The sequence below is a fragment of the Catharus ustulatus genome, chromosome Z, assembly GCF_009819885.2.
Source record: "Catharus ustulatus isolate bCatUst1 chromosome Z, bCatUst1.pri.v2, whole genome shotgun sequence".
Classification (NCBI taxonomy): Eukaryota; Metazoa; Chordata; class Aves; order Passeriformes; family Turdidae; genus Catharus; species Catharus ustulatus.
Window position 1 is genome coordinate 58,616,921 of NC_046262.2, and position 144,179 is coordinate 58,761,099.

At 39.6% G+C, this 144,179-nt stretch overlaps 2 protein-coding genes across 2 annotated transcripts; both read left to right on the top strand.

Annotated features, from left to right (window-relative positions):
* The first annotated feature begins 10,977 nt into the window (after window positions 1–10,977).
* PTBP3 (polypyrimidine tract binding protein 3) lies at window positions 10,978–56,109 on the top strand. Its single transcript, XM_033084964.2, has 15 exons — window positions 10,978–11,179; window positions 14,796–14,887; window positions 26,937–27,008; window positions 29,339–29,502; window positions 30,313–30,459; window positions 34,569–34,733; window positions 38,235–38,345; window positions 41,249–41,423; window positions 44,428–44,505; window positions 45,156–45,280; window positions 47,840–47,873; window positions 48,484–48,576; window positions 49,094–49,310; window positions 50,263–50,340; window positions 51,486–56,109. Exons 3-15 carry the CDS (start codon window positions 26,984–26,986, stop codon window positions 51,616–51,618), a joined length of 1,545 nt encoding a protein of 514 aa, XP_032940855.1. The 5' UTR covers window positions 10,978–11,179; window positions 14,796–14,887; window positions 26,937–26,983; the 3' UTR covers window positions 51,619–56,109.
* Window positions 56,110–70,078: 13,969 nt separating this feature from the next.
* Window positions 70,079–118,715, top strand: SUSD1 (sushi domain containing 1). The gene is made up of 15 exons (XM_033084588.1): window positions 70,079–70,187; window positions 72,089–72,220; window positions 73,966–74,121; window positions 74,775–74,927; window positions 76,230–76,406; window positions 79,771–79,950; window positions 85,830–85,924; window positions 87,411–87,600; window positions 88,591–88,685; window positions 89,753–89,939; window positions 102,404–102,497; window positions 103,619–103,874; window positions 108,758–108,797; window positions 110,841–110,934; window positions 115,054–118,715. The coding sequence occupies exons 1-15, from the start codon at window positions 70,079–70,081 to the stop codon at window positions 115,190–115,192; spliced, it is 2,097 nt and encodes a 698-aa protein (XP_032940479.1). The 3' UTR covers window positions 115,193–118,715.
* The last annotated feature ends 25,464 nt before the right edge of the window (window positions 118,716–144,179 follow it).

Consider the following 144,179-nt stretch of genomic DNA (forward strand, 5'->3'; position numbering starts at 1 on the left):
GATCTAAAATAATTTTATTCACAGCATCCTTACAAACTCTTTGAAAGGACTTCAAAACAGCACTAGTGTTGGAAACAGCCTTCATACGTGCCTCTGGCAAAGACATATATGCTCGTCTATAGTGCTATGTCTCAAGGAACCAGTTCCCTTCTGTGAACTTGGCAAGAGTTGGACAAAAAAAGTAACATTTGTGATGCATACTCTGAGTTTTGTTCTCATTCAAGGTTATGCTAACAGAAACTAACAGGGGTTCTTACTACAGATAAGGTCTGATTTTGTTCTGAAGTCTTCTAGAGTGAGGTGAAGTATAGACCATTGTGACACTCTAATCATCTTGGAAGGACACAGTTTCATAGGCAAAGAAACAGGTCAGCTACATGTTCAGTCCTGTTCATGTAAGATGTGCTAGAGGCCCCACTGTGTTCAGTAATACGGAACATTGGGAAAACTGGACTAAGTATCCATTGTTTGAAAACATTAACTTTTTACCATGAGTTTGTTGTGAGCTTGTTTGTTGTAATCCCCCTCTACTAGGGATTTAAACAAATGGCAAGGTAACAAGAAATAACGGACTTCAGATGAACAGGGAATCTGCTCCAGGCTTGCAGAAGTTACCTTGAACATATCTATGACTATTCTTGCATGCACAAAGGTCTGAATATGCGGACTTACTGGATTTAAATTTTAAAAATACTCACAAATACAAACTGAGTAAGTTACAACCATAAAGATCTCTCAAAATCCCATATATTAGTACTTAATATTCTTCAAAATAGTATTATTGTTAAAAAAGCTCATAAGTAGTTTCTTTAATCATGTGTCCTCTGGCTGGAGTTTTTCAAGAGACATTTTCAGGTCCTCCTGAACATGAGAAAGTAAGAGAAACTATTTTTCTCCGTCTCTCTGAGTTTACAACTGTGCTACCTGGATTTTAGCCACCTTCTCTTCCCACTGCTGCCAAGTACTTCTTGGTCACTCTTACAACAAGAAAACAAGAAGAACTTAAAATTAATTAACTTATTTCTGACACAGTGCCCCTTCAATCCTTCTCAAAAATAATTTCTATTGTTAAAACTGACCACATTTTATATTATACAAGTTCTGAAAATTCAGTTTGAAACCACAGGTAGAAATATAAACACACTTAAGCCCAGTGTCCCCAACTCAGAAATTAACTCTGCAACTTTGCTCTGGTATCTCATAGAGCCTGAATTAAGTCCTTGGATCTCAGTACAAAAGACTTGCACAATTTGGCTCCAGTACTGCCCTTACCATAAGATTAAAATTACTGCCTTCCAGTGTATTATATAAATTTAAGTTAGATTTATGGCCAAATAGAGAAGGCCACTCTTTTATACTACATTTTTTATTCCTTCAGACTGTAAAGGGCTCTTGATATCCCAATATATTATAACTGAAATAAGACACATCCTCTAAATCTGAAGTCTTCATACTATGGTCAAAGGATAGTTATACTTGAAAACAATGGGGAATAAATGTTACCAAGTACTTCTACTTGGTCCAAAAACATGCTACAAGAAACATATAAAGAGACTGTGTATGGCAACTGCTTGACAAAATTTCTCAGTTGTCAGGCATTTCTCTGAAAGGAGCAAAAATGGCATCTGCTAGGAGCATGATGGATTGTTTCACTAGCCTGTCTTATCAGTCAAACGCTAGAACAGGCTTCCCAAAGAGGTGGTAGATTCCCCAAGCAAGGCCCTTAACAAAATACTTCAACTTTTAGATAGCCTTGAAAGGGCCAGGTAGTTGGACAGGATGATCTTTGTAGGTTCCTTCCAAAGATTCGATTCTATTCTATTCTATTCTATTCTATTCTATTCTATTCTATTCTATTCTATTCTATTCTATTCTATTCTATTCTATTCTATTCTATTCTATTCTATTCTATTCTATTCTATTCTATTCTATTCTATTCTATTCTATTCTATTCTATTCTATTCTATTCTATTCCCTTCCATTTCATTCCATTCTCTCTTGTTGCTTATTATAATATACTAAAGACTGAGTCCTGTAGGCCAGTTTCTGGGCAAATACAGAGTACGTAACTAGCCCTGCCCTGAAGAATGGGCAACCTAAAGAGAAGCAAGAGGGTGGGTACATAAAATAGAAGACTAACATTGCAGTCATAAATAGAGATGTTGTAACTCTTACAAATTAAGATTTTGAGAGATGTTCACCACATTTTGATAGCATTATCAGAGATACCCAACTTCCCCGAATGAGCATCTTCTCCCACCTGTGAGTACAGTCCATACACAAAGTTTATTGGTCATTCCTTTGAACTATATGAGAAAAATGAGTCATTAAGAAAGAAAACAGAGAGGGGGAAAAGCATTCTCCTAAAAGCTGTGCCAATTCTCTATTGTCAGTTCCTATTCCCCACACTCACTTCATCTCCTGCTGGACTATATCACCTTTTCTTTAGTGCTACTCGGTCAAGCATTTGTAAGACTAATGTGAGCTGGTTGAAGTAGTCTTCTTAAATAAAACTAAGGGCACCTTTTTCATATTATTTTCCAGTTTGGCCTAAAAGGCAAAATAACTCCATTCTCATGTTCATTTTGCAATTTTCTGTTTCCCCTGACAGTTAGTTTAAAAAGCAGAAGAGAACTATGAACAGAAATACATCTTCAGGTAGACGGATGTAGCCTTGTAAATCTGCCAGGAGTATGGATGGCTCCCTGAGCAGAAATAATAGGCCCTATCAAAAGTCCATTCAGGAGAGTCTATGGACAATTTGGCATATGAAAGAAAGCCTAGGTTTAAGTCTAGTTTAAGGGTATGCACTGTTACAAGCAACAATTAAAAACTCTTCCAATGGAAGAGGCATAAGACAAAGCACAAAATTACCAGATTCGGTCTCAGTCCTTCAGCACTTTTCTAGGCATTCAGACCATGACCTGATAACAGACACAGACACTATGCTACAGCCTGAAAAGTCTTGGCATAAACAGCTTAGTTTAGAAACTACATATTATTTAGATCCACAGGACTGCAAGAGAGAGATTCATCTCCAGGTATCGCCCATATGACCACAGATGACCAAAACAATGAGCAAACTTCAGTTCAAACTCTGCAACTCTGTGAATTCTTTTGTACTAATTCCAAAGAGTTGTGGAATAGAATTGTTAACTGTAGTCAAGAAATACATACAAGTAACTCTGTGCAGTTACAAATGATCCTTATTCCAGATGTCCAGAAATTAAAGATACAGCTGTTTTTTCTCTGGCTAAAACTTCACCAGTCATGTGTATGCTGGTTCATTTAGCTATTTACAAAGTTCATGTGACACAGTGCTTCTGTATCTGTGAAACAAAGCTTATAGAGTGAGAAACAAAGATTTGCTAAGTATAATGTGGGAATAAACTCTAAAATCACACTGGAGCACCCTAAGGGTGTATACATCTGTCTAAGGACAGACATATAGAAATAACAAGTTGCAAACATGATACTCTTTCAAATTAATCAAAGTCTGTAAGGGATAATATGAATACTTAAAAAATTGAAATTGACAGTTACCTACCAAAAATAGATTCTTTGAATATTTGTGAAGGAAAAAAAAAAAGTATGCTAGACATGTAAAATAAAGACCTGCTTCAATTGTTAGAGCCATGCACTGATAAGAAATTGAGTCCATTAATGAGACTTCCTGCTGTAAACTCATCTACAACACTGGAAGAATGTCAAGAAAATTCTTCAGGGAGAAAAAAATGGTGTTATGTGATAATGGTAATCCACTACAACAGTTATAGATGGCTAATTGGCCGTCTTGGAAGCTCTGCTGTTTCCCTGACACTTCCAAATACTCTACAAACAAACAAACAAACAAACAAACAAACAAACAAACAAACAAACAAACAAACAAACAAAGCTTACCACTGGAGGGTATTTTATGCCAAGCTGTAAAAGAAAGGCACTTGGAGGTGCTAAGAAATTTATTATACAGGTGTTATGTCAAGATGTAGCAGGAAGGCACATGAAGGAGGTAACAAACCTGTTAAACCCATGTGGTGCTGTTCACATAAGGAAGTACAGAGGCTTCCTTACAGAACAGATGTGATCATTCCTCCATTACTAAGCACAGCAGTAGCCTCAGTTGAATAAAAATTGAGAAAACTTACTGAGTTTTACAGAAGAGAAGCTGTACCAGAAATCCATATCACAAAATGTCAAGATGTAAGTACCATAAATTAGTCTGTGTCCTAAAACAGGCAAGATAGATGTTTCTCTTCAGTCAACAACCAAGTCAGCTAAGAAACTGTAGACCAAATGATCTCCAGCATTCAGTTTCAATACCAAAATTACTATATCCTGAAGATATTCTCATTAGCTACATTAGCTATACCAGTACTCTTAAAATACAAAACAAATAATGCAAACAAGACACTTTCATCTGGGGAAAAATGGAGTGAGAAAAACATGAGACAGAGTGTTTTGATGCTGTCCAGAAGGCTTGGGGGTGGAATCTCTTTCAATAGAAGATGCTATCGCTGCTCTTTGGCTCATCAGGGGGGAAAAAGTAGGAAAATTTCTTCATTCAAAAGCAATGTCTGCATTTCCAACAGACATTCTGCTCAAAGGAACCTCTGACCATTAGTTTTTTTCCCAAACAGTCCTCCACCACTTGTGAAGATGAAAACCTTTCTTTGGGTTTCTCTTCATCTTGATATCCCCTCTTCTTCCTGCCTTTGAAATAAACAGAGTCAACAGGAGAGCCCACATCCAGTACATCCCTGTCAGGGCCTTGAAGACAAACAGGCTTTGGTTGCCCTGTTAAGCTTCTGCCAGTCTCCACCTACACCTTCTGAGTGGACCCTCCATTTAATCTCATGTCTGTGCCCTCAGTCTCTGTTTAGCTACTTCATAGGTGCACTTGCCCCTACTGTGCCTGAATTATTGTTTGGATTCCCTTGCCTTCAGTGCCAGGGGACAGCATTGGGTTGCCAAAGTCACTGCCTGGTCTGCCTTGTGGATGCTCTCCTGTGCTGGTTTTGCACATTTGACATTTGGCAAGAAGGATAGAGCCACCCACAGAAATCATTTTTCTGAGAATAAAAAGTTTTTTCTGAAACCTTCCTTTGGGCTACATCCTCTTCTTGCTGCTACCTGACCTTCCCATGATGAAAAGACACTTGCCTTCCTAGAAGAGTCTCAGTTGTCCTTAGGACTGTAACTTCTGCCTCTGGGAGCCCTCCTTAACAACAGTCCTTAAATGCTTCTCCAATCTGTCACATCCAGTAATATCTAAGGGTTTGTAAATGGTGGCAGTGAGTAACTCAATTCAGCATAATAAAAATGCAATGGGAAACAAGATAGAATATTCCCTGACCATCTCCAAGTACATATTATGAATTAGAGTGAGAACATACCAAAATTTTTGATGCACCTTCCAAACAGCCACCTCATTGGTGATGCATTATATATATACCCAAGGTTCATACTGATTGGATCCTGGGAAAATGGCAATAAGAAGGACTAAGAATTAGATCTTTGCTGCCATACTCATTGCATGGACTCCTATTAAATGTTTCTACTTTTTGTTTTGTCTCAAGGCAAAGGATATCTCAAAACAGTCAGATATGAAGGGAAGTATTTGGTACTATATTATCAGCATTTTCCTGAGAGTTGAAACAGCAAGCACTCTTGCACTGTGCCTGTTTTTTGTCTCCTCTACTCTGTGAATCAAATGGCTACCTTTGAACTTAAACATGGATTTGGTATGACATTCTGAGTTTCCTCTGAACTGGCCAATGCCAAATATTTATTTTAAAAACAAAATGTATTTACGTCACTGGGGATGGGGGCTGTATATTCCAAATTTTATAGATTCTGTCAGTTCTATGCACAAATACTGATTTTGGAGCATAATTTTGTCTCCATTTGCTACAATTTGCTACATTTTGCATCAGTGTTTTCCTTTAAAGTCCGGCAACAATTAAAAATTTTATATCAACAAGCACAATCATAATCTTTCAATTTCTGCCATTCCTAAATAATACACATGATTTCAAGGCTCTTGAAATCCAAACTCTGTCTAAGAATTTTGTTGTTCTCACCGGATCTTTTGCCATCTTCTAAAGCATCCAAAGATCTTGCCAGCTCTGGAGTAAATTAAACCGGCTATAGTTAACAGGTTAGCTCTGTTATTTCCAACACTGATAATTTAGTTCCATGTATCATTCCATGATATAGACATATATTAGTGTGTTGCCATTTGCCAATAAATGCTATTAAGGTTTACTGTGGTTAGAATGATTCTAGATTGACATCAGGAGATAAAATATGGTCTTGAGTGGTAAGTGAGTCCTAACTAAAAAACCGTTTTCCTCATGTGAGGTTATTACAGACTTTATAGTGAAACAGCGTAGCTTAATTCTTTAATGGTAACTTAGTGCATGACTACAGCAAGAGCACATATATTTTAAGACATTCCCACACTCCCCTGAACAGAAATTTCCTGAGTTTATCTCAGGAAAGAAAAACAACCAATCCTCCACTCTCCTGTCCCCCACAAAAACAAAATAAAAAACCAACCAACCAACCAAACAAACCAAAACAAGAACAAGAAGACCAAAAAACCAAATCAAACCAAAAAACCACAATCAACCAAAAACCTCACTGCTGCTGAACCATGGTCACACAGTGATTTCAGTCCCAACAAAACTCAGGTTTTTGATAAATACAGCTTTTAGTAGCTTAGCAAAACAATTTCCCCCTTTTCTTTGCTGCCAGTAAAATTCTGCTAAAATTTGCACCCAATTTTCTGCAATTCATCAGACCCGTTAGTAGAAGACACAGAATGGTAAATCACAATATGTAATTGTCACTTTGAGTGGTTCCCTTGAAGGAAATGGTTTAGTCAGAGAAAGCATATACTTTCCTTTCTCTCCAGAAGTGATCAACCGAGCCAAATCTGCTGCTCTTATTTCTGGCTCTCAGTGCAGTGAGCAGCTCAGTGGAGGTGCCATACCCTACCAGGGGTTGCCAGCCTGTACAGTGCATGCTAAACCTGAGAGGGGCTGGACCACGGGAGTCCATGGCTCCTTCCAGATGTCTGTTCTGCTACCCTACTGTACTAACCCTAACCAAAAAAATGAAAGAAGTTACTTTTCTAAATCCATTTTGTGAAGTGACTTTGCAGTTTAGTTGCACCACAACAGCTGAGGAGCCAGTAAAATTGCAGTGAATTGCAAGGTTTAATCAGGACTGTTATTTCTTGAGCTACAGTCTCTAGTGGAAAGCCTTGTGTTGTCAGGCTGGAGCAAAGCGAAATGACCTAGTCAATGAGTACGATGCTAAGAAATGTCTTAGGTTTTTTTCCAGGAAACTAAACAAAGAAGTTCCTACTAGAAGTGGTACTGTATAGTATTCTCAGAAATATAATGTATCTGGTTGCATAAACATAACATTTTACAAAGAACTGGAATTTTAGTAGGAGAATTACCTGAAAAAAACAATGTATCTAATTATTCTGAGTAAATAGGAGCTACATAAAATGGATAATAGGTCCTTACTGAATAGAGAGACAGCTTACAAGACCTTTTAGCTGCCAAATACTGATTTAGGTCATAAACACTCAAAACCATGGAATTACAATTACAACTCCAAAAACAGAAAAACAGGTAATTTTTTGGGCTTTGTTTTCATAGTGTAAGTAAGTGTTAGCAATATGGACAACAACAATATCAGTATGAGAAAAATACAGGAGGTGTGAGTTTCTTTAAATTTGATAGAATAACATCAAAGACAAGTAATTTTTAGTAAAATATGATGTTGCTAAAACCAGATAAACATAGTTTGTTTAAAATAGATCACTTTGACTAATTGCATCTGTCTACTCGTATTTGTATGCTGAGCAGACAAAACATTGTGCACCCAGGTCCTGATGCTATAATTGGATCTGTGCATACAGATCTCTGTTCTTCCTCGACATTTTGTTTAATTAAATTACATTATATACCTCTTTAAAGTAAACAAGACCATCATTCAGTTTATATGTCCATATAAAAGAGGCAGCTGGAAACAACACATCCATTCAACACAATCACACACACCTAATTTATAGACAGCACAAGTCCATGGACTTCCCTAAATTTGCAAGAAACAAGAAAATTACATAGATCAGGAAGAATACAGTTTAAATTAACGAGAAAAAGAAGCAGCAGACATAAGCAGTCAGAGAAGCAAGTAGAAATGATTAAATAGAATAAGTGGACCAATTAAAACCAAGCAAAATCACAAATTAACAAAACCTCCAAAGCCCAAACAAACAAAAAAAACCACTAAAAGTGTGACAGGTGAAGTAGGAATATAACTCTCAAAAGCCAAGTTTTCTTCCTAGAAGTGTTTTCCCTCTAATTATCTTTATCTCTCTCTCTTCCCTTCACTCCTTGCCTCCCAGGAAGGGAATGATCAAAGTTTTCTTCCTTTCTGTTGATCCCTGCTTGTGTTAGCAACCAGCTCACAGGCCCTATCACAAAGGATTTATTTTCTTTTTCTATTATAACAATCTATCAAAATTTCTATTGGCTTTGTGAAATGCAGTTGAAAGTTAATTTAAAAGCATTCTTCAATGGCAGCAAAGCCTACATTACTGGCAAAACACGCTTGTTTCTATTTTTATAGTGTACAGAGCAATTACAGGAGAACCCTTATAGTATTTTAAAATTACATTGTATATTTAACTTGTAACAAGAAACATGTGTGCTAAGGGATGAAACTCTATGTCATTTTTCACAAACTGACTCTAAAGAAAAGTTCTTTCAAAGGACTCCAAAATCCTTAATTTTTAGATTTATACATGTAAATAAATTTAATTACTAACATATAAAAAATATATTCCAATACATTGGAATAATGGAATATATTAGTATATTCTCATATGCATATATGTGTTCTCATATTAGCATATCTAAAATGGATACACCTATATTCTTACTTCCTTTTCTCATAATCATAATAACTGATCCAAACATAATAATTTCTGAGTCTGCTGTTATGTCAAAAAATATTTTTGAGTCTTATGCTAAGACTAAAATTCATTTTATTCAAACAACTACTCCCCAGAGTAGTTCTTTGATCATGGTGATTTGTCTTGTTCCTGTAGTTTGCGGGGAAACAGAAAAGCAAACTTGTAGATACTCCTGTATTCTTAGGAGTGAAGTCCATCAGACTCACAGGACATTCAAGGATTGCCATCTATTTGATTGAGGCTACACTTTTCTTTAACAACATAGCCCAGAATAGAAGTTATCTTAGGGAAGTCCACCCTACACAAGACGTAACCAGAGGAACACAATTCCTTGGAGTTACATGAAACAAAGATGTCTCTATCTGGTATTTCCAGGGCACCTCCTGCCCTCTGGCATTCACTTCTAGGGAGCAGGATGTAGACACAGCTCACTTGAATTGCACACAGCCATGAGTATGTCACCAGACCTTGCTCAGCATCACTCAGCTTCCTGCTCTACTCTGCAGTCAGGGGACCAGACATCTGTCCACTGTGCCACCTATGGACCTCAGAGGCACCAATTTGAGCTGTTACTTTGTTATTTAGTTATTGCACCCACAGGATGTGGATGTCTGAAACTCTGCTATGGGAAACCTGGGGTTGAGATGGTGAGAAAATCTGGTGTGACTGTGTGGGTGGGGAGGTGTAGCTGTGAAGGGGCCTTAGTCCCAGCTCAGGTGGTGCAAGTGTGCCAGAGTGGCTCCTGGTCAGGTAGGGGAGTTTCCTTAATATATGGCTCAGCAAATTTACAAACCCACATTTACAAACCCCCATGTCCAGCTTTAACAGGGACAGGGGCTGACCACCTTTTAACAGCACCACAGCCAGTGCTGAGGCTGTGACATGGAGAGATGGCAGGACCAGCACCCAGCTCAGTGCTGGTATCTGAATCCTGTCTGGTAGTGCTGGGTGAGCGGCCAGCTTTCTCCTTCTGCCTGGCTGCCCCGGATGCTCTGTGGGAACCCAAAGGCCAGGAGGACACCAGGACCTTCAAGGGATGGTGAAGTCCCTGACCTGGGCTGCCCCCCTGCACATTGCAGCACTACAGGCCAGGGGAGGAGTGGATAGGAAGCTGCCCAGTAGAAAAGGACCTGGGGGTGGTGGTCGACAGATGATGGAACGTGAGGCAGCAGTGTGCCCAGCTGGCAAAAATGACAATGCTGTCTAGGCTTGTAGCAGAAATAGTGTGGCCAAGAGGACCAGGACAGTGACCATTCCCCTGCACTGCACACCGGGGAGACTGTGCCTCAAGTGCTGCATTCAGTCCTGAGCAGGAAAGACTCTGAGGTTGTGAAGAGAGCCCAGAGAAGAAAAGTATCACTGAGGAAAGGTTTGGGTCACAACTCTGATGAAGAACGCTGAGCGAGCTGGGGTTGTTTAGCCTGGAGAAATGGAGGTCAGGGGAGACCTCATCACTCTCCACAACTGCCTGGAAGGAGCCTGTAGCCAGGTGAGGGTTGGTCTCTTCCAGGCAACCAGGGACACGACAAGAGGAAATGGCCTCACGCTGTGCCAGAGCGGGACATTAGGAGGGGTGATTAAAGTTTGCAATGGGCTGCGGAGGGATGTAGCAGAGTCACCGTCCCTGGAGGTGTTTAACGAACGTCTGGACGTAGTGCCACGGTTAAATTGACATGATATTCGGTCACAGGTTGGACTCCATGACCTCGCAATCTTTTCCAACTCAAGTGACGCTGAGTGATTGCCGCCGTCTTCCCGGGCCCCGGGCCGGGCGGGCGAGACCACGGCACAGCCCGACCGCGCCCCACAGCGGCGGGACGGCCGCACTGCGCAGGCGCCACTCAGAGCGAGGCGGCGGGGGAGGCGCGGGCCCCCGGTGGGCATGCGCCGCGCTCCGCTCCGGGGCGGCCCCGCCCGCGGGCGCTCCGCGCCCGCCCCGCCGGGCCGGGCTGCGCACGGGGGTCCCGCTCCGCCGCCGCGACGAGGGGCGGGCGGCGGCCGCTGGCCCCGGGGAGCCCCCCGAGGCTTCCACCTGGTGCCGCCTGGGGCGGGGCGGTGACCAGCATATCCCGGCTCCTTCTTCCTCGGAGCAGCGGGGGTGGAGAGATAGGGGTTGGGGGAGGTTCCTCTCCATCGGAAGGAGCTGAGCTGAGCTGAGCGGAGCGGAGCGGAGCGAGGGGAAAGGTGGGTGTCGGAGAGGGGCTGGGTTTCGGAGGGGCCGGGCTTGGGGTGGGGATATTCCCGAGGGCTGCTCCGCCAGGTACTTGTGGAAGGAGGAAGCCGGCGGCCGTCACCGACCTGGAGCTGAGGGGCCGGGCGCTGCTGCGGGGAACTTTGTGGTACTTGGGGCGTGCGGGTCTTGCTTGCGTTCCCTTCCTCCTTCTCTGTTTTTCTCCCAGCGCGGCCGGACTCTCATTTTCTCCAGGGCCGTGGCCAGGGTCGGTTTCCCGCCCCGCGGGGGCCGTGGCCCCGCGCCCGGCCGCGGGCCGGGATGCGCCGGGAAGCGCTGGGAAGCGCGGCTCCGCGGGGCTGGACGCGCTCCCGTCCCTGCGCGGGGCGGAGGTGGCGGCCGCAGCTCGGGGCCTGCGCTTGCCCGGTTTTAAACTTTAATACGGCGTTACCCCTGTTAAGGTGGTTAAAAAGTCCTTTGGCGCGCGGGTTTCGTAGCCGTGGGTCGCTAAGAGTTTTTGAGTGTTTGGGTTTCACGTGGTAGTTGAAGTTTAGTACCCCAAGTCTGGGGGGTGCTTGTCTATAGCAGAGAAAGCATGGAGCCGCTGCTCGTTGCCTTGTCGCAGTTGCTTGGTGGAAGTGCATATGTGGAAGCGAACTGATTGACATCTATTCTGCAGGGTTAATCAATAATCAGAATGGTTATTGATGTAGTGCATTTTTATAGACCTTACTGAAAGCCTTAACTATGCAGCAGATTGTTACAGGGATGAAGTTGCTACAGTATTGTCGTCCTCAGAAGACAAAATATTTTTAACAAGTCTGAAGTATTGTGCTCTCATTGCTGGGATAGTGTGATGGTAGCTGACTGTCGTATGTCTTGATGAAGTTTCTCGACTTGAAACTAAGTAATAAACCCGAGTTCATTGTATGTACTGCCAACTTCCCCTACTGCTTTTTAAGTGAAAATGTGATTGCTGTTATTTTTCCTTTACCTATAGATGTTTTAAAATCCAGAGTCTGGGAAGTATGGTCATGCTAGGAAAATCATCTGTCCCAGGGAATTAACAATGCCTAATGTTTATTTTTTTTCATCATACTCGTATGCAGAGGTGAAAATGCAAATGTTCACTGAAGTCAACTCTTCTACATGCGAAGATGTAGATCTTACACTACCTTAAACTTGCATCCTGCATCTCAGTGACATGTAAAATCTTTGCTGTTCTTAAAATCTAAGTATTCTGATGCAAAAGTTAAGAAGGCTTCTTTTTTTCCTTGTGATTCAAAAAGCTTCCTGATGTCTTTTAACACACTGTTGTAGTAGAAGCCTTTATAGGGAGACATGTTGACTAGAACTGTCTTTTGTAAATGCTGGTTAATCTAACAGCAAATAGTTTTAAGAAGTATCTTTTTGAAGAATTTAATTGTAAAAATGTACTGAGTAATTCTGCTATGATCAGCATTTTTTTGCATTTGGTTTAAAATTATGTGTTGCAAAATTTCAAGAGAAAATTAAGGAAGTTCTTACTAAAATGGGATTATTTTTTTAATTGATCTGTCAAATGTGCTTGTGGAGGAACTTGTGATTTTATTTTTCCTTTGTTGTATTTGAGAATACAGGTTGGTTTTTTTCTTAAGTCATGGAATTGCTATCTAATGTAGGTGTATGATTCCTATGCTGTCATACAACTAGTATGATGGGTCTCTTTTCCCAAGTATTTTTAAAAATTTTCATAAAGGTTTTGTTATTTTAGTTGAGAAGGTAATGAAAAAGAGTTGTCTGTCAGTTGGTGTACTGCCCTGAAATACTAATGAAGACAACTTAATACTGACATTGTTTCTGATTTGGGTAGAAATTATGCAGGTAAACTACATGTAGTTCTTAAAATTTACAGATCTAACAGTGCAAAGTAGAACCTCCCTAATACATTTCCTTTTGAGAGAGTAAAACAAAGACTATAGACACATTAAAGGTGAATCAACTGAGTGTTTTTAAAGAAATTTTCTGAAGTAGAACTTTTGTGTTTCAGTGAAGATAGAGGTGATTGGTGATAACTGCAAGTTTGAGTGTGCCCTGAGATGCTAAGTGCTGCCTGTGACACTTCAGGAAGACCAGGGGGGTTTTTTTGGGTGATTTGAGGGTGTTCTTTTTCTGTTAGAAGATGCTAAATATATTCTGAGGATTGAATGTCATTGGTTGATCTCCAAACTGTTAGTTGAAAATGCAGGCTGTTAAGATGGGTGTTGGTTAAAACTGCCCTAGCAAACCTAAAGTAAAACAAAACTTTTCATAAGCCATCTTGTGATTTTTTTATTTTCAAGAGCATTTAATTAAAAAAAAAAAGTCCTAGAAGAAAAATTACACTTCCTTGCTGCTTTAATACAGAAATGGGGGCATCAATTTATTTCTGTGGAATGCTGAGGCTAATTTAGATCCAAACTTTATATTTAATGAGGGTGAGAATATGTAAAAGTAAACACAGAGAAATAATTTTTATTTGGATCAAAAAATTTCTGTAGAAAGCTGTGAGAATTTCAGTTTTATGGCAAAGAAATTTGCTCTTTATTTAAGTTTATTGTGTTAGTAGGAAATTGTGACTTAGGTTAAACTGATGAAATTCAAAGATACCAGAACGGTGTGAGCTGCAGTTTTTTGTTGGCTATCAAAAGCAGACCAGATATGTACCTATGGCTGGTTGTAGTTGAGGTTGGTAGCCTCCTTGTGGGTTAGTATGAGGGGAACTCAGGAGCAACACGAAGCACAGCAGCTGCATTTTATTTTCAAATTAAATTCAGTCATTCTGGTACTAGATTAAATTTTCAGGTAATAAGACTTGGGAATTCTGGAAGCTCAAACTTTTGAAGAGTTGTCAACAACTTCCTTATTATTATCCATAGATTTCTGGCTCAGAAGCCTTTTTTTATTAATTTATATTCTACACAGAATTGCACAGTTTACTTTTCCCTGTAGTTAGTTCATAAATGCTTGTTTTTAACCCACGTGTGCTTGTGGAAAACATGTAGTATAGCCTAGTATGAATGAAGTTATTTCTCCTTCTGAGCTTGCTGTTCACTCCCCAATCTTGTTTACTACTACTAGCTGATATAATCAGAAATGGAAATCATCTATCACAATCAGAAACATGAAAATAGCAAAATATAAATAAATCTCCTAGTTTCCCTAGCAGCTGTCAAATTACTGTTCATTTGATTTGGTCTGTAGTCAAGAAAATTGATCTGCTTTGTGTACCCTGTGTTGGGACATAAGCAGTTGATTTGGGTTCTACCAGGGAGTATTTGTCACTTTTCTGCTGAACTAATCCTCTGTTAAGTGATAAGCACAAGTGTGTATTTGTCAACTTTCTTTTAAGGATATCCTGATTAAATAAAGTCTTATATCAAAACATGAGGATGAGAGTTAGTTATATCATAAAATTATGCCTACAGCTGCTGTTTCAAGGTACAGTTCTTAATTCTTTTGCACCCACTAACTGTGCATGTAATTGCACTCCTGATTTTGGTTTTCCTGCTTTTGACCATTGTATATATTTTGTAGTTTTGGTTTCATTTGGTGGTACATATTTTAATGAACGACTATATTTAAGAGACTTTTTCCCTTTTCTCATTTCAGCATGTGAAAATTGTGCCTATTTCTTCAGGTCTGTGGACGTGAGTTGTACATTGGCGTTAGAGGCAGTATTTTTGACACGCTTTGCAGAGTGGGTAGGTGAAAAAATATTTTGTCTACTCCTCTTGATACCACTCTTCCTTGCTCTTGCTGTTTCCCTCTTGGCTGGAGTTGTTCAAACTCAGGTCTACTGCCAAAAGAGCTGCACCATCCTCAACAGTTCATTTCTGCACCTCCCTCATAGTGTAGCAACTGTCATATGTGAACTGCTTGGTAAAATAAATTATTCTGGTACCATGCTGCCTTGCAGTTGTTAGTCACTGCAGTGAGAGCTGTGAAAACGCAAGCATGAGGAGTGGCATGACTGCCTTTGCTCACTGCAGCCATAGATCAGCTTAAACTGTCCAGGAAGCCACACCTGAATTTCTTGTGAAAGCCAATGGAATGAATGCTCGTATGATTCAATAAATCAGCCATTATCTTTGCAATTAACTTCCTTAATCACTCTGAACTACTAGTAATTTAACTTGTTGCCATTCTTATTCATTAAAAGCCATAGTGTATTGCAATGGCATTTAAAGTCAAGAAGAGAAATTGTTCTTTCTGCAGTGAGTAGTAGAAGCAAAGGAATCAGAATTGTGTTTGCATATGTGCACTCTTTGAAAGTGTGCATACTTTGCATAAGTGTGTGGTGGGCTCAGTGATCTCCATTAGGATCTTACCATTTAAATGACATATTACTATTTTCTTGGAAGGTGGATTGCATTAATCATGGGAATAAAGATAATCCAAAACCAGTTCACATATAGGCAGGAATCAAATCTTACCATGTTGTCTGTTTTGGGTGGGACCAGACTGTATGGCAAAATTGGGGAATGGTAACCCTTTCCTTGTCTATAGGTTACATGGTAGCTACAGCTGAAGTGGCACATGAGAAGGATATGACAAAATTTTAGAACATTGCTGCAGCTTTTGATCCAGCTTACTAGGTGATTCCTAGACTGCACTACTTTGGAAAAGACAATAAATATTTTTAAAGCAAGAATTCAAGGCACATTTTTGCACATGTCCATAGTTACAACATCCTTCAAGGACTACATTTGAATGTGTAAATTATGCTTCAACACTTTGAGATGCAGACTCTCCTATCTTAAAGGTCTTTTCCAACCTAAATGAGTCTCGGGTTCTGTATGTCTTCAGGCTTTTAACTGCCATGTTTTCTAACCTAAAAACAAATGTTGTTCAGCAGTCAGCATGAAATGCATGATGATGTAGTGATCCCAAAGACCATTGAAAGTGAAAAGAATATAGCATCCAAGTATTTTATTGTAACATTAAGAGGTGATGTAATTTAATTAATAAATTACATGCAATCCCTCTTGGTATTTTTAGGCCTTCTTTGCCTTCCTGATTGCTCTCAGCTTAATTAGGATTTTGTTTCTCTATTTTCTTTTTCCATTTGTCAGTTTTTTGCTGGTTCACTTCCTCATTTTATTACACACGATACTGAATTAATTTTCTTACTCTTTTGAGTTCATCTGTTTCTATTTTCTAGTCTCTAATTTGTCTTTCTTGCTCCATGTATACAGACAAGCTGTGTTTTCTGGTTTTGTGTTACCAGGAAAACTACTCTAGCTTCATGTCTGTTCCTTCCCCTTCATCTCTGTTTATCCATCCTTGCCCCAAACACAATCAATGTTGAAGTAATTAATGTGAAGTTATTCAGTGCCATTAGTATATGACCTCAGATTTGATGGAAGTTGTAATGCAAAACTTAGTTTCTCTGGAGAAAGCTTCTTGAACTCAAAAGTAGATGATATGCTTGTTTTTCATTTGATTTCTGTCAGTGCTAGAAACTTTCTCGTTCTCTATAATTCCCTTTTACTGTATACAACCCTGCTTGTAAATGTATGATGGTTTTCTAAAATAGAAAACAAACGTATGGAAGTAAAATTAAATGCTTTTGAAGTGTGAAAGTAGCTTGAAATAACTCTATATTGCTGAATCTTATGCTGCATAGCATACTGTCCATAGGGAAATCAGACAGTTTGCTCATGGTAATTTTTGTCTTGTCATTGCTCTTGTTTTTGGTGTATAATGGTTGCTGTCTATAGGGCTGAAGATTGGGCAATAGATGCACTCTTTGGTGTAGAATCCGTAAGCAACAACATCACATTTCATTAGAAACTTTTTATTTTTGTGAACTTTATTTTGGACACATAAGGTTCATCTATTTTGTGTACAAAATTGATATTTTTAGTGCATGTGTGTAACAAGTGTAGCCTAGCATGTTGTGAAGGATATTATGTCCTCTCAGAGGAGCTATTTATCATGGTACTGGTTGCCATTGCAGTGTGTACCGTAAAATATAACAAGAGCAGCTCAGAACACACACACACACTCAAAGCTGCATCTCAGCAGGATCCAGGGTTCTCAAAGCATGCAATCCAAGGACTAGATGTGAACTGTTCTAGTCTGAAAAGTGTTAGTCATTCAGTTTTCAAACCAATGGTCAAATTTAAAACTGTAGACTTTCTGAAGGTGGTAACTTGTTTAATAACCAGTATATAATAAAAGCACAGACTGTTAATAGGGTGTGTGGATTTAATTATTGATAAAATTTAGAAGTTGTATTTACTTCACAGATTTTCTTAAAATAATGTTTCTTTCATAGCTGGTTGTATGTTTTACTGTTAAATCACTTCATAGTATACTTTAATCAGGGAAAAATAATTTTTTTTACCAGCTAACTTGTGTGTTCGCTTGAGACATGGAAGAAATGAAGACTGTTAGAGGATATATCACTGTGAAGTAAAACTGAAGGGAAATGTTCATGTTGTGTGACTGATGTAATATTTAGGTGAAGGAATGAGCAAGGAAAAGGAGTAGTCCTTATCCTTGGTCCATGTGTACTGAAAAGGTAAAGCATTCATTTCAAGAAAAGATGCTTGTTTTCTGATATGGGTCAGAATATAAACAAAAACAGAGGTTTATTGATGCTGTGCCGTCTCCCGAGTCTGCCAACAGGCTGAGATTATGACTTTATCCCCGTTTATGCAGCTAGTGTATTAATACAGAAGCTTTCATCTAAAGGATGATCCTTACAGGCACTAGTTTATTCCTAAGTTTTCCGAAAGATGAAGTGGAGGTAGGCCCAAGAAACACAGACCACTGCATGAGAGAGTTTCTTAGAGTGAGAAACTGATAAGAAACATTATTAAGGAAGAAGAGAGGAAACCAAATACACATGAGACAGAAGGGATAAAACCTGTGGGATTCATAGGTGTGACTGTGTTTTCCTTGCATACAACACTAGTCTCCTAGAAAGCATTAAGGAGTAATTAAAAATTCATTTTGTGAATAGAAATATTGAATCTACTGTTGATTTTGAGGCAAGTCTTTCAGCTGCTAGACCAAGAGCTTATTCAACTCATAATTTGTGTGATACACATCATCAAATAGACTTCTATTACTTTCCAGCCTCTTTAAATGTGCAATTCTTAGAGCTTTTAGTCCTAGATTTAAATGATTGTGCATATGAATTTTCCTTTAAAAATGTAGAAATTATTCTCTTTTGTCTGAAATCTTTTAATTGTGAAGCAGAAAATTCAGTAGTCAAAAACCATACAGTCAAGAATATCATCTTTAGGGTGTCACAGTTAAGTTTAGACTGGAAAGATTTTTTTTAAACTATTTGTAAGATACTAAAAATTTTAAGTTAGATAAAGTAGTTTCATGCTTTTAAGTTAAATGATTGATCAGTTAAGAGTCAATCTTTCTCTTATCTTCCTGTGAATCTGTGATGGTTTTTGGATACATGGGGGGGTGAGTTTCCTCCTCCCCTCACCCCCAATGTTATTTTCTTAAACTAAGCTGTGTAAATTTAGTTCTGCAAAACAATAGGAATCAAAGTAACGAAAGTAGATGTCTTTCATGCTGCAAGGTGGAGCTACTGATAAACACTGTATCCTGGAATTTTTCTGTTTTCAGAAGGAACTAGAGTTTAAAATGAGTACTAAAAGGGATGCTTCAGATAGGAGTTTTGCAGAAATTTTGATTGCTATTGTGATCCAACCAGTTGTTTTCTTTCTCTTTCTTCGTGCTCTGCAAGTTAAACTATTTCCTTTGCAGGAGGGAAAAAAATAATGCACAGTTTGTCACATTTTCACTTCTATCACAGTGTTTTTCTTTCTCACTTTAAGCTGTTTACCATTACCTTTGTGTAACATCGTTCAATTTTTTTTTTCAGGGTTTTTTAATACGTGTTGTTACATAGTTAAAGTGTAGTTACAGATCTCTTAGCAGTTGATTTAAATGAAGTAATCTCTTTTATATCCTGTCTCACACACTAGTTCTTTTGTTAAAGCCACTCTTGGGTTTAGCTGTTACCATATTGTTTGGCATTAGTGTCATGGTTTTGTTTTGTTTCTTTCAGATCTACTTCTTTCTTTATTTTAACTTTTAAGAATAAATTATAAACCAGATTTGCATTTATGGTACTTTTTAAGGCTATGTAAATTTTCCTCTTACTAAATTCAAGAGAGGTGGTGGTTTATTTGGGATTCTGGGTGTTAGAGCATGGCTTGTGCATGGTAAAGTATACAATGATGCAAAACCCTACACAGCGTGGCATTGTATAGATACATTTGTGACTTTAATTATAAAATTTTTAAATTTAAAGCCAAGTATCTTCATCTGTACAGCACTTCATTCTGTATAGTGTTTATTTACAGATATTTTCCCATATTCACTTCCTTATTAAGAATCAGAATAAATTAGTAAGGATTGTGTTGAGTGTTCTATTGATAGTTTGAAAAAGATATATATGTGAAAGAAATATATTGTGGTAATATAAGTAAATTTTCTTCACAAAAATCTGTGTTAACTCTTGAGGGAAGCTATCTTCACACATTTAAGGCTTAAGCTGGCTAGGAAGCATAGGCATCAATCTTTGTTTTTAGTAAAGTTTGTATTTATGCTGTCATAAAACAATATTATTGGAAATTGTAAATGGGTGATGATATCACAAAGAAAAGCAGTCATCTTTGATTACAGTTTCAAAGAAAGTTCTGCCTCTGTGTCATGATACCTGCTGGATCTCTGGAATATTCAAAGTAGTGTAGGATGAGCTTAAAGCCTTCATACTAAATAGAAGTATTTCTGACTTTAAGAATGAAAATGCATATTTTATATTCATTAAAAAACTAAACTTGTCACTCTTAATTTTACAGCTCCTGATGATCACATTCTCAAGGCCGCTTTTGCATGTTTTGCACCTTCAAGAGTTGTTTCCTTATGTTCTTGCCCTGTATCTAGCATAAATGCAAAGTACATAATATTTTTCTCTTAATATTTTAATTACTGTTCCGTAACTCTTTGAAAGTGTTCAGTACCTTTTTACCAATACAGGAGGGAGCCTCTGTAGTTGGCAACAGAGGCAGTGAGCAAGCTGTGGTTCTGGCAGAGCCAATGAATGTTCAAACCTGCCGAGGAGCTGTCAGTGCTAAGATAGAGCTTCTGGGGTGGCTGGCGACCAGCAGCTTCAGTCTGTGGTTGGGAGTCCTCTTTATAGTGAGGGAAAGAAGGCTTGCTTGTTTGTGGTCATTGCCTATAATTTCCTTCTTCTTCAGCTTACTGAAATGGTAGGCTATATCTATTTAAGGTACAGTAATTTCACGACCATAAGGCACACCGGACTATAAGGCTCACCACCCAGGAGTCAGCAAATTTCGCAACTTTGTAGATCAGATAAGGCGCATTGGACTATAAGGCGCACTTTTTTTTTTTGCAGCAAGGATCCGCCCCCAGCTCCCCCCGCGCGGACTATAAGGCACACTTCTGGGTTCAAGGGAAAATTTTAGTCAAAAGGGTGCACCTTATAGTCGTGAAATTACTGTAAGTTTATTTTTAATACAAATAGATGGTTTTGAAATTCCCCATAGTTTGGCTTTACTGTCTTTGAAATCTTTTTCTTTTGGCACCAACAGCATTGTACTTCACATTAAATCCCCATTTTGGAAGTAGGAGCTGCGTATCCTTTGCAAACATGAAAGAGGAAGAAAGAGTAAATGAATATAGCAATTATCTAGAGACATGCTGCAGAAGCAGAAGATAATGGAAATTTTCACTCTTCTCATGGTCCTTAGCTTTTGTTTCCACAGTCAGGTTCTAAAAAAATTAATAAAGTATGCAGTAGAGCAGTTAGTTTAAATATAACTGTGGTTTATTACTGGCATAGCTTGAAATTATGATGTTTTGTTGATGATGTTTTGCCCCAAAAGGGCAAATTTCAAGTACAGTAATTTCATGAGTATAAGGTGCACTGGAGTATAAGGCGCACTTCCGGGTGTTGACAAATTTCCGAATTTTGTCCTTATATAAGGCACACCGGCGTATAAGGCGCACTCTTATTTTTTGCAGTGAGGATCTGCATGCAACAAAGTAACGAATTAGTAACGGAATCAGAATCGCGCTATCGTGGGGTTTACTGGCTTGGCTTGGGGCCAGGCGGGCTCAGCTCAGCTCGGGGCTGCTGCAGGCTCGCACTTCCAGGTTGGCACATTTCCGAACTTTGTGCATATATAAAGCACTCTGGGGTATGAGGTGCACTTCTGTGTTCGGACCAAAATTTTAGTCAAAAGAGTACGCCTTATACTTGTGAAATTACTGTAATTAATTTATTTGCCGCATAGACTCGTAGAAAAAATGTGCAGTTTTAATTTACATGCATGAAGAGAGGTCCTATTTTCCCTTAAAATTGCCCATGCTTTTTTCATAATGAAACCTGTAATCATATTCTTCCTTATGTTGACTTAAAACTAATAGGATAGAAAGATGACCCACTAAATTCTAGGAAAACCATCAATACAAATATAAGTTTCTGTGGAACTATCCCATTTCTAATTAATTGAACTGTATTGAAGAATTTTTGACTTCTAGAAAATAAGAGGAAGAAAATACTGCAGTTGAAAGCTGAGAGGAAGGTAATAAGGATGTTACTTACATCTTTTTTAAAAATTAAAAGATTGTTTATAGGATTCAGTGATTCCAGAAGTAACGGTAAATAGATGCCTGCCATAGTTTTAACATGAGGACATGTTCTAAAGAAGGATTTTGCAGTATTAGACTTACCTGTCTGTTTCCAACTGTATGTCACTCACAAAGATTTTAGAAACCTAGAGTTGCTGACTTTCAAATGTTTGTTTTATGTTTTTGCCATGAATGCGGTGGCTTTTATCCTGGAATTGCAGAATCATTAGCATAAATTACTATCAGACTTTTAAAAATTGTAGAACAGCTGAAGTAGTTTCAGTTGCTGTAGTCAGTTGTGTAATATGTCTTATTTAGTCAGGGAAATTGATCTGGTAGGTACTGAAGAATACTTTTCATTAACCTATTATTGAGTGCCACACTTTGTGGTGGGTTCTTACTGGACTGTTTACTCAGCACTATAGATGTTACTTGTTTTTAAAAAAATGTCCAAAATCAAACTAAGTTTTCTGAGCAACTGGTTTCTAGTTCCTTCTCAATAATACAAGGAAAGAATTAAGTTCATTCTAGATTGAGTTTATCTAGCTGTAGCTGTTTTATTGTTCTTGCCTTACCTGTCACCAAGTAGTAATTCCCAAAAATGGAAAGATGCTGCCTTGAAGTAGGAGAGATGGAAAGTCTTGCAGCATTTAAAAAAATAAAAGGAGTCTTAAGATGTTAGGAGATGATTCACGTGGAATGGTGGAAGGTGTTGCAACCTTGGTTTGGTAGCTGTCCTTGTTTTGAGCAATTCCATTTGCCTCGTTTACCACAGTCTGAAAGAAGGAATATTCACCATGTAATTGGTCCCGTCCTGGCACTCAGAAGGCAGGTGCTGTTTTCTGTGAAGTAAGCTTTGTGCTGGAAGAAGTGTTTATCAGGGAAGGGTTAGGCAGCATGGTTACTTGTCCTGCCTGCTTGTTCACTTTCACTGTGTGGCCTCACAGAGAACTGGTGAGGTTCAACCACTGTCCTACCCCACACCGTTGTGCTGTGAAAACTGCTGGACACAAATAGTGGATAACTAAGCAGTAACCAGTGGAAAATTTGTGCACAGAGAGAGATTAGGGGCATGGTAGGACTCTCTAGCCTGTGTAGAAAGATTCAATCGGAATCCTCTAAGACATTATCTTGGGCACACGCCCTTCTTGTGTGGACTTTTTCAGCACTAAAGGCCTTGCCAGAACAACCTGTAGCAGATCTTTGTCGCCACATTAAATGCTTCATGTTACAAAGTATTTTAGAAATATCTCTTTTCATCTCTATGTGGGGAAGAAAGAGATTGAACAAACGGTCTTAAATTTTATAATTGAATTTTGTAAATTTTGGCTTAAATTTTATAATTTCTGTGTGTGTTTTGTATGAGCAGAATTGTGAAAACACTGAAGAGATAAATGTCATTTTTTCCATTAATCCAGAATATCTCAAACATACACATCTTGTACTTCAACTCGCACAACTGCCATGGTGCAAATTTATTTTGCAATCTCCTAGAACAGTTTTACTTTCAGTCAATGGCTGAGTAGGTTTATCGTTTATAAGCTGGCTAAATAAGGAGACAATGAAAAACCTTGTTTTGGTATTCTCGTACTTGAGAAATACCTTGGTCAGCCACTTGCAAAAACAGTGGCATTACTGGTAGTTTTCATATACTACATCCTTCCAAGGGGTATGCTGTAGTTAATAAATATGCTGTAATTGTAGGGGTAGGTATAAAACTTAGTATGCATACAAGAAGTTAAAAATTGGAATAGAGTTTCAGTGGGACATTCAGATAATAACAAAAAGTATAACCAAAATCTTCAGGTAAGATTCTAAATTCTTGTGTAAGAAACTAAGTTTTGTAGTCGGGGTTCTAGAGTTAGCAAGCCTAGGCCAGGCCAATTATTCTGCAATGTCTTGATTTAATCTTTAATTGTTTTATTTTGTTTTTTAATGCAAACGTAGTTGGAAGTATGACAATTTAAAGATAATCCTTGTATCAGGCTGAAGATATGAAGACAATTACACATTTGAAATTATGATGGTTCCCAGTATTGTAAGAAGCCCAAAGCTTTGTTGATCTTGCATTAAACCAAATAAAACAATTGCATAGGTGATGAGCTTGAGGTTTAAAGAATTCCTTTATGTTTTGACTACTCTAGTGGGTTAATGGTTGTCAGTGTAGTAGCAAAATCTAGGGAACTCTCTTAGGATGTGGTGACTGAATGATGTCAATTTTAAGTACAGGCACATGTAATGGATGAAGGTTGTAATTTTGGTATAATTTTTCTCCTGTTGAAGCTGGTTTAGTCCACCATCCTGGACTAGCAGTTCATTGTGTGCTGCAGTGAGCTACAGCTTCAATTTTATGGATTCAGGCCAGTTACACAGAGAGTTGTAACACAGGTCACTGCAGCCATTTGAATTGTTTCATCTGTTTCTTTGGGTGTGCTGAAAATGGAGGAGGTTGGAAGATTGTCTTCTGAAAATGTCTGAGGTGTGTTTTTTGATACCAATGTGCATAAAATTAAATATGAAATGGAAAGAATACCTGTTGGACATGGTAATACGCCACATTTTTCCAGCCTTCTGGAAATATGCAGAGATTTCTTCTGTTGAATAAACAGTAAGTTAAAAACCAAATTAAAACCTCCTCACCAGAATTGCATCAGTAGCACTTTTTCTTCTTGCCCACCAGTAGATAAAAGGAAAGCTTGGTGTAATAAGGGACCATCATTAATATTTTCTACTACATCTGCACATACAGCATTTGTTTAACTAGCATGATAAGCATTTTACAATCAAAATATGCTCTTTTGGTGCAATACGGGAGTGCTGGTATACTCAGTGTACTGCTAATAGGTGAAAATTTTATCAGTATTGCATGTTAATTATGTTCTAGTATCTGTGCAAGTACAGTGTGATATGCATGACCTCTAGTAACCATTTAACTGATATTTCTTTAAAATACAGGGTTTATAGTTTTTAGTTCTCTTAATGTAAAAATGATTTTGCTGTTTACCACCATTAGATGTTGTATTTAAATATACTGTTAAGATGCAGTTTTGCAGTTAAAATAAGTCTCTACTGTTGCTGGAGAGAAATGAGCACACGTTTTCTTCCATCCCACACTAACACCTGTGCTCATTCATGAACATCTATATTTGGCTGAAAGGGTTTTTAAGCACCCTACCCTAATCACAGTCTTCTGTTGTGAATGACTTTCCCACACTAGGGAAGCAGCAGGAGCACATTATTAACAAGGATGAAGAGACCCTAATTGCTCCTTTAAGCACATAAAGCACATATAAACCAATACTCTGAGCAATGTTTTTGCCGCCAATGCAAGCCAGCATGATGGCTTATCCTTACTGTTTTCTTTGCAGTGGATCCTGCCACTTCTCAATCCCTCTTCCATCTGAATAACTAATGTAACTCAGAATGCTGGCAGACTGGAGAAATGATTACAGTAATTTCGCAATTATAAGCCGCACCATTTTGACTAAAATTTTGGTCTGAACCCGAAGTGCAGCTTATAATCAGGTGCGGCTTATAGATGGACAAAGAACAAAAAGTTGCTGCTTTAGTTTGGAGGACAGGTGTCTGCTGAGAAAGGCAGGAGCTTCTCTTTGAAATGGAGAATGTAAACCCCCTCCCTCCAAATTATTATAATTTTGAAATCAAGGGTCTTTCTGGCAAAAATATGGGAATTAGGAATAACAGTTCTTTACTAGGGAAATTAAAATAGAAGTACAGTACTACAAAGAAACAAACTCCAAACCCTGACAAAGTCAGAGTACAACCTGACACCCTGTCAGGCAGGGTGTTGGTAGCAGTCCCATTAAATGGTGGCTGCATCCTCTTGCAGTGACAGATGTGGTTCAGTTGAAGCAGTGCTCCTGTAGAAGGTGCAGTTTCCCTCCGGAGGTCCAGTGATGATGTGGAGAAATCCGTTTTTCCTCTGGAGTCCAGTGGAGAAAGGGGCTCCCTTAGTGTCCCAAAACCTCTGTTTTTATCTTGGTAAGAATGTTGGGCTCTTCCCCCTGGCTGGAGCAACTTCCAATGGGATGCAGTAATTTTATCAGTCACACAGTGGGACTCAATGGCCGTTAGCAGAAAATGACTCGCTGGAGGAAGGATGGGTTGTGAAAAGATAAAGAACAATGCCCCACCTGGTTTCAATGGATGGCCCATTAGCAGAATATCTCCCACAGAGATAAGGATCACTGCCCCCACCCTCAACAGATGGTGATAGAATGGATACCTTTTATCACACTCTGTGTTGTAACATGCATCTTATAATCAGGTGCGGCTTATATATGGACAAAGAACGAAAAGTTTCCAACACCTCTAAGTGTGGCTTATCATCAGGTGCAGCTTATAATAGTGAAATTACTGTAATCTCATAGGAAGATTCATTGGCACTATTCTTCATGCAAGATAAACAGTTCACACACATGTGGGAATACTGGACCAAGAGCAATGTCAAGTTCTCTTTCCACCAAAGTGATGAGAAGCTATTTGGATTAACTTATCCCGTCTTGTAGAATTACTCCCTTGGTCTCTATTAAAATACTTTTATGAAAAAGTGTGGTGAAAGTTTCAGGAAACTTAACTGCCTTTTAGAAGTGTTGTGGTACCTTGTTTCTTGTCAATATTTTGAAGATGATGCGTGGCTGGAAGATTACAGCAGTCTTAATGAGTAAACAGGTGTAACTGGAGCTAGATGCTGATTTTTTGAATAAAGAACCTGTAGTATTCAAACTCTCCTCTGTCAGTAGTTAAAGCCTCAAATTGTTAATACTCTTAAAGCAAGTACTTTGATCTTTGTCCTAAGAATTTGATGGTAAGTCATATGTATTATTAAAAAATGTTTATTTTCTTAAGCATTTGTTATTCTTTTTAAAAGTGAACTGTAGTGGGATATATGAAGTGTAACAGCTGAATTTGCTAAATTCTTGAGACACGGTAGAAATTTATGTTGTTGGCATTTTTTTTCCTGAAAAATAAGTTCCTGGCCATCGTGGGTAATGTGTATAGGAAGGGGATGTTCTTGGGAAGAATAAGTAAAGCATTTATATTGAGCTTTCTCTGTAATAGCTTTTACTAGTAATCTTGTCTTTTATTTCTTAGTGTGATCCTGACAAGCTTCTTCTGGTGTCAGTAACAGACCTTTCACCATGAGCAATTCTACTCCAGCTACAGGTATACATTAAAAAAAATTAAAATCTGCATTTTTCAACTTTTCTTTCTCTGTCTTATTTTTTTTTTCCTTCGTTTTGTGCGTGCGTGTGTTGAGGAAGATGCGGTAAATGTATATGTTTACCTGTAGTTTTAGATCAGACAAGAAGTTGAAAGTGAGAGAAAGCTGGTCTGCTTTTGTTAATATTATTTCCAGCATTAGGTGTACATGGAGTGTTAATGACCAATGGTTGCATAAATGAACTTTATGTCAAATTAACTAAATAATGACACAGACAATTACCTGTCAGCAGTGGTTTCCAAATAGGTTATTTTATATCAGGGCAAAGAACAGAGCAGATTGTCTTCTGTTAAGTGACAGATTTGCTATATTTCCAGTAGGGAAGAAGGAGGAGTCAGGGAGCTAAATTGAAGATTTTTCTATTTGATTTCTTTGCACATGTCAGGTTGTTTATACTTCTGCTGATCAATTCAATGTGATGTCCAAATGTTTCTGCTCGGCTTGAAATAGCGTTACCTTATAGCTCAGCAATGTAATATTAATTAACAGAGCAATGACTGATCATTCACAGTGGTATCCAAGATGCCTAAATGATGTAGAGGTTTTTGGGATATATTAGTAGGGATTCTGATTAATAATCATATAAATCTAAAATTAAATATAATCACTATTGAAATGTATATTTTTACTTAATTCAGCTGCAACACTTAGTTTTTGTTGTTATGTTTGGGGTTTTGGGGTTCTTTGGTCTGGTGGGTCACATATCTAAATGTGTACCTCTCTACCTAAGGCTACTCAGGGAATACATTTGAGCCAGTAATTAATTGCAACTGTAGTGAACTTCCCTTTGTACATCAGGAACCAGTTTTCACTTTGGTCATAAGGCTGCTTATGATCTGTCTGAAAATGGTTTTTACTTAATTAAGTGAACAATTCAGAAAAATGATCACCTTTGGCATGCTTTAAAGAATTATTGAATAAATTTTGAAATTTAGATGCTGGAAGATACAGATGGTTATCACTCTGCATCAAAAGTAGTATCAAACCACAACTGGAGAAAGAAGCATAGTTTAAAAAATTAGGAGGTTTTACATTTGAGATGTACTAGTGTTTATTGCTGATTTAGTAACTTAGCTAAAGTTTTACAAGAGAAGAAAAACTGCAATAGTTTGCCACTTCGCTGCATTTTGTCACCTCTGACAATGTGTTAGAACCCAGAAGATACTGCTTCTGCAAGAATCTCTCATATTAAACTAAGGGCAAAATTCATCCTAACCTTCATTTCCTGCTTTCTTTAGTCAACCATTCCTTGACTTAGTCTACATCACTGACATCGTGTCCATTTTGAACCTGAAAAGTAACAAAATTGATTATTAGAGTTTGCTGGTAATATGTCTTCTTATGGCTTGATAGCAATATGTGTTTAATATGGTCATGCTTGTCCTAAAGTTCACATTTGTCAGAATGCATACAGAGCATGTGAAATTTCTTGATGGAAAAATCAGCACATAACAGATTTTTCAGTTTTGCAGGTGAAAGAATTGCTGAATGTGGTATGATTGGAGCTTTGATCATCCAATTTGAAAATTTATACGCTTCCACTAATGAAAAGACACTCTCTAAATGTTCTTATGCAGAATGACTTGTGTGAACCAGTTCTCAGCCTAAGACTATATGCAAAACTTCAGCAAAATGTGAAATATCTTACAAAGGTCATACAGAAATTTCTTCCCTGTCTTTTCTGTTTCTCCCTGGAAGGCTAAATGCAACAGATTAGGTATTCAGACTAGATCTCTTGCCTCCATTGCAACTTCTTCTAGAACAATATGCTTGTTCCAGATGTGGTGTTCTGCTTAAAAGTGCTTTCAGGGGTACTGAGTAGTGTTCTTGAAATAGTCATTGGTCACTTACTATTCCAAATCTGTCACTTACAGGATCCAAATAGGCATGTGTTCAGAAAAAACCTACTTTTGACAGTGTGTCAAAGTGGTAGGTTTAAAGAGTTTGTATGGATTTCATGCTCTTCTTTTCAAAGACTTTGTAAAACTTAAAAAACATTTGGAACAACAGGCTTTCTATAATAAAGTAAAAACAAATCTCAAACCTTGAGTTAGTGACTCAGTCACGGAAGATAAGTGGGTGATAAAAGAAAATGTCTTCTTACACTGTCCCTTTGTTAGATATGAAATATCCTTTCTTGAGGTTCAAAGAACTATGCCTAAGTCTATGTCAGTGCTGAGGCAATAGTTTCTCTCCTTTAGATTTTGCTATGTACACTGTGCAATGGGTTTGTCGTGTTTACTTGTCTGTTTCCCTCCCTAAAATATTTTAGATAATGAGAAGAAAAAAAGTAAAGGAAACAGATCACCATGTTCCCCTTCACGTGTCCTTCATATTCGTCAAATTCCAAATGGTGTTACTAGAGAAGAAGTTGTTTCATTAGGTTTCCCTTTTGGCAAAGTAACCAATCTCTTGATGCTAAGAGGAAAAGGTCAGGTATGTTGTTTTTCAGTGTTTCAATAATGAGCAAGACTGAAGATGTGGTTCATGTTATGATAATTTTGATCTTGTGCTTGAGTGAAATGATTGTAACAATGTCTAAATATTTAATTGGTAGCAGAAAATTTTAATATTTTTAAATATGAAAGGATGTTTTGAAATTTAAGTTTTTAATATGCTTTTGGATCAAATAATGAACTAGAAATATGTTGATAATATTGCTAAACACTGTATCTGCTTTGTGAGAACATACTGATGATCAAGAACTACGTTGTCACTATTGATGACATGTCTTCAAAGAGCCTGTCTGCTTAAGTTACTAAAATGCATGTTAATTTTTTGGCATCTGTTTAATCCTATTAGATGTGACAGAGTAGTTTGTGTCATGAAGAAACACAGCAATCCTAAAAATAATAAACAATCATTCAAAAAATTGTCTAGAGCACTGAGCTGGATTAATAAAATGCATAAACTGATGGATGTTTGAGGTTCTGTTCCAGTTTTTTTCAATCAGTATCCATATCAGCTCTCTAGGTAATTTAACAAATTGATTAGCAGTGTGGTATTGCTTCCCACATGTCATACTTTTTCTACCTCTTCGTAAATGACATAGTGTACTTACAATGTAAAACTTTCTAAGAAAGTGCACAATTTTAATAAAACAACGCCATCATTCTAATGCTGAGCAAATCAGTATTTTACTTTCACATAATCATTTTCTAGTGGGAGTGGAATTGGGAAAAAATTATGCTTTTTTCTCACTTGTAAACAAAACCAGCATTGAAATCAGCCTTGTATTGGTTACAGGCGTTTTTGGAAATGGCTTCCTTAGATGCTGCTGTTTCTATGGTGAACTACTACACTCCTGCTCCACCTCACCTGCACAATCAGCCAGTTTATGTTCAGTATTCCAATTACAAGGAACTTAGGATTGACAATCAACATAATCAGGCTGTAAGTACAATATTTCCATTTAACAGGATATAATTGAATGAGTTGTGAGTGCATGTGTTAATACAGAAAGTATTAAGGCCTTTTCTGCTTCTCGCATTGGCCTGCCAGTGAGAGTGCACAAGATGGAAAGGGTCTCAGCTAGGACAGTTGATCGCAACTGACCAAGGGGATGTCCCACACCGTATGATGTTGGGCTCAGCATTGAAAGCTGGGGAAAGGATGATGAAGGAGGGATGTTCAGAGTTGTGGCCTTTTTCTTTCCAGTTGTTATGCTCAGTGAAGTTCCTACTTTCTTGGAAATTTAAAAACCTCTCTGCCAATAAGGGAGGTGTTTAAACACTTTGTTTTGCCTCAATTGTACATGCAGCTATTGCCTTGCTTGTTCAGTTGTCTGTAACTGAACCCATGTAACTGAAAACTGAATTTTCTCACTTCCACTCTTCCAATACCCTCTCCCATTGTGCTAAGCTGTGTAGTACTTTGCATACTAGGGTTAAACCACAGCACTACTAAATAAACATGCTATTCTTCATTATACCAGTAGACAAATTCAGATACGTATAATTTCAATAACTTCTTACAGACAGGGACTTCTCAATATCTGTGAAATTAATGTGTAAAAGTTCAAGTTCAAAAGTAGTTCATTGTGATGACAGTGAAATCAAGTGAAGGTGGCAGGAGGACTGCTTGTACGAACAAGGATCTCCTGACTGGGCATAGAAGAGTTGGAATGATGAGCAGGTGCCCGAGGAGGATTATAGAGCATTATCTGAACATGCAGGTTAGGAAAGTCAAAAGCCACATGAAGTTGTCTCTGATGAGAGATGTGAAAAGCAGAGAGTTTGGTTCTTGAAGTGTATCAGCAGTAGAAATGAGATTTCATTTTAAAAAAAAATACGTAGGCCTGCTGCTGAATGGGGCAGGCACAAAGAAGATGGAAAAGGCTGATTTACTGAGAACCTTCTCAGCAATCTTTCGGGATAAAGACTTACCCTTGTTATTACCAAGCCTATGAGAACAGAGAAGGGTCTTGATGAAGTAGAGAAGAATCACATTAGAGAGCATTTAAACTACAGTGATTTCGCGATTATAAACCGCAACATTTTGACTAAAATTTTGCTCCCAAACCAGAAGTGCAGCTTACATTCAGAAGCGGCTTATATGTGAACAAATTTTGGAAGTTTCCCAACCTGGAAGTCCGAGCCAGCAGCAGCCCCGAGCCGAGCCGGAGCCTGCCACGCCCTGGGCGGTGGGGCAATGGCGGCACAGTGGCAACACTGCCCAGCTCCAGGGGACGTGGTGGCGGCACCAGCTGGGCACGCCCCTCTCCCTATTCCCGGCGGCACCGGCCGGGCATGCCCCTCTCCCTCTTCCCAGCGGCACCAGTCAGGCAAGCCTCTCTCCCGCTTCCCGGCAGCACTGGTGGGCACACCACTCCCCTGCCTCCCGGCGGCAGCGACGAGCGGGGCCGGGACCTCTCCCTGGCGGCCGCCACAAGCAGGGCCAAGCCAGTAAACCCCATGATCCCGCGATTCTGTTACTAATTGGCAACTTTGTGAAAGTTACACATGGATCCTCACTGCGAACGTAAGTGCGGCTTACAATCCAGTGCAGCTTATATATGGAGGAAAAAAGAAACCTTGCTGACACCCTGGAAGTGTGGCTTATAATCAGGTGCAGGTTGTAATCATGAAATTACTGTAATTGGATAGACAAAAAGTCTATGGCCCTAGTAACGTACACTTTTGAATGCTGACTGAGCAGACTGATGTCATTGCAATGCCACCGTATAATCTTGAAAATGTGGCATTTGTAAAATGTTTCTGAGGACTAGAAAAAAGAAAATCCTTCCCTTCTATCTTGAGGAAGGACAACAAGGAAGATTAAAAGAAAAAGATCTGGGCAACCACTGCTTGATCAGCCTTGCTTTCGTCCCTGAGTAAGGAATGGAGCAACTCATTCTGGAAACTACAGTAATTTCACTACTATAAGGCTCGCCCTTTTGACTGAAATTTTGGTCCAAACCCCGGAAGTGCGCCTTATAGTTCGGTGCACCTTATGTAATGTACAAATTTGCGAAATTTGCCAACCCGGAAGTGCGAGCCATGAGCCAAGCCGTGAGGTGGGGCAGTGCCATGGGAGCACCGAGGCGTGAGGTGGGGCGGGACCGGGCAGCCCCCAGCCAGCAGGAGCCGCATAGGGAGGGAGGGAGTGGGTGGCCCTGAGCTGCCCCGAACCGCGGCAACCGTGACCTGTGGCCACCCCGAGCCCTACCTCGCCAGCTGAGGGCGGGTGGGAATGCTGGGGCCCGCACACGGGGAGGACCCTTGGGACTGCGTTTAAAGGCTCCACCAATCTGTGAAAAATGTTTCCAAATTGAACACCTGCCAGTAAACTCCACGATCGCAGGATTCCGTTACTAATTAGTTACTTTATTGCGCGCAGCACGGATCTTCGCGGCAAAAAAAAAGTGCGCCTTATAATCCGGTGCGCTTTATAGTTGAGAAATTACTGTATCCCCAGACATTCTAAGAAAAAGAGAGTGGTTAGTCGTAGTCAAGCATAGGTTATTAAAAGGACATTTTGCCTGACCAGTGTGGGTGAGATTACTGGATTACAGGACGAGATAAGAGGATATTGTTTATCTTGTCTTTGGCAAGGCTTTCAGTGTTGTTTCCACTAAAATCCCAATTTATGAACTGATTAATGCAGTCTAGTTAAGTGAACTGTGAGGCAATTTGAAAGGCTAAAATGGTTCTGACCAGTGGCATAAAGCTGGTGTCCAGTCACTGGCAAAGTACCCTAGGCGTTAATACTGGATTTTGGATTCCTAGATGAATTTCAATTGACCTCCCATTTCGATACATAAGTTGTATACTGTGATATGTAAGTCTTGGGTTTTTTTCTGTGTAAGAATGTTGACAGTAGTGATTTGGGCATAAATCATTCATTTGTGCTGACACAAAAGTCACTGAAGTCTTGCAAGCTTCTCAGTCTGGTAAATATTATTTGTCTCTTTCCTCATCTAAGATTGCTGCATTGGTTTGTTATCTGCAAAACGAAATAAATAACAAGATTCTTGTTTTAAGGATATCATTTGCATAACAGCCTCAGGAAAAGTATATGTGTATTTGAAATAAGACTTTTCATGTCTGAGTATTTTCAGCTTGGTATATGGTACTTGCTTTCTTCTATAACAACATTGTCTACTTTTAAAATTAAGCTGTTTGGCACTTATATTTGAGTTTTATCTAAATTTTAAAGAGACCCTACAGAGCAGCTGAATATTGATACTGTCCTAGTCCCTAGGCTGAGCTCTGAAGTACAGATTATTTTGCAGGATTATATTTTTGTGAAACTAGGTAACATGTGCCCTGTTTAATCTGTTTTCCAAAGAAATAGTATAGCTGAGACATGATTTCAGGAGACAATACTGGATTTGGAAAGGCACATCTGTCCATAGTCCTGCTACTCACAGGAGATAAGAAGACCTTTTTGGGGAAAACCCATGAAAAACAAGTGAAGAGACTTGTGTAATCACAGCAGTCTCGTTTGAGGAGTGAAGTTTGAACCTATTTTTTGTGGTTGATGGTTTTGCTCTGAAAGAAGAGTAGGGTGTACACCTTTAAGCTAATCCCCACCAATTCTTAGTTCTGAAGAGAATGAAATCTTAATAAAGCAGAGCAAATATTTTTGGTATCTGAGTGGTTGTTAGACTATCACAACATTACAATATTGTCAATATTGTCAATCAGTATTGTCAATATTGTCAGTCATCAGTATTGTCATCAGTTTTGCTGGAAAAATGTCTAGAATGACAGCAGTTTAATGAATCAAAGAAAAATTGTCCTGTAGGACATTACAAAGTAGTAGCAGTTTAACAAAAAAATAGTTGTAATTCTGTGAATTGCACTGACTAGTTGTAAGGGAGAAGTGTAGAAAATGAGAGTTAGGATTTATTTATTAATGTGGGATTTGAATCAATAATATAAAGGAAATATGGCTTTTTGAAGTTGTGTTTTATGTCCTCTTCATTTAGGAGAACTTTGTTTCAGTATGAATAATTTATATATAAAATAACTGCGCTTTCTGCTATAACTTTATTTCAGAGACCCCAGGCTGCATGGCAAGGTGTGAATGCTGTGCAGCATGGAAACCTGGGCATTACAAATTCTCCTGCTGCTGAAGGTGGGGTCCTTCCAAGTCATGGTTCTGTTCTTCGAATCATTGTTGAAAATACTTTTTACCCTGTCACTTTAGACATACTGTATCAGGTAATGAGGATTGCTTAAAAACAGTCACAATCTCTTCCAATGTTGCTACTGTAAATCCATTAATGTGTTTTTTAAAGTACCTGTGTTTCCTGAATCTTCTGAGTGAGGACTGTCTCTTTAAAATAATTTCCTGTATTTGGGGATCTAGGTTTGAAATAGTTCTACATAAATGAAATTCAAGTAAACAGGGCTTCTGTACCCAGATTTTCATTTTGTCTCATTTAGTTCTTTGCTGAAACAAAGCAGAAGCAGAAACAAAGTTGGACTGTTAATTCTACTTTCATGATCAGCTAGTGAAATATTGAATGTTATGAACTTGTGAATCCATATTTTAGTACTCTTTCTGCTGAGTAACTTTGTAGTTTGCTTTATATTTAGGGTTTTATATTCACTTGTATACCCCAGAGCAAGTGATGTGATGTGCAAATTTCTTGGACAAATATTTTTTGGTTGTTCATCTTTGGAATGGCATTTGACTACCTCTAAAAGCTTAGCATAATGGTAGACTGTAGTTATGAAAGACATTACTGTAACCTGCTGGGTGTTTGGGCTATGCTGTTGAAAACTCTGTATTTAAAAATAGTAGCTTTGAGATTACTTCTTTGCATCCAAAGGATTTGTTGATACTTTACAAATATTGCAACGTTTTTCATACTTGAAGCTTTTGTAATTAGTAGTAATTTATGCAGTAAAAACCATGCCCCACATTTGATTTTCTTAAATAATACAATTTAGAATAACTGGGATGATTTTGTAGGTACCTGCAGTCCTGTAAGACTCTTTTCCTGCTCTGCTAAGATCTCAAACAGTAGTTGTTTTTAGTAACACACTGTTTTCCCTCTTACCTCTTAAAATTTTATGTTACTTCTATCTCCTCACCATGATACTGATTAACTAGTGTATATATTAATTGTCACTTGGATGTAGCAATTTGCTGGATCTAAACCTTGATATGTGTCTTTGAGTGTTGCTCAGTCATTACTGAACATGTCAGTTCTGTACTATGTCAGCTGCTTAGGATTATTATTGCATTCAGAATAACCTCAGAACAAGCTGCTGTGGTTATGGGAGCTATGGGAGTTCTAAGAATGCAGCAGCAAACAGGAAATTTGTATTAATTTACTTTCATTTTATTTTAGTCTCCTTCAGTGCAGCACAACTGTATTTTCAGTATTTGAATTGCTCTCACTCAACTACTTTTCCAATGTGTCTTGAAAACTTAGCAGTATTTGGAAAGGGATCTTATTTGGAACCCTTAATAGGGCGCTATGTCCTCTAATTAAAGCAGCACTTTGTGCCTAATAGCTATAATCTAGCTTTGTGTGGTAAGGTTAATGGAAATGAGTGTTTTTGCTGAAAAGTATAGCATCTTATGGAACACTAGTAGGCAAGCTGTGATCCCATACTTGGATTGTATTTTGTAAGTTGTCTTGCTTGTCAAAAATTAACTTTGTTAAACCACAGTTCACCTTAAAATATTTATCATAAGCTGAAAATTCAGTGTTATCTTTGCAGAAACAAAACTGATATATACAGTGTGTTTTAGTTTAAAATCAAACAGGAAGGAGTGCATTAAATGTCATTACCTGAAAAAGGTCTATTAAATTTTCTGGCTGAACATGGCAAAACCTATATTGAGAAGCTGTATTTAAGCATTTCTTAAGAGAAAGTGCTTTATGAACAGGAACTCAAAAATTAACTTCAAATTGCTGTGAAAAAGTTTCTGTTCTGTTTTCTATAATTAAATAATGATTGAAGCATTAAAATCTTGTTTCTGAGAGATGGAAAACTGGGTACAAAGTGTTGGGACATTAGTCTAGTTGATTCTGGGTCTAAGAGGCTGACAAGAGATGCTTGTACTTATGGATGACCTTTCTTTCTATTGGAGATTTAATATTTCTTGGGGGTTTCTGCTTTCCTGACTTTGCATTGATTCTAACAGTTTGTTGGAAAACTAATAGTATTTCTCAAATTTACCTTTCCTCTTTGACTATTAATTGGACTTTTTTTTCCCTGCACTTGCATGATAGCTTTAATTTTGTCCTCACTCTTTGTGGCTTTGCTTTTTTATATACACTTTCATGTAATGCGCTCATGTAATGCATTTTTAATGTATATATAGTTAAATTCAGCATTTAAAACTATTTATGTAATACTTATGTTTCTAATAAATCAAATACCATTTGATTATAAAGTATAGGAGTATGTTCAAATCTAGGTCTTTGTTTTGCTTCTTTCCTTTGTTTTCTAGTTTAGGCTGTTGGTCTTAATAAGTATCAACTATTTAAACTGTATTTTTGTTCAACAGATTTGCAGAATTTGTTTTATGTACAGAACATAAAGGTGGATAACTTGAAATGCAGTTTGCAGTTCCCATCTCAACTGACTTTCAGTACTGATAATAATACTGATAGTATAATAATACTGATAGAATAATATTGATAGAAATACACAGATACATCAGGTCAACAGGTGGCCCTGTGGTGTACTTGAATAAATTTTGGGGTTCTTGTCCATGGGATAATCTTTTCAACACCTGTTCCACTGACACCTGATGTGATGCACTTTTTTCACTCAGAGAGGAAAAAGGGTTCTACTGTAGGAGCTAGCAGCCTTGTTGACAGAGCTTTAAACTAGCTTGGAACAGGGAAGGGGAATGTGTGTAAGCTAGAGAACAAGAGGCTGGAGAGCAGCTGTGGAAAGGGACCTGCACTCCTGGTCAATGGCAGGTTAAATATGAGTCAGCAGCGTACATGATCTGGAAAGGAAGTCTTATGGGGAGCAGCTGAGGGCACTTGGTCTGTTCAACTTGGAGGAGACTGAGGGGAGACCTCAGTGCAGTTACAGCTTTGTCAGAGGGCAAGTGGGAGCAGCAGGTGCTGCTCTCTTCAGTGTTGTGACCAGTGACAGGACTGAAGGAAATGGCATGAAGCTGAGTTGGGAAATACTTAAGTCAGATTGGAAAAGGTTTTTCACCCAGAGGGTGTTGGGTTCTAGAATAGGCTTTCCAGAGAAGTGATCATAGCTTCAAGCATTACAGAGTTCCAGAAGCCTTTGGACAATGCTCTCTGGCACATGGTGGGACTCTTGGGGTGTGCTGTGCAGAGCTGGGAGCTGGACTCGATGTTCCTTGTGGATCCCATTCAGCATGTTTTGTGATTCTATGACTTGTGAAGTCCATTTCTCAAACCTCAGCTCTGATTTATTTTCCACAATTTATCTGCAGACACTGGGCAAATACCTTTTTGGACTGTCCTCCCCTTTTCTTAGTTGATTAGACATGACTGATTCTTTAAGGAAATTTTATCCTATTTTACCGTCTTTTGTAGCATTTCTTGAATAACTTTTTTTACCAGAAATGAAATTCTGAGTTCACATAAATTTTGTTCAGCTCTCACAACAGAAATATTTTTCAGAAATTTATTTGTAATATTAAATGCTATTTTTTAGTGTGCATGAATTATTCACTGCTTCTTAAAGCCCATGTTTTTTCCCTAACAGATTTTCTCTAAATTTGGCTTTGTCTTGAAGATTATCACGTTCCATAAGAACAATCAGTTTCAAGCTCTGCTCCAATATGCTGATCCAGCGAATGCATATTATGCTAAAATGGTAAGTATAGCATATTCAGCTTGATTTTGTTTGTTTGTTTGATGAGGGTTTTCCCTGTTTAGGGACAGGGGAACCATTTTGACTGTCAACTTTGTGATTTCTCATCATTCTAATGCTCTTGTTGCACATTAATAACTTTGACATCTCTGTTTAGTTAAGAGGACAGTACTCTATCATCAACTGCAAACAAATGTATAGCATATACTCCAGGGCCTGCATGAGTCTATCAAAATGAAAATCATTGATAATATTTCCTCTCAGTTTTCTCAAGGCTGAACAGGCCCAGCTCCCTCAGCTTTTACTTGTGAAGGAGATGCTCCAATTGCTTAGTCTCCACATAGGTCTGTACTAGATCTGTTCCAAGAGCTCCATGTCTCTTTTAGGCTGAGGGTCCCACAACTGAACACAGCACTCCAAATGTGACTGACCAGTGCTGAGTGGAGAGGCAGGATCACCTCCCTTGACCTCCTGCCACTGCTCTTTGTAATGCACCCCCGGCTGCCATGGCCTTCTGGGCCACAAGGACAGATTGCTGGCTTACAGGCATCTTGTGGTCTACCAGGTTCCCCGACTCCTTCTCTGTAGAGCTGCTTTCCAGCAGGTCAGGCCCCAGTCTATGCTCTGCATTTGCCTTTGCTGAATTTCAGAAGGTTCCTCTCTGCCCGTCTCTCCAGCCTGTTGAGGTTCTTCTGAAGGGCTGCACACCCTCTGGGGTATCAGCCACTGCTCCCAGCTTTGTGTTGTCAGTGAAATTGCTGAGGAGCCCTCTACCCTTTATCTATGTCATCTTTAGTTCTCATATAAAGGGAGCAGGAGATGTGTAGAAAAGCCTTAGCAATCTTTGCATGTAACCTGTGATTCAAGTCCCATGGAGGCAGACTGGAGACATTTCTAGACCAATGGTCAAGCCAGCAGATGGGTGTCTCTGTTCACTGCAGCAGGGCATCACCCACAACAGTTATGCACCAATTCTGGATGTTCTTGGGCACAGGATCTGTCTGTTCTGTGGTTTCACTTGAATCATGCCCAAGTCAGGGGACTTACAGTAATTTCACGATTACAAGCTGCACCTGATTATAAGCCGCAGGTCTGGGTGTTGGCAACGTTTTGTTCTTTGTCCATAAATGAACCGCACCAGATTATTAGCCACACTTTCGTTCGCAGTGAGGATCCGTGTGCAACTTTCACAAAGTTGCCAATTAGTAACAGAATCGCGGGATCACGGGGTTTACTGGCTCGGCCCTGCTTGTGGCGGCCGCCAGGGAGCGGCCCCTGCTCCACTTGCCGCTGCTGCTGGGAGGCAGGGGAGGGGCATCCCTGGCCACTGCCGCCAGGAAGAGGAAGAGGGGCGTGCCTGGCCAGTGCCGTCGGGAAGCGGGAGAGGGGTGTGCCCGACCGGTGCTGCCGGGAGGAGGGAGAGGGGCTTGCCCGGTTGGTGCCACCAGGAAGCGGGAGAGGGGCTTGCCTGGCCGGTGCCGCTGGGAAGAGGGAGAGGTGCGTGCCTAGCCGCTGCCGCCAGGAGGAGGGAGAGTGGCGTACCCAGCTGGTGCCGCCGGGAAGAGGGAGAGGAGCGTGCCTGGCTGGTGCTGCTACCGCGCACCCCGGGGCCGGGCAGCGCTGCCACAGCGCCACCACTGCCCCAGTGCCCGGGGCCGGGCAGGCTCCAACTCGGCTCGGGGCTGCTGCTGGCTTGGACTTCCTGGTTGGGAAATTTCCAAAATTTGTTCATATATAAGCTGCTCCTGAATGTAAGCTGCACTTCTGGTTTGGGAGCAAAATTTTAGTCAAAATGTTGCGGCTTATAATCGTGTAATTACTGTACAATGGAAAAGACTTTTAAAGTCATTGAATCCAATGATAAACCTATGCTGCCAAGTTCACTTCTAAACCATGTCCTGAAGCACAACATCTGCACATCTTTTAAATACCTTCAGGGATGGTAAATAAAGCCTTCACCACCTGGCTGTTCCAATGCCTGATAATCTTTTGATGATGAAATTTTTCTAATGTCTGGTCTAAACTCCCCTCACAGAACATAAGCCCATTTCCTCTTGTCATGTCACGTGCTACATGGGAGAAGAGACTGACCTTTCAGGCAATTGTAGAGAGCAATAAGAGAGCAGTAAGGTCTCTCCTGAGCCTCCTTTTCTTCAGGGCAGACAACCCCACCTCCTTCCAGCACTCCTCACAGGACTTGTGCTTCAGATGCTTCAAGTTCATCATGTAAGGGTCAGGTCATGCAGTTAAAATTTTCAAATTAGTATTCCTATTACCATCTGATATTGTGTGTTTAGTGGGAGATAAGTAAGATTAGAAACATAGGAAGTCAAGTCATGCTTAAAGCTATGTTTTGTCCAATTGGCACAAGGTGATATAATACTAGCTAGTGACCTATACTAGAACTCTACATAGGATGTTTAGGTAAGGATAGTGGCAGCATTATTGTCTACTTTGTATTTAAAAAGAGGGCTTAATACTCTCTCACCTTAGAGGTGAATTACTCTTTGGATACAATTGCAAAGTAAAAATTGTATAATGGTGGAGTGGTTTGGATTGGAGGCAACTGATAAAGGTCATCCAGTCCAATCCCCTGGGGTGAGCACAGTCACTTCAACTAGATCAGGTTGCTCAGAGCCCTGTCCAGTGGGCATCAGCCTTCTCTCAGGGCAGCCTGTGCCAATGTTTTATTACAGTCATTGTGAAATATTTCTCCCATATAGCTAATCCACATCAACCCTCGCAGTTTAAAATCATTATACCTTGTCTTATGACCAACCTGACCTATTAAAAGATCTGTCCTGATCTTACCTTCAAATACTGAAAGGTTGCAATAATAACATAAACTTATAATGGTGTCTGCCATGATGTGCTTTATCTCTAAAAATGTAATTATTTTTCTTCAGTCTCTGGATGGCCATAGTATCTACACTGGATGCTGCACTCTGCACATTGATTTCTCCAAGTTAACTAACCTAACAGTGAAGTACAACAATGACAAAAGCAGGGATTTCACTCGCATTGACCTTCCTTTTGGTGATGGCCAACGAACTATGGAGACATCCTTATCTATTCCCTTTGGTAAGCTTCACTTCTAGTGCTAAATACACTGAGATCATAATTATGTCACTTTTATGCTCTGGCTTCATCTCACTTTCATAGAAGGGCATTTTGTGCACATATTTGTTTGTTATGTCCAGTAAAATTTGTATGGAAAGCATGAAGTCCAAGTCATGGTAAATGAATATCTGAAACAATAACTTGAGAAATATTCGTGGGCAAATTTAAAGTGTTGTAAAAAAGCTACAAGATACTACTAAAATGCTGTGAAATGGTGTAATTGGTATAGGTTATGTAGTAAATATTGCATATCAGAATGGAAGTGATCACAAATTGACACTGGATGCCTAAATCTAATTGAAAATAAGTATTTTAAGGGTATTAGCTTTTATTTGTTGATATTTTGGGATAATTGGGTGCTGCAAGAAACAAAACTGAGAAAATCTAAAATTCTGTAGTTATTCATATATGTGCTTATCTTCTGAAATATAAAATTAACAAAATTTTCTTAAATTTTAGAAGTCATTTTGGTGTAGCAGAGACAGTGTCTGCTTGAAGTGACATTGGAGAAATGCTCACAACACAATTTGAGCGATTTTAGCTATTCTTCTTTCTAAAGACAACCATTAGCAATAATACACAGCTAAGAATGTCTTAGCTGTTAAATAGGTATTAAGTGCTGTCCAATTGATTAGCACAGTAAAAAGTGTGGGAGAAAAATTCCCTATCTTCTTTTACTTATCTGTGGCAGCTAGGGCAAATACTGGGTTTGGTTTGATTTTTTTGGATAGTTGAGTTAGTTTAGATTAGAATAAGAAAGTGAGTTGCAGTCAGTAATTTCTTGATATTTGTCGAATGCAGGCCTTGGATCTTTATGTAACGGACAAGTGTCTTAACGGTCTGGGGCAGAGGAGAACGGTGGAATTTGCCATACAGGATTATAGAAATGTGTTATTACAGGTCTAATATGATCTAATTAATTAGACTTGCAGTATTTGAAATGTCAGTGGAAGGGAAAAGTGCAATTAGAGTAGTTTATTTCTGCACTTGCTCGTAGGGCAGGAATAACTATGCTTTTGGAGAATAACACATGAACACTTCTCCCTATCTTCCCCCTTACTTTTCCAGGCTTCCCACTGCTAGGAGCCTTGTATTTTACTGTAAGAGTAGGAAGTGCTGGAGTAGTTTGATGTCTGTACCAAAATTTGTCTGTGGTGCATTCACGGTGAACTGATACAGGTATTTAAAGCTGCACAGATATTTAAAAAAACACAAGAAAAAAATAGCTGTAGACAGCGAGAAGCATGCGTCCTAGCCTTTCTGTCAGTGGTGGCAACATGCACATATTGCCATTGGCATGTTCTGTGAGGTGTAATTAGAGAACATGAGGAAAAGATGTGCTAATGATGTGAGTACTTCCACTACCTCTTATTACTAGTGGATGTAGTTTTGATGTAGAATTATGAGAAAAAGCTGGTAACTAGCAGAATAATACATCTGTTTTTTATTATAGACCTGAAGTTGTCTTAATAGCAAAACTGAACTGCTCTTGAAACCTGTTTTTCTTTTTTTTTCTTTAATTTTCTTTTGCTTTTTGTGAAAAAGATACTGCACTATGAACAAACAGATTTTGTGCATATTTTGCATTTAAAGGGTTCTTGCATCCAGTGAGCAGAAATACATGAATTGGCTTGCTTAGAAAGCTAGCTTGATAGGCATGAAGCACATGAATTTAAAAGAGAGGGAAAAGAAAAAGTGGGGCAACAAGGAATTCTAGATCTTTCTGCATTAGCTCAGTTTGACAATATTCACGGTCCTGATTTTGGTATCAGGGTCTTATTTGGCGGAATAAAAGTTTTTCATCTATTTATTCATTAACGTTTCCATTACCATTCCTGGATTGTGAATAAGTGATTAATAACTGTATTGCCAGAACTTGTCAGTATAATGTCAAGAATGTATTTACTGCTTTGGTGTGATAAATGTGTTCAGTTTTTTGTATGAAAGACACTTTGTTACCTCAGATAACAGGAGGTGTAATGTGATGCAGTATTCATGAATACTTGATCTGTGGTGTCTGTTCCATTTCTTTTTGTAATTCATAATAGGTACTTCTTTTATTATTGTATTATCCCTATCAGTAACCAATTGCTAGTAGCTCTGTTTTAGTCAGTGATGTGGAGGTCTGAGTAGTAAAACAGACATAAAACCAAGCTTGTAGAATGTGTTTTCTGATTATACATGCCCCCCAAAAAATTTAAATCTGATGTGTCCTTACAAATGAACAAATCTACAGCTCAGGCTTGTATCTAACTGCTTAGAATACAGCCTTGTGTGCTATCCTGGGTACTTAACCCCACATACTAATGTGGAAATCACTGAGCTATCTTTGATGCTGGGACTCCCCATATGTTGCTATTCCAAATCTGATTAATGCTTGTGATTTCCAGGAGAACTATAAAAAACAGTGGTTATTTATAAAGTTGCACACACTTGGAAAGTACATCTCCTTAAAAAGCAGAATACGTATGCTTTATACATTTCAGCAGCTAGTAAAATTCAGAACCTCAGATTAGTTGTAGAAGTTTGTATTGTTTGTCTTATACTGATCTTAGTATTCAGGAGTTGTATGTCATCATTGCCAAACATCTTTGACTGTATTTGCTTGCAAAAAATTTCTAGAAAACATTTCCATTGTGTGAATATTAACTATTAACAGACTTCAATGGATAGTAATTGCTGCTGTGCTTTCCTTTTCAAACTTCTCTAATTTACATTTTGACTTCATTTTAGAGAGGAGTGTTGAGGCTGACTAGAATATTTACCTTCAAAAGTGGCTGAAATTGTCTTTGTGAAACATAGACTTTTGGACTTCAATGGGAGTTTTAACCCTAAAATTTTGTGGACATCTGGAGTCACAATTAAAACAGCAACACTGGTAGCTGATTCTGATTGCTGAATGAAATCTCTTCAGTTTTCTAAAACTTTTACAATCTGCTTTAAAAAATATGTCTCTTCTCTCTAGCCACCCAAAATGCCATCTTTCCATCACATACGGTGCCTCCTGGGTTTGCCCCACCCTTGGACTTTCCTCAGGGAGCAGGTAAGTTTGTTTTCTAAAAATGTGGTGTTTGTAGTTATGGCTAGTGCCCCATCTGAATGCATCTGTTCAGAACCATTTGTTTTAAAATACAGCAATCAGAACACAGTATTAGTTTGAGTAATTTTAATTCTTTTTCATATATATACTCAATGAAATAAGTTTCTGTAATAAAAAACCATATACTCATGTAGTTTATTGTTCAATAAGCAGAGAACCTAAATGCCATGATAAAGATAACCTGCAAGAGAAGAAATTAAGCATTTGTTTTTCTCAGAATCATAAAACTGCTATGATATTCAGTTAAAGGGAAGTCTCCCCTTTTCTGGCTGTCAGGTGAAAAATAGATACTTTTTTACACTGTGATCTTTTCATTTCTAGCACAGGATAAGCTTGTGAGCTGAATTATTTTTATTCATTCTTGGGCTGCAATTTATGTGCCCCTTGTGTTTGGGTTTGTGTGTGTACCTGAGTGTTTCTTTTTTCTCTGAAAGGGAGGTCCTTCCTGCTTTGTTGGTCAGTTACTAGTAATAACTAAATTCCTTTAAAACATTTTAAAATTGAATATTGATGGTTTTACCAAATACAACCTGCTTGTGTATTCTTCTTTTTCCACTTTGAGATGTCAAGTGATGCTATTTATACCTTTCCAGGTCCTTCTGTTCCACCTGGAGCACCTGGTCCTCTCACGGTCACCACATCAGCAGCGCCTGGACACATGACTATTCCTGGTATTCCAGGAAACTCCGTTTTACTAGTTAGCAACCTCAACCCTGAAGTAAGTTTGATTGGTGGAACTGATGCAAGTGTCACCTTGTACCAATTGCCAGAAACCTTACAAACTGTCATTAGCTGAAGGAATAAGAGAAATTCTCTATGCTGATAATACAAAAAACAGGACAGCTCTATACTTGTTTTAGGTAGCTGGAAATATTGCTGAGGTTTAAAAACTCCAGTCATCAGTGAAAAACTTCCTAACACAATTTACTTTAGGAATCCTGTGTTAGCAGTGTGGCTAGTAATTTGAGAGAAGAGAAGAGATGTTTGAAGATGTAAACAACATATATATATGGTAATTTACTGGTATCTCTGTTAGTATAACTGCTCTGTGTGCTGTTTTATCTGTAAAGAAGGCAAAGGATTTTTCCTTACATTGGGTAAAAAGGAATTAAAAGGAAAGTAGGGAACAGAAAAGTAAATAGGAGCATGCCAAATCAAGTACTTTTCTAAACATATATAGGATCTTCCTAGTTTTGCAACTTTTTCAAGATTAAAGAAAAAGAACACAGGTACATTATGTTATTGACATCACTCTACATTTATTTTTAAAAGTTGATGAGTACCCATATTCAGTTTTCACAGATACTTTTTCATATGGTGGCATAAAATTAACAAGGACAACTTGCAAAGTTATTTTTGTAGTGGAAATGACATAGGTTGGTCCATAATCTTACTCATGTTATTCAAACATTGATCAGTGCTTAATTAAAAGCAATATACATATTCTTAGAAAATTAAAATCAGGATTTACCAGGGCCATGACTTCAAACACAAATCTTTTTGACTGTTGATAAGCAGTCCTATTGCAGCAATGTAAAGTTCTTGTTACACACACTCAATATATTTCCATAACTGTAAAACTGTTAGGATTTGTTGGCACAATTGAAGTTACCTTCATATTCTGAGGTTTAAAAATCTGTTCACCAGTTTCTTTAAATAATTATTCTGTTTCTGTGTTCGTACTAACAGCCAAATTCACAGTAAGCATCAAAAACCCAGCTGTAGATAGGGCTGTAAAACAAGTCACTTTTTCTTTGATTTTTCAATATATCAGTGACTTTCTGGTAATGGCTCTGGATGTGCTTTCTGCAGCTGACTATTTAAGATGATTTTCTGAATCTGAAAGGAGCTTGAGTCTTAAGAATAAACACATGTGAAGCATAGGTGAGAGCTCTTTTTAGGACATTGATGATTTACAAAGTACTAATCATAGCTAAGATTTCATGTAGAACTTAGTGCTGTAATGCATGATACAATATCAATGTATTAAGTAATGCTCAACTTCTTAAAAGGATAAAAATAAGAATGTACTACAGCATTAACTTTTGGAAATATATTTCTTGACAGCTCTGTAACACTTGTCCTTCAGTATTGGCTGTCTGACCCCTGTCACTCCTTTTTTCTCTGTATAGAAAATCTGGTTGACCAGTTCATATTTCTGTCCTGTTGCAGGGTTTCAGCATGCATTTAAACATTAATTCATGACTTTCAAATTACCTGGTTTTGTCTTTTGTTCTCCCCTGACCTTACCTTTTTTTTTAAGTAGAAATATTGTGGTCTCATTTGAATGAGAAATTTCTTTTTAAAAACAGAAATCTCCATCTTGAATGAAAATATTTGGGCCAAAAGAATAAAATCATGATGAGGTTAAATTTTACATCGATACTAATTGTTCTCTGCCACTAAATGCTGATGATAGATGGGTGTGGCCTTTCACTTAGGCTGCAATATCATCTATTTCTGAATAATTTAAGTATGTTTGGTACACATTTGAGGAGTTGAGCAGGAATAAGGCTAGAGAGTGTGAGTAGTGCTTCTGATACTCAGGTATTTTTTGTCACTAATGAGTTTTAAACCTTTGCCTCAGTTGAAAAAATTTTGGCTGCATTAGATTGTAAATTATTTTTGGTACTTGGCACAAAAGAATTTAATTGAGAATCACTGAAGAAAAATAATTTCTTAATCAATATTTAGCTTACTGTTTACAGCATCTAACTGAATACACTTTAAATACCACTTTCTATATGCTTCATACTTAAGCAGTTAAATCTCAGAGTCCCCCTTTAGAAAGTCATGGCCTTGTAGAGGGATGGGGATGAAGTTGATGACAAAGCAAACACATTTTGAAGCAACTGGGTTTAGTTTTGTTGATGTATTGATATTTTTACAACATACAAAGGAGTTCTTTAATGCTTTATTTTTAATTTAACAAATGTCTTTCATTTTTTTCAGGGAATGAGCTTCTAGCTTAGAAAGGATCAGGTCAAATAATGAAGCTACTTAAAAAATTAATAGCTTCTTCAGCATGACAGAATGACTCTTGAGTGATGAAAATGCATGAGCTGAAGTGTTTGCTTGTTTATGTATTTTACATGTGCATAGCAAATGTGTATTAACAAGAATGCCATACACTGTGGTTGCAGGGAATGGCTTTTGGAGAGACAGGTTTATGTGTTAGTATCTCTTCCAGTCTTATGGTTTACCCATGCACTTTTGGAATAGATGTCTTTAATTGCATGGCTTTAGAAATAATGTACTCATTTTATCATTTAAACAGGCCATCACACCTTATGGACTTTTCATCCTATTTGGTAAGATACGTCAAATATACCTTGACAAACCACAGGGCTGGTGGTTCTTTTTATTTATCTGACCCATGCTGGTTAATTCAAAGTCCATTGCTCTGTGCATGTCCAGGAAATGCACTGAGAGAATGCACTGGTTTTAAAATGGCAATTGACTCAGTACTTAAAAGCCACAGATTCCAAAACAGCAAAACTGTTGGTGTCAGAAGAATTTTGGTGTGTGGTCCAATTTGTTTACTACAAAAAATGGGAAAGCCAACTAAGATAAAAAGAACAGAAGTTGTATCAGAGGAAATGCTGTACAGAATTGGCTTGTCCATTAGTTGCAAGGGACAGTGGCAGAGTAATATTTTAGTATGCCTTGGTTAAGAGGACTTTGACATGTTTACAAACTGAACATAAACATGCAATAGTATGACTTGGATCTGGGGGATTTTCCTCTGCTTACGAGCCCCAGAAAATAACACACTTTAAAACTCTCCTTATACTATTTTAACCAACCTGTTTACTGAAGTGATTATTCTCTGTAACACTAACGTTAATCAAAAGAAACAGACTTGGCCTTGTGCTTTTCATAGTAGTGCTCTGAAAAAATTTCCTTTCTGGATTTCCACAGGTGTGTATGGTGATGTGCATCGTGTGAAGATCATGTTTAAGAAAAGAGGAATTGCTTTGGTTCAGATGGCTGATGCAACCCAGGCTCAATTAGGTATTGATTTTTAAGGCACAGTTATGCTTCAAGCTAATATGAGTTCAATATAAAGGAGGAATTTGTCATCTGTCAGTGACAAGCATAAACAAATTAAATTCATCATTGTACTGCATTGCTACATGCAAACTTTGATAATATCTTTTTAAAAAAAGTCTGTCAATCTCAATCTAGTAAATATTAGAATTAAAACATACAAATCTTTTGTCATGTATTTTAATAATATATTCTATTGTTTTCCTGTAATTTATTTTTTATCTACCTATTTAAGAATAATCAGCTGGTCTGTATTGAGATATTCTGCCTTTTTTTGGCATTTGAACTGGAGATTATATTATGTCCTTTTACCATTTTTAAATGTAATGTTGTGACATAACCCACCTGATAGATGTGGAAGTTGCAGTTTAAATTTAGAATGTGAAATTTGACACTAAGTAGAAAACAGTATTAGTATTCAAAGAATTGTCTTTTCTTCCCCTTCATTAATTCCTGTTCACATTACTTTTCCATTGGTTAGCTATCAACTATCTGAATGGACAGAGGCTTTATGGAAGGGTCATGTATGCTACTCTTTCAAAATATCAGACAATTCAACTTCCTCGTGAGGGACAAGAGGACAAAGGTCTGACAAAGGACTACAGCAATAGCCCTTTACATCGCTTTAAGAATCCCAGCTCTAAGAACTTCCAAAATATCTTTCCTCCATCTGCCACCCTGCATCTCTCCAACATTCCGTGAGTATCTGCATGTGTTATCTTCTTGGAAAGACTTTTTAGGTTATGTTGTCAAATTTAGAAGTCTGACATAAGTTTTCTTTCCTTGGCCTTTTACAATTTATTCTACTGTGGGTTATTCTGGAATGTAATTAACAATAAGTGAATCTTTTAACTGTCTCATTTTTATCATTGTCAAAGATGATAACTGAAGGAATTATCATCTTGGATTTTTGATCAGTTTACATTTTCTTGAGAGTATGCTTTTGGTTTTTGACATATTAAATCATGTGTCACAAATTTTCATAAAGGTTAAATATTTTTTGAGGTAATGCACATGACAACAAATTCATCATAGACATTGCTATTTAATATAGACACGGTTTTTAATAATTCTAATGCGTTTTAAAGAACACTTTTTACAGAATACTGATCTCTTATGTGGAGGGCAAATTGTGAGAAAGAAAATAGAAAATAGTATTTAGTGTGCTCTTTAAGACTGAACTAACTTTTTAAATGTTTAGAATGTTATCAGTACTATGTGGAGTAACAGCCAAACAAGTTTTTACAGGCTTCTCTTGTTTGGCAGCTGTGCAGGAAGTGAAAAAAGGAAACGATGGAATTTTTCCCAAGTAAAAAAGTTAATTATAAGGCACTCTTAACATCTTTCAAAATTGAAAATATGTGACGTGCACTTGCAAAAATTGCAAGATGAAATGTATTCCTTAAGATTTTATAAAATTTTTTTGCAATCTGAATTTTACTGAGAAAGAAATGGGGTTGTATGGAAAACAATAGTGTATCTAAAATATTTTTGTAGCAACTAAACTGAACTAAAACGTAAAGTAAAAGGCAAGTGTTTTGGGTTGAAGTGTTGACTTGATTTAGTTAATATTATTACAGAACTCTTCTTTTCTACAAATTGAGGGGAGTTTGTTTTGTTTGGTTACTTTTTGTTTTTTTCTTCCATTAGGCCTTCTGTTACTGTCGATGATTTGAAGAACCTTTTTACAAGTAAAGGATCTACTGTGAAAGGCTTCAAATTTTTCCAGTAAGTTCTCTTGTAAAATTGCTAGGCAAGTTTTCATCCTGAAAAATAGCTAATTGCTTTTTCGTGACTTTCTATGTGTATGTGTAACTACAGGGAGAGTTCCATGTATAGCTATAAGCAAAAGTGGTACACCTATCACAATTTTTATGATACTCTCAATCTTAAAATTTTAAATTGGATAGTGGGTTAGCATAACTAAATTAAAAACATGCAGCCTTTGACAAATTCCATGTGCGTTCAAAGTAAAATAAGTTTAAGGAAAGTAAATGCTCACTTCTTGAAAAAATACAAGCTTTGTGTATGTAAAATGCCATATAAAAAATGACAGTGATGACAAGGTACATTGATTAAGGTTAGTTGGCAGCATTATTTTAGTAAAATCATATCTGCTAGAATAATACCATCTATATGGACAATACAAGTATTTCTTAGAGATCTTCAAACCTTATTTTGACCTAGCTTTTTGAAGTCCAGGGTAATGAAAGAATGTCATGACTTTCAGCCATAGATCTGCAAAATTTATGTACAGTAATTTCACGACTATAAAGGTGCACCTTAAAGCCTAAAACTTTGATCGAAACCTGGAAGTGTGCCTTATAATCCAGAGCGCCTTGTATATGGACAGTGTTCGGAAATTTGCCAACCCGGAAGCGCAAGCCACACCAGCCGCGGGAGCCACGCCAGCCGTCGCTGGAGGTGGGCGGGAGTGCCAGGGTCCGAAGCATGGGGAGGGCGCCTGGGGCTGCGTTTAAAGGCTATACCAATCTGTGAAAAATGTTTGGAAATTGAGTACTGCCAGTAAACCCCGCAATTGCACGACTCCGTTACTAATTCGTTACTTTTTTGTGCGCGTATCCTAGCTAAAAAAAAAAAAAAGTGCACCTTATAGTCCAGTGCGCCTTATAGATGGACAAAGTTCAGAAATTTGCCGACACCCAGAAGTGCGCCTTATAATCCAGTGCACCTTATAGTCGTGAAATTACTGTAGTTTTGTTATCTTTACATTTTAGCAAATGGATAAATAGCTCTGATTCTTCTGCTGTTGAAGTGTCTGATATAGCTGAGAAAAAAAACCTACTTATACCACTTTTCTAGTGGTATTGAAAACTTGATTAGGATTAATAATCGTTTTTATTGTTCTTCAGGAAAGATTGCAAAATGGCTCTTATCCAACTGGGCTCTGTGGAAGAAGCAGTTCACGCTCTCATTGAGCTTCACAATCATGACTTTGGAGAAAACCAACATCTCAGAGTTTCCTTCTCAAAATCTTCAATCTGAATTTTCTGTGAATTTTCCCTTTAAGGCTGCATAATGGTTTTAGTAAAATCTTCAAATAGAGACGGAGACAGTTGTGACCAACTCTGTCTCTTGAAAAAAAAACCTCATTCATACACAAAGAATTAAGTGATGATTTATTCTGATTCTAGCTGGAAGTATGTCATCCATATAAAGATTCTTCGGTGAAATAGTTTTAGCAACAATATTTATTATCAAATTTCCTACTTAAAATTATATTTTGAGAACATCCTTTCAGCTTTTGTTTGAAATCAATCTTACAAAACAATTTAGAGTGCTTTTACAATGTACCAAACAAGTATGCTTAATGAAAAAGTAAATCTACTCTAGTGCACATTAAACACTAATTTGAATGTGAAGTAGTACTTGGGTTTCTTGAAGAAAAGCAAACAGTAACTGTGAGTATCCTTTAAAAATAGTATTTATGTTACCAGGGGGTGTGTTCATACTTTGGTGAATCTTTACAAATAACTTGTTTATAAAAATAAAACGTCTGTTCTGTTCTTATAGATTAAATTATTAGAGAAAAGGCAGTGCCTTCTCTCTGTGGAATAAAAGGTATTTGACAAGTTTCTTCAAGGTGTGGTATTGGGGAATTAGTTTGACTTGACTGTGGATTGGAAGCTTGATGTCCTTTTTCTACTATGAAGAGATGTGTAAAACAGTACCTTGGAGAAAATAAAATAAGCAAATGGTCTTGATTTAAAATATTTTTTTTACATTTCTCTAAATAATTAAATGTTTGAAGTTTTGTGGAAATATATTCAGGTCTGTGATGGTTTCTCAACTTTTTAAGGAACTATTTTTGCTAAGGTCATCTTTCAGGGCAGAAAAACTAAACCTCAAGGTTTTTTACCACTCTGAAGTCTAATACTTAAATTACTGTGTATTTACCTAATTTCTTATTATGTGCCTTACTATATATGAAAACGTGTGTATGAAACAATAGATTAGAGTGTTATCTGAAGTATCTTGCAAAAATATTGTGGGCTTTGTGAAAATTCTCCTCTTGCTCTTTTTGAAAATGTTTTCTATTATACTGCAATATATAATTTTTTTCATTAATTAATACTTTGAATTCTAATTTCTTGTCCTTTCTTATGGAGATTGGATATAGATGGAAATGAGGTTTCATTTGTTGTGAAATCACATAGGAATTCTTTAGCTAGTTGCACTTCTCTGATAGTAGTTCTTCGCCGATAAAAAATTCACACCCAGAAAAAATACACTAAAACATCAAACAAACCTATAAAGGAAGGCGAGAAAGCAAATCCAGTTCATTTCCTGCACTTCATCTGATTTTCTGAGAGACACTGACTGTATCAGCATATATCTTTCAGGTTTCTGCATTTCTTAATTTTTAATACTTTACAGTGTTAAGGTAATAGAATGCTATCATTCTTTCCTTTGTGAGTATGAAAAAATGTTTGATACTGAACCTTGATTCCTCTTTGAGGATTGAGCTGAGATGCCGTTAGGTTTTGCCATGAGTGTACAGGTGAATACTAATGACTTTTGATCGTATTTTAATAAGCTGAATTTCATTTTAAGAGCTTTTCTTTCCTAATGTTTTCTTTCACATAAATTAATTGAAAATTGATTTAATTTTACTTTACCACATTTTAAAGACCAATTTCTTTCAAACATGGCATTCATTTACTTCTAGCTATTGCAGAATCTGTTTCTGCTGCGATGTTTTGCCATTCATAACTGTTTTCGTTCATTTGATTTGTATGGCTTTGTCTTTCTAGAAGAAAAGGTATGTTTCTACCATGATCTAGGTATTCTGTAGTGAGCTTTCTCAAATTTTCCCTCTGAATTATTTTTGCAAAATCAGCCTTATAGTAGCTTGCAGATACTACCTTGATGTATGTAAACTGATTACAGGTGTAGTGTCAAGAAAGCTTCCCTGTCTGACCATCCGAAAGCCACTCTGGCAGTCACCTGGACCACCTGAGCTGGGACTACCTGTAACTGGACCCTTCCCAGCAATGCCCCCACATTCCCACGGTCGGAACAGGTTTCCTTACTGGGTGGAGTCCAGATTTTCCACAGCAGTCTCAGGCATCCCCAACCATTAAAATAATTTCATCACAGTACAATTACAAACTGACAGCTTGAGCTGGGGTCTCTGAGGAGGGGCCCAGAACAAAGGAGCTTCTGGGTTTTTGTCTCCTCACCATTCTAAGCATGGGAAGGTCTGGGACCATGGGCTCCTTCTGTGTCTCAGTGTCTGGTCCCCTGGCTGGGCCACAGGTCCCCAGGCCCTTGTTGTGCTGAGGGTCAGCTCTTCATGGCCTCTTTGCCTGGGCTCCAGCAGCCAGAGCTCCACCTGCAGCTCCCACTGCAGCTGCACCCCAAGCTACCTCTGTGAACGTGTTCCTCAACAGTAGCAGCCAATCTGACTGCACAGATGTAGCTATAATAAGTGCTGTACAACACAACTATATAAATATGCAGAATGTACTATGTACTGGAAAGTTCAACTGGCTTAGGAATAATATTCCCCTAAGGGTTTTTATCTTTAGGATTTCACAGAATCCCAGAATTGTGGTGTGGGTTGATCTTCATGAGGTTCTCACAGGCTCACCCCTCAGTCTGTCCAGGTCTTTCTGGATGCTGTCCTTTCCTTCCAGGTGTGTGGACTGCACACACAGCTTGGTGGTGTCAGCAAACTTGCCAAGGATGCAGTTGATTCCATTGTCCATGTCACCAACAAGGGCGTTTAACACCTGTGGCACTAGTGCTGTTCCTTACAAAACACTACTCATTTTTGGTCTGTACTTGGACATCAAGCTGTTGATCAGAATGAATGTGGCCATACAGCCAATTTCTTTTCCAGCTGAAGGTCCACCTATCAAATCCATGTCTCCAGTTTAGAGACACTGAAGTTTTTGTGGGACAGTGTCATGCTTTGCACAAGTTCAGTTGCTCTTTTCTTATCCACCATTGTCGTAACTCTGTTGTAGAAGGCCATTCAATCTGTCAGGCATGACTTGCCTTTAGCAAAGCCATTTACTTCGTCATCTTACCAAGAACCAAGGTGGGACTTCCAGGCTTATGGTTCCCTGGGTCTTTCTTATTTCCCTTTTCACAAATGTAGGCTATATTTCCACTTTTCAAGCAAAGCTTTAGCTTTCAGAGTTTCATACACTTGGGGCACTCAGAAAACCTCTTCCTTCCAGGCTGCATGTTGTTACTTCCACCCTCTGTAGCATCTCTTTAATTTTTTGAGTTCATCCAGGAGTTCCTTGTTCATCTAATGACACTTTTGCCTGACTTCCTCTTTGTTGGGATAATCACTCCTGACCTTGGAGAAGGTGATCCTTGAATACCAACCACCTTTCCTGGGTCCCTCTTCCCTCCAGGGCTTTATCCCATGAATACTCTATGAGGCAGATCTCTGAGGAGGCCAGAATCTGCTTTCCTGAAGTCCAGGGTAGTGAGCTTTCTGTGCACCTTCCTTGCTGCCCTAAGGATCTTAAACTCCATTTTGTGGTCCACTTGAGGCTGCCCTCGAGCTTCACATACCCTGTCAGCCCCTCCTTGTTGGGAGAAAAAGGTTCAGCACAGCACCTCCTCTCCTTGGCTCCTCTGTCACTTGAAGAAGGAAGTTACAGTCAATGCATTCCAGGAAGCTTCTGGATTGTTTATGTGCTGCTGTGTTGACAGATATTAGGATGGTTGAAGATCCCCATGAGGAACAAGGTTTGTGTACATGAGGCTTCTCCTCTCTGTCTGTAAGGGGCCTCATCTTCTCTGTCTTCCTGGTCAGACAATCTTTAGCAGACCCCCCACTATAAAGGCTCTTGTCCCTTGCCTGCCTTTAGCCTTTAATCCTGACCCATTAACTCTCAGTCAGCTCCTCATCCATCCCCAGCTGAAGATCCATGATCTCCAGCTGGTCACTAAGAGGACAACACCGCCTCCTTGCCTACATTTCCAGTCTTTCCTGAAGACCCTACATCCTTACATTCCAGCACTCCACTCTTTGGAGCCATCCCACTGTGTGTCCATCATATACCAATGAGGTCATAGGCATCCCCACACCTCTAACTCTTCTTGTTTATTGCCCTTCTTACGTGCTATTGCATAGATGCTTTGGAGTTGAGACCCTAATGAAGCCGACTTACTGGCTGGAACAGCTGGAATTTCTTTGTGTTGTTCTTCTGGTGCTTTTCTGCTGAACTGTGATCCCTCTTCAGACTCTGGAAATCTATTGCTGGCACTGGCACCAAACTGGAAGGAGTGGGATGGACTGAGGTTCTCTTCCCCCTGGCATCTTTAGTTTAAAACCCTTCTCACCAGCTTGGTGAGACTGTGGCAGAAAATGCTCTTGCCCTCTTGTAACAGATGGACTCTGTCAGCCCTCAGTTAGACCCAGTTTCTGAAAGCAAGTTGTCTTGGGTTACAATACAGGATGTGATAAAAGGTATCCATTCTATCACCATCTGTTGAGGGTAGGGGCAGTGATCCTTATCTCCATGGGAGATATTCTGCTAATGGGCCATCCATTGAAACCAGGCAGGGCATTGTTCTTTATCTTTTCACAACCCATCCTTCCTCCAGGGAGTCATTTTCTGCTAATGGCCCATTGAGTCCCACTGTGTAACTGATAAAATTACTGCATCCCATTGGGAGATGCTCTAGCCAGAGAAAAGAGCCCAACATTTCTTACCAAGATAAAACAGAGGTTTTGGGACACTAAGGTAGCCCTTTCTCTACTGGACTCCAGAGGGAAGCTGGATTTCTCCACATCGCTGAACCTCTGGAAAGAAACTGCACCTTGTACAGAATCACTGCTTCAACTGGATCACATCTGTCACTGCAAAAGGACTGCAGCCACCATTTAATGGCACTGCTACCAACACCCTAATTGACAGGGTGTCAGGTTGTACTCTGACTTTGTCAGGGTTTGGAGTTTCTTTTTTTGTAGTAGTATTGTATTTCTATTTTAATTTCCCTAGTAAAGAACTGTTATTCCTAATTCCCATATTTTTGCCTGAAAGCCCCTTGATTTCAAAATTATAATAATTTGGAAGGAGAGAGTTTACATTCTCCATTTCAAAGAGAAGCTCCTGCCTTTCTTAGCAGACACTTGTCCTCCAAACTAAGACAAGTCCCAAGCAACCAAACCCCTGGGACACAGCCCCAGAAGCATATATTGATTCACCAGATTTGACTGGCCCTTTCAAACACCTTCCCTCTGACTGTGAGAATTGATGAAAAGATTGCCTGGAGAATCTTAAAAGATTTTCAAATTTGGAAAAATCTGAAAGTCTATTATCTTTCCTTTTTGATTTTTTGATACAAGTATTGTGTACCTTTTTTGATTCACCTTTATTGTTCTGTCTTTGCAACCAAATTTTTCTTGTCAACATACTTTCAGAATTGTGTGTATCTGAAAGATGCTGCCTCTTGGGGAGATCTGCTTTTACAAGATATGTAGATAAGCTTTGAAACTTGCCAGTACATCTTAACATTTGCTTAGTAGCATGAAGGCACTAGTTAAGGCTACTTTTTCCCTTTTAGTTCTGCCTTGAATAACTGAAAGCACAAACATAGCTTAGTTATTACAATGCATTGTTACGGAAGAATCATGGCAGAAGGAATATTTATAAATATTATTAATATTTATACTTCGTGCTTGACTCAATAGTGCCTGCTGCAGAAGCACAGTTTCATCTCAGATCTCAATGCTTTAAAGCCTATGATAGCAGATCCCTTGATCTGTGAAAAGAGCAGGATTCAGGAAAGAATGATACTGTTCTACAGAGTCTTGTCTAGTCTACAGAGTTGTGGATGATACAATACCTATACAGAGTGATGTGGATGGAAAGGAACATCCAAAGGCCTTACTCCTACCTTTCAGATTATGGACAACTTCAAGCAGTTACTCAAAGAATTGTCCATGTAAATTAAAAAAAAATAAATAGAGCAAATTCTCTGTTCCTCGCTGTTCTGTTTGGCAGTTCTCACTGTCAATTTGCATCCTTAATATATAACTAGGCTTTAAATGTACTGCATTTTGTATCTTTTGCCTTTTTCCTTGCTAACTGTGTAACACTAAAGAGGATTCTGGCTTCATCTTCTCTACACTGTGGCCTTAAATTGTTAAAGATGTGTTTGTAACTTCTTTAACGTATGTTATTAATTTCTGAAGTATCTGGTAATGTGCACAGTTGGTATTTGGGCACATGGTGTGATTCCTTGGGGCTGTTTTGTGCAGGGCCAGGAGTTGGATTCGATGATCCTTGTGGATCCCTTCCACTTCTGCATATTCTGTGATTCTGTGACTATATGGTTATGCCTCCATGTATGTCATGTCCTTGAATCAATTCTGAGTTACCTCCCAGTCCATTTTTTTTGATGGATGCGCACTTGGTTCAAAGTGTAATAAGGCCTTTTTAACAACCCAGGAGCAGCTAAGTGCCTTTTCAAATGATCCTTCTTTTGTCATACAATGGTAAAACTTCTGCTTCTTGAGTTTCTGCAGAACTCTTACAACATCAGAACTAATTTCTGAAACTTTGACTCATAATTTGACTCAGCCTTGTCTGCTGGTTCTGTATGTTGCACTGGTTTTGTGTACTGATAAATTGAGGTCCTTTTTATTGGGAGGATATTCCATGTATCTGTGGAGACTTGCCTATTTGTGGCATTTTCTGATTACAGACAGCAAACTTGTGTTTGTATACCAAGAGAACTATTAGTCTTTGTGGACAGTACTACTAGTGAGGTCTGTCTTATCAATTATCTTGCCCTCCTCTGATTCATGTCAGTTGGAAAGTGTTATGTTGGGGTTGTTTATAAGAGATGTAGACCTACTACTTGCCATTTTATGCTGTTTTCAAATGAGAGGCCAGCTGCCTACAAAAGGATTTGTTTTGCCTTAACCTTTACCCCTGATACTTTGTTAGAGCATAACTACCAGACTTAATCTTGTTAGTGTTGTGCTGAAACAAGACTAGTCAGATTGCACAGAACTTTTTCTTTAAATTAACTTTATCTTGTGTCTTCTGAAGTTTGGTTTGCTATATACAAGATTGTTTGCTTGCTCTTTTCAAAGCAAATCCTAATATAAAATTTCTGAACTATTTCACTTCAGGGTTTTATTGATTGGGGATGTGATATAGGAACAAAATTGGACCAAAGTTTTTGTGCCTTCAGTAGTTTTATATGTAGGATTTTTCATATCTGTAGGTGTCTGAAGTATAAAAAATACTTTTTTCCCTCTGGAAAATGTATATTGTGAAAAAATAATGTTGTCTACTGACTACAAGAAGTGAACTACAGCTGTTTCAATACAGATTTAATTATTCTACTGTCTTTCCCATTACAGTTTTTTTCTTTTGTACTGCAATATGTAGGAATCCAAGCATAACGCATGTTATTTCCAACTTCAGATAATAATGACATGTTGTGCTTGGAGCAGTCCCAAAGAAATTAAATGCTTACATAATTGAAGGTTTTGATAAATGAAGAAAGCTTTTACTTTAGCAGATTAATGTCATCACTGTAAGCAGTTTTTCAGTTCTTGGAAACTCTGCTTTACTTATGAGTGGGAAGCTACCACACATAAACTTGATTTGAAGCACTTTCCAAATCTTTTTGAATATGTTACCCACTTTCTGCAGAAGTTCACTATAGAACTGCAGCAGCACAAGACAAAAGTTGCCAACCAAGCAGATTCATGCATCAGAATGTCACTTCACTCTCTCACCAAAGACTTCAGTTTTACTGAGATATATGAAAACCTGTTTTCTCTCACATTCCTTTCTGATGGGAAGACCCAATGCAAAGTGGCCTCTGTTTGAGACTCTTATTGGTGGTAGAAACAGTGAAAAATGAGATAGTAATGTGAACCAAATGATGTGAGAGAAGGCAAAAAGTTAATATGTTGCTTTTAGTACTGTACTCAAGTAGGCATTTCTAAGAATTGCTGTCATTCCCTCATTTCACATGATCTGTTCATAGAAGTTCCCTTTCAGTTTATAAAAATGTTCATCTAACACAAGAAAATACTGTAAATATTTGTAACATCATGTTTTGTTTGTTTTTTGTTTTGTTTTTAAATCTGGCAAAAGAGTGTTTGGGGAAATAAATGGAAATGTAAAGTGTTTTTATATAAAGATTGTCTGTATATTTTAATAAGCAAAAGCTTTCATTTGTAAAGCATCTTGTGGCATTGCATGAAAAGTATTCCATATCTGTGGAGATTAATTAAAACTGAAAGAAGATATAAGATGTATTAAAAAAACCTATTTTGTGACTGTGTAGTGCATGGTGAACTTGATATTGTTTGTCCTGTAATATATTCTGGTTTTTTGGTTATTGTGTTTTCTGATTACATGATACCTATTCCTAACTAATTTCCTAACTCTAGTTGTTGTAGCATGTCTTTTAATAAATATAATTATGGCTGTACTCTCTTAAATTTTCCCATGTTCTTGTCCATTGCTTTAGGCTTTTTCTGGTCTTACAATTATGCAGCTAATAACATCTAATTTTCTGTTTCCTTCAGCATATATGGGCATCTAAACAAAAGCTTTTCATATCAAAAGTCTTTTAAGAGGGTTAATGTGCATCTTCAGCAAGAAGTGAAAGTCAGCAGCACCTAAACTGTTTCCTGAGCAGGGCAGAAATTCTTATTTTCAGTAGGATGAAAATCTATTCTACAATTCTAAACCAATACAGTAGTTGATGACTCGTTTGTTATTTGAGAGGGATGAGAAGCTTCAGTGATGAGAGACTTGGGGCCATATCACTGAGAATTATTTTATCTTTTACCATGCTGTACTCTTTTCTAGCCCTAGGAAATTCATATCCTTTGCACAAAGATTTAAAAATAGCAGCTTAAAAAGATGGTCTGCTTTCAGCTTTCCGTTTCTCAACTGTCTTGTTGGTTGCTTTTCTTTCATACTCCTTTGGTTTCCCTTCTCTGTGTTGCACAACTACTTTAGACCCTCTTATTCTTGCATCCAAAATTCAGGATTGATGGTAAACAGATAGTCTAAGGCCATAGATACACACATGAGGGGAGTGCAGCACATCTTTCTGAGCACCCAGTAAATTATGCTATTACCAATCTCTGAGCGTAGATGCTTTTGTGGGGAGAAAAATCTGATTCACTTTAGACTGAATTGCAGGTTTCAGCAAAATGCTCATTCTCCAAAGGCTAGATATGAAGTTGCCATGTGTAACTGTTGATTTTGTCCTGGATGCTTATATATTTGATGAGCATTCCAGGAAAACTTCTAGCTTTTGGTGGCCATAATCTGGCTTCGTATTTTTTGACCAAGTCTGCCTAAGAATGTGTGAGAAAATGAAATTCCCAACTTTTGTCTTCTCCCATTACTCCTTAACCAAAAATAAATAACATCTTGAATTCTTGTCTCCTGTTGTTAAACCCTGCAATATGATCACAGTGATTTTTTTGCCTAAAGCAGTTTTTACAAATGTCTGTCTTGGAAAATGAAAAACAAAATGCAACTTTTAAATAGCACAGATATAAAATTTTTGATACCAGAATTTGTTCTGTTACTTGCAAGCTGAAAGAGAAAAGGCAGTAACTGGTGAAGTTGCCAGCATCTAATATCTCACATGGTTTGGATCAGTCCAAAGATTTCTTTATAGCCCCAGGGCTCACACTTACAGAGGTGGAAAGGAGGTAATTGAATGCTTTGAAAATAAAATAAAAATTCACAAAAACTTTTCTTAACTGTACTGAGATATTTGTACTTAAGTTCTTTGGCATGTAGCAGGTGAGTACAAGTATGTCTAAGTGAAAGATAATGAAAGCAGAAGCTGGGGTAGAATATGTAGGTGAGAGAAGGTGTGGGGGATAGAGGCAGAGGGAAGAAGAGACCTCAGAAAAACAAGTAATCCCAGACACCATATCCAGACCAATTCCTTTGCTGTTAACTGTAAACTCATCTCAGATACTGCAAAAAAACCCCAAGAGAAACAGTCCAGTGACAATAAGAACAAATGCCTTTAGGCTATTGCTAGTGTGAGTTGCCTGGTTCCAAAACAACTCTTAGAACAAGAGTAATGCTTTTAGTCTCAAGTTAGAGATCATTCTTCTTCCATGGTATTTGCTGCTTTATCAGGGTAACACTTTTAGGTCCTGTGTTTTATTTCCAGTCTCCTTCAAGTACAGCTACTCTGTCCTTTTGTGAGAATCAGAGCTTTTAATGGAAGCAAAGTATACCTTCTGTAATTCCTCCATTAAATCTACTGTGTAAAGTGCTTTTCTAGCTGTGCACCTTAGGGAGATACAAGAAGGCTGGAGAGGGATTTTTCACACGAGCAGTAAGATAACAGCAAATGGCCTTAATCTGAAAGAGAGCAGGTTTGTATTGGATCCCAGGAAGAATTTCTCTACTGTGGGGGTGGTGAGACACTGGAACAGGCTGGCTAGAGAAGTTGTGGACTTCCCATCCCTGCAAGTGTTCAAGGCCAGATTGGATTGGGCTTTAAGCAACCTGGTCTGGTGGAAGGTGTTGTTGCCCATGGCAGGTGGGTAGGTCAAATTGTATGATCTTTAAGGTTGGTTCCAAGCGAGACTGTTTTATAATTATACGAACTGTTTCATTTTTGTGTGCATATTGTCTGTACCAATGAAGAGTCAGTAAGAGCTTTTACTGAGGGTTTTCTGTGGGTTTTTTTTCTCTGCAGAGTCCATCTTGGTCTGCAAAGCCACATTGCTCAATGCTTGGAAACTTTTTTTAAAGGACAGTGGACCAAAGGATATTGAATAATGCTGCAGGCTTACAGTTCTGTGTTGGATACAGCTTCCATTTCTACCCTGCTATGGTGCTGCCTAGCACACACCTAGAGAATATATTCAGTAAGTATTATTGCCTGTAAAAATAAAATTGAAGCTTTTTTTAAAACAAATACGATCTCAACACAAAAAAAAAGGACAAAGACTAAAGAAATTAGGATTTCTGCTCTTCAGTATTCTGAATTCTGTTGATGGTCTGGGAAAAACTGTCTGTAGCTCCATTGTCTATTTTAATCAATGAAATGTGGGTGGGTGCTGGAAAAGAGGGTTGTGGGTTATTTTCTAATTAAAAACTTCTTCCAAAAACCTGAAGTTGTCAGGTTTAGTTCTTACCAAAAAACGTGACTGACTTTTTGGCATTACTGACCACCTCTCTTTCATTCTTTTTCTTTCCTTTTCCCATTCTCTCCTATGATCAAATTGTCCAAAAGCAGTGTGAGATTTAATAGCAGCAATACAGTACCTTCAGCGAAATGTCATTTCTGTATATGCAAAATTTGACTCAGCTGGTCATCAGATTTGAAGTATCTTGTGAACTGTGTAACTAAGGTTCCCCGTTTTGAAAAGCTCTGAAAGTAGTTTTTCTATTTAAAATTTACTATGCAAGTAGTATCTTCTATTACATCTATTAACTGAAAGTGGCTTCTATATTTTTCTTCATGTGTGATGTTTGGTTGGGTGATGTGCTCTTTTCCTTTTTGTGTGTATGTTCTCATTATGACTGTACGGCTTAAAATTCTATCTTGCTGGGGCATTAATTATCTTTTCAAAAGCATGCAGGGTTTATACTGTTGCTCTTTGTGTTTCAACAAGTTTGTCCTCTTTCGCAGAGCGTTCATTGGTCTATCAGATACTGAACTTGTTGAAGATTTTTATAGCAGATCTCTCCATCATTGTTGAATCATTATCAATCATTATCACAATCAAATAATTTGTTTCAACAGCAAGTAACTATGCATTATGTTCTTTGAGCATTAGATCTTCCCATATTGATTTAACCACAGAGACGCAAAGGTTAATGAACAAACCACACTTCTTGATGCTAACATATACCTGTCTTTTTCTGGTCTGGTTTGACATTGCTGGTTACAGCCTGCCTGACACAAGATGGTTTTAATTTCTCCTTCAAGGCATGCTATATGTGCTTGTAAGATTCCCAAAGAACTTATTAGAACTCTTTGTGGACTCTTTATTCATCAGTGCAGAACTATGCTATTTGTGTGAACAGTTTTTCTTTGATGAAGTTGTTAAATCACTGTGTATCTCTACCTTTTACACAAATCACTTATTCTCCAGGGCTTAGTTTCTCCCAGTTTTATATTATGGGAAGATTGCTTTTTTAATTTAGTTTTTTTAATGCATATGATTTTAATTAAGACCCTTCAAAAATATTTTTAGGTCATTGTTGCCATTCATCAACAGGAAAATAGATAAGGGAGAGGTTACTTTTGAAGGGCCTGACCATAGATGTTAGCAGCAGCACCCTGTCTTGCCTGGGATATCTCACTCACTCACTGTCTCATGAAATCTAACAGGAAAATTGCTTAAAACTTTGCAGATCAACTGCCTAGAAACACTGGGCTTGATTAAGATGCTGAATGTACTGTGTGAATCCTGTTGAATAATCTAGATTTTGTCCCTTTTGAAGACTAGGATCCAATCTAAACAACCACACTTCAAAACTGAGATACACATAAATTCTTACTCTCCAAATAATGGGGCTGTACCTTCAGCCAAAGTTTAAAACACCCTCTGATGTACATGTTGTGCATCAAATGGGTATAAAATAAAAAATCTGTAATTGTAATTAGACGATAGATTCATGTAGCACATAGCAAAACAAATTTCTCAGCCTTGTCCAGGCCTTAATGGTCAGTCATCATTTAGTTCTCATGGGCTTACATTATTTGAATGCCAAGTTTTTCTGCTCTATGCAAAGTTCATGAGCCAATGGTGCCCTTGTGGCTAAGCAGGCCCATGGTATCCTGGGTTACATGGGAAAGAGAACAGTCAGCAGGTCAAGGGAGGTGATCCTGCCCCTCTGCTCAGCCCTGGTGAGCTATCACCTGGAATGCTGTGTCCGGTTCTGGGCTCCTCAGTACGAGAGACATGGAGCTCCTGGAGTGGGTCCAGTGAAGGGCAACAAAGATGAGTAAAGGTCTGCAGCACCTCTCTTATGGGGAAAGGCTGAGAGAGTTGGATGTGTTCAGCCATGAGAAAAGATACCTGAGAAGGAACCCCATCAATGTGTATGAGTATGTGAAGGGAGGGTGTTGAGAGGATGGAGCCAGGCTCTGCTCAGTGATGCCAAGAGATAGGATAAAAGGCAGAAATGGATGCACAGATTTCCACATCAACATAAGGAAGAACCTCTTTACAGTGTGAGGAACTGCACTGACACAGATTGTCCAGAGAGTTAGTGAAGTTTCCCTTAACTGAAATATTCAAGAACCATCTGGATGGAATCCTGTGCCACATGCTCTCAGATAACCCCGCATGAGCAGGGAAGTTGGACCAGAATACTCCAGTACTCCCTTCTGACCTTTCCTGTTCTGTGGTTCTGTGATTGTAAGACAAACTTGATTTCTTGCAGCTACTCTTTGAAGATAAATAGGGCTTTCAGCTTTGCAATTCGAATTACAAAAAAAAAAAAAAAAAAAAAGACTAAATGGCCTTTTATTTCCACAGAAATGTCAGTCTTAAGTCTTTATTACAAATTATAACAATGCAGAAATGCCATCACTCGGTGTATTTCTTCTCTGATTGCCAGTAAATGTAGAAATAATAGTTACACCTAAGTTACAGTAATTTCACGATTATAAGCCGCACTGATTATAAGCCGCACTTCTGGGTTTCAGCAACTTTTTGGGTTTTGTCCATACATAAGCCGCACCTGATTATAAGCCGCATGTTACAATACAGAGTGTGATAAAAGGTATCTGTTCTATCACCATCTGTTGAGGGTGGGGGCAGTGATCCTTATCTCAATGGCAGATAATTTGCTAATGGGCCATCCATTGAAACCAGGCAGGGCATTGTTCTTTATCTTTTCACAACCCATCCTTCCTCCAGCCAGTCATTGTCTGCTAATGGCCCATTGAGTCCCACTGCGTGACTGATAAAATTACTGCATCCCATTGAAAGTTGCTCCAGCCAGGGGGAAGAGCCCAACATTTCTTACCAAGATAAAAACAGAGGTTTTGGGACAATAAGGTAGCCCCTTTCTCCACTGGACTCCAGAGGAAAACTGGATTTCTCCACATCACCACTGGACCTCCAGAGGGAAACTGCACCTTCTGCAGGAGCACTGCTCCAACTAAGCCACATCTGTCACTGCAAGGGGACTGCAATCACCATTTAATGGGACTGCTACCAACACCCTGCCTGACGGTGTCAGGTTGTACTCTGACTTTGTCAGGGTTTGGAGTTTGTTGCTTTGTAGTACTGTATTTCTATTTTAATTTCCCTAGAAAAGAACTGTTATTCCTAATTCCCATATTTTTGCCTGAAAACCCCTTGATTTCAAAATTATAATAATTTGGAGAGAGGGGGTTTGCATTCTCCATTTCAAAGAGAAACTCCTGCCTTTCTCAGCAGACACCTGTCCTCCAAACTAAAACAGCAACTTTTCGTTCTTTGTCCATATATAAGCCGCACCTGATTATAAGCCGCACTTTGGGTTCGGACCAAAATTTTAGTCAAAATGGTGCGGCTTATAATCGTGAAATTACTGTAATTTTCTAAGACCAAAGAGCAGAGCTTGTGCTTTTTATAATAAAAGAGGACTTTTTTTTTTAATGCCAATGAAATGCACAATTTTATGAATCTAAAATCCAGCTCATTCTGCTGGCTTTGTATCCCCAGGGTCTAAAAATATAGTAATTTAAGGTAATTTTTAATTGAGATAAAAACAGCTACTTTAAATTCAATAAACAGCATGTAAAAGTTGTAATTGCTTACAGAAAAGCTCAGAGAGTGAAGCTTGAGGTATTTGTTATGAAACGTTTGGTTACTAGATTCCTTTTTCTTTCTCACTACACAGTGTTGATGCAAATCTGAAACTGCCTAGTGACAAAATACAATTGATCCATAGATAAAGAAGCCATGGCAAGAGAATTCCCAGCTGCCTGAACAGCTTCAGGTTTGGTTTATTATCTCTTGTCACAGAACCACAGAATGGTTGGAGTTGGAAGGGACGTCTGGAGATCATCTGGTTCCCTGCTAAAGCAGGTTCACAGGGCAGAATGGCCAGGAACTCTTAAGATGCAAATATGGAATTTATCTTCATAGCTAATGTAATTTGACAAGTTGCCATATTTCCCATCCAATGTTTTTAGACTCACTTTTAGGCTCATCTTGCCCATAAATACAGCAAAGCTGATGGTGATAGACGGATAATAAAAGGATAATTGTGTAATCAGTGGGATTTGGGTTTTTTCATCTACCTGTCAAAGATATTGTCATTCATTTTTGCCTTCTTGAAAAGCTGTTATTGAGTTTTATGCAGCTGCAATAGAAAGGCCAACACCCCTGTGGGTGAGCTAAGGAAGCCTGGCAAAGAAGAAGGCATTAATCTTGTTGCCAAGTTCTTTCTCTTCACATTTTAGAAGATATTTCAGGATCTGAAAGGAAAATATGTCTGTTCATCTTCTTGGAACTGAAAAAATCGCAACATATATTTTTATTTACTTAGTTGTTTTGGTTTTTTTAACATATGAAGGGGGTGCTGTTACTGTTCCTTTCTAAACTTTTCCTTTGTGCCTATCTACCTCTTTTGTCCTAAGTATGGTCTTCAGTCAGCATAACCCTCAAAAAGACAGAGCATGGAAATATCAGAAGCAGTGGCTATCAGCAGTATTCTTGGATGACATTCCAAGATCTCACAATACTAGGACCAGTGCCCCACCCCCCTGTAAATACACACTAAGTCCTTGTGGCTTCAAAACTTCTAAAACTGGGGCAGACTGGTGAGGCATGAAACCTTCTACCAGAGGTTGTGCTGCACCATACACACTTATGTAGGAATACTATCCCAGTTACACATCTAAGCAGGAGGGAGAAGTGAAGAGAGGCAGAGAGGGGTTATCTTATCAAAGTTCCCAGTGGGTTTGTGGCAAAGCCCAGTTTGGTCTCCTGTGCTAAAACCTGCAGATAGCAGCCCTTTTGCTCTGGAGAGCTGCTTTTCTGATTAGCAGTAACTGTCAGCAGGCTGAGCAGGCTTTATCACCTACTATGCCCTTGGTATTAGATGTACAGGGCATACTCTAATATATACTATACTCCAAGCCCTATCCTCTAGGCAAATTGTATAAAAGCTTTCAATATTTAAGGTTCAAATTCAGGTATGCTTTTGCAGAAATCTCATTTACATTTTCATCTTGACTTCATCTGCTAGGACTTGAGACAGTGGCATATACACCCTGAGAGTGCAGACAGAAGTACTGCAAACTACTTGAGTGAACTTGAGTAATATTTCTTCTTAAAAAAAAATTTAAGAAATCATACAAGATACTGCTTTACTTCAGCACAGTATTTACTGAAGCATTTTCAATAGAAACTGAAGAGGGTCAGTCAATTTTTTCAGTTATTTCTGAAATTTGGAGTTATTTTCAACAATTGGTGTTTCTCATTCTGGGAGCTAAATAGGTAACCAAAAACTAGTTATTAATTTGATTAATTTTAAATAGGCAAGAGAGACATAATTCAGATAGAAGGAATTTTTAATCAAGCTACAGTTATCTTTTCATTGCCTGTTGGAAAGAAACACTTGATAGCAAGCTGTTCAAGGATGCAATTGCACTATGAATAGCAGAGTGATCTGTTAACATGGTTGAAATACATTTATTCACTCTGGCTGAAGAGTTTGCTGTGTTTTTAAAAATGCATTTGCTGAAAGAGCTATTATTATCAAATATTTTGTCTTCATGTGTCAAAATAAGCAGTGCAATCTATGCCAAAAATCCTTAGGAGAAAAAAACAAAGAGATTTAGATGATGTGATATTAATTGTCTGCAAAGGAGACAGAACAAATACAGATGGCTGAGGAGATGTTTAATCCAGCTTGCCCTTCTGATTTTCAATTACCTGCATTTAGACACTTGCAAGCTAAAAATGCGCAGGAAACTTCCAAACATCTCTGTATGAATTTAATACTTTGACAATCACAACCATTTTCACAAAGAAGAAAAACTGAAGCAAATACTGGTACATACATCTTCTGCGCAATTTAATGTCAGGGATGAAGGAAACACTGTAATTACAAATGAGGCTTCCTTTAGGTTTGACAAGGAAAAGAGTAAAATTTTTGCCCTATCCAGAACAGAAAATATATATAGATATTAGTCTGCGTTTTCATTAGAGAGATTTTTATGTGAAACAAGAAAAATTTGCCCAAGATGTTAAGGATCAGCACGTTGGGACACTAGTCTGTCTTACACTCCTGAATCCTTAATTATCTTTCTGTACCAATTAGCTGGGGCTTGGGCAGGTGATCTCAGGGCAAACAAAAACCCAAAACAAACAAAAACAACCCCAAAAAACAACAAACTGAAAACCCAAAACTTGTAAGAGAGCCATTTATATAAATAAATCAATAGAGTTGATGATTCAGTGAAACTGGGTTTTGTGTCCCTTGAAATCAGACAGCGGTAGTTTGATGTTTGTTGTAATACAGCAGTAAAAGATCAGGTTGTGTCACTTAACTACATCGGTGATGGAGGACTGGGCTGAGTTAGCATTCAAGGGCATTAATGCAAAGCCACCACAGCACATGAGCAAAACTTCTTCAGGAATCTCATTAGAACTATCAAATATACCCAATTCTACTTTTGTGTTAGGCTTCCCCGATTCCTCCCCTTGGCACTCCTCTATAGTGGTAATTGGGCAGCTGCATTTGCAACATGAGAAGTTTATCCATCTTTCTAAAATGCAGGCTCATGGACATGAATGAGGACTATGAGCTCTAGGGCTATTACTACTCTTCTACAGCAGCAAACTCTTCAGGCAGCGCTACTGGTCCTGCCTGAACGCGATGTCTGGGGATTCACCTGAGCAGCTTCTAAGGTCTTCAGGGAGCAAGCTTTCATTCTCCAAGGGCTGGCGGTGTAGCGCTGCACACCATCTTCTTCCATCGTCGGGCTGATGCGCCAGCTTCGTGCGGGGCTGCGAGCCGTGCTGCCCGGCCCTGTGTCCCGCGTACAAACAGGTGTGTCCATCCAGCCGCCCTTCCCGCCAATCGTAAATAATCCCACCATCCGTTCACTCCCCCCACCCCCGGGCTGTGGATAGCAGCAGCCCTTATCAGCCTTGCCACCTGCCTGGCCGGGGCAAAGGCGGTGTCCCGGGGAAGGAAAGGGGTTGTGCCAGGGAAGAGAGGAAACACACACAAAAAAAAACAACCAACAAAACAAACAGGAAAATGAGGAAAAAAAAAGGAAGAAAATAGAGGGTTTTGCGGGCAGTGAGGCCGGGGAGGAAAGGGGCCTCGCTGAGGGTGAAAGCCCCGGGGGGGCCGAGGGCGCGGCGGCGGCGCTAAGGGCGTGCCGCCCGGAGGCCACCCTGCGCCCGGGGCCGCGGGCCCTGCCCTGTCCTCGAGCCCTGCCTGCCCTCCCTCCGCACCCAGGGACCGTGCGGAGGCACCAGGGCCGTGCGGCCATGAGCTCGGGGGGCCGGCGGGGGCCAGGGCCGCTCCAGCTGGTTCTGGTGCTGGTGCTGGTGCTGGTTCTGGTGCTGGCCGTGCCGCGGGGCGCGCGGCGGCGGCGGGGTGAGTGCGGCCGGACGGGGGCACTGTCCATGAGGGCGGGCATTGTCCGTGAGGGTGAGCACTGTCCGGGCAGGTGGGCACTGTCCGTGAGGGTGAGCACTGTCCGGGCAGATGGGCATTATCCTTGAGGGTGGGCATTGTCCTTGAGGGTGGGCACTGTCCGGGCAGGTGGGCATTATCTTTGAGGGTGGGCATTGTCCTTGAGGGTGGGCACTGTCCGGGCAGGTGGGCATTGTCCGTGAGGGTGAGCACTGTCCGGGCAGGTGGGCGCTGTCCGTGAGGGTGAGCACTGTTCGGGCAGGTGGGCATTGTCCTTGAGGGTGGGCATTGTCAGTGCAGGTGGGCACTGTCCGGGCAGGTGGGCACCGTCCGGGCAGGTGGGCACTGTCCGTGCAGCTGAGCTTCATCCGGGCCGGTGGGCACTGTCCAGGAAGGTGAGCATTGTCCGGGCAGGTGGGCACTGTCAGTGCAGGACCTAAACAGTGAGGTGGTTGTAGTGCTGGCATGATAAATTGTGTGTTGTGAAGGACAAGTAAGTAATAAAACTTCAGCTTAGTGGTAAGGGGAGGAGGGGACTGGAAACATGTTTTTTTATCTCCTGAAGCAGCAATCTGAGGAGGATACTCCCATGTCTTATCAGAAGATTGAGGTATTGTGAGAAAGTTCTCTCCCTGGCTGTTTGTAAATTTAATTTCCTGATCTATGTTCGCTGCCATTGCATGCTGACAGTTTTTGTTTTCTGTTCTTATCAGAAACACACACACACACAAGTATATAAAAGCGTGGATAATTAGGAGTAGGAATCTGTGATGCTTCCCACAGCCTTCAGGTACTCATGAGTAAATGCACTGTGAGTAAAACAAACCACGTGCATGTGGAAGGACCGTTTTATCACAGTGATAAATTCAATGCATAAAATAATTTGAGTGTTCAGCTAGCTGCCTTCTCCTTCCAGTTATGGTTGGGTATTTAAACATTGTACTCAAAATTTTGTTGAAGATGCTAAATATACAGTGGCATTATATTCTTATTCATTTCAGCTGTCATAGAAAAGTAAAAAATTCCATACTTCTGTGTCAAGCACCATGAGACATCAGATTATGCAGTATTAGTTCTTTCTTTTAAAATGTAAGAAGGCATTAACATGTGCATGCTTTGCCTACTTTAAATCCATCCATTCTGACGTTTGTCATTTGGAAAGTGAGGGTATGTATGATAACAAAGTTTATAAAAAAATGGAGGAAAGTGAACATAATGCTCTGAAAGTATGAAGAAGAACAAATTTAAATTTTATTCAATTTCATGCTTATTTAAAGCCCTGTTAAATTATAGTACATTATGTTGTGTGCTTCTCAACCACTTTTAATATAAATTAATTTCTAAAATTTCTTTACTGTAAGTTATTTTACTCCTGGCAGCATTCGCAGCATTTTTATGAACAACATTTTCACCATATTGACACATTATACAAACAGATTGATAAGTATTCCAAATGTTTATGTGTAAATAATAGAAAAAAAACCCCACAACAAAACAGAGGAAACAAAAATAAAGACAAAAGAGAAAAAATGCATATGGAAAAAAGATTAATTATAGTGGATAGAGCTACATACTATATACCTTCTAAACCCTTCTGTTTGCTGAAAAGCTCTTTTCACTGTTGTCAAAGAAGAGGAGGATGGACAAAAATGCTTGGCATAGTTATTTGTTTAATCTTTTCTGTTTATTTTTCACCTTTAGTCTTTTAATACAATAACTGTGGTTTTCCTACAAGTTTCAAAATGGGATAGTGGTCTTAATCTGGATTGTATCTCCACTTTGAATACTGTGTTGGTTATCCTACCATACCACTTCTAAGGTACTTTTAAAAAGGTAATTGTGTGGTTTTTTTGTCCCTAAAGCAATTGTGAACAGATCCATTCCTGATGTCTGTGCAACTTGCCACATTCATGCAACATGTCAGCAAATTGAAGGAAAAAGTGTTTGTATCTGTAATTATGGATTTGTAGGCAATGGAAGAACTCATTGTCAAGGTAGGCTGTCTGTTTATAAAATGGAAAGAAACTCTGTAAATTCCTAAAATGCTCCTTCTCAAGTAATTTTAATGAATTCTTTGAAGCATGCTAAAACCTTTGTCATTTCCTGGCAGAATTTCCCATAGAATATATTTGGATTCAAAAGGCTTCTACATGTTCGGAATTGTTCAATGTTTTGTTACAGTGGCTGATATTGTCCTTCTAACACTATCTCATACATGACAAATCAATATGTGAGTCAAAGAACAATGTCAAATGCTGTGTCTCAGTGAATGGAATAGCTTACTAGTGCTTAAAGGGGATGGTCCTTCACCGTCTCCTCCTCTCCATCTCTTACCCTTCTTTCACAAAGCACAAAGCTCCTGGATCCTGCACAGAGTTCAGGTATCTCACTGTGGAAAAAACATAGAATCATAGAATGCTTCAAGTTGGAAGGGACCTTAAAAATCACACAGTACCAACCCCCTTGCCATGGCCAGGGACAACTTCCACAAGACCAAGTTGCTCAGAGCTCAATCCAAGCTGGCCTTGAACACTTTCAGGGATGGAGCACTGGGGCATCCACAACTTCTGTGGGCAACTTGTTCCAGTGCCTCACTACCCTCACAATGATGAATTTCTCCATAACACCAAAGCTAAATCCACCCTCTTTCAGTTTAAAGCAATTCCCTCTTGTCCTAGATCTGCAGGGTGTTGTCTAAGGGCCCTCTTCGGCTTTCTTGAAAGTCCTCTTTACGTACTGGAAGGCCATAATAAGGTCTCCTCAGAGCTGTCTCTTTTCTGGACTGAACAACCCCCAACCCCTTCAACTTTTCCTTGTGGGAGAGTTGCTCCAGCCCATGATTATGTTCATGGCCTCTGTTGGACTTGCCCCAGCAGGTCAAAGTCCTTCTTATGTTGGAGACCCCAGAGCTGGATGCAGGGTTCCAGGTGGGCCTCACCAGAGCAGAGCAGAGCAGAGGACAGAATCCCCTCTATAAATACTGATAGAGAGATGGGAACTACTGACTTGTGATGAGAATCTGAATTCACTGTGGAAGCCTTTTGGAAGGCTAGTAATTTTTTACTACATTGAATGGGTTAAACATCACACATACAAACACATTTTGCAACATTTCTACTTGATTCAGTCTTGTTTCCTGTTGCCAGTCTTGATCCCATCTTCTTGCCCTGTTTGTTCTTGCCAAGGAATCCTGGTTATCAAACTGCTTATGCTAATTAATTCCACAGTACTCTCTATCTTGCCTCTCACACCCCTCCCTCCCCTGCTGGCCACACTGCTTTGCATGCAGCCCAGGACACCTTTGGCTTTCTGAGTACCCATGGCCAGAGCATATCCAGCCTCTCACCCACCTGCACCTCCAAATCCTCTCGGCAGGACTGCTCTTGATCCATTCTCTACCCAGACTGCAGCTGTGCTTGGTTTTCCCCCACCCTGGTGTTCCATGAACTGCTAAAAACAATGTAAGCCATAAGGAAGAGTGGAAGGAGAGAGCAGGTCCCTCTGGTTCCAGCAGCTCTTAGATTCTTTGATCAACTTAAGCTATGTCACAAAACTGTATTCACATTTTCATCCAGGGACAACAATTTCTGTTGTTCTCCAGCTTACCAGCAGTATTTACATCCCAAATAATTTATAAAGGAAAACAGTAAGAAGTCTGGTTACTTGAGCATGAGTGAGTAGGGGAGGATACCTCATTTTTCTTAATCTCTGTCTAATGTTTTTTAAAATATACTCACAGATAAAGATGAATGCCAGATTGGAGCCAGCAAGATCTGTGGAAATCATACCCTGTGTCATAATACACATGGAAGTTTTTACTGTGTTTGTCTTGATGGATACCGAGCCTCCAACAACAACAAGACGTTTATTCCCAATGATGGCACAAACTGTACAGGTAGACATCACAAAGAATCCTGAGCATGACAAATCCAGAACTTAATTTTCTACTGCACATTTTTTTTTCCTTATAACTGTAGAACTTATTTTCTGACACTATATCAGAGAACTTTTTGTTGTTGACGAGCTTGTTTGACATCCAGGTTCCTAACATCTGTGAATTAGTTCCATTTTGAACTCTGCTATGTTACAAATCATTGCTTTACAGTCTCATTCAAACAATGACCTCTTCAGAAAAAGCAACAGCAGCTAGATTAATGAAATAGGATGATACTTTAAATTCTCCAGATTGTAATTTTTTGTGTTTAGTGTGGAATACTAGCCAGTTCCTTGTTACTGATGAACTGTTGTAACCGTTCGAGAGATGTCCAGATACAGGATTTTTATGGAAGTTTTTGAACAGCATATGACATTGTAAACTGTTTGTCAAGCAAAGCAGCAGTAATTCTAAAGAAAGCTAACTACAGAACTGCAGCAGTCCTCTTTCCAGATGCTTGAAGATGGGATAATAATAAGCTCCTTTGTTTTCCTAGAAGATCTGTGAGAAGCTAGTGGAACTCTTCTTGGAAGAGTTAAGCTTGGGCCGCATATTACTTAATTAAAACAAAAAACCCTATTATGAAGTGCATCTACTTTTCTCTGAATTTGTAGATATAGATGAATGTGAGGAGTCTGGATTGTGTGGTCACAATGCAAGATGTGTGAATACTGAAGGAAGCTACATGTGTTACTGCAATGATGGTTATAAACTAGAAACTGGAGAGCAGGTTTTTCATCAAGATGGAAACATAGTTGCATGCAAAGGTGAGAGTCTTTGTTTTTGCTAGCAGATAAAATCACATGTTGCACCATAGTGTAGTGCTTGTTCTGGCCTGTGCTTCTCCAGGGCAGAAAGCCTTTCTCTGTACTTTGCTTGCTGTATGATTTTTTTTCTCTTCTTGCTTTCAGTTTATTCTGGTGATGTCAGGATCCCGAGTCAACACTAGATATTCCTACAGGTTCTCAGCAGTGCTTCAGATGTGCAGGATCAGAGAAGCTAGATAATGTTATGAAAGTAACATAGTTAGTTTCTGAGTAAAAAGGAAGTGTGTTGTAATCCAGTTGTTTATATAATCACACGCATAAAGGCGAAGAGAAGAGAGACTAAACAGCTAATAAGAGAAGTTAGATGAGTGAAAAAAGTCTAGGGGAGAGGAATAATAAAACAAAAATTTACTATTTATTACGTACTGTGCCTCCTGCATAAATAAACAGTTCAGTTTATGTTGGCATAACAACAAAATCTCAACCAAAACCAAGTTTCCAATTTGGAAGTCTGTCTTTAGTGGCAGTTTTCACAGATGCAGACTGCTAGCAGTGTATGCTGTAGATATTGGAGTATATAATTAACACAGGTGTCCCAGGTGGAGGGAGCTGCCTGGATTATATTCAGCTTTTATTTCTGAATTATTGCCAGAACCATCAGTAAAGCTCATAGCCTGTAATTGCTCAGTTTTTCTGACTGGAGTGCTCCGCTTTGTTTACCAGAATTGCTGATAACCCTGCTTCTTATCTCACTGACTTGCCTCTCCATATTCTGTGGTGCAGTAGTGTGTCTGTACATATTGAATTGCACAAGGGAGCCCTGTCTGAGCAGATGTGCTAGAGAAGTGGAGGTTTTGTGTGCAGGCTGTTACAATGAGATGAAGAATTTGAGGGGCAGAACATTTCTTTTCAATTTATCTGCTACAGAGTGCTTCTCCCATGCACAGGAAAATAAAGCTGTGCATTGGGGCCTGAAATTTTCCTCTGATGCTGAAGTAATCATTCAGCTGTTGCTGTAACGAGACTGGCCATGCAAAGCACTATCCCATTGCAATGTCTCATCTTTGGTGAATGGCTCCAGCTGTATTTTAGTAAAAGTGTTGCTCAATAACTGCTTCCCTGTGGTCCTCCAACTGTGCCCAGGACAATTCTTAAAATCTAATATTCTACCCCTTTGGCAACCCTTCAGATTCATCAGATAAGGTGTATTTTGTGATGTGACCGTCTATTTCAGCTAGTTTTAAAGTGGTCAAGTGTTGTGATTTATGTGCTGTGAGATCTTTCAACCCAATTTCTTTGCAGAAATCGGATGTGGCTCCCCTCCTGAAATGAAGCATGGCTACATTGTGGGCAACTACAGCTTGCTACCAGGAAGTGCAGTTCATTATGAGTGTCAAGAAGGGTTTTACAGCAATGAAGGAAAGTTCTCATACTGCACTGCAAATGAAACTTGGGAACCTGCTACTTTAAGCTGTAAAGGTGAAAAGATCTTAAATCTTTTTTAAATTCTTCATTAAGGGGGTTAATGCATGGGAAGTGTGCTTGTGAAGATAGTAGACTGTTTCTACAATCTGAAGGATATGTTTTTTCAAGATCTGATTATTTGCAGAAAAAGAAGAAAATAAAAGAACATATTATTGTCATTTAGTGTAGTGACATTTTTGATGCTGGTCTCTGCATTTTTACAGACACTGTAGTGTGTCCTTCTGCCTGTGAGCTGAGGCCCACAAAACAACTAGATTTCTTTAGCATTTTGCTGGTCAGGCTACTGAGTTGGAAAGCATCACTGACCTCTCATGAAAACATCAATTTTCCTGACACCTTGTGAAGTTTTGTGTGAAGGTTTGCTGTAGTTGTGGAAGAGAGGCATCATAGCACTCCTCATCTCTGGATAGTCTTTATAATTTTAAGAGCATTTGTGCATGAATCACACAGTTGCATGAATAAACACTTCCACTTCTCTGAAGAGTTAATTTTCCTATGACTCTCTTAAAAATGTTCACTTGCTTTGGTGTTCTAATGATCCATTCTCTGATAATATTACGCTTATGAATGCAGGATTCTTTTTATGTTCCCATGAGTTGTTAGAAAACCTTTTTATTTGTTAAATGACACTTGAAATGCTAGCTAACAGAACTGTGTATATACACTATATACACAGTATACACTGTTTATGTACGCTGTGTATAGGAATTCTGCAGGGGAAAATTGAATAAACTAAAATAAGGGTGCAAAAACAATGTGGCTGGGACAAGCAAAATATTAATTATCACTAGAAATTCATTAGAAAGAAAAGATAAAACAATTATAAAACAATGCAAGTAACACTTTCCCCCCCAAAACATAAATAAAGGACAATGAATCTGAAAACAAAAAGGGAGTGCCCAGCGTCTCAAGTGGTCCCTAGAGAAAGATTGTGGAATGCAATTCTTGTGAGTTGTTGATATATTTGTTATTGTTAATGTTTTTCAGAAGTTGCTTTTTCATATGCTTTTTAAAATTTCTACAATCAAACAGTACCTCAAGTCAGACTTTCTTAGCACATCTCTTATAGTTAATTGAAAGAAAATACATGATACACCAAGAAGCAGCGGAAAGTTTGAAATGTTGAACTTATTTCCTCCTTGTATTGCAAGCTCTTTTCCTGGTCTTCAATTAGGACTTCTCTTGTGAAACCAGAAAGTCTGGGGTTTTTTTTAATACTAGTAAATGTACCTTTACCGAATTCTTTGTGTTCTTTGTGTGTGTGTGCACACGCGTGTGTGTGTGCACTACTTGATTTCTTTGTTTAAGGCTCTTGCCTTAACAGGAAACTTCTGTATTGTATGTTGGAACCTTTACTATGGTTTTGCATTTTTACAGTTTTTGTACACTTTTTAAAAAGTTTTGCAAGGCAATTTCTGCTCGTCGGCCTTGAGTCATGATCATTGCAAATGGTATAGAACTACCTTTTCCGATGTAATCAGGTTTGTAAAAGCAGGAGAGTCTAAAGATTCAGAAGAAAACCAGGATTTTTCTGTATACTAGCAGCTAGACTGAGGAGGGATTCATAAGTTTAGCATGGTATTCTGAGGGAAAGACAGAAAATTGTTCTTTTATTTGGAAGCAGATGTTCGGAATAGCTACAGCACTGTCAGTCATAGTGGGAATATTGCAGAGGACTGTATTTGGACAGTTTCCAGTTGCAAACTACTTTTCAAATATGCTGTTGCTATTTGAGATGAGTCAAGTCTCTTGTAGTGCTATGATTGTAGAAGAATGTAGCCTAAGAGTTCCTCATTAAGACGGAACATAGAGGTACGTTAAAAAAAAAAAGTCTCCTTTTTTTTTTCAATCTGGGCTCATATTCTTAATTCCTTAATTCATATTCTTAATTAGGAAACCTTAGGATCATTAAACTCTTCAGTCGGTTTTCACATTTGCACAACTTCACTGTTCCATTTGTTGGGTTAGCAATATCTTTTCAGCTTGGTCAAGCTTTCAGTTTATTGCAATCAAATGTAGTAATCTCTTTGAATGCTCCATGTGTATGTTATAATTGCTTCCTACTTTTAGAATGACCTTTAATGTTCTTATTCTGTGTCATGAGTCTAAGTAGAAGGTTTGCAATATTACACAAGAATGTGCTTCTGAATTTCAGTCTGCTTACAGAATGCCCAAGGGCAGGTAGCTGGAGCAGCAGGAGTTTTTGTGTCTCATCACGTACTGTCCTATGAGTTAAGGACATGCTTGCATGTGCACTAGTTATTCCAAGGCTTGTTCTGATGATTTATAGTAGATACGTTCATACTCATTGGTGTATGAAAAAGAAGGTAGTCATGATTGTGGATTATTGCCCATTGCAATACATGTGTTTAAATTTTCCTTTAAAGGTTGTACAGATCATGATTCCATATGGTTTGGTTTTTAATTCTTTGCTTTCCTTTTTTTTTTTTTTAAATAGAATTTCAGAATCACTTAAAATTATTGAATGGTTTTAAAATGGTTCTTTAAAATGGTTTTAAAATGATTCTTTAAAATGGTTCTTTAAAATAGTTTTAAAAGAAAACTTTTTTGCTCCATATAAGCTTTAATGAGGGTAAGATTTTAATTCTTACAGTGTTTGCTTCTTATAACTGAAGTGATGTAGAATCTTTTATTGAGATATAACGTTCAATAGGAATTGAAAAGCAGATTTTACCCTTAATAATACTGTTCCATCTATTTGATCTTCAATTTTTATTCTTTTTGTTCCCTGTTTTTATTATGCAGCCTCCAAAACCTTAGCAAATTAATTAAATTATTAGTTAATTATCCCAGCTTTCTAATTATCTGTAAAGTGGCTTGCATAATGTATCAAATTTCCCCTCAGAATTGCTCGTTCATCTTGTCTGTAGCAGCTTTTTTTCCCAAAGCTTGAATTAAATCCACTGACAAAGGAACATAACCTTCTTCAGGCTGTTCTTTAATGATACTACTCAGATCATGGGTCTTTTTTAATATCTACTGTTACTAATGATAGGTAAAATAAAGGAATAAATAGCAGGTGGAGGAAAAGAGTGTGTTGTGAGAAGACAGACTTATTCATGAAAATCTGGTTTAAGATCCTTGCTCTCCAATTCTAATCATGATACTGTTTAATTTTATGGATCATTTTGTAGGATAAATGCCCCACCTCACTACAGTCTTGAGCCACAAAATCCTGGGTTCCAATGAGCTAGCCTGACTTCTAGAAATTTCTTAAGAAGTGGAAAAAAGTGAATTGTAACTTGCTGGGACAGTTCAACCCTCTATCTGTAACATTTTTATATGTCTTGCCTGTTTTCATTTCAAGGTTTTGTTTGCCTCTTTTTCTGTGTTCCAGAAATAGATTGTGGCAAACCTCTGCTCATTCCACACACGACAATGACCTGGGACAACTCCACCACTCTGTGGAGCAGAGTGTACTATAACTGCAAAGAAGGATATTATTTCAATGGAGACAGGAATTTTTCAGAATGCACAATAGATCAGTCGTGGGAGAATATTACATACGTATGCGAAGGTAAGTATTGCCATACAAGGTTGCTGTTTAAATTGCAATTTAATTGATTTGTCATTCCTGTTCTGAAGTTAGGAACTGAAGGAAGAATGACGGCAATGTAAGAGTTTAAAATGAGGGATGTGAAACTTTAGATGGGCTTTTTAAAATGCTGTTTATTGTGTTTAAATGATGCAGCAATTCATGGGTCGTGGGTGACAAGAGCTCAGCCTACAGCCTTTTTAGCTACAGCTGTGTGTTGGCGTGAAAAGCTTTCTTTAGTTTTGGTCACAATGCATGATATACTTTTTATTGTAGATCATTTTAATACATTATAACTAATCAATACTTTTACTATTACTTATAGCTTATTACAACTATTAACATTACTATATTTATGCTGTTATTTTTTAATTACAAAAAGTTAGTATGTTGAAGTTTAAGCTAGAAGTTGTTTTTTAGTTTTCTTGCAGTGGAAAATTTTGAGATTTTTTTTTACTTGCAACATGGCATTTTTGTTTGTCTGTGAAAATTCTTTTGCTTGGTAAAAACATTTCTTGTTTGAAGTGGATTTATTCTTTGCTCAGAGTCATAAAAACCCCTTCCAACTCACTTGCCTTTTGCCTTCTTAGCTACTCAGTAAAACTGGCTCAGCAATTCTTTTTCTCTATATTAAAACTTGCTATCATTTCTATTTCTTCTTCAGAGTCTATATTCAAAGACCTTTCTGTTATACACACATATTTGTGAGACTTCCCTGTCAAATTTTTATCCTTCTCAACACGGCAAGAATTCCTCTTCTAAATTATGATGCAGGGAATCTGGTGGTACTTTTGGATGGAAAGGTCACAGAAGAGAGTCTTAAGAACACATCAGCTTCTACTAGATGCCACAGATCTTTCTATAGCTGTCTTGCTTTTTATCTCAAACAGAAAGAGGCTAATGCAATTTGGAGTTTTATTGCTTCACTGAGAGCCTTCAACTTTAGAAGCCCATGGAGTGTCACCAGAGGAGCAGAAGACTTTTGATAATATTTCTTGTGAATCTATTACTATAAAGTGCACTCCAGTGAAAGTAGTGGCAATTGAATTTGAAGCTCGTTATCTCTCCCCCTCTCTCTTGTTCGTTTTTTGTTCTCTTCTCGTAATGACCAAAGCAAAATTTGTTCGCAGTTGCCTTTCCAGCCTAGATCTAGTTGTCTGAATTTCATTCCAGATTTATTTTCTTATATTGACATTTTATTAACAGCAAGAACTGGTAGATGTTTTGGATTATTGACTGGTATGATCTTTAGTGTCCTTTTGTGTCCTAAAAAGGAATTGTCTACCACTGTCTATCTCTAGTTCTTAAGTAGCAGTGCTGTCTTTTGCAGAAGATAGTGTTCATTTAGCTTTGAAACATCTTCATGGTTTTCAGAAGGACCAGAAATGTGTCCTTGACTTCTGCCACTGCACTTCACACAGTTGTTGCATGAGGCCTCTCTCTTCCCTCACTTAACTTCTTGAGCATCTACTGTGAATGTAAAATGTGACATCAAGTAAAATGAGCATGCAGAAAAGCAGTTCTCTCTGCTGTTAAAGTGTCCAAGCGAAAATGGAGCCGCTGTTGTTAGAAGTCATGATTCATATTCAGGAAACTCACGTTACTGTATTTTGGGCATTGATTTTGAAACGTTGTGTAGAGTGACTAAGTTAGTCAAATCTGTCAGACTTTGCAGTGTCGAGAGTTGTCTTGAGCGCTCTGAAGCTTTGAAGGGCCTGAACCGGCAGACTGCAGTCATAGGATTACTTTGGATTTCAGCAAGAGCTTTGCCAGATTCCAGCTCTAGCTGCTGTGTCAGAGTTAGATCAAAAAAGTCAGTTTTGGTCAAATAGAATGGTAAGGAAGAGTTACAAATATAGCCTAAATAGTCCAGACTCCTTTGAAAAAAGTTGATCATCAATAGGTAATTGTTACAAAACCTTACATCTTCTTGACTTCTACATTTTTCATATTCACTAGAGGTAACTAATTACTTTAAAATTAAATGAAATTTCTGTTTGTGCAGTGATGCCTTTGAGATTTACATGCTCTTAGTGGTGTGTGTATAATTAATCAGTAAAGCATGTTAAAATGAGTGAAAGTTATGTACCATTCCAAAATAATTTATGATAGATGTTGGAAAACCAATTGTGTTCTCATCCTGCCTGAAAAATTCCATTAGAAATAAGGCAGTTAGGAGAACATATTCAGGAAATTCTCTTTGACAATTAATTTCTTCATTTCTTGAAAAGTGATTGATAGGAATTCCTTTTATTTGCATTGTTTGGTGCATTGTCTATATATGGGATATATGGTAAGTATACCTCGGTGTGTGTATACAAGTACTTTTCTAAGTAACTAGTTTAAATTTTAAAAAATGTCTTTATAAAGTTAATTTTACTTGTGATGCTGATTGGCTTAAGCCGTCAGTAAGGTACAACAATAGTAAGATGGATTACAGTTTTTAACAACCTCTTATTTATACACATAAAATGAGGCGATTGAAGTGCAGAGAACAGAGCAGCAATTAAAATACCTGCTGTCTAGTGTGCTCAGCGTGTGATCCTGGACATCTTGTGCAACTGGTCCTCATGGAACTTCTTTCCCTATGGAGTAGAAGTGCTTGGTTTCCCAGAATCTCAGAACAGTGTTGGAAGGACTTTTGGATATCATCCAGCCCAATCTCCCTGCCAAGGCAAGGTCACCTAGAACAGGTGACACAGGAAGACGAACAAGTGGGTTTGGAACGTCTTCATGCTTCCCTGAGCAGCTTGTTCCAGTGCTCTGCCACCGTCAGTGTAAAGAATTTCTTCCTCATGTTGTCTTTTACGTTACGGCCATTGCTCCTCATTCTGTCTCGGCACCACTGAAAAGAGTCTAGCACCATCCTCTTGGAATCTATCTTTGAGACATTTTCATTTATTTCATTGCAAAAATGTGGCTTGTATTAGTAGCAGATGGCATTTGCAACCACTTACAGAATTAACAGGCAAAAATATACAAAGAAATCTAATACTTAGGTTTTTTCTATCCACTAAATCTCTTGTATGCGTGGGGATAGGTGGCAAGAGCTCTATAAATGAACTTGCATGTGTTGAAGAAAAATGTCAGAGTGGAGTTGATTCTCTCTGCTTTCTGGTAAAAAGTTGGTATCTTTGAATTTCTTGATGTAATTTCTTCCCCCTCCAACATTCGCTGGTGCTGTTGAAACACTTCACTTTTTTTGTGTGTTTTATGATTTGTGTTGTGTCTTTCCTGGCTGCCAACAGACAGGTGCTATTTGGATCTCTCTATCTTCTCCCAAATCTGCCTTTCTCTATTTGTCGCCTCCAGGATTTTTTTTCACCTTTCACCTCTGGTCTCCAGGTATTTATTTGCATGTTTTTTCTAGGACATTTTCTCTTGGGATGAGAAAAAGATTGTGAAGGTAACCTGAAGATCAGTGGGGTAGCAGTGAACTTCACTCACTTTGGTTAATCACAAGTTAAAATTTATAATGCTGAGATATAGGCAAATGGAGGGGCTTTGCTTCTCCCATTTTATTTGTGAGTTTGAGTGTAATCTAATGATCAAAATCACATACATTTAAGACCTGGATGCTACTGTGTGTTTCATAAACCGAGTTCCCAAGCTCTGTAAGTCACTGGCACTGTTAGATTTCACAGTAGAATGAATGTTTCAAGGAACCTATCTCCCTCTAGTTGCAGAGTACTTTTTTCCAGAGAAACCTTTGTGCTGTTACTGGATACTATGTTGTGGGATTAATGTTAAACTAAGCCCTTTCTGTATATTTGGTTGTCCAAACAAAGATTGTGTGATCAGTAGGAGTAAAGTAGAAGAAGCAGTCCCCTCAGAAAGCTGAAGACTTTGTTGTGGTAATTGCTCTGTACAGGTTTTCATGCTCTTTCACTCACATCCATTTAAAGTGGAAACTTTTGAGGAAGGATCTGCTAGCTATTCTGTGAATTTATGGTCATTGCCCGGTTGCCTTGTCCTTGAAGTTCAGAAAGCATAACAAAAACATGGATGTAGTTACAGAAAACGAGAAATAGCTGCTGGTTCTGCCTTCTTCCTTCCAAGGATGCCACTGTATAAGATTTCTTTCCTTTCCTAAATACCCAGCAAAACCCCTTTTGTTGTTTGTGACTTTATTTTATTTTCTTTTTTATTTTCTTTTTTTTTCTTTGAATTTTTGAATTTTTGTATTTTATAAACTCACAAGTTGCAGATTTTCTTGCTAAGGAACCTTGCAGATTACTCCCTCTCTTCTACCCCGCCCCCACTGACTCCTTGTTATGAATTTAAATTCTCATGGATATGAGAATGGATAGATCTCATGGATATGGAAACATTTTCCCTCTCTCTGTGAGTCCTTTTTGCTATCCCCTCTTTTAGTAAAACTGTGTGTGATTTAAGGAGTACAACAACTGAACATATTATTTTGCTTTATGTTGGCCTTGGACTACAGAGTTTTGGGGTAGTGCTGTGAAACAGATAACAGTAACAATAAGCAGAACTTAAATACAGTTATTCACAAAGCTGTTTGTAAGAAATTTGTTTTAGAGGACATGCAGATTAATCTCTTTCTTCTGTCCTGGGAACATGGAAGCTTTCAACAGCATTTCCATATACAATGAATGTGGAATAGAGGAATTAAAATTTTTTGGGAGATTAACTGATCTAGTTAAATTATAGTTCTAAATAGCTGCCTCAATATGAAATGCTAGAAACTCTCAATGTACTGATTTAGTCAGAGATTGATGCCTGCATGCTACAAGGAGGCCCCTGTGGGATGGTAATGAAGTTTATATACAGAGAAGGAGTGGCCTGACCTCTGCTTGCTTTTACAGTGGAACAATACACCAACTATTTTGTGAATATTCCCTGAAGTATCTACCAATGCTGTCCTATAAATACCTTTCAATTTTTCAGCTGCTAGTAAGTGTTTTTCAGCTTAGAATCTATGTCAGGTTGGGTTTGTTTGACCTTGGTCATGTAGTGAATGTAGTAAGAAAATATGGTAGAAGGACAAAGGAATGAGAATTTGAAGGCTGGTGAAGGAAAAGAGTAAGCATGTTCACTGTCGATCTGAGCTATCACCAGAAGGAGTTTTGTTCTCAACTGTGTGAGAATGTTATCTCTTCATGTGAGAGCAACTGCGCTGGGTCTAATGACAGCAGTGAGAGAGCTGGAAGAAAGTGTGGATGAGCTGACCTTCCTAGCTGTGCTTTTTCTCTGAGAAAGCCTGCTCTTTTAAGTATATAAATTAACATGTGTGTTGAGGGATGTATCTCTGGTTGCTAAAACTGTACTTCCTATATGCTTGGTTCTGTGGGCTCCATTGTTTTCATCTAGTGTTTATTTTGAAAAGTCTTCTCCTGTGTTATTTAATTTTATTTATTCTACAACAAGAAAAAATGTCAACACCTTTTAAAACCAACTCAAGTAAATAATGAGCCAAAACATTAATTCAGCTACAAATAAACTCTTTTCCAGTCTAACACAGAACCTTTCTTAACAGCCCCTTTTGTAAGTTTATGTAATGCTGGCCATATGTTTAAAGAGTTCATAGTCTTTAGCTTTGGATGTGCTTCTTCAGTCAGCCTGTTATTTTAAGTTTAGGAGCCAACACAGTTAAGAGAAAGCTTTCTACCTAACATATGCTTACCTTCCTTGGGTTTTTTTTCCCTGTTTGGACAACAAAGCAAAGCAAAGCAAAAAAAAAACCAAAAAAACCCCAAAAACCAACCAAACAAAAAAAACCCCACAAACAAACCACGAGACCAAACCACAGGAAAAGTAAGAAATAAGCAATTGCTCCCGACATAAGATTTGCATGAGAAGTAATGATTTTCTTTCTGTGTTCATGTTTTTGGTTTCAGAGGAGGAATTACTGAGTAATTTATCCATATTCAATGAAACATGTGTGAGGTGGCAAAGGAAAACTGGAAGACTGGGAGTGCAGGAAACATACACAGTATGTAATAATGGAGGTATTTGAGGTTGGGAGTGACTTTGTTCTTGTTATAGCTGCTGAGTCAGTGGATATTTGTTTTGTGGGTTTTGTTTATATGCTAGTTTGTCTTGATCTTCCCAGTGGAACGCCTAGAACCTAGAGGTGACTGGCTGGGTTAGGAAAGAAGAAAATTCCTGTCCTAAAGCTTCAGAGTCTTATTCCACTAAATCACCTAAATGCTTGCTTGAATCTGTAAGAGGTTACAACATAAGTTTATGTTTTACAGAAAATATTGCAAAGCTTGGACTCTGTCCCTATCTTTGACAAGTATCTGAACTGTACTGTGTATCACTTGCAGACACTGTATATGACATGTTTTAGAAATGCAAGGTATATTGAAATGGTGTGCCTTGCTCAAAAGGTTCAACTAATGTATATCTGAACATTTTAGAACTTTTTTTCTTTTTTTGCATGAGCATAAGTATAAAAATCAAGGCATAAATTCCCAGAAACAAAAGAAATAATTTGGTCAGTGTTATTGACAGCCGAAACAGCATGATAAGAATTCCCTTGTTTTCACAATGACATCCCAAGAAAGGCGTTCTTTGTATGTATGTTGTTTGGGTTTGGTTTTTTTCCTTTTTTCTAGTATGTACAAGTAAGGGAAAAAATAAAAGGGATTATTTAGGGTGTCCAGGGTAAGTACATCAATGTGAAAAACATTTCAAGGTTGGGTAATAATTTTAGAAAACAACCCATCTTTCTCCTCCTGTTATTACCAAAGTATTTTTAGTTTAGTATACTTTCATTGAGCACTGCTGAGATGGAAAACACAGCTTCCCAGTTCCCCTAACAGGTCAAAACTGGTTTTATGTAGCCGATGGTAACTGACAAGCTGTGGATCTCTGGTATAATGTACTCTGTGCACATGCTTTTCCTGAATTCAGCCATGTGAAAGACACTCCAAAATATCCAGAGAAGGTGAGCTTTGTCTGTCCCTTCATGTCATACAAACAACAGCTTTCTTTTTCACTACACTGGGACAATCTTAGACACGCTTGACTTTCACTGTTGTTTGGCATTCTGTCTTACTACTGCTTCTGTGGGTCAAGGGGGAAAACAAGCAAAAGGGAAAGAAAATAGCTATCTGTGTGCTGTAAACAAGAAACAACATTTGCTTACACATTACTATTTGAATTGGAGATCTTTGTAGGATCCACAATAGACTAGGTTTCTAAATAGATTGGATCAGATTCCATAATATATTCCTTCTACCTGTTGTAGAAATATATGAAAAAATATGAATAATTTTAACAGCTAGAAGAAATAAAGATCCAGTTTATTAAAACATCCTGTGGCTAGTCAAACCATATATATTTTTCTTGAACTGATACTCTAAACCAGATGTAGTTCTGTGTTCACTTTAAGAACCAGTAGGATTAAATAAGGTGATATTCTGAGTTTTGGAGGGCCGCAATGAGTTGCACTATTGTCTTTGTTTCGATAGTTTCATATACTGGGCCAAAGATTGGATGAGAAGATATTCTCAGAAGATATGATATTTAACATCAGTACTAGTGAAGATAATCCAAAGGTGTGTTTAGATCTGAACTCTGGAAGTAACTACATGGTGAATATAACTACCATTTCTTCCACAAACGTCACTGTCTCAGTTACACTAGCAATTCAAACAAAGGGTAGGTTGTGTTTTGTATTCTGTGTGCTTATTAAAAAATTTACTGTGCTGCAGAGTTCACTGATTTGAGTCTAACAGACAGGAAAAGGGGCTGTTTCCTAGACTTCATAATTCTTTATGCTGACTACATGCATGTAGCCACTGACAGCATCCTCTTTTTCTGCAAGATGTTTTTCTTTCTGCTGACTTGGCCATTGACTCTATGAGCAAGGAGAGCAGTCGCAGTAAGAGCCCTTCAGAAAGATATGGCAAATTTGCTTTTTCAGGACTTGCCTTCTGGCTGACACAGGATTGGTACAGAATGTTGGTCCATGATACAGTGCCTACCAGTTTCCATATTTTGCCTTGAAATATGGTTCTCCGCCTGTAGGAGAATTCCCTGTTGATTTGCAATCTGATACTAATCTAAGTGGTATGAGCATTATAGACAATGCTCCTATGCTTAACAGTGATTAACAGGGTTCTGGCAGTTATCAGTAATTTTACAGAAACCATGTTCTAACAGTGGATTTCTGTAGAATTTTAGTCATTGAGATTTTAGGCTTACCTCCTGACATACTAATTCTAGTGACACAGACCTTGAAAAAGAATTGCTTTTGGAATCCACAAAAATGCTTTTGCTCACATGCTTTTTCCTGGAGGGCATCAATTATGACAAATTATTCTGTGATAATTTTATTTACATCAGGAAGCCTGAACCCTTGATCTTTCTGTCATTCTAATCTTGTAGGCCCGGACAAGTAAATTGTATATCGGATTTCCTTAATAGTATGCTTGGGTTTTTCCGAAAGCTGATTTCTCTGGAAAATGATCATGCTTTACTTATCCTGTTTGTTCATTCAAAAAGAAATTATAACCTATCTTTCTGTCTCAGAAGAGAATGAAATTCAGAACTTTAAAAAAAAATTATTCTCAGTTACTCATATTCAATCAAGTTGAAGGAGGTAAACTTTTTAAAATAAGTTAATCTCTTTCTTAATTGTCTCTACAGTAAAGGAAGCTTTCAATAACGTATTAATTTTTAATGATACCTGCTTGAAATGGAGGAGAAATGTCAGGGGAACTGATGTGGAAGACAGATACTCGGTGAGTGACAATCTGTATTTTGAATCTAGAAAGCAATTTTTATCAATCAAAAACGTAGTTTTTCAAACACTCACTGCTAGCAGTGTTCATTCTAATAATGTTTCCTAAAACCCCAAATAATAATCTTGCATAGCAGCCAAAGAAAGATCATGCTCTCTTACAGTTCCCTGTTTCTTGCTTATTTGTCCCATACTTAACTCTTAATTTGTTCTCCTTATCTGTGGTTTCAGTTTGCCATGTTCGGGCAAACAACTCAGACAACTCTATTCCAATTCCACCGAGTCAGTTCTCTTTGCCTTGTGGTATGCCTTCAGTCTGCCCTTATCCCAGTAGGGAATTTCTGCATGAACTACTTCTGCTGGGACTCTTGGCCACCTGCTGTTGTCTCAAGTTTCCCTGTGCCAGGAGGCACTAAGAAAGTATCTGAAGGCATAGGATCTATTTAAAGGAAAATTAATGTACAGTTAATATTCAGCAAGAATTTTAGTTTTCATTAACAGAGAAATAATTTGACCAGGAGAGGCCTTAAGTTAGTGACTTTATGATTATTTAAGTCATCAACAATAAAACACAAAGTCCTACTAAAACATAAAAGAGAACGCCTGATACTGTAAATTTCCTTGAAAATACAGGTGTCTGTAGAATAGCCCAGAGGGTAGTTGGTATTTTGACATGTGTCAAAATAACTTGATTTTGTCTCGATCCTCAGGGTGAAACTGGAGAGGTGTTCACACGAGCTTGCTTTTATAATTCAGCAAGAGGGTATACTTCAATGAAAGTCAACTGTTACTGGAAGCTGATATGTTAGTAGGAAATATGGTCTAGGGGAAATTAATAAAAAAGAGGATAGACTGGGAGGAGAAGTGAAAAAACCAGGAAAATATCAGATCTGATCAAGACAGATCAAATTTTGGAAGCACTGAAATTTGAGTAACTGTCAATGCCAGCAGTTTTGACACATCATATGCAGTGCTCTCTTCTACTGTTTCTTCTAATTAAGAGCATGAGATGGCTGAATGCAAGTATTATAACATTTCAATTTTCAAGCTGTGATTGTTTGGTTACAGTTTCATGTCCAAGGCCAGCGCTGGTACCAGAAGAACTTCTTTCATGAAATGACCTTTGAACTTTCCACACACAAGCAAGCTCCTGAAGTTTGTTTAGATTTGCAACCAGGCACCAATTACTCTATTAATATTTCCATGGTAGCTTTGAATTTTTCACTGCTTGTTTCTATGACAACACAAATTACAGGTAGGTCTTGCCATTTATTTTATGTATTTACAGAAGCACCTAGTGGGTGTAAGAGACTCAACCGAATCTGCATTGTTGTGGGGTGGGTTGTCAATATATTCTTTCCATGCTCAAAATTATCCATTGTTTATTTTCATGCATTTTGCAGAGTTCAGAGACAGAAGGGGGAGAGAAATTGAGGTGCAGACTGTTAATGTGTCAATTTGGGACATCAGAGAAAAGATAGTTTGGTGAGTTAGACACAAGACTGGTATCTAGGACAGCTGAGTTAAATTCCCCACCCTGTTAGAGGCTATGTCACTTTCTAAGAAAAAGTTCTCTCCACAGTGGAGTTAATAGCTCAACTGCACTTCATATGGGTATTTGTGGCAACAGAATGAGATACCACCAAAGTCTGCAAGAATACAAAGTAGAATGTGGGAATCTGCAAGTACCTCACACCGATGCTTTTGCCTCTAATTGGAAGAGTAAAAAACATAAAAGGCATTTGAGCAAAATAAGGTTCTGAAGGAAGAGCCTTGGCTTCACAATTTAGCAAGATGTATGTCACTAAAATGCCCTGATGAGAAACATCTTATGGGTCTTGTTTTGTTTAGAACACTTTTCACCTTCCTTGTACTGTCAGACTCTGTGTTAGGTGAAGTGCAGTGCAGTATTTGATGATGGTATCACTCTTCCTGTCAAAGACACAAATTACAATAGCTAAGAAACATGAAAGTTCTCTGAGCGTCTATAACTCTGTTCAGCCACTAGATGGAATCAATACTCTTCTGACTGCTTAGGAAGAGCTGGAGATTTGTGTTTTGAAATTGATGGTATTGCTGTGTTTTCAATAGTACATCTGAGGGTTTTAAGCTTCATAAAAGGTAAAACATCTTTTGTTTCTTAAAACTGCTGTTGAAGATATAGAATGACCTGTTTGTTTCTTTTTTTTTTTTAAATGAAATTACAGTAATGATTTGGTAATTCCTTTTCACAAGTTTCCTAATTGTCACTCAAAAGTAGTGCCCATGAGTTCATGAGTACATGTGTCTGTAAAAAAACTGGTAAGATACCTCATAATTTTGTTGATAGAGGTAATTTTTGGATATATACTCAGAGAAAAGGAAAAGCTCTTTACTCTGTCATCCTGTGGTATTTCCTCAATTCTGCAGGATTGCATCAGGTCACTGACTCAGCACAGTTCTGGAGAACACTTTGCAGCAGGTGCTATGTGAAATGGTATTTTTGTCTTGGCAGCTGGCATATTTTCCTCTCTGCTGAGTTAGTGCTTAACAAATGCACATGCATAGCCCCAGGAAAGGTCTTTGCGTAATAGTTAGGTCATTTCCGTTTTGAAAGAAGATTTTACTACACAAGCCCATTTATACCTGGTAGTTATCTCATTCAATAAGCAATAAAATATAGGTGTTGGTCTGTCATATTATAAATCTTTATCTAAAACTTGATGTGCAAACACTTCTTATTTTTTGACTTCCATTGAAAAAAACATTCAAGGATGTATTTTTGAAATCTTTGCAGAAATTGCAGAAAGTTAAAAAGCCAATAATTATCTTGCTCCAAAACTTGCCAAATAAAGGAATTTTAATGAGATTAATTGTGTTGTTATCTCATCTAAGATGAAAAGGATCCAGCTGAAATAATTCTTCTGGCAATGCTGCTTTGACTTCTGTGTCTTATGTCTTGGAATTGCATTACCTTTATATAAAACTATAATTTAAGAGTAGGTGTATAATTTTCATCATCATTTGTCCAGTTATTTTGTAATCATTAATGTACTTTCCATGGTGGATGGAATGATCTCAATTTATCTACCAAGTTAATTCTGAAAAGTGCCTTTATTAACTCTGGGGGTTTTCTAGCTAAATGGTATTGTAAAAATGCAAGATACGCTTTAAGCACAGAAGTTCTAGGGAAACTGAGACTTAATAAAGTGTTTTACTGATTATGTTCTCATGGGCTGTTTAAGGTTTCATATGCCATCCTTTAAGAGGTTCATGATCAGTTTGTCTGTTTTCACAGCTGGAGGCAAATACAGATATTGTGTCTCCTTTACTTTTATAAACCCTCTACATTTTGAGAGTTTGGAAAATCTTAGCTGTGGAATTTTGAATAGTTTGAAGAGACATGTCCTACATAAGTGGATGATCACTGCCTTTCGGACCTAATTTCCTGACAAGGATAGTGATTGTATAAATTTTTAGACTGTTGCAGAATACAGTGAGTATGTAAATGCTAGCAGTAAGTTTGGATATTTTTTTAAAAAATGAAGATTTATGAATGCATGTTATGAAATTTACTTCTATATTCTGAATATCTATATCAAAACCCATATTAATTCTGAATGAGGATATGTTACATCCCTATTATTTGTAAAGAAAAAAACCAAGAACTTGGACTTAAAATTTTCTCCCTGGCAAGTAGCATCCTCTAAAAAATAGTTCTTTGCTGAGCACAAAGTTGGTTTTGCCCCTCATCTTGTGGATTGTAAATACAGTCTAGCAAATGCTTCATGGATCACTGTATCAGGCATCTTGCACAGTCCTTTATGTTGTCTTAACTTCCTTTAAAGAAACTCTCACCACTTGTCTACTGGAAATAGGAAATTGAGTCAATTATCAAAAATTATTAGGCAGTTATTATATTGTAGCTGTAAAAATATGGTAGCAAGATCATCTTTGAAGCAAAGAATTTCTTGTCCTCTTCCAGAGAAGGAAAGGAGTGTCTTGTGGGGTATACTTATGATTATACTACATACACACGGCTCTGTTCATTTTCATTTTGTAGTATCCTTTATTAAGGCATGCTCAGGGGAAGCACTGATCTTAATTTCACTACCTGTTTTTACATATGAATTTAATATGATTGAACTTTGTAACCATTTTTTTCAAGGGTTTGAAAAACAGAATAATAAATAAGAAGCTAGGTCTATTTTACTTTCGTTGCTAATGTTCTGAATAAGAGTAATTTTTCAGTTCAGCCACATTAAAATTCTATGGATATTTGAATCTTTTATTAGCTTTGTTTTGGGTAGATTATGAAAATTGTGGTGTTCGGAGAGTTCATGGATACCTATGTGTTTACAGAGTCTGAGTCGCTTGTTTTTTTTCATTAGAGCAAACCACTATGACTTAAGATCTAGTGAGACAGAAGTGTTTCTGGACACCAGAAATAGATCTTTTGTGCCTGAGTTACTGAATAAATTTCCTTCTTGTAAAATAATTCATATAAGATTCAATTATGATTTCTCATTGCTTTTCCTCCTCTTGATTTTCTGCTTAGGATCAAACTGTATTTTGAGTTTCTTCAAGGTGTGCTATTCACACATTCTGCAATTTCTTACAAATTTGTACCTGTACTTTCCAGGGGGATTGACTAGGTTTTTCCGCGAGTCTGTGTACCTCAGATAATTGTAGTACTTCCTATGTTTCTCAGCTGCTATTATTTTTGGTTTAGCCCAGGTTTTATCTGCAGGCCACGTACTCGTGTGTGTCTCATCTGTCTTCACATGAACACATGAGTGAGAAAGTAGACTCACAGACAGTCTAGAAAGTGACTTGAATAAGAAGAATGTATTCTATTACATATTAAGTATAATCTTCTAGAGCCCTACTCCTTTGTATTGGTGTGTGGAAACTGTATGACATTACACATCAGACTCTAATGTCTAATTTGTTCTTTTGCCTATGAATGTACACACACACAAAAAAGATAGACTATTGTTCTGAACTGTTGAAGGATGGAAAAGATTTACTCTCATTCTTTCATAAAGGGAGTTGTTTGAGGTCTGGAAAAGCAGGGAAACCCCAAAATCTACTTTCCAGTGAGGAAGTGAAAGACTGTTGGAGGTGTAGTTATGTGACAGCTCTTACTCTGAGAGTGCATCATGTACTTCTAGAGAAACTGTTTGGTAGAGTGTGCAGCATCAGAGATGAGAACTGCCAAAAAGGGAGTTTCTGTTTTATGTTATGGGGAAAGAGAAGTGATGAAAACAGGAGCATGATTACTTTTTTTTTTTTTAATGTAGAGGGAAATTAGCTGCCAGTAATGTAAACAATTTCATACATGTGCATGCACTTTGTATTTTTGTGCAGAGACTATTTAAATGCATGATAATTGAGTTAATAATTCACTGTAGTTTTTCTGAACTGCTCCATAGTGAGAATTTTTCATAAGTATCTGTGAACTGAATACCTGAACATTCAGATGATTTCTCTTATTCAGTTTACAAAGCAATTTATATTGGTGGCACGGTCTATGGTTTACAGACATTGCTTTGCAAGAGGAATAAAACTCTGATTTCCATATTGTTTGCTTTGGGTGGATTGCTCACAGAAGAGAAACAAGGAAAAGAAAACATGCTGTCTTCTGTCAGTCCTTCTAGTTGAAAGCACCAAAAGCACTTTTTGAGCTTTTCCTGACCAAATTTCCCTCCTCTCCCGTGGCCAGGTACTGTTAAGTGCCTTGATCTTGGTGCAAATGAGCATATTCCAGTCTCCTGTGCCCCACATCGCATTTAAGCAGCTCCAAGTCATGCAAAGGACCACTGCCTTGGCTAAGGTCCAGGAGGAAGGGAGAGCTGCAGAGTGCTGAGTACAGGCAGAGAATGTAGGAAGTGGGTGTCACTGTAGGCCTGGATGCTCGCCCTGAGAGTCCAGCACAGTGCTGCACCGCTCTACTTACACAGGCAAGGTCAGTGGCTTAGGAAGTGGGGTGAGAGCAGTGGTGGCTCTTTGCAGGGTCCCAGAGCAGACCTCTTTCATTGGGAGTAGGAGGCTGTCACACCAGGTCCTCTCTTGTGGAAGGACCAGGCAGGCCCCTAATGCAAACACCCTGAGCCAACAGCACTGAGCTCCCGTTGGGCTGCCAGATCCTGAACACATCCCCTGGGTCTGTACAACAGCAGACCTGAGCACTCAGGACACCTCATTTTGTTCCTAGAGATCACAAAGGAAAGGTGCTGCAGGAAGAACGAGAGCAGATGACAAGTCACAGAAATGTTCAGGTAGGGATGAGCCAGGAGATGGGGATCACCCTGGCTCACCTACATATATGGCAGCAGTGTCAGGCAACCATAACGCAACCTAGAAACTATCCATACAAGAAGCAGGAAGATGCGGGCAAATTTAGTTTTAAAGGTGGAGTTCCTGGCCCAGAGGTGCTCTGCAGCTGGAGTGGGGGCCTCTTCAGGCACTGCTGTGGCACATAAAACACCAGATGGGCACGAGCGGGCTCCCTGTGAGTTGTGTGGCTGTGAGCTGCACTCGCAGGGTCAGGGCAGCTGGCAGCTCGCTTGCTGGTATGGAGGAGACCGAGAGGGCCTGGCCAAGGCCCCCTAAAGCACATTTCCCTGCTTTCATCATTCTTTCCTTTTTTCCTAGGACGTTTCCCTGCAAAGACATGCTGGCCCCGGGCGGGGCTGTCCCAGAGCTCAGGCCCGTTTTGCAGCAGAGCTCAGGCTCCAGCCTGGAGCCGGGCCAGCAGCAGCCGGCACAGGCTGCAGGCAGAGCTGGGCCTGGCTGGTGACACCGCACCGTGCACGGCTCATCTGCACTGCCTGCCCCTGGTTCCAGCCCTTCTGGGCATGGGCAGCATGGTGTGATGGCTCATCTGCACTGCCTGCCCCTGCTTCCAGCCCTTCTGGGCATGGGCAGCACGGTGTGAGGTTCAGCTACAGAGCGGCAGAACAAAGGCCACAGTCAGCAAAGGGAATCACATGAGTGGGATTTCCAGAAATGACCAGTCTTTAAAGAAGACCCTAAATTATTTTTTCTGTAGTTGTGGTCTTGATTTATTTATTCTCCTTCCTTTGCTCTCTTTACATAATGTTGTTCTCTAACTGAAAAAACTCTTCTCACTCTGTACTAGAACAATTATATTTAAATATGTACAGTAAAGTTAATTACTCTTCAAAGAGCAATGCAAACAGTAAACTGTTTTCTATTGTATTAGTACTTTCACCTTATTTTAGTTTTACTTTTACAGCAATTTTGTTTTACTTCCTTGTTTTAAAGTTCAATGAAAACCTTCTGGACATAAAGCCCTCATATAACTATGTGCTGCCCAAAAGATAAGCTGGGAATAAATCCCCATAAACTGGTGTCCAGAGCAGGAATTTATTGCAGCGCTGGTGGTGAGGGGGCTGTCTCCACCTAACTCAGCCTTTGTCAAGTGCTGTGGTATATTTATACAGTGAGTGTTGTTTAGTGCTATTATGTCACTAAAAGATCATTGTTTACATACTGGAACTAGTTTACATAGTATGATCTCATGGTTATGAATAGTTCTTCTGCACTGCGTTTGGGCCTCCCCAATTTGGGGTTGTCAGGGGTCTTTGATGAAGGTTTTCAAGGTCTTCTTCACATCTGAACTTTTCAACTTTGTCTTCAGAGCATGTGTGGTTACAATGTTCCTTGGTCTGTCTGGCCCTAATCAGCCTAAATTATTTATTTTGAGGCTAATTTGCTTTATATTTGGCAATTTCTCATTAGTATTATACTTATCTATCTCTAAAGCTATCCATCTGGTGAGTTTTTTTCTTCTTTTTTGTCTATTCAGCATTAAGAAACTAGTTAACCGGATACTAGCCATTACACTGTATAAAAAGTTATTGTATTGTGTTATTGTATAAACCTTATATCAATATATGAGGTCATATAGTATAACCTAATATGGTATAAAAACTTATGATTCAGGTTATATAACTATAGAAAGTTGGGATTCAGGTTATATTGATATCTTGTAACTCAAGCTATATAAGCATCTTGTAACTTCAGCCTAAGTTATATAGGAAAGAAATCCCTTGTTTGCAGGAAATTAAGATCATGCAAATGGTCTGGTTTCACTAAACAGACCAGTTTTCTTTAAAACCTGGCCTTAAGAGGAGTCTTTATTTTGACTTCTTCAAACTGTCGAGGTCGGTGAAGAGTTGCCATGTGATTTTGGGCTTTGTTGTTCAAGTACGTTATTATTTTTAAATGTTTGTTGTTGCCCTTACAGTGTAACACCAAGCACACTTTAGCTCCAGCATTGAGGCATGTGATGATTCTCAGTGTTGCTGCAGTCCTGGCATGTACTTTTTTCCCTGCAGCTTGCCTTCAGGTTCAGAGAAAATCAGTAGGTGTATTCTTATTGTAGAAAATGTGCCTTTACATGAAGCATTCATGTGGTACTAACAAAAGACTGCTATGACAAGGAAGTGCCTAGAGTGGGACAATCTCTGGACATACTTTCATTTCTTGCTATGCTCTTCTCTGTTTTCCTGGTGTTACTACAGATACGTTAGTCTGTTCTGCTGGTGAAGACTTAAAAAAATTGATTCTTTGAGAAAGGCAAGGTTCTAACAGCACCTGAACAGACTGGAGGATCTTGATTTCTTCACACAACTCACCTAGTGCAAGTCCTTACTTCTCTGTAATATTCCCCTTTTCCCTCCAACTGTTCTGTGTGGTGTTAAGTCACTGTTTAACATGTAGATTTTAAAATCTGGTAATAATTATGACCTCCCAGCAGTCTTTTTTTTTTTTTTCTAATTATATTTTTAAGTGCCTAATTTCTAGCAGAGTTCTTGTTAAAAAAAGTCAGAGTGGGCAAATACTGCATATGGAATAACTCCCTCAGGGTTTATTTTCTGATCACTGAAACAAAAATTAAACTACTCCTTTCAATTATATAATTATTATTATTACTCCTTCACATTGCTACGAACTGTTCACTCTTTTTATTAAAACAGGTAGATTGTCTTCTGTGTGCTTGATGTTTTTAATAACTAGTATTTTTTACCAGAATCTAAACATAGCAAAAGACTCCATCTTTTGTCAGCACTGTGTATTTTGTCAGATTTTTCTCTCTTTTACCGACTTACTAGGGCTGTCAGTTCTGGCTGGCTACTTATTTTCATTATTTGTATTTTCCTGTCAAATTATAAAAAATAGAAAAATCAGTTGTTCTGACCTTAGTATTTTCTTGTCATCTGAGTCCACATCTGTTTCCTCTTGTGCTGTTTTTCTGTAAAAACAATGCAAAACCATTGCATGCAATGCACATTCTGGTCGGCATTTGAGAAGAAATTCCCAAGTTTTTCTTGGAAATTAAAAAATACTTAAGAGAAATTAATAATAGTGTCTTGAGAGATTTGTTTTCCTGTCACTCTGCCTATTGACAGTGTCTGTGCTAAGGAGCCACTGAAATGAAGAGATAACTTCTGTCTCTTAATTAATGTTTGCTTAAGTTTGCAGTGTGCAAAGGTCTTAAAGATTGGTTGTCAAGTATTATTTGTTCATTTGTTTCATTCAGTTAGAAATTCTGCCACTACTTTTTACAGTATCTGTAGCTGCAAATGCATTGAAAAGACCAGGAGCAAAGACCATTTCCTGTTCTTGCAAGCAGCCTTCTTGCAAGCAGCCATGCAGTACATTTTAGTAACTCAGAAAACTCTTAGAAAACGGTTTTCTGCCCTGTCTGTACTAGAAGCAAGTCATTCTACAGCAATGGCTTTCAGAGAATCAGAATATGCTGAGAAGGGACCCACATTGATCATCGAAGTCCAACTCCTGGTCCTGCACCGGACATCCCAGGAGTCATACCATGTGCCTGAGGGCACTGTCCAAATCCTCCTTGAGCTGTGTCACTCTGGTGCTGTGGCCACTTTCCTGGGAAGCCTAATCTAATGCCCAGACACCCTTTGTGTGAAGAACCTTCTCCTGATAGTCAACCTCAACCTCCTCTGACACAAATCCAGACCATTCCCTTGGGTCCTATCACTGATCACCACAGAGAAGAGAGATCAGTGCCTGCCCCTCTGCTTTCCCTCAGGAGGAAGCTGTAGACCACTATATAAATCTTACTCTCATTTCAATCCTAAACATACATAGCTGGTTACTTTACTGGTAGTTCACCCATAGCCTGATTTTGAAGATAACTTGGTAAAGGGAACTACCAAAGCAATTTATTTTTGTAGGTAAGCTTTCTGGAGGTTCTCCTGAGGATGATTTTTGGGAAGGGTAGAGGTTTTTCTCGCTAGGGATGCTTATATGGCCAGAGCTGTTAGCTTTATTTTGGGCACAACATGCTGAAATTGTATCCCTTCACAAGTTTCATGTCTGTTTAAAGCAGAGATAGTATAAGCTGTCATATTTCCTCTTCATACATTACAAACCTGAGATTTTGTTTGCCTCATATAAGAGGATTTCTTTATCCAACTCTTCCTTGCATCCTGTGAACTGGTTTCACATAGCTCTTTTGCACTGATGATTGGAACTTCAGGCACCAGGAAATGGTGACGCATGGATCTTGTGCACCTTGGGTGGTACTATTCAAGTATTACATAAGCCTGTTTCTTATGCCTTTTAGAGCAGCCTTTTTGACTTTTTCTTTCATTTTGGTTCCTAGTACTCATTCTGAGATGTACTAATAATGCCATTCCTACTGCTCAAAGGAAATTAGAATATTTAGCATAAACTCTTGTTAGAAGCCCAGGTGTATCACCTTTTATTTTATACTGTGATAATCCCAGATTTGAAAAGCAACAACTGTTAAGGTGGTTCAGTTCTTATGTAAAGTCTCTCTGTTTCTTACATTGGGCAGCACAATTCATCTGTACATACTGGGATTTTGCACCATGATTGTTAACAAAATGCTAGTAGTACTAACCTCTAATAACCTTCCTGCACCCCAGTACTTCTGCTTTCAACATGATCTATATTTCTAGCTCCCTTTTTAGCAGTTACTTACCCTCTTGACAGTTTTGCTAACAGGCCTCATTTTCTCCTGCAAAACTCATGATTTTTCTATACTTCATAAGATACATGCAGCTCTTTGTATTCCGGCTCATTGAAAAATCCGTGCATCTCAGCAATATTTTGCCTGGTGTCACTTAACTTCAGGAAATCTGCATTGGTTTTCTTTTGTTTCTCTTCATGATATTGATTATTCTTTCTAGCTCTGAACCCTTGGTTTTCTGAATTTGCACAATAAGCACTGCATTTTTTACTCTTCAGTCAGATATCACATGAGCAGCCTGATATGCTGGTGTTCAAAAAGCCTAGCTGTACCTGTATTTACCTGTGCAAGTTCTTTCAGATTTCTGGACTAGATGGTGTCTGTGCTTCACACTCTGTCCCCTTGGTTGTGCACACTGAAGCAATTTTCATTTTTGCTTTCAGGGTGCTGGTGGTAATTTCCATATCAGTGTGCTGCTGTCATTAGTGCCATTGACAGGAAGAACTACTTTTTCAGCATTGGTTTTGATGCGAATTCCCACTAAAACAGATTAGAGGTCTGTGTCCATATTGAAACCTAATTTAAGGGCCTGCATATTCCTGCTTGACTATGAGCAGTATCTAACGAAGTTGCCTTCTTGAAAGTGCTTTTGACACTACTACAGTAATTTCACAAATACAAACCACACCATTTTGACTAAAATTTTGCTCCCATACCGGAAATACGGCTTATACTCGGGAGCGGCTAATATGTGAATAATTTTCTGATATTTACAACCCCAGAAGTGTCAGCCAGGGTGCCGAGCCGAGCACCTGCCAGTAAAACCCAGGATTTCGCGATTGTTACAAATTGGTTACTGTGTTGTGCGGCAGGTGGGGCCAGCTCAGTGCCGGCAGCGCGGGGGGAGGGAGGGAGGCGGGGGAGTTCCCTCCTTCAGGCGGGGAGAGGCGGGGGGCTCTGTGCTGACATCCCCATGGTTCGGGGAGGAGGTGGGGCCTCCGTGCTGCCATCCCCGCGGCCCGTGGGGTAAGCGGGGGGCTCCTGCCCACGCCTGCCGCAGCGGGAGCGGGGGGTGCTCCGTCCCCACCTGCCACCACAGGGCAGCGCCAGACCAGGGTGAGCGAGCCCAGAGGTGGTGGCCAGCCCCGAGCGGCAGCGCCAGGCTGGGCCACCTGGCCCTGTCGGCAGCCCCGAGCGGGCCAAGCCTGCACAGCCCGAGCCGAGCCAGTAAACCCCACCATGCCGCGGTTCTGTTACTATTTGTCAACTTTGTTGCACGCGGTCCTCGCTGCGAACGACAGAGCGGCTTATACTCAGGTGCGGCTTATTTATGGACAAAGAACGAAATGTTTGCCAACACCCAGAGATGCAGCTTATAGTCTGTGCGGCTTGTATTCGTGAAATTACAGTAATTTCACGATTATAAGCCGCACTGAGTATAAGCCGCACTTCTGAGTTTCAGCAACTTTTTGGTTTTTTGTCCATATATAAGCCGCACCTGATTATAAGCCGCACATTACAATACAGAGTGTGATAAAATCTATCTATTCTATCACCATCTGTTGAGGGTGGGGACAGTGATCCTTATCTCAATGGCAGATAATCTGCTAATGGGCCATCCATTGAAACCAGACGGGCCATTGTTCTTTATCTTTTCACACCTCATCCTTCCTTCAGGCAGTCATTGTCTGCTAATGGCCCATTGAGTCCCAGTGTGTGACTGATAAAATTACTGCATCCAATTGAAAGTTGCTCCAGCCAGGGGGAAGAGCCCAACATTTCTTACCAAGATAAAAACAGAGGCTTTGGGACACTAAGGTAACCCCTTTCTCCACTGGACTTCAGTGGAAAACCGGATTTCTCCACATCACCACTGGACCTCCGGAGGGAAACTGCACCTTCTACAGGAGCACTGCTCCAACTGAGCCACATCTGTCACTGCAGGAGGATGCAGCCACCATGGAATGGGACTGCTACCAACACCCTGCCTGACAGGGTGTCAGGTTGTACTCTGACTTTGTCAGGGTTTGGAGTTTGTTTCTTTGTAGTATTTCTATTTTGATTTCCCTAGAAAAGAACTGTTATTCCTAATTTCCATATTTTTGCCTGAAAACCCCTTGATTTCAAAATTATAATAATTTGGAGAGAGGGGGTTTACATTCTCCATTTCAAAGAGAAGTTCCTGCCTTTCTCAGCAGACATCTGTCCTCCAAACTAAAAGAGCAACTTTTTGTTCTTTGTCCATATATAAGCCGCACCTGATTATAAGCCGCACTTTGGGTTCGGACCAAAATTTTAGTCAAAATGGTGCGGCTTGTAATCGTGAAATTACTGTACTGTAATTTATCCTTTATTCTTGCCATTGTATTTCTTGCAATGGGCTCTGTGCACAATTTCATACTTTTCTTCTCCCTAACCATTTCAATTAAATAATACTGCTTCCTCCAACAAAGCTTTCATGGCTCGTTTCTCTGCAGTCAACCACCATTTTTGGGCATCTCTCTTTTTCCCAGCTAGCAGAAATACAGGGGCTGCCAGACCATCATGAGCGTATTTGCTCTGTGTATTTCTTGGCCGTTTATAATGCCTGCGGGCATTAGCTGTTTGGGGTTCAAGGTTCAATTAAGGACATTTTGTTGAAAAAAATACCTGGCAATTGAAAAGGAACTGAAAAGTAGCTAGGAGCTGGTGCCTGAAATATTTCTAAAACCTTTCTGAGACACTGTTGTTTGTTTACTTTTCAGATCCCCCTTTCCCAAAAGTAGAATTTGTTGCAGTTAAAGGTTCTGCACCTTTGCTCAGACTCCGGAAAGCAGAAGATCAGAATGGACCAATCAGGTTTGTCTTTGTGCTCTTCACCCTTTCAGAGAATGTTCTGCAGATTCATTTTATGCACAGATTAGAACTGTTTTGAGCGGCAAGATAATTTTTTTTAACAATTATTTTTAGCAATTATTTCTTTCAATAAGAAAAATCTTAAACTATACCTTACAGGTTTTATGCCTCCTAGGCAGAGTAATATTTAGATTCAGGCTTTTTGCTGTTTTCTGGAAAAAAATCCTAGTTTGGATAATTGTGAGTTTTCACCACTAACTTTGTGGTTTGATTTTGTTTTTCTTTTCCCTTTATGCACAGTGAGGTTACAGTAGACCTTGACTGATAGATCCAAACTGATGTGATTTTTCTTTTCCAATGAACTCATGCAGACAGTACATATTTCCTCCCAGAGTCAGAGGGAATACTGAATAATATCCTCATTTAGGCATATTCTGAATACTATTTTCCTGGTAGTGTATCACTATCAAAATAGTCATGTATTTCTATGTATTTCTAGACTAAAAGGATATACCCCTTACTAAGTGCTGTTGGTGGTATAACAAAAAGGTAACTCAGTATTACACTGAAGTAGAAAATACTTGAAAGCTAGTAACATCTCATGAAATGCCTGGTGTAGCAGCCTTAGTGAATAGTCTTCCCATGGTTGAATATGATAGACTAAACATTGTTTTGAGAGAAATGAAGACGGATTTTATTTTTTTAAGATGGTATCTCTCCTTTCCTCCTTTCAATAGAAAAAGTCTTGTTTCTGTGAATTTTCAAGTAATTTTTAGAGAAAATGGTATGTTATTTCATAGGTGAACTTCAGTGTGAGGAGGAGGAGATAGCCAGAAGTATGTCAGTTTTATATTCTTCTGAACATTAATAAGCATGTAGCAATAACATGCATGTGATGAGAAGACCCAGCTCTAAGCTGTGCATGCAGTGCTTTTGGATAAAAATGAAGTGGAACACATGTGCACAGATAAACATTTTAGTATAAGAGGTGTTTGTATTGAACATTGTTAATAAAAACAGTTAAGAGGCTACAAATAGAAAAAAGCAGTATGCATTAATGGATAGCTGATGCTTATTTCGTTGAAATGAGGGCTAATATTTACTTTCTTTTTGTTTCACTCTAGTTTTTATCAAGTGATTGTGCTTCCTCTGGATTTGCAAAGCACTTTTATTTGTGACTCCTTTGCTGCTACAACTTTCTTTAGTAACACCACTGACATTAAAGGATATGTGGCAGCTGAATTTCGGGCGAAGGATGTTGCTGATAATATGTCAATTACTCTTGGAGACAGACATTATTATGGGAAGTTTTATAATGCTCCTTTAAAGCTGGGAGAAGAGTATTGTGTTTTTTTGAAAATAATAAGTGAGTGGAATAAGGTAATGGATGTTTTAAAACCTCTTTACACCTCTTGAATGAAATGTTGCTTGGGGAGAAGACAAAAATGTTAGCTGGGTATTTCATTTTTATGATGCTTCAAGGATCTCCTAGTTGACAGAATTAGATTAAATCTGAAGCTCTTTAAATATCTTTTATAATTACTTGATGGTACTTATGTCCTTGTACTGTTGAAGCAACTCTGAATGCCAAAAGTCAAACAATGGAAAATAATTTAAAATGAATGCCCATTCCAGCCCTCAGTAATTGAAGGCGTCTGTGTTGGGCTAGAATTTACTAAGAGATTAGTATGAGAATTTGAAAATCATTCCTTAGCAATGATGAGTTCACTCATTTTAATTTTTAATTAAATATTTTATAACAAAATATACCATTCTCCAAATGACATGGAAAAATATATTTTATCACATGTTGTTACCTTCCAAAAGGCAGTGAGCGTCAGCTCCAGCTCCACTGAGAAAGCCTTATTTTAAAAAAAAGTGTATTATTATCATTAATTTTTTATCATTTTAAAGTAAATACAGTAGTTTCACGAATACAAGCCGCACGGATTATAAGCCGCACTTCCGGTGCCTCGACAATGTTGCTGTCTTTGTCAATAGATAAGCCGCACCCCGAATATTAGCCGCACTTTCGTTCGTCGCGAGAATCCGTGCGCAGCTTTCACAAATTGGCCAATTAGTAACAGGATCGCGGCATAGCGGGCTTTACTGGCTCGGGGCGGGGCCAGGAAGGCTCGGCCCGCTCATGGTTGCCGACGGGGCCGGGTAGCCCAGCTCAGCGCCACGGCTCGGCGGGGCTGGCCGGGTGGTGCTGCCGCTGCCGCCGGGCTCGCTGGCCCCCCTCTCCCGTCAGCACCGCCCCGCTGCCGCGTTCCCTAGCCCTGCCGGCGGGCTGCCGCCGCCGCCGCCCGGCTCGCTGGCCGCGCCGCGTTCCCTAGCCCTGCCGGCGGCCTGCCGCCGCCCGGCTCGCTGGCCGCGCTGCGTTCCCTAGCCCTGCCGGCAGGCTGCCGCCGCCTGGCTCGGCGGCCGCGCCGCGTTCCCTAGCCCTGCCGGCGGGCTGCCGCCGCCGCCGCCCAGCTCACTGGCCGCGCCGCGTTCCCTAGCCCTGCCGGCGGGCTGCCGCCGCCGCCGCCTGGCTCGCTGGCCGCGCCGCGTTCCCTAGCCCTGCCGGCAGGCTGCCGCCGCCCGGCTCGGCGGCCACGCCGCGTTCCCTAGCCCTACCGGCGGGCTGCCGCCGCCGCCGCCCGGCTCGCTGGCCGCGCCGCGTTCCCTAGCCCTGCCGGCGGGCTGCCGCCGCCCGGCTCGGCGGCCGCGCCGCGCCGCGTTCCCTAGCCCTACCGGCGGGCTGCCGCCGCCGCCGCCCGGCTCGCTGGCCGCGCCGCGTTCCCTAGCCCTGCCGGCGGGCCAGCCACTGCCGCCGCTGGCAGGCATGCCGGCCGCGTCGCCGCTGCGTTCACGTACTCGCCCTGCCGGCGGGCCAGCCACTGCCGCCACTGGCAGGCATGCCGGCCGCCTCGCCACTGCGTTCATGTACTCGCCCTGCCGGCGGGCCAGCCGCTGCCGCCGCTGCCAGGCTCGCCGGCCGCCCCCTCCCATCTGCACCGCCGCCGCGTTTCCTCGCCCTGGCCAGCACTGCAGGCCCCCGCACCGCCGGGCTCCCCCACGCTGCTGGCCCCGATTCTGCTGGGCTTCCCCCGCTGCCAGGCAGCCCCACCCGTCGGCCTTCCTGCTTCTGCCATGCTCCCCTGCACTGCTAGCCCCAGTTCTCCCGGGCTCCCCCGCCCTGCTGGCCCGGGCTCTGCCGCCCCCCTGCCCCGCCCTGCTTGCTCAGGCTCTGCCGCCCGCCCCCACACTGCTGGCCCCGCCTCTGCCAGGCTTTCCCACCTCAGCCGGGGCCGGCCGGGCTCCAGCTTGGCTTGGGGCTGCCGCGGGCTCTCACTTCCGTGTTGGCAGCTTTTAGAATTTTGTTAATGTATTAGCCGCCCCGGAATATTAGCCGCACTTCCGGGTTTCCACCAAAATTTTGGTCAAATTGGTGCGGCTTGTATTCGTGAAATTACTGTACTTCTTTTTACCTGGAAACAAAATGTTTCTAAAATGTACATATCATCTAATTTTCCAGTTGTATCTCTCTCAGGAGTCAACAACTTTGATTTTTTTTAATAATATCAGTCTCAGTAGTAGAAAGTTTTTCTTGTATGGGACTCAGAATAACTCTTTGTGTACAATATAGTTCCTGAATGTCAAATACACAAACTGAACTAAACAGCCTCTAATAAAGAAACACTAAACAGTGCCTCGCCTTGCCATCGAAATTGGGGTTTTAGAACTTCGTGTATACAGCATAAAACAAGAGAAATGTTTAAACTGATCCATGAGTCACTTATAAGTAATTCTCTAAAATTTTGGGAGCTTGCACACAAATCTCAGTAAGATAAAACAGCTTCTATTAAGAAATAGTAAGTAACATCCTCATTTATGCATATTCTGAAGTACTGTTTTCATAGTAGTGTGTTACTATCAAAATGTATTTCTAGAGTAAAAGGATTTACCTTTTACCTGTAACTGCCTCAGTTCAAAGTGAGTGAAATAAAACTAAGTGCATGTAGTAAGAGGATTCTGGCATCTATTACGCTGAGAGATTTTATAGCAGAGATGAAGTGGTTTCTAATCCTGATACAAGTCTGTTGGTTGTCATAAATTTTAATTAATTGTGTGAGGGGAAAAGTGGGAAAATAACAATAGAAGGCATTTTATTTCATAAATAATGTTAAGTTATTAACACTGACATCCAAAATATCTTGGAATTTGGACAATGAACTGTATTTTATTGAAAAATGTACTCTGTGGAACAGAATTGTTAATCAGTCAAATGTATACAAGTTTGGCCTCTCTAAGTGCTACTACATATATCTTTCAGCTTAGTTTATTTATCCTTGGGTTTTATGCATTTATATTTTCTTATACTGGAGTATTTTAACTTCTTTTACTTTTGTGGCGGCTTTTGCTGTGCAGAACAAAGTAGCTTCTTATATATCTTTGCCAGTTGTTTATTAAGCTGTTTATTAAGCTGCTTCTAACTTTCTCTTTCTTATGGATTGTTTCCTGATCCTTCACTGCTGACATTTGCACATATATTTTCTAGCCACTGATTTGATGGATTAATGTTGCGATTATTTGTGGAGGTCACTCTTGCTTCCTAACATTTAAAATGCATCAACTGCTTAGTGTACACACTTCCCTTTATGGCTTTAGTAGGTTGATGAAATACACAACAGTTATGGATCATTATTGGGATTGCAAATACCAAACTGCTTTGTTTCGCAGCTCTGCTTTTTTGAAATGGAACTTGAATTGCTGGTTCGAAAGTATTGGTTATCTTCAGTTGTCATGCCCCTTTATTTTGTGCAATTGCTATATTAGAAGGTTAAGAATAAAAATTGAAATTATGAATTGCAGTTTGTTGGATTTTGAGACTTTCTAAAAATGTGATTACTTAAGCAACTGCATTTGGATTCAAGAGCTCAGTCTTCTTTTAAAAAATTGCTTGCCTTTCAGTTCTTAATACCTGTGAAACCAGTATTTCTGAAGTGTCTTTTACTTGTTAGCACATTTCCATTTGAATACAGACAAATTAGAAATAGATGTAAAAGGCTCCTAACTAATGTTGTCATTATTCCCTTTTATATTCTGGCATCCTTAAGAGTCCATTCTGTCTTCTTTCATACTAAAAATGGTACAATTTGTATCATCATGCTGCAAAATCATGGCTTGGTTTTGATTTTTATTAACATATTACTGAATGTCCCTAACATATTGTCATATCATTTTTCCATTGTTCAGATTTGGAGGTGCTCACTAGAGTGTGTCATGAAGGTAGCAATCTGGCATTTGATTTGGTATCTAAATCTCCCCCTTTTTCTTGATCTTTTCTCTTCTAAGAAGATTTTCTTTGTCAGTCCTTTGTCCTTTTAATTAACCAGAAAATTCAATATAAGTAATGGGTGTAAGAATCATTGAGGTTCTACAATTCAGCATGCAGACACACAGAAGTGAGATTAATCACTCAAATGTGCCTTCATCCTTTTGTCCAAATGCTTCAAAACATAACCTTCTTTCTCAAATGTACTGTTATTCAGAGCAACGTAATACACAGTTTGCTACAATATAAAAAATGCATGTATTGTGTATGTGTTATGTGAAAGTCTGTGAAAGTCATTTAGCAGGAAGCACTACAAAAATACACTTCACAGTAATTACACAATAGATAATAGAACCTAGAATAGAGCATTTTGTGTATTTATAACTGTGAAGAGCTGGGGAAAATGCTCCACAGAGACCAAAGCTTACTGTAAAAAAATCAAACTTTCTTAACAAGTCTGCAAAAGCAGACCCATGTTTCTTTACGTATTCTATAAAGTTATTAAAAATTACCAAGCATGTTATCATAACTAAGAAACTGCTGCATGTAGTATTTGTAAAACATGCCATGAGATACTCTATTTCAACATACATGTTCTGCATGGGGGAGAGTTAACACAGCACATTCAGCCTTAGCTTAGCTTTTCATAAATCCTGAGTTCTTATTGAAGCAACATCAAAGATCTTTCCATGGATGGAAGACTGTAAAATGAAAGGAAGAATAATGAGCTAAAAACTAGAGCCAGCCTTTCATCAAAGCACTATGTCTAATCTTATTTTTATAAGGTTTAATCTTTTAAGACAATATAGAGGCTGCTACCAAGGGAATAACAAACTCCATTCCCAATAGTAATTTTTGTTGATGGCTGATCTTTCAGAGACTGTTAGTAAGAATAAATTTTTCTCATGAGCAACAGTAATTTTTATGTTTTCTCTTTTAGGTAAGAACACAGTCCTGTACTGTTTGGGCACAAATTAAAAGTAAGTCAATTTTTCCTTCAATAAAATGGTCTGAGTTGTCATGGCTTTGCTGTGACTGTTTCTTCTTTTGCCATTCATGATCATTGCCTTCAAGGATTGAAAAGATTAGAGATGGAAAATTTTCCTTGCTCTTCACTATTCCATTCCAATGGATTCAGCAATCCATCCTAAAATGTACTCTCCTGTTTTTCTCTGATTTTCAATATTGCTATTTCTGGGCATCACATCGAAGTCCATAGAGCAATTTTTGTGTACTAAGGATTTGAAGCACAGAAAATGTGAAATTTTGGAAGCCTATTTTAAGATAGTCCTATATTGGCTTAAAGATTTTAAAAATCAGTCAAAGAACAACAATAACTAAAAATAAAAATGACTAAAAGTAAAAGTATTTTAAAAAACAACAAACAACCCCCCAAAAACCAAATTAAAGCAAAACCAAAAAAGTACCAAAAAAACCCCAACAAAAACCAGCAACGCAATATCCCTGCAATATTTTAACTTTTGGAGGCTATATTTCTTATTTTAGAATGTTCAGATGGTCTGTCAAGAATTACATCTTTTTACAATATTTAAAAAAACGGAAGATACTGTGCAAAAATGAAAAGTATGGCTGATTTGGATACTGGTAAATGGAGTTTCTTAAATATATAAGTGCATAACTTTAAAATCCAGTAAATTTCTCAGCGTGGTTTTATTTTTATTTACTTTTTGACTTCAAAATATTCCCAATTAATGAATTTATCTCAGAGGATTTGGAACCCACTAGAGATCATGTTTCCTTCCTTTCCACCATAGTTGAAACTATTCTTCACCAACCTCATATCTCAGCAAAAAGCCAACATTTGTCTCCCCTGACACAGAAAGCAACACCACTGGAGTCTCCTATGAGCCCTAAAATCTGCTTTTGAGTTGAAAGCTCCACAAAGTCTCTTGAGTTAGGAAAGGCAGTAACACTGGAAAGTGGGGCAGTACTTCGGAATGATGTCAAAAGATGTCATGGTTGGAGTGCTTGAGGTCTACCTCCTCCATATCTGATTATCACTATAACTGATGTTCTGGTGACAATTCTCTGTTTATTTCTGGGTTTTCTTTAGTTGCTCTTTCTTTAATTACTCTTATGACCTAGTTCATTTACTACCACACTTAGAATATGTGCAGGCAGTTCCTCGTTGTGGAAACTCTGCTAAGATCAAGGATTCCCTGGGTTTGGTGGTGCCATTGCTAGGACTGTTGAGGCAGTAGCTGTAGAATAACACTGGAAAGATAGAAAATTGTCCTTTTCTGAATTTATCATTTATCAACATGTAGCACATCATCAAAGACTGTCTTACAAATAGGTGGATTTTGGTTTGGGGGTTAAAAGAATGAACATAGGAAAGAGAGTAGGACAGGTCAGGCCTTTGGCCTTTTGTTGTAAATCCATTTGCCTTTATATCATATGGACTTACAGCCAAAGTGTTCTTTGCCCTAATGTGCTTCTGCAGCTGGAGAGCCTGAGAGTATTTTTGGCTTGCTGAATCCTTTGAGAAATATTTCTTAATTCAACTTGTGTGGAAGGCAAATCTGTAAATTAAATCTAAACTAAATGGCCATGTTTCAGATGTCATCTAGCTAGACATTGTGTGATAGATCATCATAAAAAATGGTAGGAAACTGTATTAAAAGCACACTTTCTTCTGCCACAAATAAGTAAAACAAAATTTTAGGTTTTTTTGTGGTATACACTCTACAATATGGAGGGAAGACAAATCGAATTTTTATAGAGGGTTTACATCTTCTCTAGAGATGTGTAATTTGCTGATGGAAACTGGTGTTACAGTGTTATAAGGATACGTATGTCTTTTACCAAAAATTATCCTGATAATAATTTTTTAAATATTCTAATTATAATCTTTCTTCCTCAACTGGATGGTAACTACTAAATAGTGAACTCCCTTACTCTCATTAATTGAGCATCTGGGTTTTGTTGCTATACTTCAGCTATGAGACTGAAGCTTCCTTATTTGGTTGGTTTGTTTGAATTGTTGGATACTTTCTTTTCAGATTTATCACCCCCTCTGCAATACATGACTGCTATTGGATTAGGGTCAGTGGCTGCTGTCTGCCTTATATTGTTCCTGTCATTCTCCATGGCACGGTATGTGGTGTTGCTACCTCCAGTTTTGCAGTCCTCCTTTACATATTTTTCTTCTCAGATAGTTTTTATTGCCAACATACTTGGTTTAGGCATCTTGGGTGGTTAGAAACTGTAATCAGAGGTGCTTTCAGTGACCACTAATGCTGTTCATTGCTTGAACTGATGTCCTCTGTATCTTTGCAATTACTGGCAAAGCATTTGAAATGTGTAGGGCTTATCTTAGTAAAGGAAGGATTTAAGACAGTGAATAGAACCAGGACTTTAGTACAGAAGTGTTCTGAATTAGTGGGAATTAAATACATGAAGTTTATGTGCTGAAAAAACTATGCACTTTGCTTATGTACAGAGCTAATTTTTTGTTTTCCCAAATTTTTTCAAAAGACCTGAAAATAATTGTTTTTCAGTATTGGTTAAAATTTACCTAAAGGCCATGATAAAATTTTAAAATTGTAAACAGGTTTATTAATTTATGTTTCATGATCCTTCAAGCAGGGACATCACTGTCTTCCTTTCAAAGGTAAAACAAATATGCAAGCTATGTAACTGCAAATACCTACATATATGTAGAACCTCCTCACTAAAAACTATGTCTTTGTAGTTATTTCGATATGCATATCTACAAGAATAGTCTTCTGATATATTTCTCTTGAAAAGTGAGGAGCCTCCAGCTTGGGGACTATGAAATATGGTGTTGATTGGCTAAGCTACTTGTTTGACACTCTGAAACAGAAGGAACTAGTAATATATGGGGCTGAAAAAAGTAGTTTAATTTAGATTGTTTGTGGTTGTCTAAATTTCAAATCAGTTCTTGCAATCAAAATTCTGAATTAAGTAATTTCCTTAAGTAATTTAAGGAAGATCTCAGGCTTTCCTTGGCAGAAGCATGCAGTGGTAAACTTGAGCTTAAACTCTTGGTTGTTTTGGGGGACTTTGAAAATGTCAGAGTCAACTTTGATATTTGAGGAAGAGGGGGCTTTTACTGTCTTGATTTCTAAAGTAGCTTACTCCTGATAGAGGGCTTATTGCACGAGGAAGGGGATCCCTGGGCTGTCATGCTGTGAAAGGCTTCTCAGTTATTTCAGTTTCTCTGGCAAAAAGGTGGCAGAGGGATATTAGTACAGTAAATTCACGAATACAAGCCGCACTGACTATAAGCCGCATCTCTGGGTGTTGGCAAATATTTTGGTTTTTGTCCATAGATAAGCCGCACACGAATATAAGCCGCTCTGTCGTTCGCAGCGAGGACCCGCGTGCAATTAGTAACAGAACCGCGGGAGGGCGGGGTTTACTGGCTGAGCTAAGGCTGTGCAGGCTCGGCCCGCTAGGGGCCGCTGACGGGGCCAGGTGGGCCAGCCCGGTGCTGCAGCTCGGGGCCGGCCGGCGCTGCCACTGGGCTCGGTCATCCGGGTCGGCGCTGCCCCGCGGTGGCAGGCAGGGACGGAGCTTCCCCTGCTCCTACGGCAGCGGGCAGGGAGGGAGCTTTCCCGCGCCTGTGGCGCCGGCGGCGGGCAGGGACGGAGTTTCCCCGCTCCTGCCGCGGCGGCGGCGGGCGGGGACAAAGCACCCCGTCGGCTCCCTGAGCCGCGGCAATGGCAGCGCGGGGCTCCCGTCGGCTCCCCGGGCCGCGGCAATGGCGGCGCCGGGCCCCCCCCGTCTCTCCCCTGGGCTGTGGCAGAGGAGGAAAGAGAGCTCTCCCGCCTCTCTCCCCGCCCCCCGTGCTGCCTGCAGGGAGCCAGGCTCCACCCGCGGTGCAACAAAGTAGTGATTTGTAACAATCGCAAAATGCCGACTTTGCAGCTGCTCGGCTCAGCACTCTGGCAGGCACTTCTGAGGTTGTATTAGCCGCTCCTGATTATTAGCCGCATTTCCAGTTTAGGAGCAAAATCTTAGTCAAATTGGTGCGGCTTGTATTCGTGAAATTACTGTACTTTTCAAAACTATTTCAAATCAATTAGGTTCATTGTGATAGGAGAGTGATTTGAGGTATGAGACAGTACTGGAAGAATCACGTATGAGTATGAGCCGCATGTGAGAGAGTGCAGAGAAGATAGACCCTGAACTTCCACTTCAGCCTTCTTTCATAAGGATTGAGAGAAGACAAAATCTTCAGGGAACTGATTACACTGAGTATATTTGACAGTGGTGTATTACAGGGGACAAAGACTTAATAAGTCAACAATTACAGTAATTTCACAACCGTAAGGTGCACCGGACTATAAGGTGCACCCCCCAGGAGGCGGGAAAATTCGCAACTTTATAGATCATATAAGGCGCACTGGACTATAAGGCGCACATTTTTTTTGCAGCGAGGCTCCGCCCCCAGCTCCCTCCGCGTGGTTGCTGGCCGAGGCCCTGCCTCAACCCGGCAGCCATTGGCCCCCTGGCCTGCCCAGACCCGACAGGGGCGGTGCCACGAGCCACTGGGCCCACCTGGACCCGGGAGGGGTGGTGCCACAGGCCCCCAGGCCCACCTCCACCTGGCAGCCATGGGCCCCCTGGCCCGCCTCCACGCGGCAGGGGCGGTGCTGCGAGCTCCCGGGCCCGCCTCCACCCGGCTGCCGTGGCACTGCCAGCTCCCCCCACGGCTCACGGCTCACACTTCTGGGGTGGCAAATGTTGCAACTTTGTACATCATATAAGGCGCACCGGTCTATAAGGCGCGCTTCCAGGTTTCGGGGAAAATTTTAGTCAAAAGGATGCACCTTATAGTCACGAAATTACTGTATCTTTTAGGCCCTTGATCCCATGCACAGAGAAATTCTTTAATCCATTCTCCTTTTCTAAGGAATATCAGACAGAATCCTTGACAGAAGTTAAAACTGTTCCATCCCAGCAGTAGGCAGAGAAGGGAAACCCCAGATGTCAGTTGTGATAAGACTCTTCACAATGCTCACAAAGAATTATCTGTAATATTTTAAATGAAAAATATGCTCTTAGTTATAATTAACCATCAGTTTAATGCATTTCTAAGTAAGAATGTGATCTGAAAAAACCCATGTGAAGTCAGCCTTGCGCCCTATCCAGTTGTAAAACCATTGTCCTGTTTTAAATGCTGTACTCCAAGACAGATGTGGCCTAGCAGAAAAAAAGAGAGTAGAATTTGATGAGAGAGACCTGGGATCTATTTAATCTAACTGCACATATGGCATTCTAGTGGCATGTTGCTTAGCCTGGCAGGGAGGATACTACCAAGAAGCATGATATGCTAGTATACACAATGCCACTATATAAAGATCAGCTTCCTCCTGTTGGTAGTGCCAGTGGTACATGTACCATCCATGGGCAGTATACCCATATGCTTCTGAACAGTAGGAGAGGGAGGCATGGGAGCAGATTGCTGTGAACAGAATGCAGCTTCTGGGTGGTCTGCAAGAGGAGGTTAAACCAACTTGTCAGTAATACATAGCTATGGCTGATCTTGCCATGGTGTCAGGTGAATGGTGTTGGATTATTTCTTGGGGTCCCTGTAAGTTTCTTTCACAAAGAGCCACTGTATTCAAGTGCTCACCAGCTTGCCACATGTTTGCTGTCTCAGGAATTATGTTTCCACAATGGGTCAGGGCGTGAATTCCTGCTAGCAGGGCTGCTGACAGCAGTTTCAACTGTTCCTCAATGAGTAAAAGTCTGGCACTGGATTCACAAAGTGAAGTCTGACTCCTGATGTCCTTAGATTTTAAATTTTTCATTTTAAATAATGCGTTATCCCATTGTTGTTGTTATTAAAGTGACTTGTCATTCATACACCAGGCTCCATTTCTCTTAGTTCTTTGCTTTCTTTTGTATATGATGCCCATTCATATGCATAAGGACGGTGCCAGAACTCCAGATTTCTGAAGATCTGCAGTGGGCATCAGTGTTCTTGATGCCAAGGTTAACACTGGTCAGGTAATCATCTGGTAACCTATGGGAATGCTTCCTACCCATCTCACGCTGATCAAGATTTGTGCCAGCACTGTGCATCTTTCAAAAAATTTTAGAAGCACTGTAATGTATCTAATCAATAGGAGTGTGTCATATATGTCATGAATAATCTGAGTGATAGAAGTTCCTTGTCATGTCATGTTTGAGTCTTGAATAATTTTTAAGATTTTTTTAACTGGAATTTTTTTCCCTTTCCAGCTCTTGTCTTCACAGCTCAGTGCATCCCCCACCTGCTGCTGTAGCCTGTGAGGCTGTACATTTATCTACTACAGTACACGTGGCACAAGCAGGGATTGCATCATCATTCCTAGAGGCTGAAAGTGTCTCTCTTCTCTGATGGTTTATTACCTGAAGTCAGCGTAGAAAAAACGTGCTCTTCTTTCAAAGCCAGCATGTGTTGGGTGTCTGCACGTCACATATGTACTACAGCATGGGCAGTTTAAATGTGTTTGTCAAGACGTTTATTGTCTTGCCTTAATCCAGATGGTGTGGTGTTTCAAAGAGAACCTTCCGTCACAAGCAGGTTATCATGCATCCCATGTGTTGGTCACAGGCTTTCAGCTATTCCAATTGCATGAGTGCCTGATAATGAGTGCTTGTGTTGTACTTGATTACACAAATAATCCCGTGATCCAATTAAGACTGTTTGAGGATTAACTGCTACTTTAGATACCTTTGCACACATAAACTGGCCTATTATGAACAAAAATAGAGACGTACACTGATGCCAGAAAAAGTACCTATTGTATTTCCAATTATAAAGGTAGAACACTTCTGTCAGTCACTTACAAGTAATGATACATCAGCAACGTTACACTTGTTAGCCATGAAGTTGCCACATTCAAGAAGTGTCAGCAACTGATGTGTTCCAGAGATACTGCAGTCATTGCTCATAACAATTAGCAGTAATTGCAAATAATATACCAATCTATAAAACTGCAGTTTGCTCAAAAGCTGCTTGCTTTAATGGCATGTGAAATTAATTTAAGGAAGGACCTTCCTGTGTTAAGTGCAGTTTTGTTAATCTCAATTCTATAATTACAGCTGAGAAAAGCTATTAAGCCATTGTCCGGTTAATTGGCTTGTGTGTAACATCTGGCTAGAGTCACTTAATGAAGTACAATTAACTAATTTCCTGTGGAATACTCCCAGTTAATACATTTTTCTTTTCTTCTGTGAGAAAGAATCAGTGGCTTTGATTATTTCCAGTCCTCTTCAGAAGTTGCTTTGTTATATGTTAGCAAAAACAAAAATCTGTAAACTGATGAAATAAAAAAGCAGGAACTTTGTGATTTTTTTTAAAGTTATGTTTTGTGTTTACCATTGTAAATATATGCTATGCATTTTTGGAATTGTTAAGTTTCTGAATTGCTAAGATTCTGATGCCTGCTGCTCTTATCATTTTAGATGTTCTGTCTCCCTGTGAGATGTAATTAGGGTCTTTTTGGGTTTAAAGTGCAACAGCAGATTTCATAGTTAGAAGCAAAGAGAAATAAAAGCCAGAAGAGTTTTCAATTGCTGCATCCAGCTGAGAGTGTTTTCTTCCAGGACTGGGCAGATACTATTTCAGTTATCCTGCATTTCCACAGCTGTCCTTCAAGTTAATATTTAATAGCTGAGTAAGAGCACCTTTGTTGCTAATTGAGAAGGAATAACTAAACAGTTCCTACTAGGAAACCATGCCTTAATATTTCAGTTTCTCCTGTGGAATTTATTCTCACACATGCCATGCCTAATTCCCTTTCTCAATGGAATAGATTACAAGGTTTGGTATAGCAGTTCTAACTGCACCACTTCATTCTGATTCAGTCTCCTGCTGCTCTGGTCGTGTGAGAGAGTTCATGAGCAGCTGTTCCTGTGTAAGAAAGAGCTGGAGAGGCTGGAAATTATTTAAAGAGACAGATGTGCCATCCTCTGTAGAAAAACTGAACTTCTTTTTATGCTTTACTGAGACCAGCAGTGTTCCAGTATGCTACACTTGATCAGGACCATAAGGTCCATCTTGACAGTGGGTATAATTGGAAAACTGGAGGTCTTTGTGTAACCTTCAGCAAGTTATTTCTTTTCTATGTGCTAAGTTGCTTTTTCATAATATAAAGTTTTCAGAGCAAGGTTTTTTCCTTACAAAACATCCATACTTCTGCTGGTAGTTAGATAACGTATTTAATAACTGATACAGACATCTTCACACATTGTAGCTGCTTAATACCCAGGAATGGACTGATAAAGGAGAAGAGATGAGGCAGGACTCTCTGGCATCTTCAGTTTTCCACAACAGCTACAGTTCTGCAAGTTTCCCTCATTCCCTCTGCCTCCCTTGTCTCTCTGGGCAGACCTACCTCTGGCTGTAAGCATATCTTCATCTGTGTTTATCTTACTTCTTCATGTACTTATCTTTCTTCCACCTACATTGGTTTCAGTTAAATGAAGAAGGAAAAGAAAACTAATTTAGTCTAGCCAGCCTCAGATAGATGTGGAAATGTTAACAGCTTTTTTTGTTAGACACTTGCTGTATTGCTCCTAAGCTTTTCTACTGAACTAATTGCAATGAGATAACCACACTGTCATGCTTCCAGAAATTCTAGAGACATTTCTAGTGATCTTTCACTGTTGTGTCTTCAGTTAGCACTGAAATTCATCTTTTTCTTCCAGTTTTTTCTTTGCTTCTTGGATAGGTGTTCCACACCCCGGCCAAGTAAAGTTACGCGAACTGAATCTACTCTGCTTTTACTGCTGATCTGTACCACCTCACAGTGCTACATTGAAACGCGCTGTATTGAGAAACTCTTGGTTTAGATCCACACCAATGTCTGTGGTGTCTGCAAAGTGTTTTAATCCTGTTTATAGGAAATGGGAAATTGTTAGTCCTGGATGAACAATTCGTGTAAGCTTAAGTGAAATAAGTTTTTCTATTTTATTTTATTATTGTGGAATAACACAGGGCACTGTAAAAATCCAGCACTTATGCAAGTAATTGTGATGGTATGTCAAACGAAAAAGATTTTATTGTAAAATACACTTTCTGCTACATGTTGCTGATGGGTCCTTTCAACCTTTTGGTGAGATTTCTTGGTTGTGGGCATGATAAAGACAGTCAGAAGCCAGCCAGGCTTATCTGTTTCAGTATTTATATGGTCAATCAATTGTACAAACAGGGCTAGATAAATGAGGCAGTGTCATGGTTTTAAGCCCACAAGTCAATGGAAATTAAACACCTCACAGCCACTCCCTTCCTCCTCCCCTCCGTCCCTCTCTCCCTGCAATCCAGTGGAATTGGGAGGAAAATGAAAGTAAAACTTGCATGTTGAGCTAAGAACAATTTAACAATTGAAAATATAATAAAATACAATAATAATGCTGACTAATAATAATAATAGTGGATAGAGAAAAAAACTAGTGATGCACAATGCAATTGTTCACTGCCCACTGATGGATGCCAGCATCTCTCTCCCCCTCCACCCCAAACCCAGATTGACTGAGTTTCTGGGTGACTCCCCCCAGTTTATGTACTGGGCGTGATGTTCTGTGGTGTGGAATATCCTTTAGCCAGTTTGGGTCACCTGTCCTGGCTAAACTCCCTCCCAGTTTGTTGGGCTTTTTGCATACCTCCTCATTGGCTGAGCATGAGACAAGGGAAAAAAACAAAGTCCTTGATTAAGGATAAACACTGTTTAGCAAAGCCCAAAACATTGGTCTGTTATCAATACCATTCTCATTCTAAATCCAAAACACAGCACTGTAACAGCTACTGAGAAAAAATAAATTCTATCCCAGCTGTAACCAGGACAGCAAGTATGCTCCTTGTGTTTGTGTATGTTCTCAGATTTAACTATTCTGAATCACCACTCCTGTGTTCCAAGGTCTCGTGTCTGTGTATAGTTTATTCTGTTTGTTCCATTACATTTAACTAACTGAAGATACAGTCAAAATTTCTCAGCAGGGGTGAAGAAGCTCGGTTTTCACCCCAAGACTGTAAAAAATACTAGTAGAATGCGAAACAACAGAGAAAGAATTATAGAAATATCGCAAATTTTTACCAGCAAGTAATTTCCAAAGGCCCAGATTTTCCTGAGCAGCTTTTAGCATGGAATACTTTAGCCTGATCTGGTAACAGTTCATATAAAAGTCACTTCTGCAGCCATCCTGGGAGGACTGAAAAGGCAGCAGTCTGGTGAAGATGTTCCAAGCTAATGACCACAAATCTGTTGTGCCAATACATTGAGTAAAGAGTAATATAAAAAGAACAAAGAGTAGGGTTGGTGAAAACCAGATCTCGTCTATCCTTTTTAAGTGTGTAAAATGGCCTTTCCAGTTTTACTTTTAACTAACAAAAATGTTAGGAAGTTTCATTTTGGTTTGTATTTCTCTGAATTCTAACCCATTCTGGGTATTTTATTTTCATACATTCACTTGTCCAGTCCTTTCTTCTAACTTGGAGTATTCCTTCATGCACAGACAAACAGAATCAAACCACTGTGGAATGCCAAGTTAGTAGCAAATATCCTCTGAGAGGCACAGGGACAAGGCATGAGTGTTTAACACATTCTTTGCCTCTGTCTTCAATGTGGATAATGAGCCAAGGGGTCTCAGTACCCTGATCTGGAGGACCATGACTGTGAGAATGATCAACTCCCAGTTGACTCCGAAGTTGTGCAGGATCTGCTGCTTCAGTTGAATATTTGTGGAGTCTAACGGGCTTCCTCAAAGAATTAGATGATGTCATGGCAAAATCTGTCTTGATTTTTGAGCACTTTTGGGAAGCCAGAGACCTCACAGCTGATTTGAGCTGATGAACTTTGTTCCAGTTTTTCAAGGGGCAGGAAAGAGGACCAGGGAAACTAGAGACCTGCCAGTTTCACTGTGTTCAGTAAAATTGTAGAAAGATATTGAAAAACACCTGAAGAATAATGCAGTTACTGGTCACAGCCAGCACACCTTCATGAGGGGAAAGTTCTGCTTTATCAAACCTGATCTTCTTTCATAACAAGGGAACCCACCTAGCCAATCAAGGGAAGCCAGTTGATGCAATCTTTTTGGATTTCAGTAAAGCTTTCAATAATGGCCCTCCAGTATTGGAAAGCTGTTAACCACATTATGTGATGGGTGAAGAACTGGCTCAGGAGTCAGGCCCAAAGATTACAGTGAATGGGGTGACACCAGAGTGGTTTCCTGTCACTAGGGGGTTTCCACAGAGCTCCATCCTCAGCCCTGTGCTCTTCAACAGCTTCAAGAAGGACTTGGACAGACACTGATCTCTTCTCTGTCTTAACCAGTGACAAGACATGACGGCCTGAAGCTGTGTCAGGCAAAGTTTAGGCTGGACATTAGAAAAAGGTTCTCCACCCAGGGGGGAGGTTGTGCACTGAACAGGCTCCCCAGGGAAATGGTCACAGCACCAAGCTTGACAAAGTTCAAGAGAAATTTTGAAAATACCCTTGAGCTTATGGTGTGACTCTTGGGGATGGTGTTGTGTGGAGCTGGGAATTGGACTTGATGATCCTTGAGGGACTGATTCACTCAGCATATTCTGTGATTTTGTGTAAGAGTGCTTCAACAGCAGTTCTGCATTTTCACAGTATACCAATCTCCAACAGGCAGATGATGATGATGATGATGATGATGATGATGATGATGATGATGATGATGTGATTATACAGCATGTTTCAGTATGACAATTTGAGTGGTTTATACCTTAATGAAATCTGACTCCTTCCAGTCCTGCTAAATACTACCTTAATCACATTACTCTTCATGGCTTCCATCTACCAGATGTTCATTTTTATTACAATTAAACAGGTTCAAAACTGAGCCTAGATTGAGGTATACTGAGGACTTAATTTTTCTCCCTCAGATTTTAATGAAATTCCTTTGAATTTATGGAATCACTCACATACTCACCCTGTGCCATTTAACATTGTTATTTCTAAATTTCATGCAATGAGACATATTTTTACATTAATTTAGAATCTACTGTTGTGTTTTAAAGGCAGAAAAAGGAGACCAGAGAGGTGAACACATTGTGTATTTTTCCAAGGAGATTGAAACAATAGGATTGTTCCCTGGTGTAGCCACAGAAGTATCCACAGAATCTTCAGCAGTACTATTATATATCTATTGTTTGTCCACACGGGAGATCAGTGTGAAGCAAGGTGGGTAGGAATTTCGAGCTGCATATTGACTTTGTGCAATTCCCTTTATTGTTTGAAGATACAATTCCATATTTTGTCTGTGGTGTGTGTGTTCCTTCTTGAAAGACTACTTTTTTTTAGTCTGTCCAACAGCATATGAGATGAAATAAGATTGTTGGAGTTAGTTTAGGATCCTATTGATCTGCTCTGCTTTCTGCTGGGACTCCTGTTTTGTTTTGTTTTGCTTTGGTTTGTTGTGTTTTGTTTTGTTATTTTAATTGCACAAGCTGATAATTATTACAACAAGACTGTTTGATATTTCTCAAATAAACCAAAATTTTAAAACACTTTTTTAATGTGTCAGCTTTAGGCATTTAGCAATGAAAAACCATGCCATCTTTGACAATGTGTGACTATTACCTTTATCAATAATATGAATTACTGCAAGCAGCAGCTCTAGCTTCACCCACCTTCACCCTCCAAAGTAAAAGGCAGAGTTCATGCATTGAAAAGGGGCTGCATTTAAGGTGACAGAGTAAGACTTAAATTACAATGATTTTGTAATCACAGAAATGATGAACCCAAAGCACTTGGTAGAATATCAGCAAGCAAGAATACTAAACTAATATGAGAAGAAATCCAGTGTAATGCCATTCAGATGTCACATGGTTTTGTGCAAACATGCCCCAGCAGACAAGAGTAAAGCAGTATGATAGCAAAATACTTCTGCCTCTGGGCATTTTATCTGGTACTTGGACTTCACCTTCCCTCCCCTTCCCAAATTTTCTTTGAGAGTCTGCTTTAGGTATTGACTACAGTAATTTCACGACTATAAGGCGCACCCTTTTGACTAAAATTTTCCCCGAACCCGGAAGTGCGCCTTATAGTCCAGTGTGCCTTATATAATGTACAAAGTTGCGAAATTTGCCAACCCAGAAGTGCGAGCCCGCAACAGTCCCGAGCCGAGCAGAGCCCACCCAGCGGCAGCATCAGGGCTGCGCCGAGCGAGGGGAAATGCAGGGGTGCACAGGGCTCCCAGAGCTTCACCGGGCTGCCAGAGCAGCGTGCGGAGGGAGGGAGTGGGCTGCCTCAGAAGCTGCGAGCCCTGGCCACTCCGAGCCACTGCCACTCCGAGCTGCTCCGAGCTGCTCCTGCTCCGTGCCGCCATGAGCCACGCCCGCTCCGTGACACTGCGCACCGCGCTTGCTCTGTGCCACCGCTAGCCCTGGCTGCTCTGAGCCACGCCTGCTCCGTGCTGCGGTGAGCCCCGACCGCTCCATGCCGCAGCAAGCCACAATCGCTCCATGCCGCGGCAAGCCCTGACTGCTCCACGCCGCGGTGAGCCCTGACCGCTCTGTACCACAGCGAGCCACCACTGCTCCATGCCGCGGCGCGCCGCACCTGCTCTGTGCCACCGCTAGCCCTGGCTGTTCCGAGCCGCGCCTACTCCGTACCACGGCGAGCCACAATTGCCACAATCACTCCATGCCACTGCAAGGCCTGACCGCTCCGTGCCGAGGCGAGCCACAACCCCTCCGTGCCGCGGTGAGCCACAATCGCTCCATGCTGCGGTGAGCCACAATTGCTCCATACCGCGGCATGCCGTGCCTGCTCTGTGTCACGGCGAGCCACAATTGCTCCTTGCCGCGGCAAGCCCTGACCGTTCCACGCCGCAGCCAGCCACAATCGCTCCGTGCCGCGGTGAGCCCTGACTGCTCTGTGCCGCGGCGAGCCCTGACTGCTCTGTGTCGTGGCAAGCCACAATCACTCTGTGCCATGATGCGACGTGCCCGCTCCGTGCCGCGGCGAGCCACAATCACTCCGTGCTGCGGCGAGCCCTGACTGCTCTGTACTGTGGTGAGCCACAATCACTCCATGCCGCGGCGAGCCACAATCATTCCATACCACGGCGTGCCGCGCCCACTTCATGCCGTGGCGAGCCACGACCGCTCCGTGCCGTAGCGAGCCCCAACCGCCCCAAACCGCCGCCGCCCTGAGCCCCGCCTCGGCAGCCGGTGCCTGGGGTGGGCAGGAATGCCGGGCCCCGTGCACGGGGAGGGCACTTGGGACTACAAGCTACACCAATCTGTTAAAATGTTTCCAATTTGAGCACATGCCAGTAAACTCCATGATTGCGGGATTCTGTTACTAATTCGTTACTTTGTTGTGCGCGGCACGGATCCTCGCTGCAAAAAAAAAAAGTGCGCCTTATAGTCCGGTGCGCCTTATATGATCTACAGAGTTGCAAAATTTGCCAGCTCCTGGGGGTGCGCCTTATAGTCCGGTGCGCCTTATGGTCATGAAATTACTGTATATGCTTCCTGTCTTGAGTCGTATCCTTTCCTTTCAGTATGCTTTCTCTGTAGGGGTAAAACTAATGCAGTCAGGATATGCTTCTTTACAGGAATAAAGGCATGGTGAAAATGATTTCACATACTTTGATACAGTGTTAAGAAACTACAATACTTAGATAATATTTAACAACACTCTAGGTTCCAGGTGCTGATTTTTAATTTTTTTTTTTAACTTCAAGTCCCTCTTTAAAATCTTACCTCAGTAGTCATTAAGAACCTGAAACTCTTACACGGAACTTCACATCTATATCCCTTTCCATTTTTAAGTTATATTTTCCTGTGAGTGGTATATGAGTCAAAACTTAGAATCACAGAATATTGGAAGGGAACCATACAGACCATTAAGTCCAATTCCCTGCTTTTCACAGGACTACCTAAAACAAAACCATATGACAATGTTTAAGAGCTTCTTGAACAGGCTTGTTGCTGTGTCCACTTCTCCAGGGGCATATTCCAATGCTCATCCTCTCACTGAAGGACCTTTTGCCTAATGTTCGACTGAAGCTTCCTCCGATGGATCTTCATTCCATTTCTTTATGTTCCACTGCTGATCACCAGAGAGAGAGAGATCAGCATCTCCCCCTTTGCTGACTCCCACTGTCCTCATTCATAAGCTTGAGATTGGTGTGTACAAATGTTGCTTCTGCACTACTTATTGTAAGTAGCTGTCTCACAGTTTTAGTTTTTCTAAAGAAAAAGCCCGCTACAAACTCTGTCTCCCTTCAATAATATCTTTGCCTATTGTCTGTGTTAAGGCACATTCAAGAGGAACAGGAATATTAAAACTGTGTTTTGAATTTAGTGAAAGCAGGCAATTGAGAAGGGCAAGAATCCAGTCTCTCTACTTGTCAGACTCCAGAAAATCTACTGCACTAGAAATTGATGTTCTGCCCCAGCTTTATGAAATGTGGAATACAGTAGAGTCCATTGCACAATTAATTCTCTCTATCTCTTGCTTATGAACAGCAATGAAAAACTTCTACTCCTCAGTTTGTGATTAGTCTCCTGTGCCTTCTAACATTACTCAAGTTATGTTAAGAATTCAGGTAGTAACAAGATAAAAATCCAAGGAAAACTAGGCTTGATTGAACCCAGTGTTCACAGATCTGCTGTTATCTAAATTCTTTCAGCATCCCTGCAGACTGTTCTCTGCAGACCGATTTAAAGAATTGTAGAGCAATGGGGTTTTTGCTATGCATTTGCAGTCTGTTAATTCTTAAATCTGTTATGAGAATCAGAAAATCAGTGGAGCTGGAGGTGGCTGCCATAGAGAATCACTTTCACTAGATAAGAACAATGACATTCTCAGAACTCGTCTCTCTGTATTTAAGTGAAAATAAATTAATGTAACTGCAATCTTTCCATAAATAGGTTTTCTGTGATAGTTGCTGGTCCAGAATGATGACACATAAGCAAAAGGGCTCAGGCTTCCTTGAGGAATGTGTTTTTCTCCAACTCTTTTGGTTTCTTTTGGTTTCTTTTGGGAAACATGGACACAGTACAAACAATATCTAGGGAATATGCGACACGTGAAGAAGCTAAATCTTCGTGTTCATATGAATAGAAGAAGCAGGTTTATGTTTATACATAACTGAACACAAGATTTTAAGCGTGAATCAACATAACATTTAAATTCTTTCAGATAAAAAAAACCTTTGAGTCTCAGATATTTACTGTGGTATTTCCAAGATGTCCACTAAAACCATTCTCTTCACACTCCATTCATGCTCTTGCCCATTTTTGTTCTTTCAAGAAACTGTGCTGAGAATGAAGGTACCTATGTCTGTAACGCTCTGCTTTAGAGGTTGCAGATTAAAGATCCTTGTGTGTGTTAGCAGGAATTTATTACTGTTTTTGCAGCTTATAGTTTATATGTTAGATCTGCTGTTGCCTGACTTTAGCAAAAATGTGCTGATTTTTAATTATCTAGGGGAAGTCTTCACTTCAACCTTAGCCTTCTCACAGCTGTAGAAATCTGGCTACCAGCTGCTGGAAAATCACAGACAACAAATACAAGTCTTGAAACTGCAGAAGCAGCAGTTTCCTTTCCTGCCATCCCCAACTGCAAATCACTATAATCAGTCCTTGTTTTTCAAAATATAAAAGGAACTTTCAAAACCAATACCAATTTTTACTTTTACTTTGTTACTTTTTATCTCATATTAATTTTCTCTTACATTATAAGTTACATTTAATTTCCTTTTGTCTTTTTCCTAATGGAGTCAATATCCTGTAGGAATATAAGATTACCTCTTTTTTCCTCTTTGGAGGTGGGAGGGAGAGGAATGATTTTTTCTGTGAGGGAAAAATAAAATCAGTTAGACACCTAGGAAATATATTCTAATTAAAAGGTCTTCCAGACTGAGGATTTAATTTTTTTTTTCATGTGACATTTGCTCTTTTGCCCTGTTCCACTTACATTTCAAATCAAGACAGAAAAAGTGCATGGATATACTTTAAATTTGGAACTTTCTAATAGGCAGCGGGAAAATCAGAGAGAGATAAAGAAGTGCCTCTTAATGCAACTTTAATCCCTATCTTGCAATCGGGCAACAACAAAACTTTGCGGATTCTTCACAATAGATTATTGATCTAAAAGAAAATTCTAGTGAGAGTTCATATTTTTAAAAATGCAGTAAGGAGTCAAATTGTCCCAAACTGCTTCAGAACATCATCCCAAATGTGACTGGCTCTTCTGCTATCAGAATTTTGAGAAGGAACTGCTTCTCCTGCTGCCAGTCATTGAATCTACCTTTTGTCATGGTTCCCTACAGGCTCTTAAAACACTTGCCATCACATTTGAGAACACATGTTTCAGAATCACAGAATTCATTGCTTGTCTAGCCTTTGCATCTCTACATGGCACTCTTAACAGACTGTCTGTGACTCTAAGACCGCACTCACAGCAGTTATTCTTTCTACTGGGTGTAGAAATTGTTATCCAATACTTGCTTGTGAGATGATTTTTGCTGATAGATTTTCAGTCAAGGGATCAGCAGATGAAAGCAACTGACAGAACCTCTGTAATTTCAGGCTGTCAAAGTCTGCAAATTTTATATGTATCAGTAGGGAAGCATTACCAGAGTTTCAATTAAAAATCCAACTGGATAATGAGGAAGTGACCTGAGACCCATTGGAGTCATCCTTTTGTGTAATTGCTGAGCTTTAAAAAAAAAAAAAAAAAGTGTTGATGTCAAGACTGACCATTTCCATCCAAATAGGTCTCCTAAGGGAAGGTTGAAGGTCTGCTATTATTTTGAAAGTTAATTTTCTAAAAGTGATGTGTCAGGTTCAGGGAGGGTCAGTCCTTAAATTCTTTAGATTTCTTTTTGGAAGTGTACATTTCCCTGGGGCAAAAAATGTCAAAAACAAAACCATAAAATCTGATTAAGAAGGAAAAGCATAAGGTAAATAGATCCCAAGATGCTGCAGAAGTACATTGGGATTTGCACAAAAGCAATGCTAGGAAATTTTTCTTGGAAGGTGTATTTTGGGCATGTGCCTTTAGGGAAAAAAACAGTGTTTTGGATATGGGACTTGGATACATGTTGGTGGTCAGAGTATGCAAGTTTGCCTCCTTACGACAGAGACACTGGTACCCCTTTGAATAATTTATAGATTCATCCTTTTGTAAAATACTGATAAACACCATATTTTGTCAGTGGTTTTTAAAAACAAAATAAAGCTTTGTTTAAAAAAAAAACTTATTAAACCTGATTTTGCTTTTCAGAAAAAGAAATTTAGTTTTTATGGACAAAATAAATTTTAAAGCATTCCTGTATTTACTTCTTTATTTATTTTGAGCTGCTGCTTCCCCTTCATACTTAAGAAAAACTGTGTCAGTACCCAATGCTCTTTCTTCCCTTTGTGCAACAAAATTCTTGTAATGTTTCCACTGCTTCTTATCTGAGGTTATTTTTCTTCAAATGCTCCTCACTGGGATGAAAAACCATGTGTCTGGTTCTGAATATAGATTATAATCTTGCTCCCATGGCTGTCAATCCTTATGTGTTCTTTATACAGCATCTTCTTTCCCAGAGAAACCAAAACACTCTGCTACAAAACATCATGAGGAACAGAGAGATTAGGTGTTGTCCTGACTGCCAGAATCGGTAAAAACATGAAACTAGAGCTGTTATAATTTCACTGTCAGTTTTGTATTGTAAGCACTGAATCAGACAGTGCTAGTCCTTATTTTTCTGGTAACTATTTTTTTGTGGTTTAAAAGCTGGTTCTGTCACACATACCTGTCTGTGATCAAGGCCTGGTATCCATACTACAGAGTGATTTCACATTACATTGCTGAATGAGAAGGTTAGATAAATTGCTTGTTAACATAGGAGCATTTCCCATGGATTTTTATCTACCACTGTGCTTGTGATTAGAGTGATATATTTTGAGAGTAGGTAGAAAATAGAAATATTCCATTCTGTAGGAATTAATGCATTTTTATTTTTTAACTCTTTGGTAAAAATTATAAGTGTGATATTATTCTGGAGGGTGTTATATCTATGTGTACTCTGTATCTGCATGCCTGACACTGGTTGTCAGCCAGAGGAAGAGATCATAGGTCTCTACTAGATCTCTTAGCTACTCACATAAAGAAACTGCAAGTAGAGTACCTGTCTTCATCTTGTACGTGTGGTGTCATTGCAGCAGGCAGTGTTACCTGCACAGTTCCCCTCAGCCTTGGTGTGAGCTTTGCAGTTTCTGTTGCTTTAAACTGGCCACCAGCCACAGTACCCTGTTTTCCACAACCCCAAAATGGAATCGGGAGGCAGAACAGGAGAGCACTTCCTGTGGGATTTCAGTGGAGTTATCTGCTCCCTCTGATAGTCTCTATCTGCTAGTGTGTGTAACAAGGAAACAGATGAGGAGACTATATCAGAAAGCCTAGCAGAGCCTAATTGTGATCTGAATACTATGGCTATGGCATGACAACATCTGAAATTTCCTTTGGGCCTGAGGAGCAGTAAGGGGAAAAAAAGCAACCAAGTTTAGTGAAATTGTATTTTTTTCTTTCTCCTACTTTGTGAGAAACACCTCACTGACAACTGGAAAACAGTGCTAAACTGTGTCTGACAGTAATATTTTTGGTCCACAGTGAATTGACTTGCAGAAAATATAGACATTCTTGAGGGGAAAGGACCATTATTACTTTGGAGAGAGGCCACTGATAAGAAACTCTGTCACAAGAACATGATTGAGGAGGGGAATGAGTTGCTCAAGAGATACGGGAAAAGCAAGCAGATAGAATTTGGGAAGAGATGAATGCACCATTTCTGCTTTTCGTGCTTTTTTTCCCCCATGTCCTCTTTGTTGCAGTTCCTCATAGCCAGCCATGTTTAGCTGTCAGTTTGAGAGTCCAGCCAGACACAGGTCATTTGCAAGTTAGTGCACAGATACAGTGATTGCAACATTGTGGTCACTCTGGATGTGCTCATGTGGGGAGCAGGAGAAATTGTATTTCTCCGAAAAAATATTTACCTATAGAGAAAAAATGGTGGGAGAGGGACAGCAGAAGCAGCCTGAAGTTAAAGGCAAGATCATAATTTTCCCTGTAAACATTAGCTGGGTTTTTTTTCTCTTTCAAGAAATACAAAAAAAATTCTCCTGACTAAAATCTGGCAAAGCTCAGGGGAAAAAAGGCACTAGTGGACACGTTTCTAACCAGGTTGTTCAGGCATCTATCAGAAGGCAGATTTTTTCTTTGTGACTGAGACCAGGAACTTCAATTTGAATCTCTGCTCATGCAGAACGCCCTGAATACTGTAATCTTAGACACTTCCATAGTAACTACAGAAAGCACATCCCCATCCTCCCAGCCAATGCTAATAATTCTAAGCTCCCTGTGATCCCTTTAAGGAAAGAAAGGCTTTCCTGCTGTTTTTGCTCTTCTTCAATTTTTTTTTCCTTTTCAAACAAGCAGGGTGTTTGCACCATTTTTATACTCAAGCACAAATCCAGTGCTTAAGCTTTAGCAATCTGCAGAGCCATGATGTGAATTTGAGCAGTAGCTGCCCACCATCTCTTGGGCTGAGTCTGTGCCACACAGCATGAGAAGACAACTGCAGCCTGTGATGCTCATGGGACTGCTGTCTTGCCATGTAGAATTCCACCACACCTCACCCATTTTTTTGTTTGGCACTGTAGCATGCCCTCTGCTTTCACAATTCACATTTCTTTTAGTAAAAAAAAGAGCTTTAGAACATTGTAAGTTGAAATAAAGTGTCTCCTCTTTTCTTATTTTGTTTTGTTTGAGAGATGTCTGTGAAACAAAACAACAGCTCCTGCTTTGAGATTGCTGACCTGCAGCATCCTTGTTCCCTACACTGTGAGACTGTGACTTTGAGAAGTATGACATTTGGATTGTTAAAATCTGATACAGCTGGGTTTCACAGCTCCATACTATTTTCCACAGATGATAAATGGTTGTTGGTATTTATATATCTAAGGACTTGTACTGGCATTGGAATTTTTCGACAAGAACAACGATAATTTTGTAACAAAACCACCCATTTTCCTATTGAGAAACAAAATTTTACAAAATATTTGCTAAAACATACATAAATAGGCTTTTTTTCAGGTACAAACTATGAAAATACAGTGATTTAAAAGCACCTATTTTTTTCACAGTTTCCCCTTGTAAGTGAAGAGCTAGAGAAATGGAAGGTATTCGCTCAGAATATCATAGTATTGCCTCTGAATATTAACTTCACATCCAAAGGCAGGCCCTCTGCCTGGTCTGTTCCACTGGGATTTTAATAGATGTTCTCTAAGGCATTTAGATGCTAGCTGTTCTTCTGGGGGTAGGTGAACACCATAAATATCTGGGTTCCTACACACTTACCAACTAGGTTTCCTGAGAACAGAGATGACTGGAGATGTTTTGGATGGATAGGAGAGTCAAGGGCAATAGCTCATCATTTCCACTGTGAGTAAGTTTTACAGAACTGAAAACAAGGTAATGGGTAAAGCTACTGCACCCCACAGAAAACTGAAGACCTAGAAAGCTCTGGCATTACAAACAAAGAATGTCCTCTTACTTACCCTCCAGCAGGAAAGGTTCAAAGAGCAGTCTAAAATGTGTAAGCCAAAGCACATCCATAAAAAGAGCAATTCCCTTTATCTCCATTAGGATGGATAATGTTTAAGCCATAGAAATGTTTAGTTAGTAGTGATTTTTTTAAAAATAATTTCTTGATAATTGGCCCTTCATCGTCCCTTTAATCTACATATATTTAAATATATATATATTAGATGAGTTGGATGGTGGATACAATCACAGATCTGTGTCCTGCTCTAGCTTTGCATGCAATATTTATACAGCTTCCTTTGCCATGTGTTTGACTATAGTCAATATTATATATATATATTATTAGAGTATATTTTTCATTGCACATCATATATGATGTGGAAGTTCACTTAATAGAGTTCTCTTGCTAGAGGGAGACTTACAAGTCACCTTTAAAAGATGTGAATTGGACAGGTACTGTTAAAGCACATGGTAGAAAGAGAAATTTGTGGGTAGAGTGCCAGCAGAACAGTCACTATAGAACTGTTCCACAGGTCTTCAGCTTTCACCTCTCTAGGGTGAGTGTTATGCCCTCTGTCTCCGTTTCTCCTCTGTGCAATAAGGGTGGTAATGACTGTTCTTCCACTGAGATCCTGGCAAGGCACTCCCTTCCATGTAGTTTTTTCACAGTGGAAATACCAGCCTGAGGATGCTAGCATCATCTTTTTTTTTTCGGTGCTGGACGCCTGGCAACAGCAAGCAGCTAGTGAGCCCACTGGCTGCAGTGGACAAACTCTAAAACAGGAAGCAGGCTTAAGGTAGGGTATGTGGTACAAAACTGTCAAAAGCAGCACTGCAGACCTTCTTGTTTAGGATATTCAGGCTCATTACATAGGTACATGTTCTGTCACTTAGAAATGCAGAGATCACTGTCTGCAACCAGAAAAGACAAAATTTTTTAGGAAAATCCCATTTGTAGCTATAAGCTATCTTGTGCAGACATTCATACTTCCAAAGCAATTCTTCCAAGACAGACCCTTGGCCAGGCTCCAAGCCAGCGTTTTTTCCCTTCAAAGGCACTATCCTGGTGAAAGCTCAGGTCCAAAAAATGCATGCCTGCAGTCTTGTTGGACAACCTTGTATTTTCTTCACATGAAGAAATGCCTGGAAAAACTCGTGTAAGCCAGTAGAACCAGATCACCCCCACCAGCTTTGATGCAATGTAGTTCTACTGTACAGGATCAGTTCTTCTACGCAACTTTCACGCCCCACGCACACTCTTCCTTCCCCCTGCATCTGCTCCCCCTGACAAGGCACAATTTTGTGGGTTTGTCTAGCAGCAGCAGTTCTCCAACAAACATGTTCCAAGCTATTTTGAGCTATATTGAGTGGAATTCCCATTCTTCCTTAGGGTGCCATTACTTTTATCCCAGCGCCATGAAATATTACCTAAAAATCCCTGTATTTGAGGTGCCTATTATTTGAAATGCCTATTCAGTCTTCCCCCCACCCAGTTTTGTTGTTGCTGTTGGTGGTGGTTTGGTTTGGTTTTTGTTTTTAATTATTGTGATAAATCTGTTTTAATTTAGTTTAGGAAATATCATTGGGTGAGCAAATCAAGACAATTCACAGAATGACATACTGCTTAATTCTGTTTCACCTAAAAGACATCAGGAGAGGAGTAGGGTTTGTCCTCTTCAAACTGCTGCTAATCTTTCTCCAGCATCAAGACTGAGAGCACATTTATTGCATCTTCATCGGTCCATCCAGCATTGTATAGAAGCTGTTAACTCTTTTTACGTACTCTGAAAACAAAAAGGGCAGTATGGGCCTTCTTGTCCAATTTCCGTAGACCTCAACCCGCTTTCAGTATAGTATCTGGCAACAGAACTGGTCATTTCTGGAAATCCCACTCATGTGATTCCCTTTGCTGACTGTGGCCTTTGTTCTGCTGCTCTGTGGCTGAGCATCACACTGTGCTGCCCATCCCCAGAAGGTGTGAATTTTTTTTCCATATTGTAAGAATGTCAAAGTGGATTTGTTTCTTTCAGTCCTTAGATTGTTCACATGCTTGCTTTTGACAGAAAATGCAGAAATGGCATGCAAGTGGAGAGGAAGCTGTGAAAAACCCTGTGCAGATCTGAAATACTTGCTGGTGGTGCTGCTCAAATTGAAAAACACTAACAAGAAGATATTAACAAAATAACAAATCTCATAACTTTAAACACACACATAATATCCCAAGAAAAATGTCTCTGTATTTCATATCCAGTTATTTGCTACATAACTTAATAATAACCAGCACAAAAAAAAAAAAAAAAAAAAAAAATTAGCAACTTAATTTACACTCTCTGTTGTGGTTGATTCTAGAAAATATTGGGAAAAATTTGCTCGCTGTTGAGGGACCAGCCCCAGCCAGAACCAAGCAGATTTGCAGGCAGCTCTGGCTCATGTACCATAGCTTGAGCTCAGGTTAAAGTGCCTATAAATGTACAGTGTACTGGTCACATCAGAGGCAGTGACCCCTGCTCCAAACTAGCCTGCCTTTGCTAGCAAGTTTCCAAACAGCATCCAGCACAGAACAGTCTATGGGTCAGCAATTTGCTCCCTCAAGGGGCATCCTTGCAATTAATCACACTGTATTTTGGACAGCTTTCCCTGTCTCCAAACAGTCAGGTGATTCAACCACATGTCTTGTGAGGATAAGGAGAGAAATATGCTGAGGAAAAACAAAAGCTGCTTATATGCAGTGTGTGGCTGCTAACAAGAAAGTAACTCCTTATGCTGTGCTATTAAGAGTCCCATAAAAAAAATTCATCTTAAACCAGTTTTAGTGACCAAGCTCATGCTGTCTCATTAATCAAAACTCCCAATAAAAATCAAATTCCTATTCCAAAAGGAATATTCCTATATTCCTATATATTCCAATAGCCTATTCCAATTCTCAGAGCTGTTCTTCCTACATTAGATTTAGAAACTAAAATTTACTTCCTGTTTTATAAGAATTAGTATTAATAGGGAGATCAGAAAAACTTAAGGTACCCACCAAATAATCTGAGTAAAACAAAACACTTCTCGTTTGCAGAAATAATGGAAGTTAGAAGCAAAAATATTCACTGATTCAGCTATAACACTCCACGTGAGGGTTTTTCAGTGTTGTTTGTATTAAAAGTTTAACAAATTATCATCTGATAACTGTTAGCAGACAAAGCATTAGTATAAAAGATGTGAAATATCTAATTTACTTTGTGGAGCACCTCTGAAGGCTTTGAGCTTTTAGCTCTGTAAATAGGGGGAAAATATCCGTGGTTTACAGTTTCATTGAACTGGCTGACGGGGAGTCTCAGCAGATATGCTGTTTAATCTTCCTTTTTTAGTATTACATTGTGTAATATCGGCTAACTCAGTGGGTTCACAGCTGATTTTTCCAGGTTTCTGGAAAGGGGAAGGGCACCAAAGATTGGAATTTACTTGTTTTGTTCTAGTTTTGTTTTGGTTTGGGGAATTTTTGGTTGTTTTTTGTTTTGGTTTGGTGGGGGAGTTTTTTAGTTTGTTTTTTGTTTTTGTTGTTTTTATCTCCTCAATTTATTGCTCTTTGTGAACACCTGGCAAAACATTGAAAGGACAAGGTCTTTGAAAAAAATTGATGTCTACTACAGTCTGAATATAAGTCTTATATATTCTTTGTTTCTATGCAATGATTCTCTCCAGAGACTTGCAAGGAAACAAAACAAAAAAACCAGAAGTAGCAAGGAGGGAAAGAGACTTGAGACATCTGTAAGACCAACTTCCTGCTTCAAGCAGGGTCAGAAATGAGATCAGATGCTGTTGCTCAAGGCTCTATCCAGCTAAGGCTTGGAAATCTCCAAGGACGGAGGTGGTTTCTCCTGCCTGTACTGTATGTGTTGGGGAAAAAAGCTTATTCTTCCTCCAGCCTCACTGGCCTGGCTCAGCTTGCTGCACGCCAGGGCACAGAAGTGGCTCCAGTGCATCACCGCTGGGCTCTGCCAGCTGGGGCAGGGCTGCCCCATGCCTGCTGGTCCCTTTCTCACCCTGTCCCAGCCTCTCCACAGGGCAGCCATGCCCTTGAGCATATTGACTGGTCTGTTCCCCTTTCAGGTCATCCACAGGCGACCAGTATTTGCAATGAGTGATATTTATTTTTAAGAGTAATTATTGTAATGCAATCAAGACTAAGGAATTTCTTCAGAAATGTGAAATGAAAGGGGGAAAAAAGAGAATGCAAAGATATAGAAAGAATGTAGAGGAAATCACTCCCTTAAATACGTCATTCAGGACCAACTGCCGGCTGACAGCTGTGGTGGTAGACATCTGAAACTTTGTGTGTTTTAGACAGAATCTAGGCAAATAATCTTGTAAAAAAAATCCAGAAAACAAATCAGGAGACCACGCCTCCGCCTTATAAATACATGCAAATAACCCAAAGGCAGCTGGGTCATGTTGAATTTGTATATGCTGCAGAAATGGCCACAAGAGCTTTGTGAAATTCTGGACATTTTCTTCCTTCTCCTAGACAAGAAAATCTGCTGCAAGATGGTGTTTCTAGTTTAAATCCAACATTCTTAACAAGCTTTTCTCCTAGTCTGAGAGACGTCATGAGAAGAATTATAAAAGCTACTCAGAACTTCAGGAGGGCAAAAAAAGCAAAAACACAGATAGGTATGGGCAGAAAGGGATCACTAGAAACCTCACATCTGACTTCCTGTACAAGGCTGAGTTACCTTCAGCACCAGGTCAGGTTGATGAGGGCTTTATTCAGCCTTGTTTTGAAAGCTCCCACAGGCAAAAATTCCATTGTCTTTCTTGGCACCATGCTCCACTGCTTCACCATCCTCAAGGTAAATTATTTTGCCTTTGTGTCTAGCCACCATCTGCTTTACTGCAACTTTTTACAGTTACCTCTGCTGTACACTGATTATAAGAGTATGGTTCTGTCTTATTGATAATCCTCCTTTAGGATTAGCAGAGAAGATTGTAATCACAACCCCAGTTCTCTGGCTCTGCACAGCTCTCATGCAACCTGAGTGTCAGAATGTATTCAAAGGAAAACTCAGCCCAAAGTACAGATGGCAATGTGCAACCTTGGCTCCAAACACCTATCCATACTCCTGCTTACCACTGGCCCCTCAGAGGGATAGAAAAAATGCCTGTATGTCAAAGCAATGTTGTTCCTTGCTGTGGGCAAGGGCAGATCACACCTCCTTGAAGTCCTGTGTCAGCATCCCGCTGTGCATGAGAGGCAGCACCATTGCAAGTAGGGAGAGCTCAGTGCTGGGACACAGCAGGGTATATTGCTTTTGACTTCAGAAAGGGTTTGTTCCTGGGCAGGATCACAGAACGTGGCATTTGTTAGTGCTGTATGTCTGCGTCAGCCAAATGAGGCTCAGTGACTTATTTTTGAGCAGTGGGAAGGACAGAAATTCATACATTTGCATGCATTTTACACAGCTTTTGAGTTTTCCTCAAAGTCTCAAGCAGACGCAACATCTAGAGACCTTTGTTTTCATGATCTCTCATAGTTATGGCAAGCTATTTATCAGTAATGAATGTCCAAGACCGGATGTCTTGCTTCCGCAATGTGCTATCCCTCCTGTGCAACGACCCTGTGGGAAGATCTCCCATATGTCAATGTTAGCCCCAGGCATGGAATCAAGCAACTTTTTAATAGCTTTAACCTTCCAGGTGTGGACATCCACTCAGCCTCTCTTATGTCTGTGTAAGGCCGTCTCCTATTCAGAAATGATGATTCAAACATGTACAAGTGGTGATCCACTTGTAGATGGTCCTTCTCCATAACTAGCTGTGGGGCTCTGTGTCACAGAGGGCCTGATTTCTGGATCACTTACCAATGGGGGTGGGAGGAAGCAGCTCTCATGGAGAAGCTTGGCACTGTGGGCATGGAGTTTCTACATTGTCAGCAAAGGATTTGAAGAGATTCCCGAATTCACAGATAACTTTAAACACAAGCTTGATGTCCATCTTTCTGCTCCCTAAACACACAGGAAAGGGGAGCAGGTGAATGCAAGATTTTTACAAGCATACTCAGCAATCTGCTAACGAGCCCAGCTCCTGCCTACGTGTGTACCACCAACCTGGTATTTAAACTTTTTCCCTGTAAAAAATATCACCTTTCAAATCCCGCAGACTTCTTCAGCTATTTTTCTACAAGAGCTTTGTTAATGAATTCTCTATGGACTTGTAAACATTTCTGCACGTCATTACTTGCTGCTTCTGGACAGAAGTTTGCTTGGAGCTTCATTAACAAAGATTATCATTGTGAACCATGACTAATTTGTCCCCGAGCACTTCCAGCTCTCATGGTCATGTCTAGGTTTAAAAATAAATGCCAGCTGTCCCTCTTTGCTGGTGCTTGTGTAAAATACAATGGCAGCCTGATAAGATTATTGCTGGACTGATCACATGGTTTGTGTCAGAGGCCCCAAAAGGGACTTTATTTTGCTTTACAGATTAGAGAAGAATTTCTTGAAAGTCTTACAGGAAATAGAAAGTAGCACACTTGCCCTTATGCTGTCATGCCATCATGCTGGCAGAAATTAACTTTTAAAATTTGTAAAAATGGAGGGACCAAAAAGTAAACAATCATTGATTCACTTGAAACAAGACAGAACAAACTGTGATTTGTCAGAACTTGCAATAGTCATTCTGAAGTTTCAGTTTGCAGTCATTATTATCCAAATCCAAACCAATTAAAAAAAGTAAAATAAAGCTGTTTTGCCTTCCCACCTACAGTGCCACACCCTTGGGCTTTGTTTGTTGCTGTCATTTAGAAGTGCAACCTGCAGAAGGTTAGGCCAAGCAGATTGCACAGTGCTGGTTTAGGCACTGGTTTAGCGCTGTTCTTCACTGCCTGTAATTCAAGGACCAATAAGTTTGGGTAGAAGGGTGATGCCTTAAGTTTAAGCTTTTCTATTTTTCAGATACTGAACTAGTGTATAACTGTGAACTTTATATAGAGTGTTTGTAAGCTCTCTTCACTTTTTGGTCACAACAAAACAATCCTTCTAAGCCTGAGAAACAAGGTCACCATCACAGCCTCAGGCCCAAAAAGTATTAACAAAAGTGAATTGGGGGAGTACAAACTGGGGGACTGGGTAATGACTTCATTACCTGAAGCTGTAATTGGACAATTGACTTCTGATAGCCAAATAGACAAAACTTGTACCTGCCTGAAAAACTTGTGACCACCATCCATCTTGGGATGGATGCCTTGTGAGGCTTTTGACTGCCCAAGGTGTATCTATTAAAGGCCTTTAACAAATACCTCCTTTACTCTTTAAGCTCTGTCTAGCCTCTATTGGTGCAGTTGCAAACTTTTGTCCACTCTACTTTATTACTCATTTTTCACATAAAAATAATGAAAGGAAATTTTCTTTAGACTACTTTTTTCTATCTCCCTTTCTCTGTGTCAGCTATTCTCTGCATTTCTTTTTCCTCTGAGATATTTTCTTTTCTGTGAGAACATCTGGAAGGAGTTGTTTCCCTTTTAAACCTTAGCATTTAGATCTTGGTGTTCTCAGAGACTGGCAGGCATCTCAGGGGAGGCTGTCACAAGAGAAAGACCCTCCAGTCCAAGTGTGCTCAAAGGTTTTGCTTCTCTGGCAGGCACATGAGGCTTGGGGCTTCCGTCTTGGTGGAGTGGGGCAGATATGTACATATGCCACATTGGAGGTTGTGAGGGACTTGAGCATCTCTTGAAACAGCAGTCTGGAGTCAGGATGTGGAGGCTGTTAGCTTGCACTGTGAGAACTTAGGCAGTGATGCAGGCAGAGAGGCTCTGTGCCTGTGCACATGCCTTAGGAACCACATTAAATGCACATATGTACATAAAAACAATAATCAAAGATGTGATAGCAGGCAGTCAGAATGAGCCATGAAAACCAGCTCTTCTTGAAGCCAAGGCAGGCTTTGCCTTTCTTATAAGTGTAAGCAGGATCAGTGAATCTTAAAAGCAGTCAGATGAGCAACAAAATCACATTTGCCATTCATTCTGTTTTCACTGGCATGGTAGGATCGAAACTTGGTTTTGGTCTCTGTGGCAAAAAAAACATAGTTACATTCTGAATATTTTCCAGTTTTGCTACCTACTACTACAGTTTTACCCAGCCAGGACTTGCTTGTTAATCAAAGTTTTTACTAGCTTCCATATTGTTCTTGTGGAGCATTGTTCCATTGTAAAGTAGGTCAAAAACATAAAAACATTCTGTCTTCATATTTATTTATTTATTTATTTATTTCTCCCTTTGCCCTTTTTCCCCTTTTTCACAGCTAGTAATAACTAGAATAAACTAGAATAAAGTATAAGAATAAACAGACTTCTGTTTGCTGTATTAATGCAATGTATTACTACCCAAATGGTAGTCACAAGCCCCTTCCCCATTCTTCTCCACAACCATCAGTTTTGTTTTATCTTGTGCTTTTTACAAGTATTCTCTAAAAGCAAAAGACTATGAGTGACTCTGTTTCCCCAGCTTTCAGTCTCAGAAAATGGTTTTTCCTTGCTCAGAGTACCAGATCATACTGTACACTGACTTATGGAAGTCACACTGATACTGAAGTTCAGCTGTGTAGCTAAGCCATGATATAAACTAGAAAAGAATCTCAGAGCAAAAGGATGCCGTGAGCAGGGAAGGTTCAAAGTCACATGGATGTTTCTGAAATGAAATGGTGTTTGCTTCATTGCCACTCACTCCTGCTTTATATTCCTAGCTACAGCCCCAAATCACCATACAAAAAATGATTAATTGGGAAACATTTAACTTTGTCCCACTGCATAATTATTCTCCCATTTCACAGACATTTGTGTTTGCAAATTCCTATGCAGAAGAACGGTGCTTTCTTCTTTTTGGAAGGAGTATGTGTGTCTGCTTTTTTTACCTAATAAAGTTTAAGGGGAAACTCCTGGGGAATTGCTAGCTATTCACAGCGTTCCTTTCTCACCTGCTCAGTGCTCCTTTCTGTCCATCCCCACCAGGGCAATCACAGGCTGCTTGGATTCTCCAGCTCCTGTGGCATGCACTGGCATCTCTGACTCTGATAACGGCGGTTGAGCTGAAAGATATGCACTGGGGGCAACCACAAAAGCTCAGATTTTGGAAGTCATCACTCTCAACCACCTTTCCCTTGCAGACAATCCCTGAATCTGCTGGAAGGTTCTTTGCTCATTTTCAACCAGGTAGTTAGCCACTTCCTAGAAATGAACTGCAGGAGACCTCAGACTTGTTATGTCCGTACCTGGACATAAGATTGAAAGCTCAACTACCCCTCGTGCCTGGATTCATCTGCATGACAGCCCGCAGCTGAACACAGGGGTTTAGACAGACACCTCCCCTCCACACTTCCTGCCCATAGGTCCTACTACGTTCTCAGCTACCTCTGGTGGCCAGACCCCATGTGCTACAGTGCAGAAAACTACCCACCTGTAGCTTTGTGTCCTCCAGGGCTACTTAGCATGAAGAAATCAAACAGCTTCTCTGACAAGACCAGCTCTGGGTAAGGGATGCCTGTTTAGAAACATTCAGAATCTGGCTTTTTCTTGAGTGGAAAACTTTTATTTGTTTAGATAATCACCTTCTCACTTTTATTCTGGTAGTCTTTACTATTCCCTTGTTTTTCAGAAGGAATACACCCTCTTTCAGTCTCTCTGTTTTGGGCCAGCCTGACAGATGACATGCATTAAAGATCCAGTGCTTTCAGGGAATATAGGATGGTCTGGGACTTCTCCCATACTGAGCATTTTGAAACCCAAAAACCACAGAATGATATATGGTTTGGAGACAGCTTTTTTACAGGTCAATCACAAGAGCAGTGCATTCACAGTGAGTCACCTGCACGAGCTTCTCTCTGGGACAAGCAAGGGCAAAGAAATGCAGATTGAAGAAAAGCCCCAAAACGAGCTTGCTGTGATGGTAACAAACTAGAGTGCCAACATGTACTGCCAGTGCTCCCTGGAATCTTTCACCTATCATCCTTTACTAGGAGTCTCAGTGTCAGCTTGTGCCAATGACAGATACTGAACAATGGCCACAGACTTCTGTAACTGTCCTAAAAATTATAATCTTTGCCACTGAAACAGCATGCATGGTCCTCGAATAACGCTGCTATCACTTAATCAACAGCTTGGGACAAGTCTTACTTAAGTTGCAATTTTCTCCTCCTTCCAGTTCTTGATTTCTGAAAGACTCAAGTAACAGAGCCCAGGAGGCAGCAGGACAGAAGCCTCCCTGGTTTCATAATAAATGCAAGTTGAATCAGTGAAGCCTATTTTGCCTTGCTAATCTGCCTAGTGGTTGGGTTACTCTGTGGATGCTGTGATGTTTAATACAGGCTAAATATATTGTCCAGTGGAGAATGCTTAAGGGGGAGCAACACTATTAAAATGTATGTTTCAATCCATAGCCCCCTGGTAAATGCAGTCAAAATATTTTCAAAATAACAGAGTAATAATGGATCTTTGCCATTATGTTCATTCAATGTTGGACAGTAAAATTAAAACTCTTCTCTTTTTCATTCCCTTTTTCCTCATGAGACAATAAGAGAATTATTGAGACAATAATGAGAATTATTTTCCTTTTCATGCTCTTATTTGCGGGTTTACTCACTGGTGTGAACCTCCTGCTATGTCTAGAGCCATTAGTTACACACATACCTCATCCCACTCTTCATTTACATTTTAAGAAAATCTGTTTTTATAATATCTGACAGTAATAAAACAACATACATGATGATGGTATTTCCCTCTGGGCTGGACTTTTTCCTAGTCCTGTTAAGGAAACCGCGAGGAGTTGCTGAGCTACCTAGCCTGAGGACCCAGGCTTCAGATCTTCATCAGAAAAAGTTACTCAGTTTTGCCTTGAAGTAGAGATCCTCAAGGTTCTGGCTTCCAGAGAGGAAAGGATAGAATTAGTGCATGAATCAATCCTGACTTCACTTACTGTTGATACAGCCTAAGAAGATCTAAATCAGTCTATCTTCATGATTATTCTCAATCATTTCCTTCCACCTCCACAGCACTACTTGGAAGTTTCTTTTTGCTAAGAAAAAAATTGTTCCAGGTGTAAAGGTCTTTCTAACATACATCAAGAATGGAAAGAACCTACATGACATATTGAAAGTGGTTAATTCTTTAATAGTCAACATGTTTCTTTCATGCAATTTGGAAAATTATATCCTTTGAAAAAAACCTAATCAAGACACAGCCAAAAGGTGCTGAATTGCAAATGTTCTCAAGAGCAAAAAGATAGTCAGAAATCTTAATGTACAAGCACATAAATATTGATCTTCGCACCAGCGTGCAAACATTAAATCAGTGGTTTGTGCAAAAGAAATGTACAAAGGCACATACACATTTAGGTTCCACCATGCTGTTTCTTTTGCTTTTTGTTCTGTTCTTTAGCAGCTAGGGAGCTAGTTGGGGTTTACTGTCTGTGCACAGCACTGTTGCCAGGGGCTGATTACTTTAGTTGTTTGTGAGGGAAGATTAGCTGACAAAAAGTGGAAGTAAGTGTATGCTGGGCTTTCCCCAGAGGGGTAGTCTCTACCTTCTTTGTTTTTCCATTTACTTCCTTTTTCTCAACCCAAATAAAATATCTTTCAGAAGCAGGGTCTTACCTATTGGCTTGCTATGATTTCTGGGCACCAGAGGACATACAGGTGTCTTGTGGGTTTGGGCTCCTTCCATGTGCCTCAGCGGTTTTGGCTCTGTGCTCTGATTTTGGCCTGAGATTATGTTACATTGGCAAAGCAGCAGCCCAGTGGGGAGGGTACTGGGGGCTCTGCAGCCAGCTGTTAACCTGAGCCCTCCTCCGGCCAGATTGGATCAACCTGCCGCCTGTAAATGGAAACATGAAACTGCTGAGCACTGTGCTGCAGCCCGGCTGCTGTCATAATCCTTCCTTCAAACAAGAAAAACAGAGTGGGGATAGCTCTGAAGTACGCAGCTTAGACATTATCCTGACCACGGATACACTTCATCTAAACTTTGTTGTGTTTTTTATCTGTTTTACATCTGATGAATAACGTGGAGATAGGTTACAGAGCACAGAATACCCTCACTGAGATCAGCTGGAGCATGGATAAACAGACCCTGTCCAATTCATGAACTCTGTGGTTCTTCCTGCCTTGGTGATGAATATTGCACTTGTGGGTGGGTTTGCAGAACTGGAAGCCACCCTTCCAGGCAGGGAATCCCTGGACAGCCTTTCTGCATTTCCCGCCCAGGTCTCCTCTGGCTGCTGTCTACAGATAATGTATATGTAGCATAAAGCCTAACTGGTAATTTCTGATACTGGCTAGAGCTGCAGAAAATACAGGACTTTTATAGACTGTCTGAGTGCATGTAGTGCAAGTGGAGACCAGGTCTATGCTTTGGCTTTCGCCTCCCAAAATTGGGGCAAGAGAACCTCTTAACTTGGTACAGGTGGGCAGGTGCTCATGGTTTCTTTCAGCATGATTCATGGCCTGTGGTAATCAAGGTAAAGCAGCTAATCCAGGCAAACCTTGGTTTGTAGGAAGCATTTTCAATCTCTTAATGTCACAACAAATCCCAGTCAAAGTGCTGTGCATTATGTGACCAGCACAGGTGGAAAGTCCAAATAATGTGAGAACAGCAAACTTGAAGTGGTAGTCCATATTCAGAATGGGGTTTGTTAGTAGCAGCTCTGATGGGGGTAATAGGGTCATCTGGAGTTCTCTGGCCAGTGCCAAGTGTCCCATGGGGTCTGACATCCACTGTCATGTTTGGCCAAACTATGATTTAATCAATGCAAATCAGTATTGCCCTCTCAAACCAGCGGAGCTAAATGACCTGAGTCAGCAGGATGGTCAGGTTTGGAGGCAATGATCTTGTGCTTTCCCCATAAATGAAAGGTTTGTTCAGTGGTGGACCAGCTCCCAGAAGACAGGTGAGCAAGCCAAACCTGAACATTAAGGCCCCTTTTCATGTTTCAGCCTTTGCTCCATTACCTCTCTGGGTGGTACACTGCACACACTGCTGCACAAAGTGAATGTATGTTACATGACATGTTCCAGCACGGAGGTTTCTTTGAAAAAGGCATATCAAAGCATCACACAGCAGTTCAGGTTGGGAGATCTTCCTAGCACAGCTATATTGTTCCTCCTCTCCTTGGTATTTCAGCATAAACAGTTTTCAGTGTGACCGTGGCGGTGTCTTATTCCCAGGAGCACTGCAATCCAGTGTCACACAAACACTTCTTGTGTAGTCTGTGCTAAACCAGAGGTGGGCTGCACACAGGCATTCCTCACAGCAGGAGATTTCCTGCCTTTGTTCCCCAGAGAGATGCCCTTGTTCCCCAGAGACTTGCTAACAACTGCCCTTAGTCATGCTGTCAGAGTGGATCTGTATTTTCCAGAGTCCTGTCCACTTTCAGACATCACCTGATGAGTTTCATACCATGCTTAAGGTAGTGACACAGCAAAGGGGTGTCAGGAGCCAGGTACATGCCAGGCCTGTGCTCACTGAGCAGTAGTCAGGATAATGAGTTTAATCGTTGCTGTTTACTTTTTCTCTATTAATAATTTTAGGAGTAGATGAATGATCTGGGTGGACTTTCAGACATGTCCATGGTCTGTCCCTTCGGCTCGTCCAAGTTCTCTTTTAAGTGCTACAGGAAACACAGGGGTAAAATGTACATCTGAAACTCTCCAAAAGAAAAAAGGAACCTCTCCAAGGTGGTTCACAAGTCTGCAGAGCCCCTTCCCCAGCTGGGTTGCTGGGGAAAATTAGGCTTGCTAGCCTCTTAGGTCACTTGTGGTCACTGCCCTGTTACA

Coding starts and splice junctions, on each gene's coding strand:
- PTBP3 (XM_033084964.2), top strand. CDS start 26,984: ATGAGCAATTCTACTCCAGCTACAG. Junction 30,460..34,568: donor ACAATCAACATAATCAGGCT/GTAAGTACAATA, acceptor ACTTTATTTCAG/AGACCCCAGGCTGCATGGCA. Junction 41,424..44,427: donor ATCCTTATCTATTCCCTTTG/GTAAGCTTCACT, acceptor TCTTCTCTCTAG/CCACCCAAAATGCCATCTTT.
- SUSD1 (XM_033084588.1), top strand. CDS start 70,079: ATGAGCTCGGGGGGCCGGCGGGGGCCAGGGCCGCTCCAGCTGGTTCTG. Junction 102,498..103,618: donor GATCAGAATGGACCAATCAG/GTTTGTCTTTGT, acceptor GTTTCACTCTAG/TTTTTATCAAGTGATTGTGC. Junction 103,875..108,757: donor TAATAAGTGAGTGGAATAAG/GTAATGGATGTT, acceptor TTTCTCTTTTAG/GTAAGAACACAGTCCTGTAC.